Raw genomic sequence first — 144,179 nt, forward strand, 5'->3', positions numbered from 1 at the left:
CCATAATCGAATCTATTCCATCACAAGGGGAGGCAAGCACTTCCAAGACTCATGGAGTACAGGTACAGCAAAAGAAAGAGAGAGAAAATGTGGTGGAATGTAATCACTCTGCTGAAGGGGCACGACAAGTGCGCTTTGTGGAAGAGGATGATGAAAAAGAAGTTCTTACAAAGAGTCATTACTCCAGGAGCCATTGGGCAAGAGCAACCACTAAAACTCTTGTCAAGATAGGTGACTTGGAAGAGCCGTATGTCGCTCTAATTGATCATGGGTCTGAAATAAATCTTATGGCTAAAAATCTCTACAACAAATGTAAGTGGCCAATGGATGTAGATCATGGGTGGATGATTAAAGTAGCTAATAACTCATCTGGAGAGCTCTATGCAGCATGTCCAAATGTAAGGGTAACTATAGGGGATGTGAAAGATGATCAGAACTTCTTTGTTCAGGAGATGTCATCGTATCCCCTCATCCTTGGGCAACCCTACATTACAGCTGTGAGGATGGAAACAAAAGTTTTGGATGATGGCTCGGCATATGCGAGAATAAGGAGTAAAGATGGCAAGAAACCATGAAAGGAACCGTGAATCTCTTCGAGCACAGTCACTCCCAAAGATAAATAGAGAATTCATGAACTACAGGGAGATGAGGGATTTTGGCCAGGTGCCATTGTAAAGCGGGATTCCAATGGTACAAGGGAAAATGAGTTCTCGCAGGACTCAATCAATGTAGATAACTTTTCAGCAAATTTTCAGGGATTTTCTAGCTATGGGTCGCTGGTCTTTGTAAAAAGCAAGGATTTGAAGCGTGGCATGCGTAGACATGTACAAAATGAACAAAAAAGTCTTGAGCAGTGTGGTCTTTTGGAGAAGAATGAATTTATTTCAGGGGTGCTTGACGAGGTGTCATTTGTAGATACTATGGATGTGCTTTTTGATATGGGAAGAGCATGCTTACAGGGTGGAAATGAGATGATAGAGGTGTCATCTATGGAGATGTATGATATAATCCGGGAATTTGAGGGGGTGGAATATAAAAACATGAATTGCGAGATGGATGCTCATGTTGATACAAAGTATAAAACAGTTGCAAAGAAGGTGAAACCAGTTGCCTTGCCCTTGCCACCAGGAAGCAAGGAAAAATTAGATGAAGCCTCTATGCAACCGAATCTCAGAGATCCAAAGAAAGTTGGGCATAAGTTTACACAGGAAACCCTAAAAGAGCTGAAGATTGGTGAAAAGGATTTTCTGTTGCCAGAAAGGGAATGCTTTGAGGAGATGCTTGTAAAACATGGGAAAGCCTTTGCTTTTCAGCCGCATGAGATAGGCTGTGTTGATCCAAGTGTAACAGTGCCAATGGTGATCTTCACTGTACCACATGTGCCCTGGAACCTGCGGCCGATTCCAGTACCAAAGGCTCTCTTGCCAAAGCTGATGGAATTACTAAAAGAAAAGATCAGGATGGGAATTTTGGAGCCATCATGCGCTCCATATTCCAACAGATGGTTTACCGTGCCAAAGAAAAATGGAACATTGCGCTTCATTCAAGACATGCAACCTGTAAACAAAGTCACAATCAGGAATGTGGGAGCAGGTCCGATTGTGGATGAGTTTGCAGAAGCATTTGCAGGGAAAGCTATATACTCTATGGGTGATCTGTATTCGGGATATGATCAGTTCCAGCTGGACATACAAAGCAGGGACTTGACCACAATGAAAACTCCTTTGGGATTGGTAAGGATGTGTACCTTACCACAGGGAGCCACCAACTCAGTGGCGCATATGATGAATGGAATGAATAAAGTCTTGCAAGACTTCATACCACAAATAACTATACCTTTTCTGGATGATGTGCCAATAAAAGGCTGTGATGAGAAAGACAAAGATGGGGATTTGGATTCAAAGGGATGCCGCAAGTTTGTGGCAAATCATATAAAGGATTGTGATATGATTCTATCCAGGCTTGAAGAGGTGAATCTTACTTTATCTGGACTGAAATCAGTGTTTGGGGTTGGTGAAGTGCTAATAGTGGGACATCTTTGTAGTACTAGTGGACGCCGACCTTGTCCAGCCAAGATAGATGCAATACAAAGAATGAAAGAGATATGCATTAATGTTACAGAGCTGAGGAGATTTCTTGGTGCATGTGTCTTTTATGTTATTTGGATCCCACATTATGCACATGTAGCAGATCCTCTTTATCAACTTTTAAGGAAAAATCAAAAATTTTTGTGGAGTGCAGCACATACTAAAGCTATGCGGAAGCTGAAATATCTGCTTCAATCATCACCTACTCTAAGGAAGGTAGATTATGAGTGTGGCAGGCCTTTGATTGTTACAGTTGATACTAGTCCTACTGGGATAGGATGGGCAGTAGGGCAAGATGATGAGGATGATCACAGGTATGTAATCAGATTTGGAGCTAAGGTATTAAGCATTCGACAACAAAAATATCCGCAGATCAAGAGAGAGTTATGGGGAATAGTCACTGCTCTAAAATGTGAAAAAGAATATCTTATTGGGGCATCTGTACTTGTGGAAACTGATTGCTTGCCACTCCTTGGGATGATTGTAAGCTGCACCACTCCAGACATCGCTATGCTTAGGTGGATTGCCTATATCAAGTCACTAAATCCTGAGTTTGAGCATATTGCAAGAAAAGATAACCCAGTTGTTGCAGATATGCTATCAAGAGCCAGGTATGAAGACGAAGAAGGGATGATTAGTGACATTGATGATGTAGGTACAAAGTTCTACACTACTGCATATGCAAAAGGGGACCATACTTGCCTATCAAATGCACTTGAGTCTTTTATTGAGGAAATGTATGAAGGAGATTGGTTGCTTATTGGTCAATACTTGAGTACTCTGACAAGACAGGAAAATTGGTCTGACTCAAAATTTAAGAGGATTCGCAGAAAAGCATATGGGTATTTTCTAAAGAATGGGTACCTGTGGAAGCATCCTAAGCAGAGGAATGCTATGCCACAGAGAGTCATGTGTGACAAAGAGACTCAAGGGAAGCTCATGAAAGAATTCCATGAGAGTCTCTGGGCTGGACATCGAAGTGTGTGGGCCACCTTTACCAAAATAAAGGAAAGATATTGGTGGAAAGGAATGTACAAGGATATTTCCCAATATGTGGAAACATGTATGGTATGTCAAATGTACTCAAATGTGTGGCATCGTGATGGCTTGCAACCAACCTACCCACCTGCCATGCACTACAAATGGGTAGTAGATCTAGTTACAATGCCTTTGGGAATTTGGCAGATGCGGTGCATAGCACTTGCAAGAGAAGATTTGACAAATCAGGTAGAGGGGCGTGCTCTTAGAACAAAGAGTACGGAAACAGTATGCAAATTTCTCTTGGAAGATGTGATTTGCCGGTATGGTTGTGTTGGGAAAATAACAGCTGATAGGGGTGAGCTAGATGTTGAAGAAGCAAGGGAATTCTTCTCTAGAATTGGCATCAAACTGTCCCTAACATGTGCTTACAATCCTGAGGGCAATGGTAAAAGTGAGCGAGGACATCCTCCAATCATTAGAGCTTTGGCTAAGGCATGCAGAGAAAGAATGCGAGAGTGGCCAAGGCTACTACCATATGCTTTGTGGGCTGACCGTACAACTCATAGCTCAGTGAACAGGATATATGCCTGCAGAATTAATGTATGGTTAGAAGTCAGTAATGCCAGTTGAAGAAGTAGTTCCAACTTGGAATGTATTACCCTTGGTGGAAGGATTGAACAGGGAAAACCTCCTTGCATTGCGAATAAGGCAGCTGGAGAGGAGGCCTGAAGATGTAGAGCTTGCTAAAGCTCGCTTGAAAGATGCAAGGTTGAAAAATAAAGAAAGATTTGATAAAAGACACAGACTCCAGCCAAAACCTATTGAACAAGGTGACTGGGTCCTAATGTATGATAGTAGTCTTGACAACCGGTTCACTGTTCAAAGAAAATTTGCAAAAAGATGGTTTGGCCCTTACATTGTCAAGCATGTGCATGGAAATGCCACGTATACCCTGTGTGAGCTTGATGGAACAGAGATAAAAAATCTTGTAGCAGGCAAAAGGATCAAGATGTTTAAAAGAAGGCTTGACAGTGATCTTTTTGATTCACAGGGAACTCAGGATGAGAGGCTTGATAGTGATAACATGGATATGGCTGAAGAGGAAGAGGATGATTTTCCTAATAATGTAGAAGATGAAGATGACATCCAGATATATGTGGATCTTGATGATGATTTGGCACATACCAGAGGATGTGCAGGTTTAGAGGGGTGGATGTCGTGCCATGGCACGTCTATGGTGTGAAACCATGCATATGAGACTATCAAATGCAAATCCAGATGCATGGGATTAAGTGCTATGACGAGTCATTATATGATGCCCATGCACATATGTTTATATTGTAAATGAGGCTCAATAAGACGAGCCGAGGCTGAGTTTGGTCTTGAAGCTTTTGTATATGAGTGTGGTGTGAATTATGGAGCCTTATGCTTATGGTAGACCTTGCAGTAGGGAACACCCTTCTCAACATGTATGGAAATGTGAGAGTATATATGATATAAGGATTGGTTTTGAAGAATACCCTTTGGAGATATCATGTCTTGGAATGCCATGATTTCAGTTCTTCCTCGGAATGAGCAAAACAAGAAGAAATTTAATAAGATACTACACACATTCAAAGTCTTTGTGTGTCCTCATAAGAAGAATGATCCCTTCAATAATATCCTCATGCCCATGGATGGTGAATCTAGTGGCAACTATGCTAGTGAGAACTATTTCAAGATGGTTCTTGTGAGTAAGGTGGTGGTGGTGGTTTTGCTGTTACTCAGACTTCATGGGTAAGTGGGAAACACTGAATTATGTACATGGTCTGCGTGGCTATGTAAATGATGGTATGGGTGGCTCGTCAAAGAGCTATGTGAATGATGTAAATGGCTACCCATGTGCATGATGTGTAGTAGCTTCTCTATGGTATCGATGAGCCGAGTTAATGATTACCTCTTATGGGAGTGCAAGCATGATGCGTGCTTTTGTAGGCTTATGATATGAATATGATATTTGATGCTGCTTTGGTCCAAGCATATACATATGAGGAGTAGATATATCATGTGTATAGAAGGTAGTAAAGACGGCAGCTTGCGTGGCCATGACAAAAATAGAAGAGTAGCATGGGCGGGTTGTAGAGAATCAAGTTGGAAACAAGAGCTTGGTTATAAGAAAATGCAATGCATGGCAATCAGTTTACATATTTGGATGCAAGGACTCTGTGATCCAAGTTCAAGGAAAAGTGAACAACATCACAATGGACAAATGCCGCAAGACCGGAGTTGTTTTTTAAGATATACGAGAAGAGAAGCTTGCGTGGCAGTAACCAAAAGAGAAATCCGAAATTAATGCAAAAAAAAGGGTGGCGCAAGTGTCTTTGGAAACTTTGGGAAACACGAGAATTCAGCTGCAAAAGGTGGGGTGCGCCCGATTTCCTTGCGGGGAAGGGAAAGAAAAACCAGGGAAGGAGCGCATATTGTAGTGTGTGCAGAAAATGAGAACCAGGAGCGCCATCTAACCAGTGAATTTAAAATCAAAAAGGCGACTACTGTTCATGGCTTCTTGGGGTTAGAATTAAAGAGTATTGAGTACTATCAAGGGATATGGTTTTCACATCTTAGGCATTGTTCCTTGCACAGTCTGTAGTGAAGCGGCCGTGAGGAGAATAGCGAAAACCAGAGAAAAAAAATTCGCTTTTTTTTCTTTCAGATAAGCTAATTTTGTTTTTGTTTATTACCTCTTACAAATTGAAAAATAGTATAATCTTTGAAACCTTTAAGGTTTTAGAAGACGAGAAGGTTTTGGATTTGAAGGATCTTGGAATAAGAAAACATCGAAATACAATGAGGTTCCTGGAAATTGGGTTTTGTTTTCTACTCGATTGGATTTTGGAATGCAAGTCATGGAGTTTCCTAAAATCACATGAGCATGTTATAGATATGCCATATGTCATCTTTTGTTTGTGAGTTGTTGGAATTTAAAAGCAGGTTTTCAGGAGATAAAGAGACACCTTGAAATGATGGAATTGGTGTCACTTGATGTATGTGATGTGAATGGTCACATGTATGTGGGAAATTTTTGAAGATTATGTTATGCCTACATGTGATTGGTTTGAGGGATTTGGAAAAAGGAGTCAGTAAATCTATGCTTGGAACGGGACATGCACTTGATACACAATTTATGTGCAATCATCACGCTGAATTTGGGGATGTAATGAGGTGAATTGGCACATGTTTATGTCATCAAAAATGGATATGTCCTATGCTCCTTGGAGAGTTATGTGTGAGAGTTTCTTTGTTGGGATTAGAACCTACTCTCACAGCCAGAAGCCTCGTACTTTCCCAGCAACACCGCCCACGTCACGACAGCGTCTGCTAGCTTTAGCTGCTCCTACCCAAGGCGGCCTTCTCTGCAGTCTCCAGTCGCCCCACCAGCCACACTCTGCATAGCCCGTAACTCAGCCCTTGTCGCTTAACACCAACAGCTGCTACATCTTCAGCACGCCAGCCCCACAGGCGGCCTGCCTCTTCACTTAGTCGCCGCCAGCTACCTTACGCTGCTCCCCAATCTTGCTGCCAGCCACCTACACGTCGGCTTGTCCGCTCCACGCTCCACTACTCTTCACACGAGAGGTCCCCACGTCTGCACGATCGCCACACACCCCAGGCGCCTCTCTCTTCAGCTGCGCTCCACGCTCACCAGCTCTGTTGCCCAAGAGTCCCCCCAAGAACAACACGGTGATCCTTACCACTTGTATTCTGCATGCTATGCCGACTTCCACAATTCTCAATGCTTCTGGACTTTTAGCTGGCGGCTACATTGGCATCCACACAAGTGGCCATGTGGCTACTACTTTATTGGCCATATTAATCATTATTATATTTTTATTTTCTTCCTCTCCTAATGGATGGCCGCCCTTCCATACCAATTCACACCAATTCTCTTATGACCTTGGCCCCATAATCGTTAATTGCTCATGCACCTCTTCAAATGCAATCTTTAATTGCCCCGATGCTTTCACACACATTCAAATGCAGCTTACGAGTGCCATTGTATTTCTTGGACGCCCACACACTTCAAGGCCATCAAGTAGCTGAAACCACCTCCATCTGACCTTACCGGGCAGGCCTGTAAACAAGCCCAAATCAAACTGATCCACCCTATATACCTGGCAAGGCATTCCACGGCCAAGTTCTCATTCACACCATGCACACGTATGTACACGAGCCAAAAAGACCACTCAGAAAAATGCCTGACAATTGGAGCATGCTTGGGTTAGTAAATAGTGCCCACTGTGGATTTTTCAAGTCTCTTGGTACTTAAGAGGCCATGAAAAATCTCGGCCTTCCCCATACCATCGTAACCAAACATGCCCCGATGGGAAGCAAACTTTGCAAGTGTGTGGGGGGACCCCACCCCCACATGCATGCAAAGTTTAGTCACACAATCAAAGCATGTTTGGATTGGTAATTAGTAGCCAGTGTGGAATTTTCAAGTCTCTTGGTGCTTAAGAGGCCATGGAAAATCCGGGCCTTCCCCATACCATCGTACCCAAACATGCTCCGATATGGGGACCAAACTTTGTAAGCATGTGGGGGGACCCACCCCCACATGCTTGCAAAGTTTGGTCACAATCGGAGCATGTTTGGATTGGTAATTAGCGGCCAGTGTGGATTTTTCAAATCTCTTGGTGCTTAAAAGGCCATGGAAAATCTGGGCCTTCCCCATACCATCATACCCAAACATGCTCCGATGGAAACGAGACTTTGCACAAGCATGTGGAAGGGGCCTCCCCCACATGTTTGCAAAGTTTGGTCACAATCGAAGCATGTTTGGATTGGTAATTAGCACCCAGTGTGGATTTTCCAAGTCTCTTGGTGCTTAAGAGGCCATGGAAAATCCGGGCCTTCCCCATACCATCGTACCCAAACATGCTCCGATGGGGACCAAACTTTGCAAGAATGTGGGGGGGACCCACCCCCACATGCTTGCAAAGTTTGGTCACAATCAAAGCATGTTTGGATTGCTAATTAGCGGCGGCCAGTGTGGATTTTGGTGCTTAAGAGGCCATGGAATATCTGGGCCTTCCCCATACCATCGTACCCAAAGATGCTCCGATGGGGACTAAACTTTACAAGCATGTGGGTGGGACCCACCCCCACATGCTTGCAAAGTTTTGTCACAATCAGAGTATGTTTAGATTGGTAATTAGTGGCCAGTGCAGATTTTTCAAGTCTGTTGGTGCTTAAGAGGCCATGGAAAATCCGGGCCTTCCCCATACCATCATACCCAAACATGCTCCGATGGGAACCAAACTTTGCAAGCATGTGGGAGGGGCCCACCCCCACATGTTTGCAAAGTTTATTCACAATCGAAGCATGTTTGGATTGGTAATTAGCGCCCAGTGTGGATTTTTCAAGTCTCTTGGTGCTTAAGAGGCCATGGAAAATCCGGGCCTTCCTCATACTGTCATATCCAAACATGCTCCGATCGGAACCAAACTTTGCAAGCATGTGGGAGGGGCCCACCCCCACATGTTTGCAAAGTTTGGTCATAATTGGAGCATGTTTGGATTGGTAGTTCGTGGCCAGTGTGGATTTTTCAAGTCTCTTGGTGCTTAAGAGGCCATGGAAAATCCGGGCCTTCCCCATACCATCATACCCAAACATGCTCCGATAGGTACCAAACTTTGCAAAAATGTGGGGGGGTCCCACCCCTACATGCTTGCAAAGTTTGGTCACAAAATCAGAGCATGTTTGAATTGGTAATTGACCAGTGTGGATTTTCAAGTCTCCTGGTGTGTTGAAGAGGCCATGGAAAATCCGAGCCTTCCCCGTACCATCGTACCCAAACTTGCTCCGATGCGAACCAAACTTTGCAAGCATGTGGGAGGGGCCCACCCCCACATGTTTGCAAAGTTTGGTCACAATTGGAGCATGTTTGAATTGGTAATTAGCGCCCAGTGGGGATTTTTCAAGTCTCTTGGTGCTTAAGAGGCCATGGAAAATCTGAGCCTTCCCTATACCATCGTACCCAAACATGCTCGGATGGGGACCAAACTTTGCAAGCATGTGGGGGAGACCTACCCCCACATGTTTGCAAAGCTTGGTCATAATCCGAGCATGTTTGGAGTGGTAATTATTGGCAAGTGTGGATTTTTCAAGTCTCTTAGTGCTTAAGAGGCCATGGAAAATCCGGGCCTTTCCCATACCATCGTACCTAAACATGCTCTGATGGGGACCAAACCTTGGAAACACCCCCCTCTCCCGGCGCAGCCAGCCTCCCTGACGGCCGCCCCCCCCCAAAATTCAAATTCAAAAATTCCCCCCAATGGTCGCCCCCCCCAAATTCAAATTCAAAAATCCCCCCCCAACGGAAATTCAAAAATTCGAAATTCCCCCCCAACGGAATTCCGCCCGCACCCCGAAATTCCCCGTCGACCCCTAAAATTTTTTCGCCTTCTCTCTCTCGAAAAAAAAATCACCTTCGCCTTCCCCTTCCCCTTCCCTCGCAAACAACCAGAATCGTCCGACCTCGCCAAAAAAAACCTGGGCACCCGCCTTTGTCTTCCCTCGCAAAAAAAAAAACCGGCCGACCTCTCGTTTCACCCATACAAAAAAACTGCGCGCCCTGGAGCAGATCTCTCGCAGCAAAAACTCTCCGCTCCCTGCGTTTCCAGCGCGCCCTCTGCAGAGCTTCGTTTCAAACGCACCTTGGAGCAGATCCAGCCCTGCGTTTCAAGCGCACCTTGGAGCAAATCAAGCCCTGCGTTTCAAGCGCACCCTGGAGCAGATCTCCCTGCAGCCCTGTGTTTCTAGCGGTTTCTTTTCCTCGGATACCTCAAGCATCCATCAAGATCAAGACTGTGCAACATCGGAGACTTCAGAAAGTAAGTCCTTCTTTAAATGATTGTCTACACTAATATAAACGCTTACTTGATTGCACGCTAAGTGTGTCATTTGTCGATCGTTGCTCGTCGTAGATTGTTTGCACCACTTGCTGCTCTCTTTTGTATCTTCACATATGTCGAGAACCTGTAAAATTGATCCAAGATAGACTCCACAACTTGGATATAGACTCCACCTTAAGGCTTGAACTTGAGTTGGAGCCTTGGCTCTCGATGCTAGTGTACACCGGCCTTAAGGCTCGAACTTGAGTTGGAGCCTTTGTTCTCCAATCTAGTGTACACCGGCCTTAAGGCTCGAACTTTAGTTGGAGCCTTTGTTCTCCAATCTAGTGTACACCGGCCTTAAGGCTCGAACTTGAGTTGGAGCCTTGGCTCTCGATGCTAGTGTACACCGGCATCGAGAGCCAAGGCTCCAACTCAAGTTCGAGCCTTAAGGCTGGTGTACACTAGCATCGAGAGCCAAGGCTCCAACTCAAGTTCGAGCCTTAAGGCCGGTGTACACTAGATTGGAGAACAAAGGCTCCAACTCAAGTTCGAGCCTTAAGGCCGGTGTACACTAGCATCGGGAGCCAAGGCTCCAACTCAAGTTCGAGCCTTAAGGCCGGTGTACACTAGCATCGAGAGCTAGTGTACACCGGCCGCCTTAGGGCTCGAACTTGAGTTGGAGCCTTGGCTCTCGATGCTAGTGTACACCGGTGTTAAGGCTCGAGCTTGAGTTGGAGCCTTTGTTCTCCAATCTAGTGTACACCGGCCTTAAGGCTCGAACTTGAGTTGGAGCCTTTGTTCTCCAATCTAGTGTACACCGGCCTTAAGGCTCGAACTTGAGTTGGAGCCTTTGTTCTCCAATCTAGTGTACACCGGCCTTAAGGCTCGAACTTGAGTTGGAGTCTTGGCTCTCGATGCTAGTGTACACCGGCATCGAGAGCCAAGGCTCCAACTCAAGTTCAAGCCTTAAAGCCGGTGTACACTAGCATCGAGAGCCAAGGGTCCAACTCAAGTTCGAGCCTTAAGGTCGGTGTACACTAGATTGGAGAACAAAGGCTCCAACTAAAGTTCGAGCCTTAAGGCCGGTGTACACTAGATTGGAGAACAAAGGCTCCAACTCAAGTTCGAGCCTTAAGGCCGGTGTACACTAGCATCGGGAGCCAAGGCTCCAACTCAAGTTCGAGCCTTCCGGTGTACACTAGCATCGAGAGCTAGTGTACACCGGCCGCCTTAGGGCTCGAACTTGAGTTGGAGCCTTGGCTCCCGATGCTAGTGTACACCGGCCTTAAGGCTCGAACTTGAGTTGGAGCCTTTGTTCTCCAATCTAGTGTACACCGGCCTTAAGGCTCGAACTTTAGTTGGAGCCTTTGTTCTCCAATCTAGTGTACACCGACGACCTTAAGGCTCGAACTTGAGTTGGAGCCTTTGTTCTCCAATCTAGTGTACACCGGCCTTAAGGCTCAAACTTGAGTTGGAGCCTTGGCTCTCAATGCTAGTGTACACCGGCCTTAAGGCTCGAACTTGAGTTGAAGCCTTGGCTCTCGATGCTAGTGTACACCGGCCTTAAGGCTCGAACTTGAGTTGGAGCCTTTGTTCTCCAATCTAGTGTACACCGGCCTTAAGGCTCGAACTTGAGTTGGAGCCTTGGCTCTCGCCAACCTTAAGGCTCGAACTTGAGTTGGAGCCTTGGCTCTCGATGCTAGTGTACACCGGCCTTAAGGCTCGAACTTGAGTTGGAGCCTTTGTTCTCCAATCTAGTGTACACCGGCCTTAAGGCTCGAACTTGAGTTGGAGCCTTGGCTCTCGCCAACCTTAAGGCTCGAACTTGAGTTGGAGCCTTGGCTCTCGATGCTAGTGTACACCGGCCTTAAGGCTCGAACTTGAGTTGGAGCCTTTGTTCTCCAATCTAGTGTATACCGGCCTTAAGGCTCAAACTTGAGTTGGAGCCTTGGCTCTCGCCAGCCTTAAGGCTCGAACTTGAGTTGGAGCCGTGGCTCTCGATGCTAGTGTACACCGGCCTTAAGGCTCAAACTTGAGTTGGCTCTCGCCAGCCTTAAGGCTCGAACTTGAGTTGGAGCCTTGGCTCTCGATGCTAGTGTACACTGGCCTTAAGGCTCGAACTTCAGATTAAGCCTTTGTTTTCCATGCTACTGTACTCTGGCTTTAAGGCTCGAACTTGAGTTTGAGCCTTTGCTCTCCATGCTAGTGCACCCCGGCCCCTTAAGGCTCGAACTTCAGATTGAGCCTTTGCTCTCCATGCTAGTGCATCCCGGTCCCTTAAGGCTCAAACTCCAGTTTGAGCCTTTGCTCTCCATGCTAGTGCATCCCAGTCCTTTAAGGCTCGAACTTCAGATTAAGCCTTTGTTCTCCATGCTAGTGTACTCTGTCTTTAAGGCTCGAACTTGAGTTTGAGCCTTTGCTCTCCATGCTAGTGCACCCCGGCCCCTTAAGGCTGGAACTTGAGTTTGAGCCTTTGCTCTACATGCTAGTGCACCCCGGCCCCTTAAGGCTCGAACTTCAGATTGAGTCTTTGCTCTCCATGCTAGTGCATCCCGGTCCCTTAAGGCTCGAACTCCAGTTTGAGCCTTTGCTCTCCATGATAGTGCATCCCGGTCCCTTAAGGCTCGAACTTCAGATTGAGCCTTTGATCTCCATGCTAATGCACCCCGGCTCCTTGAGGCTCGAACTCCAGTTTGAGCCTTTGCTCTCCATGCTAGTGCATCTCGGTCCCTTAAGGCTCGAACTTCAGATTGAGCCTTTGCTCTCCATGCTAATGCACCCCGGCCCCTTAAGGCTTGAACTTAAGTTTGAGCCTTTGCTCTCCATGCTAGTGCACCTTGGCCTTAAGGCTCGAACTTGAGTTGGAGCCTTTGTTCTCCATGCTAGTGTACACTGGCCTTAAGGCTCGAACTAGAGTTGGAGCCTTGGCTCTCGATGCTAGTGTACACTGGCCTTAAGGCTCGAACTTCAGATTGAGCCTTTGTTCTCCATGCTCTTAAGTTTGATAGGTTTTGATTTGATATGTAGCATTTAAATCCATTTTTTTCTAAGGTTTTGAAACTTTTTTTTGCTTCACAGGAATGGAAGCTAGCAGAGCGCCCGCTACCTCGCAACCACATGGTGCACCAATCTTTACTCTGGATGCTCTCGAAACAACAACTCAAGCTAAAAGTGTCACTCCTAGAATTACGGTGGATAAAACCTTCGAATTGAGTAACAAAGAAGGAGTAAAATGGTTTGTGGATAGCTACGATGCTAGTGCAAACTTCAAAGGAGTCCTCCATTTGTTTTTGTCTCAAGGTGATACATCATATGGAGATATGGGGATTGTGGTAGGCGCTAAGGATGATGTGGATGCAAGAGCAAACCCATGCTTCACATGCACTGTATTGCCAGAAGGAGAAACTACAAAAGCAAATAAGTTTTGCTTATCATTGGAAACTTTTCACCCAGCAGACATGACTGGCAGTAAACTAGGAAAGGACAATTGTATTGTAAAGTTAGGATTGAAGATCATTGACTTTTCCAATCAAGAAGACTCAGGGGTGGATAATGTGGAGGACCTGGTGAAAGCAGTGAGGCATGCAAAGAAGGCTTTGGATTCACGAAAAAAGTCCATACGTGAAAAGGAGACAACCACTCAAGTTAGGAAAATTGTGGAGAAAAAAGGCAGGGCCATAGTGAAGAGTGCACTTGAAGCATCTACAAAATGCTGGTGCAACTTCTTCAAAACATAAAAAGGAGGGTGACAAAATAAAAGCCCTTGATGCAAGCACAATAGCAGCTGAAGACATGGTAGGCTCTCAAGTGCAAGAAGAGAAGCAAACACTTGCAAAGAAGAGAAAGGCAAAGCACTCTACAAAGGTTCAAGAAATCTCTTTAAAGAGGCAAAGGACAAAACCAGCAAGTGGTTCAAAGGAGATAGATGCGTCCGATGACGAGCTAATGGAGGTTGAGACTTTAAACAAGGGCAGCAAAGCAATTATCTCATTAGAAATAAAGAAGGGATATTATCCCTTTGGTCTAAATGAAGTCTTCAGCATTGATGTGATGAAATGTTATCCTGCTCCTTCAAACTATGTGTATAGAAGGTTAAATAAGGATTGGGTTCGTATTTTGACCCAAGACTTTATTGAGGACGCAAAGCAAGAGGAGATACTTGCAATTTTGATGCCGTGTAATCGTGCTACAAAACAACTCCTTGATAAACTCGCAAAAGAAGATATTCATAAAGTTGAATATTGGATTATCTCTGGTCAACACTCCATTAGTGCTGCAAAAAGCTTGCAAGCTCTAAATATGGCTAAAGTGACCCCTCCACTGCGTCAGCAATTCAGGTTCAGGAGATCTAAGATAATTGTAAATTGCCCGCCCAAGATTTCTCGTGACATTTCCAAGGATGCGAATTTATCTGTTGCAAAGTCAATGCAAAAGGAGCCATTCCTCGATCAACTTCTACAAGCTCGAGCACAATGGCATGCAAACGGTCGTCGTAGTAAACCTTTGCCTGGTGTCAATCAACCCAAGATGGACGAGTCTTGGAAGGTACTCTTTTGATTCTTTGCTATATCTTGGTAAATCATAGACCTACATTACTTCTTCTTTACTTCTTCATAGATCTATAGTTTTAATATAGCAGTAGCATAAGAAAGATGCATGTAAGGCTTCTTCTCAAACTACATAAACTTAATAGTTTGGTTTGAAATTGAACTTCAAGCCTCACCTCTCTGTGATGGTGTAGCACTTGCATATCTAATTATGGCTCGAACTTAAGTTGGAGCCTCACTTGAAAGTGCTAGATTCGCATACGGAGGTGATGCTCAAACCTAAGATCGAGCATCACCATTATATACTAGTTTAGCACTGCAAGTGAGGCTCAAACTCAAGTTTGAGCATAAGCTTCAAATGATTGAAAACCCATAGATGCATAATTCCTCGAGCTCCTAATATTTTGTGATATCTATAGTGAGGGGGCTAACTTCTTACTTTGCAACTTTGCAGGCCTTTGTGGAGACCACGGAGCACACATTACATAAGAACTTTCTCAAAAATGATTTACACTTGCTTCTATGTGATGATGATGTATGGCAGAACTGGGTTAAGATCATGAGGCTTTATGCAAAAGGCTTGCTACCAAATACAAAGGGAGAAACCCAAACTAAAGGTCTTGATCAAAATCCCAGACTTCCAACTTTGAAGAGTGGGCAAATTCAGCAAGCACCAGGAACAGTCCAACTAGGCCCAACGTTGTTTAGGTGCATTTTAGGCCTTCAGAAGAGTGAAGTTTTGGACATTCAAACATCACTTCTTGACAAGAGAATATTGCTTAAAAAGGGAAAGCAAACCCATCAAAGAATGGATATGGAGGAGATGGCTTGGAAGCTAAAAACAGATCGAGTTCTCAAAGATGCAATAACCGCCTTCTATTTTGATCTGACAAGGGAAAAGATGACTTGGGAATAGGTGTGTGAGACATATAAGCTAGGGGAGTATGAGTATAATCAATTGAGGAGTTACAGCCAGTCCTTTGTTAGGGATGCTCTCAATCCTTCAAAAAAAAATCCTTCACTTCCAAAAAGTGTAGTAACTTTACTGAATCACCTATATAGAGCATCTATGGGTATTGTATCTCAACAAGAGTCTATTCCTTGGAAAATTAGGGGGGTGGGTTTTGATATGACAAAGATTATAGCCTTTTGTAGTGAAGAGCATGTACCATTTCAGCTGGCAATCATGGACCTACATGGTACAAAGGAGCAGCTCTCGTCAGAATTTTTCTCCAAGTTGGCACTTGCTTTGAACACACTAAACTCACAATATGAATATATTCTTGTGTGTTTTGTTGATTTCATTACCATTGGAATGCTTATCGAAGGGATTTCTAGCCAGTCAACAAAGGTGCACTATGAATTTGGTGTGATCCACACACAAAAAGATGATGCCTGGACATCTCGAACAGTTGAGATTGCAACTGTTATTCTTTTCATCAGCAAGGTTGATAAGTTTGAGGCCATTGATAAGGTTCTCACAAAAAATGTATTCATCTCAGGATCTAGTGGCCAAAATAGAGAATTCATCGACAAAGGCTTTATTGATGGTCTCATCACAGGGTTTTGTCCTGAACAGAGCTATGTTGTAGAGATATATTGTGGTGGAGTTGTGCTAGAGGAGAGCTTGCTAAAGAAGAGACGATGTATTGCTTTATGCAAAGATGATTTGGAAGCGATGGCATTAGAATCAAAGTGCTCTGCTCTTTTAGATGGTCACCCGTCCTTGCAAGAGTAGTGTGGTGCAAGTGGCGGCACAAAAAAGCAAACACTAGATGATGCAGAAAAAGAGAACCTTCAAAATCTTCACATTGATGACTCACCAAGTACAGAGGACGAAGAGGAAGGTGATGATATTGACAACAAAAATGACACAGATGATGATAAAGAAGTTGGGGATGCTATAGACTTTGAAGATGCAGGGCAAAGGAATGAAGAGGACCAAGGGAATGATGCTCTATTCAATGAGGATGCCGAAGACAATTTTGAAGATATTGGAAGGCATGAAAATGATGATGAAGGTGGGAATGGTGATGCTCATAGCCCATCAAGCTCTCAACCAAAGAAAGGTAGAAAAGTGCATTGATAGTGCTTATTATGAATGTACAACGAATGGTGATCATTGAAAGGAGCTTATCAACAACTAATATTAGCATAGGTTTTGTTCAAAGTGTGGATTTGTTAAAATAATTATTTATCTTTTGATTAATACATTGGCTTTTTATCCTTTATTTCATGCCAACGTCTAGTACAAATGATGATGCACACTTACTATTAAGAAATTACTCCATATCCTAGTGTAGCAGTGAGGCTCAAAATTAAGTTTGAGCCTAATACAAATGATGACGCACACTTACTATTAAGAAATTACACTTACTCCATATCCTAGTGTAGCGGTGAGGCTCAAACTTAAGTTTCAACCGTACCTCCACTTATGTCCAACCTTGGGGATGTCTTCCAACACAAGGCACAATCTCAAGTTGAGCGATCTTTACGTTGCCCTTGTAAGTGAGGCTCAAACTCAAGTTTGACTCTTATGTTATGGTTCCTAATTCATTATGGTACATCAGTCGAAGTTTAGTAATCTAAGTTTGGATACAAAGTATATGTGTAGATATAAAAATGACTAGTATTGTATTAGCCTTGGTGTATTATTTAAATCCTAAAAGTAATAGCATTTTATTTTAATCTTACAGATATATACAAAGAAGGGAAAGACGAAGATAACATTGCTCAACTAGAACATCATCATGAAAGTCCTACTAGAGAGATCAACTCTCATGATTTAAATGCTAGAAATAATGAAGACAACATGGTGGAGGTAGATCACATTGATGATTCAGCTTTGCAAACATCTTCAAGGCCTTCAAGTGATAGGACTAAAGAGACTAAGGACATTCCTAATTTGCAAGTTAATGTTGAGGTTAGTGAGAATAAAGATAAAGTTAATGAAGAGCTTCAAGAGACTTCTGCAACCAAGGAGAGACAAGAAGAGATTGTTGAACAAATGGATGAGGCTACATATGCTACAAATAAAGGAAAAATAGTTGAAATCAAGGACTCTGTGGGGGCAGAGGGTGTTGAAGAAATGGATGAGGCTACATATGCTACGAATAAAGAGAGAATAGTTGAAATCAAGGACTCTGTTGGTGGCAGAGGGTGCCAAGCATTAGGAACTCAATGGAGTCTTCTTGGGCCCTTTTATTTGGCAGTTTAAGGGAGTCAAACCTTTTCTCTTAAGAAGAAACGTTTTCTAATTAGAAGCTTCAAAACGGCTACTTTATTCGAATTTGAATTTTGGGGGGAAAATGAAATTTAAAATCTAGCGGATAAAACCATATCATGTAACATATCTATGGAAAGCTCTTGATGCGTAGATCACGGATCTATAATCTCCGCTCAAATCGGAGCTTGTATGTAGAAGTTATGGAGGTCCGAAAATTGTAAAATTGCCCCCTCCCCTTTTTGGGGGAAAAAGTGCACCCTTTGACCACTCTTACACCTCTCTTACAAACCATTGGTTTTTGCTTACATGGCGGGCTCCTATTTGTCAAAAAGTTAAACGTTTCCATAACCTCATGGCAAATTAAAGGGCCCAAGAAGACTCCATTGAGTTCCTAATGAAACCTAAAGGTATATCTTTTTCAATAGGATGTTATTTAAGATGATTTATTCAACAATTTTGTGTGTTAAAAAGTATGTTTCTCAGCGAGAAACATACTTTTTTGCAGGTATAGCTACTTCTAACAATCACAAGTTAAGTACGCAAGAAATAGAGCAACGTGTTGAGGAGCTACGTTCCGATACACAAAAGAGTAGGCCTCTAGGAAGTTTATATTCTTTTGAGAGAGATGGAGATAGATTAGTATTTCAATCTTCACCAATCAATAGGGAAATGCAATCAAGTCTAGGAGCCATCATCATAGATGAGTATGGGAGCATGAAACGAAAGTAAACTTGTGGATGTTTTGTTGTAATTAGCTCTCATTGATAATATAGGATCACTTGTTTTAATATTGTTAAGTATGTAAACACATTAAAGTGTTATCATTCTTCTGTATTGTATGCAGAAAATATTCCTCGTGCAATCACCATAAAGAAACATGCACTTATACTTGATCTTAATGGAGTTTTACTCAACAAGGAAGAGAAGAGGCATCCACAAACAAATTGTATTCGAATTGATATTGGTCGCACCACAGTTGTTATTCGCCCCGGGTGTTTTGAATTTTTGGATGAGATTTGCCAGTACTTTCATGTTGGTATTTGGTCCACCATGCTACACAAGAATGTTTGTGCCTATGTAAACACTCTTGAACAGTATGCACATAAGAAATATCATTTCTTTATGGTGTGGGGACAAGAAGAATGTTATATCCATAATCTTCGAAAAGTGTATAGGCCAGATAAGCCTACTGTTGAGGCTATGTTTAAACCTTTACTCAAGGTTTGGAATCAGTTCCAAGATATTTGCAATAAGAAGAATACATTGCTTATTGATGATAGCCCTTTCAAGGGATGTGTTAATCCAAAAATCAACTGTCTCTTCCCTGAAAGTTTTCAAGGAGGGCACGACTACGTACTGTGCAATGACCTTCTACCCTACCTTTTAAATCTAAATAATACAAATGACATTAGGTCTATTATTTTGCTTAATCGGCTAGGTCAATTTCCTATCACACATGGCCATAATTTATTTATCGATTTTCAAGATGTACTGGAAGAATGGCTCCAATTCACCTCCCTATTTTTGCGAGAAGAAGTGGAAAACTCATTTTCTGCATCTTCACACTTACCATTATATGCTGATAAGCTAAAGTATGTCCAATCAAGAGGGGAAAAAAGAGAAGTAGAATCTATAAGCAAGGATCTAGCAATGTTGGCATCCAAAGCTAGAGTACCATTACTATCCAAAGACCAGCTAAGCTTGTTAAAAGTGTGTTACAAAAGAAGGATTTTGAGTGATCAACACGCTATTGCTTATGCTACTCGCTTGGGATATGATCGTGGTCATCTCATAAGTGGAGTTGCAGCAAAAGCATACATATCAAGGCTACAAAAGGCTTACTTGAGCTTATGGGTAGGATAATGTCTGGTTTCATTAAACATTGAGTGACAGTATAATCAGATTCCAACCTAACCCAAACTAGTTGTTGCTACAGGTCGAAGGAAACCATTTCTGAGGTCTAAACGTGCAGTTTGAAGTATGGGATCTGCACAAATATCAAGACTTGTTGGGTGCAGAATGTTTGGAGCCATTTTGTACCTAAAAGCCCATAAGATAGACTTAGGCTTTGGCCAAAACAATGTGCTTAGATGGGTTTAATTTTTGGATTGTACGAGCCAAATCTTTACACTATTGTATCAAGAAATCAAATGCCTTCAAACTAACTGTCATTTGATTATCTCTTTTGTCAATATTTGCAATTCGATTGCAATAAAGATGTGTTTGTTTTTTATTGAATATATTGCCTTGTCAAGGTGTAAGGCTATGAATATCATAATAATTTAATTTGGATAGACTCAATTATCTCAATAGTGAAAATCTTTTATACATCATATTCAATAAATTTGATGAAATTTAGCATTGACAATATACTCGCTCTTTTATTTTTTTGGTTGAACTAATGAGGTATTGGAGCATTTGTCTATGAAGGTTTAAGACCATCCATATCATGGATGAATTTATGTTGTTGGCACATAATATATTTATTCAAAATTTTGAATGTACATTAACCAAACATTTTTTTTTCAACAGGATATGTTGAAGCATATAGCTTTGATTTCAAGTGTACAGAAAACTTACTATTGAGGTGGCACCAATCATTGGTGACTTATGTACCTAGAGGCAAAAGAGTTCCACCACTCCCAGATACAATAAGGAAACAAAGAAGAGTATTGATACTTGAACTCAATGGTGTTTTACTTAAAACCATTGAGATGCAACATGGTGATGTATGTCCAGACTGGGCCAAACATATGCATCTTGTGGAAGAGAATACAAGTGTTTGGCATTTGATTCGCAAAGATGCATTCACTTTCCTTGATTTTTGTATGCAATGGTTTGAGGTATGGATCTGGAGTACTAATAGACTACAAAGAACTCGATGCATTCTTGAGTTGTGCTTTCCTCGGCACCATCAAAAGTTTAAGGTCGTAGCAGGGCATGCAGCATGTCAAAAGATGGATCTTCTTATTGGATATCGATTTGTATACCACAAAAACTTAGATGTAGCATGGAGAATTTTTCATGACCTGGATGGAAATAACACACTAATTTTTGATGATACCCTCTACAATGTAATGTGGAATATGCCCGGAACCTACTTGATTTTTCCAAAGATGTGGATTTATAGAGTTTACATCAAGCATCTAATCCCATTGATTTCTCCATGATTCACTCCCAGAATATCTCCACCTTTTGCCTGATTCTCTCCACCTCTTCTCTTTTCCCTGAATATCTCCCAGAATATCTCCACACTCCTAAATCTTCTCATGCTACCCTTTATTCTCTCCTAGTAGATTCTTCTCACCTTTTCACAGGTTCTTTCACATTTACTCATTCTCTTTTACAGCCTCTAACCAAGGGCTTGTTCCCGCACACACCCTATTCACTTGTATTTTCAACAATTTCATCCACATCTCATCACATTCACTCACATCTCATCACATCTTATCACATCCACTTTTTCGTACGGTTTTCTACTTTCGATATACTGATAGGACTTTTCTAAGTTTCTGCCAATTGCATGGCCTAGTTAAGGGTACTTTTTCTCGATCCCATTGAATCTACATATCAGAGTGTTGTTGAAGGTTTAAAAAGGGAAAATAAACCTTATCATAATTGAATAGTAAAAACTCAGAAAGAGCATTTAAGTATTGTATTTTCATTCCTTAAGCTTCATTAATGAGAATTATATCTAAACTTCCATTTACTCATTGGATCCTTCATCCTCCCACAAGGATTCCAGATTCTCTTTTCTAAGTAAGAGTTATCCAAGTTTTCTCAATGGATATTTTCATATTCTTTCTCAAATTTCTCAAGTAAAATATATTAAATATTCTTCTTTTCGAGTAAAAGATTCATGGGATTTACAAAAATCAATTCTACCCATATTTCCCAATAGAATTAATAATGCTCAAAATTTTACTTTTGATAAATACTCATAATTTGAATTATGCCAAAAATTTCTCTTTTACCATTTAATTACTTGGATCTCAAATATCATGGAAATTCCTCTTTTTGTATAGAAATAAATTTACCAAAAATTTCTCTTTTACCATAATCAATTAATTATGCATAATTACAAAAATTTATTTCTCATGAATATGATGAAAATCATTCTTTTTGCATAGGATGTCTAATCCTAGAGTATGGTAGGAAGTCCTATTTTAGTATTATGCATAGAAATAAGATATGTATTCTTTTTTAAAAATTTTACCATAGCTTCGCTCTGCTATTACTGATAATTCTTAAAAAATATTTCTAAAAGAATAAAAGCTTGTAATGAAAATACAAAAGTAGTTCCTCTTTTATGCTTAAAATCAAACTATGAATTTAAATCATAATTTTAACCATAAAATTAAACATAACTATGATTATCTCACTAGATTAAGCTAATTTCAACATTCCTCTTTTCCCACATTGTTAGGGTAATCCATTTCTCATTTAAAGTGAATTAGAGTAGTTTTCAACTACTCATAAACAATCTAAAATAATTTAGCATTATTTTAATAGCAAAAAATCATGAAAATATAATTTTCTTAATCTCTATCTTATCAAGCCTAGAGTTTAGCTTTGAATTAAGAGACTATCATTGAGAAGCATCCTTTTTTAAGGGATTTAGCCATAAAGATTGCTATTCTTTTAGAGAGAGAGATTTACTTGAAGAAAGCATTACAAATAAGCATAAAGATTAACTTTCTCTTAGTTAAACATTAAGACTTTAAGGGAAAGCTTGGTTTGAATTAAAAAAATCATTTCGAAGGCTTCTCAAGCTTGTGAGGGGTTGAGAAGAAGAAAGTTATAGAGAAAATTAGAAAAAAACCATAAAATTTGATTTTACCTCCAAGTTTGGCTTGATTCTCCAATTGCAATAAGGCCCCGACCAATCAATTGGTCCACCAAGAGGAGAATTGCAACTCCAAGAGTTGTAGAGAGAGAGAGAGCTCCAAGCTCCCAAGAGAGAGAAAAATTTAAGGGATAATAGAAAATATGATTATTTTAATATAATACTGGCATGGTATAGCTCCAATATTCCATTACAAATGACTAAGGGTCTATTTATAGGTGAGGGAGACCACTAACCAAGTCCAACTAGGCTCGAAAATTTTCCAGGTTCAGTTTGACTCAATTTGGACAAGATTTGGACTAGTTTGGCTCCCTTTTTGATTTGGACTAGTTTGGCTCCCTTTTTGATTTGGTTTGATTTAGGAGAGAGGAGAGATTAAAATATCATAATTTTTTGAATTAAAAACCCTTCTACACGTGAAAGTGGTGCCTATCTCAAGAGTCCCCTTTTCCTTACCAAGGTGTCAAAAATGCATCATTATTCCAAAATATCTCATTTTTTTAGTAATATCTTATAATTTTTAACGAATAAACCTTGTACTCAATCAACTCTTCATCTTATGTGAGCATTTACTCATTTTTGGATATTTTCTTTTATTCTCATGGATTTATCTCATTGTAACACTTGGATTAATCGAGTTGGCCCATTGGAACCTTAATTGGACCATAATCCAAAAATTTCTGAAAATATAGACCCTTAGGCAAATGTCCCTTATACCATTTTTAATTAATTCCTAATGGACATTGGAAAGATAATTCTAAACTTCTGTTTCAAGGGAATCAAATGAAGACACTAGGAGGATTTTTATATCCAAAGATATCTCAATTTTGGATTATCTCTCTCTAGACATTTTCTCTCTCTCTAGTCCAAAATAGGGTAAAACAAGATCTTTCTTCTATTTCAGAGAGGGGAATAATTACAAGAACAGAAGGGGAGGTTCTTATACCTTTACACCTCAAAAGCTGGAGGGAGGAATCTTATATCCTACCCCACTTAAAAATGCGAGATGTCCTCATCTCGTAGGTGGAGTATAATATCTTTCATCTTCTTCCTCTTCAATTACTTCTAGCGTTACTGCCTTGGAAGTGGATGGCTGATTTCGGAACATCTCTCTTTGACTTTCCCTATTCTGAGGCGGAATCTGAGGCGGAGGTCTTGCATTACTTTAATTGAAACTGAGGGTTGGTTAGAGGTTCTACCTCTGGGATTTCCCTGATTTTGACGGAAAGGAACCTGATTACTTTGAAAGGAAAGAGCTGGAATCTGGAATCTTGATTCCTCATGTCCCTACCCCACAAACCTTGATCCAAATGGAGTTGGGCAATCCATATATTACGATGTCCAAATTCTTAACAGTCATAGCATTTCACTTCTTTGTTCAAGGATGGAACTTCTAAAGTTGAATTCTAGGGGATTGAGTTTCGGGAAAAGGACCTTTCTTCCATTATGGAACTTCCCATGTCGTCCTGAGATTGACCTTGTTGTGTCTTAGGCGGTGGAAAGTTGGAATCACTCTCTAAAGCTAGAAATCTTTTGAAAGATGATGGTGCTGGTTTTGGGGCGGGACCTTGACATCAAAGGCCTTGGCGAAATCCTTTGCTATCTATACTACTTCGACCATGGAAACTGGCTTGGCATTCTTCACTAGGATATTCAAAGGTTCATTTAGTCCTCGAATGAACCTGGCCATGAGCTGTTCTTCATCCAGTGGTGGCGAGAACTTGAGGAGGAGAGCAAATGCTTAATGATACACTTCAATAGTTCTGCTCCCCTGGGTTAACTCTAAGAATTCATTCATCTTGGTTTCCAAAAAGTCGGGAGGACAGAATCTCTTCCTTAGGTAAATCTTGAGATCATTCCATGTCTGGGTGTTTCGATCCAGACGTTTTTTCTCGTAGTGGTTTCTCCATGCCACTCTAATTGTTGCTACTATCTTCAGTCTTTCAAGAGCTATTTTACTCTTCTCATTGTACTCGGTGACATCGAAGTATTTGAGCTCTTCCTCATCAAGTTGGGAGTTAACATTCCCACCACGACAACCCTGGTCCATGAACCTATCAATACGAAAATTCTTGTTAAGTCTCTTTTTTCCCCAAATTAACCAAGACGTTGAGGTGAAAAGACCACTTTATTTATAATTCAAATCTAACTTTAGATCTAACTGATTCTGGGGTTCTTTATAGTTTGGTGAGCCCCCTAGAGAATCCTAGGATTAAGATCCCTTCTATAAGTAGAACATACAGACCAGAGAATAATTCATTCATATTCTTAACACAAAAATGGTCCATCAGACCGAAAATTCCATCTGAACATTTTCCACGGAAATTTCAGTTATGCAAGTTCTCAATTTGTCATTCCTTAATTAGATCCACTGGGTCAAAGATCAAATAGCAGCAATCTGTCGCACAATCCACTAATCTCATAGTGATTTGGTGAAGTCATAATCATCTTCCAGTTACTAATATTATCACTCGTATTCGTCTTCCCATTCATCCTCATTTGTGACTTTGTTCAGCTTATCTTCTTTCAACCAGAATTCAAAAATCATCATCCTTCGATCAAAATCCAAATCAATTCATCAATTCTCAACCAGAATTCGAAAAAAAATCATATCAACCAGTATTCGAATTCATCCTCTAGATAGCATTTTTGTTTATAACTTCAAGGTCTTAGATTTACTCATATATATTGTCAGTAAAGAGCTGCATATATACCCACGGTATATACGGGTAGTCACGGTTCTTGGAGCTACAAGGTAAATATGGTCATATCTAGGCCTCAAGCAAGTCAGGGATTCCACACAATTGCGATACTTCCATTTGATGAAGACCCAATTTCCAATTTATGAATCTTCATTTTGAATATCAATTTGTATGAATTTCATCATACAATTACAATCTTTTACTAGTATTTCATAAATTTTTGACATTTCTTGCTTCTTGGTTGATCGACTTTAAAGCCAATTCACTCTAATACTAGCTAAAAGATCCCTGCCTCCTTCACAATACAAATTCTAGGGTGCTAGCAGTGAAAGTATCACTTCTTGTGTAGGGAAGAGCCTCTCACTCGGGGCCTCACCCCCACGGATATCCGAACAAGAGACTAATCCCTCGGTTCTTCCAAAACCAAACTCGAAAAAACTTCCCTCGCCCAGACATAGGCGATTCCTTCGAGATATTTTATTCTAATGTAGTCAAGGTCTTCACTAACCAAACTGATCCAACCGAACCCGTAAGTCTCATGGTCAGATCAAGGAAGAGACTTGCACTTGGATCAGCACTTCACTCATAGGCCACTTCCTTGGTCCCTCATCCACCGTACGGAAGCTCACCATTTAAATCGAACCGAGGCTGGTCAAGACCTCGGCCGACCTTGCTACGTGAGACGTCCTCCATAGATTCTCCATCATCCTATTGCAACTTTATCACTTAGGTCTCCACGACCTCATCCACAAGATGGTCAAAATGCTTCCCCAACATTCTTGACAAAAAAAAAGTCATTTAAAAACAGGTTTCTAATGAACTCTCATCTTTTCACATTGTTCCACATCATTTCTCGTTATTCCACAGTCTTCTACATCAATTCACATTGCTTAGTCCACATCCAGTCATATGTATTCCCATCGTCTTCATCCATTCTGATCCAATCACATCTCATCACATATATCCATTCTCATCCAATCACATCTCATCCAATCACATCTCATCACATTGTTGAAAGAACGGTAGAGGAGGAGGAGACACACACACAGGAGCAAACCCTAATGTATATTCCAAATCCGAACCATAGAGGGAAGCCATGTCCACTCTCACACAAAGCATAATGCACTAATCCTTAATCCACACAACACACAATGAGTTGTGTCCACACTCCACTAACCCTAGCTAATGTCCACACACTATGACCAGCTGGACACGCGGTCATTTATGTCTCACACATGTTCCTACCTAATCTGCCAGCACATAGCATAGCTGGCTCACACTGACATCGAGCTTGAATATCTCAACAGCCCCTCTCAAGCTCATGATGTACTGCCGATGAAGATGTAGATGAGCTTGGGATATCAAGACTCTCAACACTCCCCCTCAAGCTCATCCCATGTACTCCCAACATAGTCCGGAAGGACTCAAACTTCTCCCTGCTAAGTGGCTTCGTGAAGATATCAGCCACCTGCTCATCAGTCTTCACATAGTGAAGATCAACTGTACCATCCAGCACCTTTTCTCTGACAAAGTGATAATGGACCTCTATGTGTTTGGTCCTCGCATGAAATACTGGATTCTTTGCCAACTGCATACTGCTCATGTTGTCACAATGTATGACAACTTTGCCATCAAGAGGCTCACATAAATCTGCCAAGAGACTCTTTAACCATATAGCCTCACAAGTAGCAATGGCTGCACCTCTGTACTCAGCCTCTGTACTGGATAAAGCAACTGTAGGTTGCTTTTTGCTACTCCAACTCACCACAGCACTGCCAAGTGTAAAAGCATATCCACTAGTAGACCTCCTGTCATATGCGCTACCTGCCCAATCAGCATCTGTGTAGCCATGAATGTCCAAGCTTTTACCACTCTCATAAAATAGACCATAATGTGCTGTGGTCTTCACATATCTCATGATGCGTCTCACTGCATCCAAATGTGGTTTCCTGGGGCTCTGCATAAACTGGCTAACCAGCCCCACTGCATAACTCAAATCCGGGCGTGTGATAGTCATATATATGAGACTACCAACCATCTTCCTGTACATGGAAGGATCATCCAATTCCTCGCCATAATCAGCCCGCAACTTCACATTTTGCTCCAATGGTGTACTCATAGGCTTACACCCTATCACGCCATACTTTGCCATCATATCCAAGGCATATTGGCGCTGTACTAACCAAGTACCTGCATGATCTTTCACCACTTCAATGCCAAGGAAGTATCTCAACTCACCAAGATCTTTCATGTCAAATTGCCCACTCAAAGCTTTCTTGACATGCATCACATCTGCACTATGATCACCTGTAATAATCAAGTCATCCACATAGATGACTAGTAAAACAATCCCATGCTGTGTCTTCTTCACATAGAGTGAAGAATCTGCTGTAGAAGTCTGAAAACCAAGTGAGATAAGATATCTGCTCATCTTATCACTCCAAGCACGTGGTGCTTGCTTCAGACCATACAATGCCTTTTTCAACCTGCATACGTGAGTGGGATATCTAGGGTGTACATACCCTTCTGGCTGTGCCATGTATACTTCCTCTTGTAGATCTCCATTCAGAAATGCATTCTTAACATCCATCTGATGCATTTCCCAGCCATTAGCTGCAGCCATAGCAATGACTGCTCTCACTGTGCCCATCTTAGCCACTGGGCTAAACGTCTCATCATAATCCAATCCATGGGTCTGTGCATAACCCTTTGCTACCAATCTTGCCTTATGTCTTTCAATAGAACCATCAGATTTGCACTTCACTTTGTAAACCCATTTACATCCAATCACATTCTTGTCCTTTGGTAGTGCAACCAAGTCCCATGTATCATTATGGACCAATGCGTCCATCTCCACATCCATTGCTTTTTCCCATACATGCTCTCCAATAGCCTCTGTATAGCATGTAGGTTCCACATGCTTCACCATAGATGTCATGTATGCATAGTGCATAGCAAAATCTCTGTATGTCAACCTGTCAACAGGATATCTGACCCTCTGGGATCTCTGTAATGCATGCGGGTCACTCTGTACACCTGTGACTCTAGCATGTGGTGGCACATATCTATCCTGTCTAGCACCAGGTGTGCGTAAAACAGGTATGCCAAGCTCCTCATCCAAACTTTCAGAACTGGATGACTCACATCCTGTGATTCCAATTCCTTCGACTTTCTTTTTGCCTTTATCCATAGCACTACTCCCAGTGCTTACACTTTCATGCCTCAAACGTCCTGACCATGGACGTACACTGCTACTCTCAGCTTCTGCTGGCCCAGACATAGTAGTAGAACTAGAACTTGCTTGTGGTGGCAAGTTCACATGTACATCAGCCTCAAGTGACTCAATAACACCTTCATCTTTTGCCTTATACCAACTAGCAAGCTCATCAAACACCACATCACGTGAGATGACCACTTGTCTAGTTTGTGGATTATAACACTTGTAGGCTTTTCGATCCTGTGCATATCCCACAAATATACATTTCTCTGCCTTAGGATCCAACTTTCTTCTCCTTTCATCAGGCACATGCACATAGGCTATGCATCCAAAAACTTTAAGATGTCCAATGTCTGGCCTGTAACCTGTGAGCCGCATCTCTGGCGTGCTTCCATGAATGGCTGCTGTAGGTGTTTTGTTCAATATGTATACTGCAGTAGCACATGCTTCTGCCCAATAGTAATCTGGCATGCTCTTTTCATTAAGCATCGCCCTTGCCACTTCACATATAACTTTATTCTTCCTCTCAGCCACACCATTCTGCTGAGGTGTATACCTGCAAGTCAGCTGTCTCCTTATTCCATGCTTCCTCAAGAAATGCTCAAAGGCCTTTGAGGTGTATTCACCACCTCCATCTGTCCTCAGACATTTAATCCAACAGCCATACTGCTTTTCTGCAAAAGCTTTGAAATCCATGAATTTTTCCAATACTTCACTCTTCTCCCTGAGAAAATATATCCATGTCATCCTGCTAAAGTCATCAATGAATGTAACATAGTATAAGCTGCCTTTGATAGATGGGTTTTGTGCAGGACCCCATACATCACTGTGTACTATCTCAAGTGGCTTGTTACTCATATTTCCTTCTCTAGGAAATCTCAATCTTGCCTGCTTCCCAAACTGACAGGCTTCACAAACATGCATATGTCCATCATATTTGAACCTAGGCAAACCATTGACAATGCCTCTTGTTTGCATGTTCTTTAATCTCTGTATATTTACATGGCCAATCCTCTTGTGCCACATATCAATATTTTGTACCACATTCCTGCTCTTTGAGAACATGGCTGATTTTAGCTCAGGAATTCCAGCATCCAGCTTAAACAGTCTTCCTTCTTTCTTGCCTTTAGCAATCACTCTACATCCATGTTTGAAATCTTCAACGAAGCATCCATGCTCATTGAAGCGAACCTGTAATCCCTGTTCTACCATTTGACCAACTGAGGCCAAGCTTTTAGTGATCGAAGGCACATACAGCACATCTGACATAGACTTTGTCTGACCATTATGCATGACCAATGGTACACTTCCAACATGTGTAATGACATGCTGGGTATCATCACCTGTTTCCACATAGCCCTTCACATCCATGGGCTTCATGTGCTCAAACCATTCACCATGGCATGTCATATGATTTGATGCTCCTGAGTCCATATACCATGTATCATCATTCTCAGCATTTGTCGTCATAGAACCCACAACATGCTTCATGGCAAACAAATGATTTGCAGTTCCATCATTGCTACTTGATGCATAGTTGCCACCATGTTGTGCATAGTTTCCACCATAATGACCACCACGTTGTGCTCTTCCCCCTCTCAAATCATTCTGTTTGCGAAAGCAATCTCTCGCCATATGACCATATTTGCCACAATAATGGCATTTCACATCTTGCATAGAATTTTGTTGGCCTTGCCAACGTCCTCGACCACGGGGGGTACCTCTGCCTCTTTGTGGTGCATATCCACGACCACCTCGAGCACCATATGAAGGCTGAAAATTCTGTTGTGGAGGCCTATCCTGCCATCCACGACCATTACCACCACGTCCACGTGATGCAAATCTCCCCCTGCCTCTAAAACCTCTCTGCGAGTAAAATGCCTGATTTCTGCCATCATCATGGCTAGAAGATGCATCCAAAAATGAATCACTGAGCTTGATTTCCTCAACCAACAAGAGGGAAACCAACTCATCAAAGTCGGGTAAACCTGTGCTCCTCACTGAGATAGATGTATCAAAAGATTTGTATTCCTTGCCAAGACCACGCAAGGTAATATCCACCAAATCATCATCAGGCATGGGGGCATTTATTGTGGCCAATGCATCTGCAAACTTCTTGATTTCTTGCACATAATCATGTATACTCCTTTTATTCCTTTTCACATTGTGTATCTGCTGTCGCAATTGAGACTTGCGAGCACTCGTATCTGTATCAAACATCTTGACCAAAGTATCCCATGCATCTTTGGGATTCTCAGCATCCTGAATGTGTATGAGCATAGCATCAGAAATGCATATAGACAAATAATGCAGCACTTTGAATGCTCTCTCTGACCATTGCTTATGAGCAATAAGCTGCTGCTGTGTAGGTTGTCGAGGTAGCTCAGGCTCTGGCTCAGCACCTGTAATGAGATTCCAAAATCCTTTCCCTTTCAAGAAACTCTTTATCCTGTACTTCCATGCCTGGAAGTTCTTCCTATCCAGCTTTTCACCAACAATCTGAACTGGATTATCCGACATGTTGCTCAATGCGTACACCTTCCGCACACGTCAAATCTGTAAATGAGCCTTCCTCAGCTCAACCACACTCCAATTAATGTTCCAGATACTCCAAGATAGCCAACAAACTCCAAATTTGATGTAGAAAATCAACCTGTAATGATCCAAGATGAACTGACTCACGCAGTGCGGGATACCCTGAACTGACACGCCTTCCAAGGCTCCAGATCGCAATGTAATGGTGCAATCAAGTCTAGCAACTTGCATTGACACCTAATGAACCTCAATGTTGAGTATCAACTCCATCTGACATGTGTAATTATCAATTTTTGAAAACCCCTTTTTCTGTTTTTGGAAAAACCAGAAAAACCAGTAATGATTTGGCTCTAATTCCTTCAATATTTCACCAAATTGAGCAACCAGGCATTCATTGGCTTAGCAATAGTGTCCATCAACTCCATGTAAGAGGAATTTGTCCAATTGTAAAACACCAAAGATTAATTGCTCGATTAAAATGCTCTGTTTCTCTGCAACCAGTGGACAGCCTGTTTTAATCAGCTCATTCCCAGCTCAATTAAGCATCATTGGCCAAAAAAATCACATAGCCCTCTTCTCCAAGATGTAAAGCATCCAATTGCTAAGAAGATTGTGGAAGATATCAAGCACCAAGTAAGAAATCGACCTCCTCGTAGTGAAAAAACCAGTTTTCTGCCCTGTTTCCTCTGTATGGGCTGCGCCGCCTGCAAATCAGGGGTTTGGGAGTGTTTATCGAGTTGTTTGATGATGGTTATAGGTGCCCAACACACTTGGGTACATGTGCAATCCACCAATGCTTTGATTTTCACCAAAAATAGGCTCCAAATGCATCAATTTTTGACTTTCTTCTCTCTGTTTTGTGAGAGCTCAAAAACCAGAGTTTTCCACTCAATTAATTGCATGTAAATTGCTCCAAAAACATAGTAGGGCTTGCATAGAAGTTGCCAATACATCTCTCTTTGACAAATGCATATGTCTTTTGCCAGAATCACTTGTATTTTCACCATACATCAATGTTCCCCAAGCTTTAATGGAAAGCTTCAAAAACCAGAATTTTGCCTTGCTTTGATTTGCTCTAAAATGCTTTGCTTTTGCCTGTTTCACCTGCAATCCACTCAAGGATGTTTAGAAGACCTTACCCGGTAGGCCAAGCTCTCAGATCTGATAAGATTCGGTGTGCTCCAAGCTTCACAGCTCCAATGGCAGCTTCACAGCTTCTTTTTCACAGCTTCTTCTTCCCTCTTCACTCACTCACTCATAAACCCTAATAAACAGCACAAGGCTCTGATACCATGTTGAAAGAACGGTAGAGGAGGAGGAGACACACACACAGGAGCAAACCCTAATGTATATTCCAAATCCTAACCATAGAGGGAAGCCATGTCCACTCTCACACAAAGCATAATGCACTAATCCTTAATCCACACAACACACAATGAGTTGTGTCCACACTCCACTAACCCTAGCTAATGTCCACACACTATGACCAGCTGGACACGCGGTCATTTATGTCTCACACATGTTCCTACCTAATCTGCCAGCACATAGCATAGCTGGCTCACACTGACATCGAGCTTGAATATCTCAACACACATATGTCTAATCCAATCACATATATCCATTCTCATCCAATCACATCTCATCACATATATCCACATCTATCCTCATCACATCACGTCACAACATATCCACATCACATCTCATCCATTCATATCATATCACATCCATCTACATTCATTCATATCCATATCACATCCATCTACATTCATTCATATCCATATCACATCCATCTACATTCATTCATATCCACATCATATTCACATATCATCACATCACGTTCACATCTATTTACATCACTTCACATCCATTCACATCTACCCAAGTCCATATCACATCAAATCTCATCTATCCACATAATATCTCATCCATTCATATCTAACCATATCCACATCACATCACATCCATTCACATCTCATTAGATCACATTCACATCTCACCACATCCACTCACATCCATCACACCCATTCATATCCATCACACCCATTCACATCCCACATTCATTCACATCTTGTCACAACCATCCTCATCTTATCACACCTTGTTCACATCCATCTACATCACATCACATTCATTCCACCCACTTTACATCACATCCACATCTATCCATATCACATCTCATTCATTCCATCCACATCTATCCATATCACACCACATCCATTCACAGCAGCTACAGTTCATCACATTCATCAACATCCATTCATTCATTCACATTCACATCTATCCACATCCATCCATTCATTCACATTCACATCTATCCACATCCATCCATTCATTCACATGCACATCTATCACATCACATCTCATTCTCGTCCATTTACATCACATCATATTCTTTCACATATCATCACATCTCATCACATTCACATCCACATCCATTTACATGACATCACATCTCATCGCATTCACAGCCATTTACATGACATCCATTTACATCACATCACATCTCATCCACATCTCGTCACATCCACTCACATCTCATCACATCCACTGACATCTCGTCACATCCACTCACATCTCATCACATCTTATCACATCCACTTTTTAGTACTGTTTTCTACTTTTGATACTGATAGGACTTTTCTAAGTTTCTACCAATTGCTTGGCCTAGTTAAACGTACTTTTTTTCGATCCCATTGAATCTACGTATGAGAGTGTTGTTGAAGGTTTAAAAAGGAAAAATAAACTTTATCCGAATTGAATAGTAGTTGTATTTTTATTCCTTAAGCTTCATTAATGAGAATTAATTCTAAACTTCCATTTACTCATTGGATCCCCTTGATCCTCCCAGGGATTCCAGATTCATTTTTCTGAGTAAGAGTTATCCAAGTTTTCTCAATGGATATTTTCATATTCTTTCTCAAATTTCTCAAGTAAAATCTATTCAATATTCTTCTTTTCGAGTAAAAGATTCATGGGATTTACAAAAATCAATTCTATCCATATTTTTGAATAAAATTAATAATGCTCAAAATTTTGCTTCTTCTAGATGAATACTCATAATTTGAACTATGCCAAAAATTTCTCTTTTACCATTTAATTTCTTGGATCTCAAATATCATGGAAATTCCTCTTTTTGTATAAAAATAAATTTACCAAAAAATCCTCTTTTACCATAATCAATTAATTATGCATAATTACAAAAATATATTTCTCATGAACATGATGAAAATCATTCTTTTTGCATAGGATGTCTAATCCTAGAGTATGGTGGGAAGTCCTCTTTTAGTATTATGCATAAAAATAAAATATGTATTCTTTTGTGAAAATTTTACCATAGCTTATATGCTATTTTACTGATGATAATTCTCAAAAATAAACTCTAAGAGAATAAAAGCTTGTAATGAAAATATGATAGTAGTTTCTTTTTTATGCTTAAAATAACTATGAATTTAAATCATAATTTTAACATAAAATTAAACATAACTATGATTATTCCATTAGATTAAGCTAATTTCAACATTCCTCTTTTCCCACATTGTAAGGATAATCCATTTCTAATTTAGAATGAATTAGAGTAGTTCTCAACTACTCATAAACAATTTAAAAGAATTTACCATTATTCTAATAGCAAAAAATCTTGAAAATATAATTTTCTTAATCTCTAGCTTATCAAGCCTAGAGTTTAGCTTTGAATTAAGAGACTATCATTGAGAAGCATCCTTTTTCAAGGGATTTAGCCATAAAGATGGCTATTCTTTTAGAGAGAGAGATTTACTTAAAGAAAGCATTACAAATAAGCATAAAGATTAACTTTCTCTTAATTAAACATTAGGACTTTAAGGGAAAGCTTGATTTGAATTAAAACAATCATTTAGAAAGATTATCAATCTTGAGAGGGGTTGAAAAGAAGAAAGTGATTGAGAAAATAGGAAAAAACCATAAAATTGATTTCACCTCCAAGTTTGGCTTGATTCTCTAATTGCAGTGAAGCCCCCAACCAATCAATTGGTCCACAAGAGGAGAAGAGGAACTCTAAGAGTTGTTGTAGAGAGAGAGAGCTCCAGGCTCCTAAGAGAGAGTAAAATTTAAGGGATAATAGAAAATATAACTATTTTAATATAATACTAGCATGGTATAGCTCCAATATTTCATTAAAAATGACTGAGGGTCTATTTATAGGTGAGGGAGGCCACTGACCAAGTCCAACTGGGTTCTAGAATTTTCCAAGTTCAGTTTGACTCAATTTGGACAAGATTTGGACCAGTTTGGCTTCCTTTTTTATTTGGTTTGATCTAGGAGAGAGGAGAGATAAAAATATCACAATGTTTTTGAATTAAAAACCCTTCCACACATGTGAAAGAGGTGCCTACCTCAAGAGTCCCCCTTTCCTTACCAAGGTGTCAAAAATGCATCATTATTCTAATTTTTTTTAGTAATACCTCATAATTTTTAACTAATAAACCTTGTACTCAGTCAACTCTTCATCTGATGTGAGAATTTACTCATTTTTGGGTATTTTCTTTTATTCTCTTGGATTTATCTCATCCCAACACTTGGATTAATCCAGTTGGCCAATTGGAACCTTAATTGGACCATAGTCTAAAAATTTCTGAAAATGTAGATCCTTAGGCAAAGGTCCATTATACCACATTGGAAAGTTCATTTTGAACTTCTCTTTCACGGGAATCCAATTTAGACACTAGGAGGATTTTTATATCCAAAGATATCTCAATTTTAGATTATCTCTCTCTAGAAATTTTCTCTCTCTAATCCAAAACATGACCAACACAAAGGCAAGGAAATTGCAACTAAAACACTAGCTGCATACTGTGGAAAAGAAAAGGATGTCTACTATCAATGAGTATGTTTTAAAGATCAAGGGCATTGTTGAATCCCTTCGGTCTATCAATTTATTGGTGCAAGATGATGATTTGGTGAGTGTCTATTTTTGAATGCGCTTGGTAAAGAGTATAAGCTATTCAAGACCTCCATTGTAGTCAGAGAGAATATTGCCAATTTTCAAGACTTGGTGTCTATGCTGATCATAGAAGGAAAGTCTCTAGGTGAGGACTCTTATTCACAAAGAAAGAACACATCAGAACTGGCCTTATACTCCAATTCACGCACAGGTGTAGAGGTAGAGGTCGTGGTCAAGGCCAAGGTGGTGGCCGACAAGGAAATCAAAATTTTGGACAACAACAACCCAATGATTTGCAGAGTATGATTGGTTTGATTTGCTATCTCTCAACACATTACTCATAACAAGGAGGCATGCTAGAGAGAAACACATAGATGGCCTCCTCTTCATCAATGGTAACACTTGCACCATTGCCTTGATCAATCATACATCGAGTTTCATTTACATGAGAAGCAACACTGGCTTTGTTATCCTTTGCCATCGTGTAAAATTTCTTCCTTAAGAAGAACCTAGAAGCTGCATTGGTTTGTTGCCCAAAGATGGACTTGAGCCTAAGCCATGCTTCATTGGAAGTCTTTGCTGAGCTCACTTGTGGATTTGGCTATCACCTAGCCCACAAATGATGAGAGATAATGCTTTGGAGTCTAAATTAGTCCACTTAGTAATGAGATCCGCATCTCTGTTTGGCCTCTTCTCAGTGCCATTAACCACTCCCCATGTCTTTTTCTATGATACACATTTGCATTTTTGATGCACCAAGTATGATACTTGGATCCATCAAATTTATCTATTTTATCAAACATCTTTTCCACCATATTTCCATGGTACTCAACTTCACACACATACACATAGTGTTACACAAATAGGGAAGTCCTTTATAGCTAATTTATAATGGAGCTTGTCCTTCACCCAAAAATGCTCTACTCAAGTATCCCTTCACCAACTAAGTGAAGATGTGTACACATAAACTTTGCCCACCCTAGGTAATTTGCCTTGATCTTGAAACTTTTCTTTGAATATTTGGCTAATTCAATTTGAGCTTTAGTTTTAATGTGTAACTATCTTGACATTTGGCTAGCACACCACACCCTTTAATCCTTTCATTTTAATACATGCAAGATGAGAGGTGCTCTTTATAGTGCGCTAGAGCATTATACAACATGAGTGCCATAAATTCACCAAGAAATGCAATGAAACTTTTCAAGTCTCACAAAGAGATCAAGGTTTTAAGAATCCTTAGAACCACTAAGGTTGGAAAATTAAAATGATTTTAACCACAAGAGTCAAAAACCTTTGTTTATCCTTCACTTTTCCTAAAATGAAGGAGGAAAAACAACAGAGGTGGTGGAGGAGCAATTTCTCCTTGAATTGTGGAGCAAATCGAGCTTCTTCTTATTGTGCTATTGTGTTGAGAGCTACGCCAGAGGTTGATGTAGTCAATGGCTGAAATTTAGCCACCAATTAGGGCTTATTTAAGAGGGGATGGCACCTGGTTCTCTGCAATGAGCGCCTTTTGACCCCGGTTGCTCGAATTGCAACTGTGTACTCTCAAAGGCACCGATCTTGGGCTTTTTTCTGTTGAGCCAACTTGCCACAAGTAGGGATACACAACCCCTCACCGAATGCATATGATTATTTGCAACATGAGGCTAGTGAGAGCCTCCAAATCACCTTCTCTTCTTAGCAACACAGGAGCTTTGTGACCCCCGCCTTTCAATAGTAGGCATTTGGTTTAATGCAATATTGGCAAGTTTAAGACTCAGAGCTTGATGCCCTGAGGTGGGATACTAAAGACATAGCACAATGGTGGAAAAGTATGCCTAGAAGAAGGAAATTGAAGCCTGCAAATAGTTCTACTTTCACACTATTGTTTTCACTAAAAAAAATAGCAAAGAGTACCTTGATTATAATGTTGCTCTAGCATCAATGTTGTACTCCATTGAGTTTGATGATGTTGATCAAGAGATAAAGATTGTTGATGATGGCCTTGAAAGAAGTTTGCAACCTAGCTTCACTCTTATCTTCAAGTTGGTTGTTGCTCCTTCCCTCTCAATTCAATATTTGGTCTTCTCTCACATATAGAGTTCCTTCTTCTATTGTTTGTTCACACCCATAGTGGTGTGTCCCACTAAGAGATGATCCCTGCTTAATATCTCAATGTGACACTCATTAGGAGGATGAGAGCGATAATTAAGGTAATGATTACGGTTTTTCACAAATCAAGACTCACATAGAATGTTGTGCTCAAATAGAGACTTACACACACGTGTGGATAGATTTGATACCTTCTTCTTCACTCCAATGTGCCACCCTAATGAAGTGATGAATCAACCCCAAATGCAACAAATGCAATAATGCGTCTCTCACCAAAAATACCACTTAATGATAAGAGAGAATTATTTGTGACCAAATCACACATACACCCACGATCACTAAGATGTATCCTATCAACACATGAAGGACTAGAATCCCATGGAGTGTAGAGCGGTTCTCTCTACCGTGCAATACATAGCGTACTACCGATCAACAAATGTGTTAAGAAACACAATGTCAATCCGAGGACTCGACCCGATTAGTGCATGAAGGCTTATCCCATGAGGGAGAGCTCACATACACAAACCACCACTTGACGATTCAACCATTCAACACCTCAATCAATCTCTCAATCCCTTAAATCCACTACACTAATCAAGAGAACAAGCAATGCATGGAAATATCTTAATCTCATTCAAACATTGATTAAATCTTAGCTTTCCCTAATGCCTACAAATCCATAAGCGTGCATCTACTAACCCAAAAGCTTAAGCAAGCATAGAATGTAACATTCACAAACCCACAAGCTCATAGAAGAGAGTCTATCCATAAATAACTCATTGCCAGTGAAGTGGGCAAGAGCTTGCATCAATGGAGACTACACACACACACACTACAGGCATGCAGCATACTCAAGAGAAAGAAAGAAGCATTCAACTAGTCATAGATTAATCTACTTCAATGATGCTAAAATAGATTAAGAGAATGAAGTGGAGCTATACTCATGGGAGCTTGATGCTCATTAGAGTACAACAGAGAGAGAGTTAGAGAGTTTCCATAGCTTGAGAGCTCAAGAGCTTCACTCAATAGCTTATGAGAATGGCAAAAATGTCCCCTTTCTTTAGCTAACATCTCTTTTATAAAGATGTAACTAACTCTAATCCTAGGCCCCTTTCACACATGGGCAGACAACCCCATAAGTGAGCCTTGCTTAATACACTTAGAACTCTCATTTAGAACCCACATTGGCCTAAAATGATTTACATTGCACTTTGGCACAAAAATATGGAAAAATTATGTGCGTCTTTATGTTCCCATGGCTACAATCCCGCTCTCTTGCATTAATTACTTCCGGCCTCCTTCCATTATCCATGTTCCCGTGAGTGTTCCCGTGGAACATTCCCCCCTTCCTAAATCGCGCACGTCCTCGGGCGCGGTAGAAACAAAAGCTGCAAAAAACAATGGAAGACAAGTAAAGCCTTTTATTGAAAAAAAACCAGAAATGACAATCTCACACGTGAGCATGCAAGTGAAAGGCCGATTAGAGTTTTAAAGAGTGCTAAAAGAAGCGAGTAAAGACTAGTCAAAGTGAGACTAAGTGTAGATAGTGCTATGCAAAGGCAAGTGTGTTTGTACACCGCAGGTTATAACCACAGTCTCAATGTCCCAAAGTGTTTAAGTTATTCCTAAGTGGCAACCCTACTCCTAAATATAAGCCATGGTGATTGGACCTTTCTTTCTTTTTTTCTTTTTTCTTTAAAAAAAGAGAGAGTAAAGAGCAGAAGATTAAAGAGAATTATTATTTTTAGCTTGATAAAGAGGAAGATTCCATCCCAATGAGACCTAAGCAATGGCCGAGACCTCTGCCAAGAGAATCTAAAGGCCGCTAAGTATCTCAAGGGTGACAGACCCTTTTCTTTCTTTTTGTCATAAGGAGTATCCCATGAAGATGAGGGCATCGGTCTCGAGGGCCCATAATGTACCCAAGATTCCTACCAGCATCTATCAAGGCGATAGAGTCCTTGTAGGTCTTCTTCTTAATCTTTTAGATGACCGTGTTCACCCCATGGAAACCAAGGCATCGGCCCCAAGGTGCTAAAACAACCCAAGGTCCTACCAAGCATCTCACATGGCCGTAGACACGTCATGTCTTAAGTCACTTCTATATATTTTTTAGGGCATTTGTGTTTCGTAAATTTTTTATTAATCGTAGCACCTAGTCCATACCTAAGAGATAGCTACCACTAGGGATAACTAATATACTTCTAGAGCATAAGAACTTGGCATACTCTGTTGGCATATATCATACACTGTCTTCAAATAGAAATAACTTCTACTAAGTCCTCTAAGAATCTAGAAATCACTCGCCACATAGTAACAACTAATTTAAAACTTAAACCAACCAATTGTGTGCGAACATGCAAACAATATATGCAAAAGTGAAAAGCACATAAAGAACAAAAGATTATGATTTGAATACACCTGTTGTAGTGCTTGTTGATGTTGTGCGTTTGCATTGATGCATTGCTGATGTTGTGCAGATTGCTTCTCGTTGCTCTTTGTAGGCATTGCATGTCTCCCCCCTTTCTAATTTGTGTGCACTATAGGTGGACTATTGGGGCGTGTGTGTATGCTCTTGTTTAGCTGAGATCTCTGCAAAATGTCTTATTAACAAAGAATAAAAGAAAAGAATAAAATTTGTTATTGGTGCCAATCACCGAATATAGCCGAGGGAAAAAACCCAGTGGGAGAAAAGTGCTGTGGCTTGTTAATCTTATTGTGGAGTTGATGAGCTTACCCTTGCACTGGCGGTGGATCCGTGTCTACTTCTACTGGAAAGATGGTATCAATCACTTCAGGATGCAAGGACAACCCTGTACAAAAGCCGGCCTCTGGAGAAGGTGGTAGAGGAAGGAGTGCTTCCCTCGCTAAAATATGGCATTGGTTCTATGGGAAGGTTAAACAAACAATTCCGAATTGCTCAATATAGGTGCTCATAGTGATCCAAAATTGACATGTTGAGGCTGGGGGAAGAAGGGCTTGCAAGATAGGTGGTTGCAAGTCATTAATGCATGTATCCCTCCATTGTTGTGCTCAGATAATCTACGTTGATTTGGTCCTCGTTCTGGTACTCTCACATCAAGAAGGTTATGGCATTGGGGTGTAATTCCCACAATTTGTTTCAGTAAGCCCGTGCCATATCGTCGAAAGTAAGAGCGGCATAGCCAGCAAATGTGTGAAGCTTCGCCTAATACGAGTCGTGCACACTCTTGACAATGTGGAAATGGATGATGCTGTTGAGATAGAATAAAGTGACAAAGTGATGCCCACAGCAATTTTCACCTAAGGGAGCATAAAAGTACCTAGAATGAGTTTGAAAAGAAGGAGCACTATAACCCCCGCGATGTTTAGGTTGAGTACTATCAGGGTCAATGCATGGTGGACATGTATCTCGCCAAGTATCCATCAGGAGGTATCTGGGCACAGAACAATGAAATTTAGAGACTTCAAACTTTATACACTCATATCCATCATTACAATCCCTATAAAAAACAATGTAGATAAGATCATCTTAAAAAGAACACAATCCTGTAATGGCAGAAGGAACCACATTAGTAAAAGTAAGACTATTCAAACACTGATCTACCAAAGAGCTTCAATTGTAGTGTTAATGCCTTACCTTTGGTTTTGGGTATGTCCTTCTTAAGAGGTGGGAAGGATAGCAATTGCATGGGCTGTTGAAGAACAATCTTCCGATCTTGAAGAGTGTACTGTGTGAAGTTGGGGTGAACATTGAGACCTTGTTCTTGTCCACTTGAGTCATCACTAATCGAAGACCATGCGGTTTTGAGCTCTCTTTTGCAATCTTGCATCAGAGTTTTTTGTTCAACCGTTATCTTTGCACTTCCGACACTCTCTTTTGGAATCGGTTTGAGACTTGAGTTTTTGTTTTGGTCTCTTTGTTTTTTTGTGATTTTTGCTAACAGTTTTTAGCTTTTCTATTGGTTGGAATCGATCTGATCGTTTTACTTGGTCTTTGATACTATCTTGTGCTTGGACATAGTATAGATATCCATTCTTTCCTGAGAAGTGAGGTGGTGATCGAGAGTGTTCATTCTTAAATTCCTCGTTTTCTTTTTGTATTCTCTCACGTCATTCCCTCTCATCTTGTTTACGGATTCTCTTATGGCTCTTACAACATTTATGTTTGGGTTGGCTTCGAGGGATCTCTATTTGAACCTCCCTTCCTCTCAAGAGTAGGCGTGCCTTTCCTAACTCTTCCTCGAGGATTATCACATCATCATCAAAATCAGAGCCCCATCCGTCTTCCTTATCAGCATCATTAGCAGATTCGAGTGTTAAATCCTCCACTGAGACTTCCTCTACATGTATTGCTATTGTGGATGCATCCCCATAGTACAAATCATCTAGAAGGTCACGTGGTTGTACCATTCGTATAGGAATAATGTCATATCCATCTGAGTCACAAAATTGAATTGGCTTAGGTAAAGCACATGTCGATAATGTTGCAAGGACATGACTCCATTCTAGGGGATCAATTAAGTGCTCAGGGAAGGGTTGTGGAATGTATGCCTCATCTGATACACTTCGATTACCCTTAAGTCTCTCAATGTTGAGATCCTTACATGAGGCTCCACACATCCACAGATCTTCTCACCCATCTGACAATGTAACTCTTGAGCCCTCAGATGAAGGAGAATCAAACTCATCTATTGGAGACCGCGTTACATCACGATATGAGTGATTCTTTAGGTTGACCCTTGTGATGACAGAATCATGTCGAAGGTACAAATAATTGTATCCCCAATCTTGAATCATTTGAAATTGTCGCATGAATGGTCTACCCAATATCACTTCATAGTTTGCATGCTTTCCAAAATCCACTACTGCAAATGTGTGCTCATATTCAATCCCACATGTGGTGACCAATATGTTCTCTAGCAGCCCAATGGGATGTTCTAAGCTTCCATCTGCTAGCTGCCTGCTGCAAGCGCATCCTTGTACTCCTAATAGCTGGTTTGCCCCACTTTTCCCAAATGGACCTTGTCACAATGCCCACTCCTGCACCACTATCAAGTATTGCAGTTGAAGCTACTTTTCACACTTCTAATGGGAGGGTAGCATTTCCTTGATCGTCGTCACAAAATTTTCCTACTTTGTTGATAGGAACTGGCATAACATGCTTTGTCTCAGGGTGTATAGTACATTGATGGTGACCCTTTTGTAGCAATACTTGCTCTGACAAACATGTGGCAATATCATTCCACAACTCAGGTTGAAGCTTTATCAAATCAAGCAAAGGTAAGGTACAAGCCACTAGTGCTGACAAAATAGCTTGCATGATACCCATATCCATCTCCTTTGTCAACCTTCTATGCATGGAGGGTATCCTCAAGGTTTGAGAACAGTTCTCATATTCTCCCAAATAAGATGGTAAGGTTTTCATTGTATGCTTACTTCTAGGAGAAACAATTGTTTGAACTTCCTCCTGGGTGCTTGGGCGTCTAAAGTTGTTTTCTGTGCCCCTGGTAAAATCCACTTCAGAGAATGGAGGTGAAATAATAGAGGATATATTCTCATTAACTTTCTCATGAACTGCTTCCCACATCTCATTTGCCATGTCCTCGTTAGCATCAATAACTTCATCATTGCATTGGAAGGCAAGACTAGGTGGTGGTAGAATGCCTTCTTTCAATGGGGTGTCAATTGGTGCAGACTTCTCGCTATGAGCTTGTGAGATCATCTCACTTTTCATTTCCCAGCTTGATGACACTTTTGGTATGGTTTCTAACGTTGGCTTAAGAGAGTTGGGGCCCCGAGGGATAGGTAGAGGTGGGCCCTCAAGTATTGATTGAGCTTCCCCAATGAGTTGCTGATGTACAGCTAGATTGATCTTCTCCTCTCACGAGGGTTTGGGTATTCTTGAAGCTTCTTGGTGGGTAGCTCACATAAAGCTGCAATGTGACTTCTATGAGCATCAATGATGGCATCTAGAGTCTCGTTCACCTTATCCACAAAAACAGAACCCCCTGAACTATCCTCGGTTGTACTAGCATCTTGTTTAGCACTAGGCCCACGTTGAGGTTGATTCTCCTCATGCACTTCTTGAGATGTAAAAGCTTGATCCTTCATGTTTTGTTTAGAGACTTCTTGAGAACTAGTGGATGCACTCTTAGTTTCCTTGTTGCGGTCCTTTTTCCTCCTAAAGGTCCTTTTTCTATTGGAATATAGGGTCTTTTCCACTAGATTTGCCTTTGTATCCCTAGTTTGAGGTGTCTCATCAGTTTGCATTTCGGCATTTCGTGTCTGTGATCTAGTCATGACTCTAAGTGGCACGACATCCTCATTCTCTGATGAAGGTGGTGATGGAACTACCCCTACAAAGTTGAGTGAGACCTTTGGTTGAGAGGTACCTTCCTCATGTGCAAACAATCCTTTGAAAATTGTTCTACACAACACCCTAGACAATATCTTTCAATTGGTGAAAACTGTGGTATTGTTGTATTGGATCGAGCTGCTTGCCTTGGGCGATGTGGACAATCACGAGCCCAATGGGGTTCTCCGCACTCATAAATAGGGGCCCATTAGTTTGGCTTCTACTTTCCTTTGCTGCCATTGACCTGAGGGGCCTGGAGTCCTAGGTTGGTAGCCGCCTAGCAACATCAAAGAATTTTGTTCCCCCGGTTGAGGCTCCAGTGCTTGGCTTGGATATGCAGGACTTTCAAAGAGATTTTCCTTGGATGAATATGATGAATATTCCTCCTCCATATAGCTTGGGTTTACCAAGTCTCTACACATAGTTGAATTGTCGTAGTCAACAAACCTCACAGGAGAAGTCCTAGGAGCAGGAGGTTGAGCTCCAAGTACAGGTCGTGCTTGCTCTTGTGCCATTGGTGGCTTACGTTCAAAATTAGTATAGTGTTGATGCATTTGTGGAGCCACTGCACCCCTTTGCTGCTCATTCTTGCAATGCGAGTACATTCCTGTGTGGTGTGGGTAAAATTTCAAGCACAGGCCTGGCACCACTTCTTTGTGGGTTGGTTTGTGACTAGAGGAGAAAAGGTATTACATTCTTCGGTTTTAAGGTTACCACCACATGCTCCACAAAGATGAGGACCTATAGGTAGTAGACTCCTCATTCGCTGCTGTTGTTGTGGCTGCATGGGTGGGCGATAGGTTTGTCCCAATCTCCTTAGTACTAGGTTAGCTATGTGGTCTAGATTTACTAGTGCTAGACCCTGAACTTTGGTCATCACCCCACTGATCTCTAGGTTGCACCTCAGGGCCAGTACCATCTTGGAATTTGAAGTTATTTGTGAAATCCATAGCATCATGGCAACACTCATTGAAATTTGTATGCTTCTTTGCATAGAGATGTGTGTGCAATGTTGAATTTTTGAGTCCTTTTAAGAAGAGAGAAATTAATTAACTCTAGGTGGGCTTCTCATCTTTTGGGCAACGATTAATGTACTGCTTCATCCTATTTACACAGTCTCTAACAATCTCAGTCTCGCCTTGCTTGAAAGAGTAGATGTTTGCTACTATGTCATGCTGAATCCCCATCAAGGAAAAAGCAGCAATGAATCTCTCTTCCAAGAAGATTTGTCTGAAGCCTCTAGTGCTTGAAACCAAGCAAGGGCCTTTCCCTCAAGAGTGAGCCCAAATCCTTCAATTTGCGTATGCTTGTCAGTCACTTCAGCTCGAACTGCTTGCCTAAATGTTGCTACATGGTCATATGGATCTCTCGACCCTTCGTACTTCTTTACTAGTTTCTGAAGAGTTCATGGCCTTACTCGTCTTGATGAATACTCATCATCGGGCCTACGGCCTCTCACTTTCAGTGGGAACTGTTCCTCTCTTTGGTAAGATGGTCCACTTGCATCCCAAATTGGTGTGGGTCCCCTATTACCTGCCTCACCAACCCCCTCCAAAGATCTTGTTACCCGCATTTCAGGAGGTGCATTTATGGGACTCGAGGCCGAGTTGGCTCCCCTACCCTCCGATTGTCATAGTGAGAGAAATGTTGTGGTGCGATCTGTGGTCGTACTTTTGGTGTAGAATAATATCTTGGTGCTAGAGTTGGACTACTTGCAGTGGTCCACTTTGATGTTGATGGTCCTTCTCTAGTGAACTCTCGTAGTGGAGGAGCAACAGTTTCACCAAGAAAGGCTGTCTCTCCTGGTTGTCCTCTCCACGTGAGCTCACGAATCTCCTTCCAATCTAAGGTTCGATATTCATTGGCGCATTTATCAATGATTTGGTTCTTGTATCCTGCAAGCTTCTTGACTACCACCACAAGTGGCCAGCCAACAAGATGTAGACTCACCTGTAAAACTGGCTGAATTAACGTAATTATTCCTACTGTGGTTAAGTAGATTTCCAAGTGACTTATAAATACATTAAGCTATTAGTTAAGTACTCACTAATCACATCTTAATTATCATCCTTTGTTAATGATGTTGATTCTAGGATTTGATCCACCATAGCTCATCACATTGCTGTAATTTTTACAACGAGGCCTACAACTTTCTCACTAGAAGGCCTTGGTTGAGGGCAGATCAGGTGATCCATGATTGGGGTCGAGACAACTAGCATATCCCTAGCCCGGAGGGGACAGTGACCTTGCCCTTGTAAAAAGGCCCCTATGAGAATGCAAGAGGGACTACCCTACATGACATTATTCCCATTTGGGAGGAAGGACCCAATGACAAGGAAGAGAAGGAGAAATGGCAAGTATTACCAGTGGATGAGGCATGGGATCCATTTAGCTAAGAGGGAGACGCGACAAAACCTTTATGGAATTGGTTAAGTTTCAATGAGGGGTTCTAGTGCAATATGGTGGACATAATGGAGTTGGACCCAAACCCCATTCAAGAGGTGTCCCAAGAAAAAGAGCTCTCAAAAGAAGCAGCAGTATGGGATTGGATAGAATCTTTGCTCACTCTAGGCTCCTCCTCTACACAACAGTGTCTCAACAAGAAGAGATAGAGGTCATAGGTCTAGGGGAACCTAAGTTTTCTCGACAACCTCACAAGAAGGTCTCTCAAGAGGAGTCATGAGAGGCACCTATAACCCCTCCTAGACACCCACAATGAGAGGCGGTCATAGCACCTCAGGACTACTAGGGAGGAAGCCTTGCCAATAGAAGAGATACCTGCCGGCTGGGACCGAGGAACACATTGGTGATTTCCCTCTGGAAATCAACCCATCCCATGACCCCTTATCTCTCCATCAAGCAACACTCCGTGCCGCTCCTCTTCCACCCACCACTTACCAGAAGGAGGTGAGAGAGCTGAAATTGGGCACATCAGAGGAGCCATGCCCCATCTTAGTGGCAACGTGGGTCTAGGAGGACCCTTCCACTCTTCAAAGAATCATGAACTTTTTCAAAAAACACCAAGAGGTGTTTACATGGACTTACAAGGGTCTTCTAAGGATAGACCTAGCCATTTGCACTCATAGAATTCCACTACAAGAAGGCAGTCGGCCAGTTGGGAACGGCTATCGCATGAATCGAAATTATTCTGAAGTAGTAAAGAAAGAGATGGACAAGATGGAAGAGGCATGTATCATCGTTCCCTTTGAGCACTTCGAGTGGTTGAAACCTATAGTGGTGATTCCAAAAAAGAAGACCAACAAAATCACGATCTGTGTAGACTTCAGACCCCTTAATCAGTGCACAAGTAAGGATGGGTTTCCCTTGCCCTTCATATAGAAAGTTTTGGAAGATGTGGCTGGCCAGGTGCTCTATTCCTTCATGGATGGGTTCAATGGCTACAACCATGTAGTGATCAATGAGAAGAATCAACTCAAGATAGTAGGTTTTGGAAGATGTGGCTGGCCAGGTGCTCTATTCCTTCATGGATGGGTTTAATGGCTACAACTAGGTAGTGATCGATGATAAGAATCAACTCAAGACAGCATTTGTCACATAGTGGGGAACATATGCCTACAAGATGATGCCCTTTGGTCTTTGAAATGCCCTAGGCTCCTTCCAGAGGACCCCCACCAAGATTTTCCAAGAATATTTGAATGATTTCTTACGCATCGTTTTGGATGACTTCTCTAACTTCAGTGGGGAAAAAGGCATGCTTAAGGTGGTGGTTCTAGAGGAACACATGTCTCAACTCACTTTGGTGTTCATGAAGTGCAAGGTATTCGGTCTCCGCCCTTAACCCGTTCGAGTTCCACTTCCTTGTGGGTCATGGTGCCTTGCTGGGTCACATCATCTCAGTCGATGGTCTTTCTCTAGATCCCAACAAGATTATTGTTATTCTTAGACTAGGCCCTCTGTACAATCCTAAAGGTGTGTAGGAATTTCTCAGGCATACAGGCTACCAATGCTAGTTCATCTCTGCATGTATGCAAATATTTGTTTTCCACTCAACCACTTGCTCCCCACTTGGATGTTCCCTTCAATTTGGGCCCTAATCAAGAGAGATCCTTCACTTTTCTCAAGCACATGCTGGTGCATGCTCTAGTATTCATCACCCCAAATTGGGAATTGATCTTCCATGTGCACACGGATGCCAGTGCATTAGCAGTAGGAGCAGTGCTAGTGTAGCCAGATGTATAACTAAAGATGGATAGGCCTATTCACTATGCAAGGCATGAACTCACTTGGGCCAAGAGATACTACTCCACCACAGAGTGGGAGGGTTTGACCATAGTATACTCGTTTCAAAAATTCATGCATAATTTATTAGGGAATACTTTTGTGGTGGTGATCAAGGACCATCAAGCCCTGAAAGATTTGTTGAATAAATTTTAGGTGGCTGACAAGATCTGGATATGGATCCTTCTCTTTCAAGAATTTGAGTTTGAGATTATGGTCCAAGGAAGGACCATGTCATGCCCGATCATCTATCCAGAATCCCAACTAGGGAGCCAACCTTTGAAGATGGGATTTGTGATGATGATCTCCTAGATAGCATGTTTCTCCAATGGATACCACCCCTACTTGGTATAAGGACATTGTGATGTTGTTAAGCATAGTTAGGTTTGCCCCGACGAATGTCGATGCCAGGGCAAAGAGGAGGCTACTACTTAAGAGTAGGCCTTATCACCTCATTGCAGGACATTTGTACAAGAGGGGAAAGGATGAAGTGTTGAGGAGATGTGTCAACCCTCATGAGGTTCCCCTCATCATCATGGAGGATGTGCATTCTAGAGACCAAGTGAAGGTTACTGGCCTGGCCATGTCACCACTCGGAAGATCATGTAGTCTGGTCTATGGTGACACTCCATGTTCTCTGAGTGCCAAAAGTGGGTGCAACAATGCGACATATGTCAAAGGTTTGGAACCAAACCCGATAGTAGGGACTACTCGCCTCTCCATGTTTCCCCACCCTAGGAGCCCTTCAAGAAGTGGGGCATTGATTTTGTGGGCCCCATCACCCCAAAGTCCGACCCCACCAAGTGCGAGTACATTTTGGTGGCCACTGACTATGCAACCAAAATGAGCCGAGGCCAAAGCCACTCAGGATAACACCGCTCTCACAGTGGCCACGTTCCTGTATGAGAGCATCATCACCAAATTTGGGTGTCCCATAGAAATCATCAATGTTAAAAGAAAACATTTTGTGAATGAAATAAAAGATACCCTGCTGGCATGTTATCAAATCTTCCACCGAAGGTCTTGTGAATCCTACTCCAAGGCTAATGGTGGGTAAGTGGAGAGCACCAACAAGGTCTTGTGCAATTCCCTGTTATGGGTAGCAACAAGGAGCACTCTCACCAATGGGATCAAGCCCTTTTGGGTGTATTGTGGGCCTATCGCACAGCTTAATTACAAGCTTAATTACAAGGCAACCACCTTGCACACTCCATTTTAACTTGCTTTTGGGCTTGAGGCCATATTACTTTTTAAATTTTATGCAAGCTCATCGAGAGAGTGGGGCAACCTAGTTCTCCTACCTATCACCCCGCATGTCTTGCCCACCAATAGGAGCAGCTCCAAGTCTTGGAAGAGACCTGTCAACTTGCTCGGATGGCCACATAGGTGGAGCAACTTCGACGTAAAGTGTGGCATGATTGACACTTGAGACTTCCTCAATTTTGTGAATGTGACTTGGCTCTGGTCTACAATTATAAATATTTAAAAAAGGCTCAAAAGTTGGTGTATGCTTGGTAGGGTCCCTTTCGGGTGGTGGAGATCTTGCCCATGGGTGGAGTGAATTAGAAACTTTCCAAGGTGCCTCCCTTCCATTGGCAAACGACTCTAGGGTGAAGAAGTATTGGCCTCCTTCAGGTGTGACAGGCCAAACTGTGCTCGTGGGGATGACACGGGTTGTACATATTATATATATTTTTTTCTTTTACCACTTTATTGGTTTTCTTTGCATTTTTCTTTTTCTCTAGTTGGTTAGAGGGTGGTCTCAATCTCCGCAGATCACCCAACCCCCTTCCCTCTCATTTCTCCCCTTGGCCTTCTTCACTAACCAACCCAACCTCCCCTTCTCCCCGATCACACCCAAAAAAAACAAAAAACAAACAAACAAAAAAACCCTCCCTTAGTATGTATTCTATTTTATTTTTCCCAAACAATCGTGTTTTTTCCTTTCCAAAACAAAAACTCTCAGTTTTATTTTTTCTATTATTAAAAAAAACCAACCTTTAAAAAAACCTGCTACACCTCTCTCTCTCTCTCTCTCTCTCTCTCTCTCTCTCACCCCACCAACCACCCCCTTTTTTTCCCTCACCGACCAAGCCCCCCTCCCGCCTCATTAACCACGCCCTCCCTTCACTCTCCAACGACCACCCCCTCCCTTCACTCCCCATCGATAACTCTCTCTCTCCCTCACCTCACCGACCACACACTCCCCCACCACCCCCCCCTCTCTCTCTCTCCCTCACCCCACCGACCACCCCCCAGCTCCGCTTTTTTCCCCTAGCTCTACTTTTTACCCCTCCGTGACCAAGCCCACCCCAACGACCAACCCCCCCTAGCTTACACCCTTCACTCCCCTCATTGCTTCAGCCCTATGAACCCTCTCACCTGCGCGACCGACACCACTAGCGCCCCCTCACGACCCCACCACTGTGAGGTGGGATTTCTATCCAAAGGGACTTGGTGCCCAGGGGGTATGCTAGCCCACCGCCCCGAATATATTGCATCTATATGGGGAGGAGGTGCAAGGAAAGGCAAAGCACGGACCCATGGTAGGCACCCTCTAGGAACGCACTCACACGGATCGGGTAGGCACATTAGGCCTTCTCGGGTGCCAGCGAGGTTCCATGGGTGCCGAGTGCCCCGGGGGTTGCCCTCCCCACCTTGGCGGTGATTGGATTGAAAACGCCGATGGGACCAAAAATGATGGAAAAACGGCGGACCGGCGAGCCGTGCCGTGCTGACGAGCCGATGGTGCCGACGCGGCCGTTGGGCCAACGGATCATGGATGGAAGGCAAGACCCAAGACGAGGCCGAGGGAGCCAAACCGGGCATGTACGCAAGTGATCGGTGAGACCCGCAAGGAAAACGCGTGAGACGGGCTGATGGAGCCGAGTCATGAAGCATGGACCGTGGAAAGCCGCATGCGGCAAAGGCATCGTGGGACCGTTTCCGTCGGTCTGGTGACACTTGGTATCAAAGCAAAGTTCGTTTTGGAAGCCTATGAGGGGCGTGTGATTCCAGGTTGGAAAAAAATGGCAAAAATGTCAAAAACGGCAAAAACAGCAAGTCGGGTTGAGTCCAAGTGACGGCCACGAGCTGAAAACGACACAAAAGTTGCCGACTGAGATTTGAGCCTCAAGATGAAGGAATTTTCCCATGGTGACCATTACCGATCTTGAGCGGCAAGATGCAAGAGGCAGAGGATGGCGTGGTCAGCCGAACCCACCGGGACCCCGAGCTGCCGCCGCGCGGGGTGCCCCGAAACAATGCAGCTCTCGACGGGGGCCTGGACGATGGAATTTGGGGACGTGCTATATATGAAAAATGATCAGTTTTTTGAGGGGATCGCAACCGTGCGGTCCGGTTGAAGAAATTCCAAAGTTGGCTGACATGCCTAGGGGCAAGTGGACAATTGGGTTCGAAGCGAGGTGTGGTCCTGGGTGCAAGTCCACCAATAGAAGATGTTGGCACATGAGCTAAGCATAAAAGCAAGCAAACTGGATCCTTGTGGGGCCATCAGCACTTCCGAAACAAAGAACAATGGGCTTGGAGATCTTTAAGAGTTACCACACCAAGGGAAGGTGATGCTTTGAAGAAAATGGCGAGGCTGGCAATAGGTCAGGGTGGCACTTCACGGACCGACAATGCCTTCAGATGGCAACCGCGGGCTGGTAGCCACTCAAGGGTCAAGCAAAGAAAGAAAGCAAAGGGACCACACATGTAGAGACAGTGCCGGGAATGGGATCGGGTCTGCTTATGCTAAGAAACTAGATGTAGCGGGTCTGCTTATGCTAAGAAACTAGATGTAGCGGAATGGGATGTCATGTTGGTGTGGTGCCCAGGAAGGCAGAACAGAAAGCAAGCCACCAAGCCAATCTTTTAGGAAAAACGCAAGCGGCAAAGGCGTCCGCTAAGGCCATGGCGTGCCTTGTGGCAATGGAGCCACTCCCCTCTCATCATGATGCAAGCAAGCTAGGCAGGAGGAGCCGATGCCCTTCTAGATCAAAAAGGATTATGTCTTGGGCAGATGCAGCAAAGCAGAAGCCCCAACTTCTCCGAAGCATAGAGAGCGAGGGTTAGGCCGAAGGAGCCAAAGCCTTTTCCAGATCAACCCAGGATCAACTCGGGCGAGGCAACAAAGCCAAGCTTGCACTCCTTCGCAGTGCCAAAGCAGGGTGAGAAAGAAGGCATCAATACCCCTTTCTGGTTTCCAAGAGCCAAACAATGAACCTTCACAAAGACCACCGTACGGTAACCAACCCGGAAGATCTAATGACGGTGGCACACATCAGGCATGCGAGTGAGGGTAAGGCCACATGACGGCACCAATAGACCCATGACCCCAACCGCAACACCGAAGATCCGTCTGGGTGAGGGTAAGTCCTAAGAAGAGGCACCCGAGCCGTGGGCTTCCGATCGAGAGTGGTCCCCCTTGTGGCTGTGTATCCCATCGAGGTGCACGTGTCACGCGCGACTCTGAAGACTTGCCTAGGTGGAGGTAAGGCCGCGCGACGGCACCAAGAGCCCTAGGCAACCGAAGCAATTCCGAGCCTAGAAGGGTCCCCATGTGGCGGTGTAGCCGGAAGTGGTGCACGCGCTGTCCGAATAAAGAAACACAATAAAACCAAACCTGGGTGAGGGTAAGTCCGCCGCAACGGCACCAAGATCCTTGGGTTCTTTGACTCCAATAAAGAGAAGAGGGCCGTTCAATGGTCCAACGTGCAGGCCGTCAAGCGGCACATGTCAGATTCACCACCAACTTCTCCCATGGGTTCTAAGGTGCCACAAGAACTTTGGGGCTCATGACAGCCCAAATTGGAGCAATCCGGGGAGGGCGAAGCTTGCGAGAACGTGCCAAATTAGGACGACAAGGGCTGCAAGGGCACAAAGTTGTGTGACTTGGGAAAACAAGTTGTTTGAAGAAGGGGACTACTTGGTTGGGAGCTCTTGATTGTAGCCTAAGGACCGTGGTGCCAGGCAGATAGCCCTCTATAAAGTATGAAGGAGCAAACGAGTATAACTGGACTCAAATAAGTGGACTCGAGTTGTACGGCTCACGAGTTGAATGGCTTTGGAAAGCAAGTTTGATGAAGGTGACTACTTGCGAGCACTCAAGCACAGGACATGGAACCGTAGTGCCGCACACATAGCACTCTGGGTGAGGGCGTGAACTTGTACAATTGGAATTGGGCAAGTGGACCTGAGTCATTTGGCTCTCCAAGGTCATCAGAAGATGGAAACAGCTAGATGTGCAAGTGGCAGTGTGCATGCAGTTGGGTGGGGCAGAGTGGCAGCTAGCTCACTAAAGTTCGAAGGAGTCTTGGACCAGGTTACCACTAAAGTTCGAAGGAGTCTTGGACCAGGTTACCAGAATATGGAAACAGCTGGATGTGCAAGTGGCAGTGTGCATGCAATTGGGTGGGGCAGTGGCAGCTGGCTCACTAAAGTTCGAAGGCAACTTGGATGTGGAAAGCACTCAAATCTAGCCAAAGGGCAAAGTGGGTGCAAAACAAAAGGTTCGGCCTGAGACGAAGTTCAAGCAGGTAAAACTTGGGACCTAGCCATCCAAGCAGAGCTTGTTGGGATGATGTCTAAGAAGACTGGCTCTTCGCAGTTCAGCAAGACACATTCTGAACATGAAGGTTCAAGGTGATGGTGCAAAGTTAGGAAACAAAGCCATTGTGAGGGTCTTCATGGTGTCATGGGGGCCTAAGCAGGACCAAGTGGAGGGAATTTGCGCCTTAATAAATAGGAATAGGCAAGCAGATTTTGGCATTAAAGACCGCCTAAAAAATAGGTTTCGGAACAGTTTGGCTGGAGCATGGCAAAGCAGAAGTTGAACTGATTTGTACAAAGTCTTTGATCCTCATTAGTTCCTTGTCTGTACTACGGACGATTAGTACCCTTTTGTATTTGTCCCATCACCATACGACACTTCAGTACTCTTCCCACACTCAGTAGCTTCTAAAAGCGTTTGACACTCATTCAATACCTTATTAGTAAGGATCAATAGTGTGTAGCATAATTAAGTAGTATTGATTGAATTTTTTATGTGTAGCTCATGGATGTATTGATGCTTGTTAATATAGATCACATGTTTCACAAAAGAAATACTTTTGATGGAGTCTCAAAACATATAGGCATAACACCAAGTCACTTGTTCCATAGAATAAAAATCTATTGATTGAGTTTGAAAACATGTGGACATAACACCAATAAGTTACAAACTACTATTCATGTTTACTTGTCCATTTATGGTTTCTAAATATCCTCGAATCCCTCCATTGTCTATGTCTCTCTGCTGCCATTGAATTGTCCAAAGTTTGTCTTCATCTTTGCTTTTGGGCTAGGATAAAAGCAAGCTTGACTTTGGAACTAGCAACTTTTCTTTTAGCATGCAGCCTTTGTAGAATGCCTCGGTAAAACCATTGGAAGACTTCCTTCAGACTATTTGCCTTTTGACTCCCTCCATAGTGTTGTGTGTGTCTGAAAAATGCATTACGTGCCATGTAGTGAGACTTCTCCATGCCTTGGGTAGACCAAATTGCTGGGGGCATCCATACTTTTTGACAAAATAGGGAAGGTGGTTGTAGATGATATGCTGTTTTCACAGAGACATAAGAATGCATAGTAAGTTATAAAAGAAAAGAGGATCACACTTAAGTAAAAGAAGAAGACATCACTTTACCATGTAGTGAGTTATATTGCAGGCTGTCCACGCGTCTTTCATTGACTTCCCAAAATGTTTAATTGCCTCTTCAAAGTTCTTGTAATCACTCTTTGTCCATGTTACATTGTCACAGAACATGAAGAGTTGATCAAGAGACCTCCACACCTCTGCCTTCACATTTCAAACTTCCCCATCTGCCCCATGATCTTTCACGGCATTATGGACTTGCTTCCACAATCCATAATTAATCCTTGAAACTGTTCTACCTTGCCTTACTTGCTTACTACTACTGTGTTTGGGTCGAGACAAGAATCTTCTTGCCTTAGCACCACCAATAGAGGGCTTGATTGGTACCTCCTTGCCATTGGTAGACTTTTTAAAATCCTTTGTGATATGAACATCACCTCCATGCAGACCTATATCGGATAACACTTTTTCCAATGCATGAAGAGCATCCTTTCTATTTTTTTCAGGACGGAGTTTCCAAGCAAATCCAATATACAAAAATACCAATTTCTCAATAATTCGACATAGAGCATGCAATGTGCATATGTGAACATTATATAGTGGAATGTCAAGAATGGCCTTGAAGTCAAGGTCAACTTTATCTCTATTAGGTGCTCTCTTCCACCATTTGGAATCCATTACTTGAGCTGATTCTTTGCAGTAAAGACAAGGAGACTTTGAGTTACCTCCTTTACTAATGTTATACATGCACTTAAGTGTTTTAAGATCCCCCGCCATGTGCCACTCTACTTGAAAATCACCTTTTCCTGCAACATGGAGATTCTCTCCTTGCACTTGTCTTTTAATTATTCTTGGTATTTCCGTGTGGTGGAACACCCAATCTAGTGTTTCATGGTCTTCTGTCTTCACCTGTGATTCTACAAAACAAAAGTCTTACTATAAAAGATTTGAAAACATTGACTAAAATCAAGTACAAAACAAAAAATGATCATACCTGGAACGAGTCTAACCACCATATGTGTTTCTCTGACTGCACACTAAAATACTTCGAACTCGCTTCAGTCAATGATGTATCAAGTGCTCCATTCATCAATGTAATAGTAATCCTTTCCATTTTCTTTTCCTTTACAACCTCACACTCATCTAGTTTGATAACAAATTTCAAAATGCCTTTGCACTCTTCAAATGTTATTCCATAAAACTCGATCATTCTTCTTTGAAGTTGTTGTAAATCTACAAATATATTGTTCCAAGGGTCATACATAGTGGTTCCTTTACCACCATGAAATATTTCTTCAATATGGATATATTGTCCAATAAACTCATCTATACTTTCATTCAAATGACCTCTTATCTTCCACACGGTTGCTAGATTTGGCAGTAAAACTCGTTTAATCCTTTGATCCCTCAAAGTTGAGGATATCGCATGGAAAATTGAACTATATCCCTTCCTGCTAACTCCACTAACATCAAGAGCCTCTTGGATTGTAGTACCATCAACTTGATTATTGGATATAAAGTCCTCTACAACATTGCGTTTGATTGTTTTGTATTTTTTTTCTTCAATCAAACCTTTTGCTACACCACAAGAAAGCAATCCTTTCATTTGTTTAATTAGAAGAAGGTTGGGATCCATATTTTCTTTTGCAGGCTCCAATAGTTTCCTATAGTAACAACACAATATGCCTATATTATTCAACACTTCCAATCCTGTTTTATGTTAATGGACAAAATAGATATAGTCATTTGAGAGCATTTTTGAGTATAAAAAATAAAAAATTACAAACTAGCCTTGCTTCCTGAATTCTTCGCTGGCATCCACCAGTCCCAGCCTTCAAATTTGTAATGTTTTTAATCTTACTACTTCGTTGTCTATCTCCAAGCACGGTTCTCTTCCTTCTTGATCTTGTCAACTCTTTTTTACTCTTTGAGTGCTTCTCAATTTCATTCTGCAACTGCTACTCCAATTTTGCACGAATAGCTATCTCTTGAATCTTGGCCTCCTTTTCTTGTAGATACATTGTTTTATATGTTTCTGCAAATGCAGACTGTATTGAAATATAACCAAGAAGTCCATTTTGTTCATCGCCCGCAAACCTCAGTAGTGTGGTTGGATTGACAAATGGAGGTGTAGAGTTTTTTACTAGACATTTTGGATATATGCTTCCATCACACCATAAGTCAATATGTTGGAGCCCTTCTCTTCTCATATTTTCCCGTTGTTAAGCATTCAGCACCATATCCTTTCGTCTTTTTTGTGCTGCTGGAGCATATTGTTCTTCTAAGTCGATGTGAAGATGGTGTAATCGCTTCTTCTGAGATTGTGACTCACTAGTATCGGCCATTTTTTGTGCTTCTGAGGTTGAAAAGTTTGCTTGTCAATCTCATAGTCTTTTTGTAACATGAATCGTGGGAGTGTGGCAGTATCCATACAATCATTAAGTTCAGTGATGGATTCTTTATGAGAGGCCTGCACACGTCGTCAAAAGAGATGCAGAATCTTCGGGAAACAAAAAGAAACTAAGGAGATATTTAATGCAAAATCGTGTTAGTTAGACAAAAGATTATCTTATTCTTTTCTGAACTGACAATTCGGTAGTCCTTACTGTCAGTTCTGAGCCACGTTTCCATATTTTATTGTTTTTGAGGTCTTTTAGGAGAGAAATAAATCGAAAAATAGTGAATTTCTTACAGGGCCCCAAAATGAGCTCCGTTTTTTCCTAATGTGAGACGTGGATGGGATGCGATGTGATGTAAAAGGATGTGGATGTGAATGTGATGATATGATATTGAGATGTGATGATATGTGAATCGGGATAGATGTGAATGAATGAGATGTGATGTGAATCGGGATAGATGTGAATGGATGAGATGTGATGTGAATGGATGTGATGTGAATGGATGAGATGTGATGTGAATGGATGTGATGTGATGTGAATGGATGAGATGTGATGTGAATGGATGTGATGTGAATCGGGATAGATGTGAATGGATGAGATGAAATGTGAATGGATGTGATGTGATGTGATATGGATATGGGTAGATGTGAATGGATGAGATGTGATGAGGATAGATGTGATGAGATGAAATATGATGTGACTAGATGAGAATGGATGAGATGTGATGAGGATAGATGTGATGAGATGAAATATGATGTGACTGGATGAGATGAAATATGATGTGACTGGATGAGAATGGATGAAGGACGATGGGAATACATATGATTGGATGTTGATTAAGCAATGTGAATTGATGTAGAAGAATGTGGAATAATGAGAAATGATGTGGAACAATGTGGAAAGATGAGAGTTAGTTAGAAACTATATTTATGATGTCTTTTTAAATGACTGTTTTATGTCAAGAACGTTGGGAAAGCATTTACACCATCTTGTAAATGAGGTCGTGGGGGGAGACCTAAGTGATAAAGTTGCAATAGTTGATGGCGGAGAGTCAAGGGAGGACGTCTCATGTAGTAGCAAGGCCGATCGAGGTCTTGACCAGCCTTGGTTTGATTTAAATGGTAAGCTTCTAGTATGGTGGATGAGGGACCAAGGAAGCGGCCTATGAGTGAAGCGCTAGGTGATCTCTGCGAAAAGGAGCCTACAGGGGTGCTGACCATACGATGCTTGAGCTTTGGGTCGCCGAAGATACCCACACGTGCGTCGAGGAAGAAAATGGAACAAGGAGATAGAGTTGTTTTCTAAACTCGGCCATGGATCTGGTTGATTGTCCTTGCTGGTCCTCAACGGATGAGTCCATGGCTCTTTTATATGGATCTGTTGGTTGATCTTGCTGATCTTTGGTGGAGAGTCCATCTGGATTTTTATAAGTGAATATATTTTCGAGCACTATGAGCTAGGAACTATTGAAAAAGGCCCCTGAGTGAAAAGGTGGGAGCGTTCTGGTTACAAATGATGCCATAGGTACACGGATGAAAGAATGATTGGAAATTAGAACTCAACCTGGATATTTTGGAGGATTATGATGATAAATGATACTATGGTTTCATTAAAAGATTATTTACAAAGATAGCTAAATATGTGAAACAGGCAATTTCATATTGGGTGTGTAAGTGGTGTGACTATCTTGAAGTTTGCTTGAAGCACCGGCTAGGGAGCCTAGGAACTATTTTCCCTAGTACCTGGGACAAAACATAACCAAATTCCTAAATGGATCCTATCACTACAGTGGTTGGGCGGTTGGCTACTAACCCATGGGGCTGGATGGGGTTAGACTAGACTGATGGATCCTATCACTACAGTGGTTAGGCAGTTGGCTAACCCACGGGACTAGATGGGGTTAGACTGGACTGATGGATCCCTAAAATGAGACTCAATTCTGTTATGTTTCGATAGATGAAGTAAATCCCGGATAGTCCTTGTTCTATGGAAAAGAATCAACAGCTGTTCCTCTTGACGAGGAAAAAAGCCTTGGTATCTATTATCGAAGTGCAAGTCTTTTCCTTGATTTGAGATTGAAAAGTAGAATCTAGATCTACTTTGTCCAACAAATTTGGAGTTTGCATGTTCAAGTTATGGCCAAAACAAATTTTTTAAATACATTCCCATTTTGAGGGATTTTTCCCATTTTATCTAATATTGACTTATGTGACTTACTAGTTTGGTTGGATCAGTTTGGTTAGTTAAGGCTCTTGACTACGTTAGAATAAAAATATCCTGGAGGAATCGCCTGTGCTTTCTAGGCGAGGGAAGTTTTTTCGGGTTTGGTTTTAGAATAAACCAAGGGATTAGTCTCTTGTCCGGATATCTGTGGGGGCAAGGCCCTGAGTGAGAGGCTCTACTTTGTGCAAGAAGTGCTACTTCCGCTGCTAGCACCCGTGAATTCATTGCGTAGAGGGATTGCACAGAGGGGACAAGGATCTTTCACTTTTCAAGAGGAGGATCAACACCAGGAAGAAGAGCTAGACAAAGCATTAGGAAGACATGGATGTGTGACGAGAAGCTGGCACAACAAGAAGACTGAAGACAAGAGAAGATGTGAGGCTCCAAGAAGTGAGGAGCTATGTGAAAATGTGTAAGGAAGAGAGATAGAAACCCTACAACCCAATGTAACCTGTCCCAACAAAGTAAAACCACCTATGAGCCACCGCTGATGTAGGCCATGTGGTACATGTATGTGTGAACCCTTTAAGTCAAGGTCACGGGCACTTGTAGAAGCCTTGGACACATAGAGAGAGAGTGTGTCAAGGACTATGAGTTAGGGACTTGAGGCACTCATCTCGCGAGCTACCAAGTAAGTGGGAAACTTGGTATAGGGTCCAAGTGTGCTAGGATTATTAACTTGAGGGGAGGTGTTGAAATATACAAGTGAATGGGTGTGTGTGCAAGAACAAGCCCTTAGCAAGAGGCTGTAAAAGAGAGTCTATAAATGAGTGGGTAGTAGCAGTGAAAAGGGTGAACAGAATCTACTGGGAGAGAATAAAGGGTAGCATGAGAAGATCTAGGATGTGTGGAGATATTCTGGGAAAAGTGAAGAGGTGGAGAGAATCAAGGATGAGGTGTCCCCCCAGATGTAGGGGAGGTGGCACAAATTAAGGAGCAGATCATGGACAAAATTGTATAAATTGAGCTTGTGCTAATGAAGATCTAGTTGGGTATTATGTCAATCTCTTGTCCACATTGTGCTTCTAATCACCATCTTTAATTGCTCTTTAATCTCGTATTAATCCTCAGTTATGCCATTATGAAGTGGTTGTCGGGTACAGTCCCACACAAAGTGTTGGGTATGGACTGTCAGGTGTAGTTTCTACACAGAATGTTGGGACGGGTAGCACACGGTCTTGGGGTGTCGACCATGGGGTTGCTGGGGGGTTTATATAGGGATTCATATGGGGTATGGGTGTAGGGAAAGGGAGAGCAAAGCGGGGTGCAAAGGACGGTGTACGGTGAAAGTATGCTAGTATGTGGCTGCATGAGTTTGGGGAAAGGGATGGTACCTATACATGGGCAAAAGATGAGGTATGCATGTACCTTCTAGGTCAGTGACCGCACGGGTGTCCACGTGACGGCCAATGGGGACCGTACATTAGGGAAGTCGGCCTTTCGTTCCCTACACGGTCATTGTACGAGTGCCTAGGTATGGGAACGACATCTTTTCGGTGCACACAACAGCTGTGAAATTGTTTTTTTGACCAAAATGTCTAAGGTGTTTCCTTGGTCATGGGGGTGTAGACCATCGTCAATCAGACACCCGGTCATGCATTTATTAAGGTCTAAAGTTTACTGTATTCAAATTGAAAATAACTAAAATTTTACATAGAGGCTTGATCCGGTGTCTGTTTTAAGTGCTGTAAAATCATATATTAGGATAAAATTTCACCCAGATTCTAAATTTGGACTCAAAATTTTAAGATTTAAAGTGAAAATAGTGCTGTTAACAAAATTAATGATTTTTACATCTAAAAAAAGACCATAAATTCATCTACCAAATGGTCGTATATTATTATTGAAGATGGGCATGTTACAGTTCTAATGTGCACTCAATTAATTCTTATGCCCTTGAATCTCTCCTTATGGAATAATATCCTCATCATGCTTAGTTTCACCTATGCTCCATGCTTTTCTACATATTATATATGGAGTTACTAAAGTTAAGGAGCTCAGGGGGTGCACTACTAAATAAAAAGACCTATGTATTGCATGCATTCAAGGGGCATTAAGAAAACCCCTTACGTGATTTTTTCATGAATAAAATGACCCCTTTTTCTTTACGGACTTATGATTTTTTTTTTAAACATCAATTAAAAAAACCCCTTTTGGAAATGTATTTGTATAAAATTACCTTAAAAGTTTGAATTCAAAAACCCCATCAATTGAACTCATGTGCTCTACTTACATATTTTTAGGTGAACCCTCCCTCCCTCCCTCTCCCCCCCCCCCCCCCCGCCCCGCGAGTTGAGGAGGATGTTTTCTTGTCTTTCTAGTAGTCCCATGCCATGGTGTACTATGTATCTTACATGTATCCCCAAGAATTAACTATAAGGGTGTCAATATGTATATAACTTTAACATAATGATGCTTCTTTTTGACCTACTCATCTAAACCCATGTACCAATACTACATAAATTTCATGACTATCATTTCTTCCATCCACAAATATCCCAATCATCTCTATGCATCCATTCAATGTACTCCTAGATGACAAAAAATTTGGTATAAATCAATCAATCTCGAAAAATTAAAGTATTATTATCCATGAAATGGTGAAACTTTGTTCCATGCTCACATTATTTAAATTTCTCCATTACTTTTTTCCTCAATATTCCCCTTTGTGGAATAGGTTTTCAATGCATGTGACCAAAAAATTATTATCTTTTACATAAACTCTCTTAATATTTACCATTTTCTTAGACATATGTCTTGTTTTCTAGGCTTTTAAGGCATAGTTTGTATATCCAAACATAGTTTGTATATCTCTTGTTTTCTAGGCTTTTTTTAGCATAGTTTGTATATCTCTTGTTTTCTAGGCTTTTTTAGCATAGTTTGTATATCTCTTGTTTTCTAGGATTTTTTTAGCATAGTTCGTATATCCAAACATGTAGGCATGCCATTCCTTGCTATTGTTTCTTCCCAATGATATTCCTTCTGGTTCCTTCAACTATCTATGTTTCTGTTCATGTTCCTACCAACTATGATACATACCCTCATATGTGCATATGTACAAAATCTTATGCATATGCATAAGCATAATCTTATGTACATATTTATATAAACTCTCTTAATTCTTACTATTTGTTTAGACATATCTCTTGTTTACTAGGATGTTTTAACATGGTGTGTATATTAAAACATGTAGGATGCCATTCCCTCCTGCTTCTTCCTAAGGATCCTTCTTTTCATTCCTTCAACTTCTAACATTTTCCTTTTCATTCTTAGAAACTATGATACATACCTTAATATGTGCATATGTACATAATGTTATGCATATATATGCTAAATGTACAAAGCGTAAGCTTAGGTATATGTGAACTTTTAAGGCTATGCATATATATGCTAAATGTGCAAAGCGTAAGCTTAGGTATATGTGAACTTTTAAGGCTATGCATATATATGCTAAATGTGCAAAAGTGTATGCTTATGTATATATGCACTTTTGAGGCTATGTATGTATATGCGTAAGCTCATAATCGTATGTGAATACATAGGCATATGCAAGTATATGGATGCGTAGTTTATTGATGTGCATGCATAAAGAAATAAAATCAATGACATTAAAAAATAGAATACTCCTTATCATTAAAAATGAAATACATAGACATTTATGCATATATAAAGTGATAAGATCATTAAAGAAAATCAAGACGTCGAGCTTAACTGCATTTAGAATGAATCTTCTTTTGTGATGGCTCTTCCACAACCACCTCTTTTCCTTTGCCACTCACTACAACACATCGAGAGCACATCAGCATTTTTTAGCAGCATATTTGTACACCATTTTTGGAAGGGAAGGGGTTTTAACGTTGCTGAGGAGTAATTTTCTGCTATTGAGGAGCGCTTTCTCTGCTAAACAACACTTTTTATAGCAAAATTTCCTTGCTTAGTAACAAAAGAATGCTACTCACTAGCATTTATAGTAGCGAAGAAACATTGCTATAGTGTAAAAATATCTTGCTTTTGCCTCTTCTTTTGCCACCGCGTAGTTTTTATCTTTTGAATGCAATAAACTTGGTACTCTATGTCTAATCTATCACTTCTACCTCTCCTACCCTATCTTCCTCAATCTCAAGCAAGGCATGTCTACTCTTCTCCTTTATCTCCTATGCAAACAAGCTTTCCATGAAAGATTTCTTGTGAGTGTTTCCCTTCTCTTTCCTGTCTTTTAAGTTTTTCTTTTCTTCTTTTTCCCTTTATTGAAACTTAACCATTACGAGTATTTTCCCTTCTTCTTTTTCCCTAATTAATAGCTCTCCATTAAATCCTCCTAAGGTAAGAGAACCTGATTTTTCTTAATACTTTTTTTCTTAACTTGGTTTGATTTTCTAGGTTTTCACACATACAAGCCTCATAAGAGATCTCTTTCTTGTATGCTTCTTCTTTTATGCTTTTACATGTTTATAGGGTTTATAAGTTTTAGGGCTTTTAAGATTAGGGTTTGCTATTAATACTTTTATTTCATGATTTGGGTTGATTTTGTAGGTTTTCAACACATACAAGCCTTGTGGATGACTTCGCCAGTACTCGCTACTCGAGAACCATTGACACAAACACTAGGGTTTGGGAAAAGGGAGCGTGGATCCTCTCAGGTAAGTATACCTACCAACAAGGATGAGTCGACCTCAATAGCTAGACATGCAAGATCTATGCTCTACATTGTCTACCGTGCTCTCCGACCACCACCTAGCACTGCAATATCCCTATAGGCCTCTAACTCACACCACACACACCACTGACGACTCACCTTGCTCACACATAGAGATAGACCAAATACCACAAGAGCGTAACACTATATACCAACTCTAGACAAGAATGATACAAGAGAGAACTTGCTTCAACAGAGAATGTAATACAATGTATGTCCTACAAGAGAATGTATATGTGCGAGAGAGTGTTTCCTACCAAAGCGCACCCCCTCTCCTGCTCAGTGCTCCCCTTATCTGCTGCTTGGGTGTCCTCCTCCTTGGGTGGTGCTCAAGAGGATCTCTCCCTACCTTGGGAAAGGGCCAATAGAAGGGAGGCACCTTGGAAAGTTTCTAGTTCACTGCACCCATAGGCAAGATCTCCACCACTCGAAAGGGACCCTGCCAACAAGCATACACCAACTTCTGAGCCTTTTTTAAATATTTATAATTGTAGACCAAAGCCAAGTCACCTTCACAAAATTGAGGAACTCTCAAGTGTCGATCATGCCACACTTTATGTCGAAGTTGCTCCACCTATGTGGCCATCCGAGCAAGTTGATGGGTCTCTTCCAAGACTTCGAGCTGCTCCTATTGGGCAAGGTATACGAGGTGATAGGTAGGAGACCTAGGCTACCCCACTCTCGATGAGCCGGCATAAAATTCAAAAGGTAATGCAGCCTCAAGCCCAAAAGCAAGTTAAAATGGAGTGTGCAAGGTGGTTGCCTTGTAAGCTGTACGATAGGCCCACAATACACCCAAAAGGGCTTGATCCCATTGGTGAGAGTGCTCCTTAGCTACCCATAACAGGGACTTGCACAAGACCTTGTTGGTGCTCTCCACTTACCCATTAGCTCTGGAGTAGTATGCACAGGACCTTCGGTGGAAGATTTGATAACATTCCAGCAGGGTATCTTTTACTTCATTCACAAAATGTTTCCTTTTATCACTGATGATTTCTATGGGACACCCAAATTTGGTGACAATGCTCTTATACAGGAACTTGGCCACTGTGAGAGCAGTGTTATCCCGAGTGGCTTTGGCCTCGGCTCATTTTGTTGCATAGTCAGTGGTGGCCACCAAAATGTACTCGCACCTAGTGGGGTGGGACTTTGGGGTGATGGGGCCCACAAAATCAATGCCCCACTTCTTGAAGGGCTCCTAGGGTGGGGAAACATAGAGAGGCGAGTAGTTCCTACTATTGGGTTTGGGTCCAAACCTTTGACATATGTTGCATTGTTGCACCCACTTTGGGCAGCCAGTTAGAGAACATGGAGGGCCACCATAGACCAGCAGACTACATGATCTTCCGAGCGGTCATGGCCAGGCCAATAACCTTCACCTGGTCTGGAATGCACATCCTCCATGATGATGAGGGGAACCTCATGAGGGTTGACACATCTCCTCAACACTTCATCCTTTCCCCTCCAGGGATTTCATTAACGTCTTCACAATTTCGTGATCACGTTAACAAAACCTAGTGTTAACATATTAAAACTTGTGATCACATTGTATATTCACATGACCTGAGAAATGACCTGCCGGAACCCACTAGTCCAGTAACACCTTCGGGCTTTTATCTTTCCCGGCGGGCCCGCCGGGGTATATAGTTTTCCCGGCGGGCCTGCCGGGAAAGATAAAAGCCCGGCGGGCCCGCCGGGAAAAACAAGGAACACCGGCGGGGTATTATTCTGTATATAAACACTGCCTGACACCCATTGTACAACTTTTGGGGAGATAGACCTTGTTTTGGGGGCGTGATATCTCTCCTCAAAGTACTTGTAGAGCTCTCGAGTTGCTAGAAGTGTCCTCTTGGGAAGAACGTCCTTATTTTAGGGGCTGTCGTCTTTCCTTGTAGGCACTCCTAAGGCTATTGAGCCACTCGTCCTTAGTTCTTTGAACTGGGGGCAGGGTGTGGTTCGTAGCTAATACTTGCGGAGATTTAGGGACAAATTTGGAGTCATTCAGCTTTGCATTTGAGCCACGTACGTAATCTACCTCATTCTGCTTTATGAATGGTTTGATGGAGCCAAGAGTCCTGCTTAGGGGCTTGTATTGGTTCTTGATACTTGATATAGTTTAGAGTAGACAAGGGTCTATTGTCCTATACTAGAGTATTGGGCAAGCATAGATCTTTGATTTTTTTTTGTGAATGTTAGAGAAGGTCTATTGTCCTATACTAGAGTATTGGGCAAGCATAGATCTTTGATTGTGTAAAGTATCCTTAATTGGGTACAAAAGGCATCCTTCATTGGGGGTGCAATGTGCATGATAGTTTCGAAGTAGTTTTGTAGTAAGACCTTGCAAGATAGTTTGAAGTAGTTTTGTGTTATGTGATGATCTTTTGTATTTGTCAAGATAGTTTCGAAGTACTTTGTCTGCTAATGTATGTTTTGTTATACGTGAGTGATTTGTTGTTTTTTCATTTGTGTATTCATTGTTATATGCTTGGTTGAATAGGTTATTTGTTGAGATGGAGGACAATGTTGGATCCAGTGATACCTCCAATAGAGTCCAAATTTCAAATAGCAGGAAAAAAAAGGCACCTAGGATAGAGTGGCAATATGCAATTAACGTTGGTGATCGATTCATAGATTGGGAGTGTAAGCTATGCCATGCAGTAAAATCAGGTGGGGCACCTCGACTAAGAGAACACTTTTTAGGCGGACCGAAGAAAAAGTCATGTACCCACCCCTCTGCACCTATAGTGGCCAAACGCATAAGAGAAGAAATTCAAAAGAAAGATTCAAGAAAACATGACACTCCTACCGTTATTGTATCAAGGCAGCAAGAACACTGTTGTTCTAATCATCAAACTCCCGCTACATCGCCTACTTGTACCCCGAACGGCAATGTGCAACCAGAAAGTAATCTACCCAGTGCATCTTCTTGCAAGCAAAACTTTGACGTAGGAAATATACCCATGCGTCAAACTTCATTGCAAGAAAGCCTACGTCAAGGTCGACTCGATGATGCACAACTCGTCCTTGCTGAAGCGATTTACTTTTCTGGGAGTGCTATGATGATGGTGGACAGTGAGCATTGGAAGAGAGCATGGAAGAAAATTGGTGAGTTTGGACCAGGGTTTTCACCGCTTACGTACCATGCTATGCGAAATGATCTATTAGAGAAATGTTATGCGCAAGTAAAAGAACGTGTACAAAGAATAATTCTTAGCAATATAGAGCTTTCTGGATGTAGTATAGTAAGTGATGGATGGTCTAATGTGCAAAGAAAACCATTATTTAATATAATGGTTATTTCACTTAGAGGTGAGACTTTCATCCGTGCCGTGGATTCAGCTGGTTCAATCAAAACTGGGGCTTACATTGCTCAAGTCATTAGCTCTGTGTGATAGAGGAAGTGGGTGCCAAAAATGTAGTCCAAGTTGTCATGGACAATGCAAAAAATTGTAAAAATGCATCCAAAATCCTACAGCGACAATATCCACATATTTTTCCGGTAGGCTGTAATACTCATAGTTTGAATCTTGTATTAAAATATTGGTATAAATCTGATGATACCAAATGGTTTGCCTCAATCGTCGACACTGCTCACCAGCTTGTGAAATTCATGCTCAAGAGACAGAGAGTTTTAGATATGTTTCGACCTCGCATGTTAGTTATGTTAAAGCTTCCAGCGGAGACTAGGTTTTGCACTCACTTTTACACTTTTGAGTCTCTTCTTAGAAATAAAGATGCAGTTTGCGAAACATTTACATGCATGGCATTTCATGACTGGGAGAACACTCAACTTGAAAAAGTGAAAGAGAAAATCAAAGTCTTGAAGGGAGCGCTTACGAGAAGAAGTTGGTGGAACAGTGTGATGGATGCATACCATGTAATGATGCCTGTTATGTATGCTGTACGAAGTCTTGATCAAAGAGCGCCTAATCTCGGAAAAGCATGGATGCAATGGTGGACTGTCCAGCGGAGTTTGGAGTGTCCTGAGAAATTAGAGCATTCAGTGGTAGAAAAGCAATGGCGTGTACCATTCTCCAGTAGACAAAGAAAAGTTCTGTTGAAGTACTTTCATGCTAGATGGATTGGAGCGCATTCACCACTACACAGTGCTGCTTACATGTTAGATCCTGAATATTGGAATATGGATTTGATGTCCAACGTTGAGGTGGTGCAAGATTTTTATAAAGTGGTAAACACTTTCTATAATAATGATGATGATCGTGTACAGTGCATAAAGGAGATGACCTCATTTCGGTTGAAAGAGGGTTTATTTTCCAACTCCCTTGTTCAACAAATGGCTAACGAGCAACCTGCATGGAAGTGGTGGATGATGAATGGTGGTGAGCATTATGCTTTATTGCGCAACCTTGCGATGAAGGTTCTAAGTCAGTGCTCTTCAGACTCAGGCTCAGAAAGAAACTGGAGCATGTACAAATATATTCATAGTACTATTCGCAATCGACTTCTTGCAGATCGAGCAGATAAACTTGTTTACATGTACTGCAATGAAAAGATCTTGCGAGACATTGAAAGCGAAGAGTATGAAGAAGATATGCCCAGATGGATGTACAATTGTGATGATGTAGTAGACGAGAACTTTGATGTTGGACGCACGTTGTGCACCACCCTTGAGATAGAAGACAATTTAGACATTGACTTAGATGAGCTTAATTTAGCAGACGAGAGAGTAAACGGTGAAAGAATTTTGGAGCAAGATACTGACAAAGAGGAAGAAGTCACTTCATTAATTTAATAAAAAGTACTTGTACAAATGATCATATTTGGAGAAATTATCAATACAAAAGTAGGATTTGTTTTTCTTAGCTCTCATCTTGAAATAAATTACGAATTGCACTAGGAGTTGCATCTAAAGGTCCTGGTGGTTTATATTCGCTAGCCATACCGAACACTGTATAAATACCTTGATTATAGCTGTAGACGTTGCATATTGGCTTCAGGCAGGGCAACATCTCTAAGATCACTGCATACTACACGCATGCTCCCCAAAACGGTTCGTGTTATGTGTTAATGGTTGAAATCTGCTATCTTCTGTCTATCAAGCAACTCAGCGTTGCCTCCGCTTCGAAGCCGACGTTGTGCATTTTCCCATATTTGGTCTATTAGATCTCGCATGAGTATCTCAGACTCATTGATCTTTTTGACGACATCATCAGCACATTGTGACACTGTGATGACCGCTTCAATGCGAATTGCTCGCAGAACGATTTTACGCTCTTCGGAAGCATGTTGATCGTCTTCGTAAATCTAGCAAATATCACTAAACACAAAAAAATAGAATATCAAACATTATTGAAATCAACATCAAGCAAACGTGAGAGAACAGCAACAAGTATATCAATATCGTCAATGTTTAAACAAAAATGGAATATCAAATAATTTTAATGAACTCAACATCATCCAATACATCATCAAACGTGAGAGAACAGCAACAAGTGTATCATTACTTATCAATGATCAAACAAAAACAGAATATATCAAACAATCTTACTGAACTCAACATCATGCAATACATTATCGAACGTGAGACAACCGCAACAAGTGCATTATTACTTACGAAGTGTATACATTATCGAATGAGAGAGAGAGAGAGAGGGGGGGGAAGAGAGAGAGGTGTGACAGATAGAGGAAAAATTAAATGACATTTTTTATAGCTTTGTGAGTTCCTAAAGAGGGAAAAATAATGTTTTGTAATCCCAAAGCACTCCTCATCTACACACCTATCGTGATAGAGAGAGAGAGATGTGAAGTGTATCATGAGAGAGAGAGAGAGAGAGTTGTGAAGTGTATCATTGCGAGAGAGAGAGAGAGAATTGTGAAGTGTATCAAGAGAGAGAGAGAGAGAGAGAGAGAGGAGAGGAAGAGAGAGTTGTGACAGATAGAGAGAAGAAACATTAGATGACATTTTTAATGTTTTTGTGAGTTCCTAAAGAGGAAAATAATGTATTGTTTTAATTTTTAAGTAAATAGAGGGAGAAAAAAGAAATTATTAAGAATTATGTATATTTTAAGAGAAATAAAAAAAAATCATTATCTACACATCTATCGTGTTGTGAAGTGAATCATGAGAGAGATAGAGAAAGAGTTGTGAAGTGTATCATGAGAGAGAGAGGGGGATAAGAAGAGAGAGATATTCATATTTTTCGAGTTACGAATCACGATATTATAAAATAAAACATTTAGACAATATGATGTAAACTTTGATCCATGAAATACTCATGCCGCGTTAGCAACCAAGTATCGCATGGATCAAACACAATAAAAACAATACAAGTCAAATCAAACAAATTTACGACATTTATTCGACCGCCTTAACGATCATATGCCAAAATACGCAAGCAAATTTACGACACTTTTTCGACCGCGTTAACGATCAAATGACGCAATATGCAAAAAATAATTTATGCACTAGCGGACGACACCAACTTGCGGCGTTAACGATAAAATGCCGCCCGATTCTATGGGAATACCAATAGGATACGAACATACACTGGCCACGTTACCGACCATATGTCCGCATTTGACAAAGGGAAGGGAAGGGAAGGTGACATCGCCATAACGATACTATGCTTGCCGCGTTACCGACTAGTACCGCTACGGCGTGCCATACTTACCATAGGACACAGACTAGCCGCGTTACCGACTAAGTGCCCCAAGGTAAGCACCATTCCGAAGAATGGCCTTACACACACACCAGTCGTGTGGCGGGCCACCCAAATCCTGCCGCGCATTGCGACAATGGGCGGCTGCCCGCACGAACTCACCCACACACACATCCCTCGTGTGGCGGACCACCCATATCCTGCCGCGCATTGCGATAGTGGGCGGCTGCCCGCACGAACACACCCACATACACACACACACACAAGTTTCATTACCTGTGTATGCTGTCAACAATGAAATCCCAAAGGGCCCCCCGGGCCCATATATATAGGAAATTGTACCCCGCCGGGCTATATGACGACCTCGTAGGGACCCGCCGGGTTTTGCTTTATCCCGGCGGGCCCGCCGGGTATAGCAAAAGCCCGGTGGGATTTTTTCCGGTTACCAGGTTGCTTGCCACCGGCTTTTTTGAGAACATGTTAACATGTGAACATGTTAATAACATGTTAACACATGTTATTAACAAAAAAAAATTTGTGATCACGTGAATATAAAATCAGAGTTCCCCTCTTGTACAAATGTCCTGCAATGAGGTGATAAGGCCTACTCTTAAGTAGTAGCCTTCTCTTTGCCCTGGCATCGACATTCTGGGGAAACCTAGCTGTGCTCAAGTAGGAGAGGTATCCATCTCGGAAAAACAACATGCTATCTAGGAGATCATCACAAATCCCATCTTCAGAGGTTGGCTCCCCAGTTGGGATTCTGGATAGATGATCGGACATGACATGGTCCTTCCCTGGGCAGGGACCATAATCTCAAACTCAAATTCTTGAAAGATAAGGATCCATATCCAGATCTTGCCGGCCACCTGGGATTTATTCAACAAATATTTCAGGGCTTGATGGTCCTTGATGATCAACACAAAAGTATTCCCTAATAAATAATGCATGAATTTTTGAAACGAGTATACTATGGCTAAACCCTCCCACTCTGTGGTGGAGTAGTATCTCTTGGCCCAATTGAGGTTCATGCCTTACATAGTGAATAGTCCTATCCATCTTTAGTTATACTTCTGGCTACGCTAGCACTACTCCTACTGCTATTGCACTGGCATCCATGTGCACATGGAAGATCAATTCCCAATTTGGGGTGATGAGTACTGAAGCATGCACCAGCATGTGCCTGAGAAAAGTGAAGGATCTCTCTTGATTAGGGTCCAAATTGAAGGGAACATCCAAGTGGAGCAAGCGGTTGAGTGGAAAACAAATATTTGCATACATGCAGATGAACCGGCATTGGTAGCCTATATGCATGAGAAATTCCTACACACCTTTAGGATTGTACATAGGACCTAGTTTGGGAATAACAATAATCTTGTTGGGATCTAGAGAAAGACCATCGATTGAGATAATGTGACCCAGCAAGGCACCATGACCCATAAGGAAGTGGCACTCGAAAGGGGTTAAGGGAAAAGACTAGATACCTTGCACTTTATGAACACCAAAGTGAGTTGAGACATGTGTTTCTCGAGAACCACCACCTCAAGCATGACTTTTTTCCCATTGAAGTTAGAGAAGTCATCCAAAATGATGCGTACGAAATCATTCAAATATTCTTGGAAAATCTTGGTGGAGGTCCTCTGGAAGGAGGCTGGGGCATTGCAGAGACCAAAGGGCATCATCTTGTAGGCATATGTTCCCCACTATGTGACAAATGCAGTCTTGAGTTGATTCTTGTCATCGATCACTACCTAGTTGTAGCCATTGAAGGAATAGAGCACCTGGCCAGCCACATCTTCCAAAACCTACTGTCTTGAGTTGATTCTTGTCATCGATCACTACCTAGTTATAGCCATTGAAGGAATAGAGCACCTGGCCAGCCACATCTTCCAAAACCTACTGTCTTGAGTTGATTCTTCTCATCGATCACTACCAGGTTGTAGCCATTGAACCCATCCATGAAGGAATAGAGCACCTTGCTAGCCACATCTTCCAAAACCTTCTATATGAAGGGCAAGGGAAACCCATCCTTGCTTGTGCACTGATTGAGGGATTTGAAGTCTACACAGATCTTGATCTTGTTGGTCTTCTTTTTTGGAATCACCACTATAGGTTATAGCCACTCGGAGTGCTCAATGGGAACGATGATACATGCCTCTTCCATCTTGTCCATCTCTTTCTTCACTACTTCAGAATATTTTTTATTCATGCGGTAGATGCCCTTCCTAACTGGCTGACTTCCTTCTTGTAGTGGAATTCTATGAGTGCAAATGGCTGGGTCTATCCCTGGAAGATCCTTGTAAGTCCATGTAAACACCTCTTGGTGTTTTTTGAAAAAGTTGATGATTCTCTAAAGAGTGGAAGGGTCCTCCTAGACCCATGTTGCCACTAAGATGGGGCATGCACTACAAGGGATCGGGCTCATACCCGCGTTCCTAGCCGCTAAAATGACTTGTGAAAAAAAGTAGCGGGCTCGTGTATCAGCGCGTGTATCATCGCGGCCAGAGACATGCGTGTAAAATCGGTAATACTATCGATTCACGATTCAATATTACTATCAAAATTTCACACATATATACAAGGGAGTACCTATCTCGAAGTAGCCCATGGCTTTAGTTTACAAAAAACTATATACAACCACATCCTCAATATGGAATGTGATACTATAAGTCTGAGTACTACTCAGACCCAGATGATGACTCGGTGCTCCCTCCATGCTCAGATGAGCTCACATCGGTCGGAATGTCCGATGAGTAGTGCTCACGTCCACCCTCCGCAGAGCAGTGGCGGCAGGTGAATCATCACCAACTTGTGCCTGTTCAAGTAATATATAGTATATAAGTATATATATATGTAATTCAATAAACCAAAATCATTCGTTTAGAGTTTTCAAGTACCTGTCAACCGTATGGTCTCATGGCCATCTCAAACTGTGGGTCCGTAATACGTCCCTCGGCTCTGAAGATGGCCCACGTGTCACGTCTGCTATGCCGGTGAGCATACGCAGTATCGTGGGTTGTGGGCTTCCTCCCCGTACCGATCGTTGTATCATAATCAACACAATTTGTAAGATTAAAAAAATCATAGAATCAATGAATTAAGTAAACAATCAAATAAAGTGGCAAGATACTTACGAACTCTGCCTCCCATGACTCGATGCCGCTAGATCCGAAATGCAAAGATCCAATGGTCTCCGTCTGGATCCGTCATGCCTCCACATGCTGCCTGCTCTTCACGCCACCCTCTGCTCGTTTCTTTGCCTCCTTCCACTCGCGTTTGTGGGTTGTGGTGGCAGGTTTCTCAGCAGGATAGCCACCCGCCGTCGCAGCTACATTTATCCCATGATCGTACGTGAGTTTTTTAAGGTGAGATCTTTTATTACTTAAGATCTCCCTTATTCGCGTCCTTCCCCATACATCCGAGAATGTAGCGTGTGGGAGATTGGGGTACCGACTATGTACAGCCTCTATCACCTCCCCAACTAATTGGCTATTTTGATCTTTAAATTTAATAAAATAATTTCTATACAAGTTTGATACTACCCCACGCATGTACTCCATTACCTCCCTCCCCCTCGCATCCATCACTATCCCGCCCCTATCTGCTGTCACATCATAGCAGATCACTCCCTCCACCTCTCTCATCTCCTCCTCTTCCGAACTTTCTCCTCTAACTCTTCTCCCTCTATCTCCTCTCTCACCGCGTGCCCTACTACCTCCCCCACCTCCCCCACCTCCCCCACCAAAGCACCTGCCGCATACTCCACTCCCACTCTTCCTACTGCTGCGGGTGGAATCACGACTGGGGGATTGTCTACGTGACGGTGGCTGTGAGCCCTGACGTGACGGTGGCTCTGAGGGAGCACGTGATGGTGGCTGTGAGCCCTGACGTGATGGTGCTTGTTGGGAGGGTGTGCGTGAGAAAAAATTTTGAAAACGACCGACCTCCGACAATGTGTCCTTATAAAAGGCCCACTGTCGCCCCTCTCAGAATCGTTCACCCAAAATCGCAACCACAAAAGCAAAAGGACGGAGACAAACCCAAAAAGCAAAGAGAAAATAGCATAAACAAATCTGAGGAAAGAGACAAGGCAAAGGACAAACTGACTCACCTCTGAAAAAGCGAGTCTTCTTTCTTGCTCGGTTTCCTCCCGTGTGTGCTCCTTCTCTACTCCCTCCTTGCACTTAGGTTTCGTTTCTGTTGGAAGAGGCGAAAACGAAAGAGAACAGATATGTTAGTTCAAAATCTTTATTTGGGAAAGGCGGGCTATTTTTAGTTTAAACAGATTGTCGTGTTTATAAACACGTGTATGATAATTTAGCTGCGTTTATACACGCGTTTTGCAAGAATTACCCACGTTAATACACGTGATTTTTAGGAAATAGCCGCGTTAATACACACAATTTTTAGGAAATAGCCGCGTTAATACGCGCGATTTTTATACTTTCATTAAAAACATATTATGATTTTGTGTTTTCTGGTTTGTACATAGGATGTCATCAACCTCCTCAAGCAGTTCTGGGGAAGATGAGATAATGTGGCATCGTAATCGTCGCGATGTGTGGTTGGGACAATGGATCAAATGTATGTGTAATCGATGTCAAGGATGCATTGTACGAGCACGTCGAATTACCTTGAATCACATCTCCATGTATGGAGAATGGAATCAAACAGGTTTAGAGGTGAGTAGATGTAAATTGATGGTATTCAAATGACTCATGGTATCCAAATTAAATTAATAGAGTTGTAATATAAAAACTCTAATTGAAGCAGGATGCAGTACCACACCCTAACATGGTGCCCTACGCGCGACGAGAGCACGCAAAGCGTTGACAAGATGATGCTAGAGCTTCGGGATCTATTGTCAAAGATGAGTGGGAAAGGGATGACAATAGCCCTGCACCCCACGAAGTTGTGGAAGAGGAAGTGTTTGATGATATGGTGCGGAATCTTTTTAAGGATGATATGGTCCAGTGCACTATGTTCAATGCTATATGGTGTGAAGGCAAGCATTTTCAAACACAAAGAATTGATGAAAAGAGGAATACACAAGATTGCGATGTCATTAGTAGCTTTGAGGGAGCTAATGGAAAAATGGATGATTATTGTGGCACAAGCCAAGACATATTTAGGCTTGACTTTCGTCGCTTCTTTGTGTATGTTTTGGATGTCAAATGGCAAATGAACGTGGTGGAAAAAGGGCCTGATGCAACGATAAAACGCCATGCAAGTGGCTATGTAACTATTGACTCTACAAAGTTTTGGCAAACAAAGAAAGATAGGTTCGTATTGCCACAACAATGTGAGCAGGTATGCATTTTTTTACTAATGTGTTTCATGTACATATATATCTAAGCTCGCGTACCCCTTGACTTTTGATATGCTAATTAATTACTGTAGTATGTGTATTTGAGTAAGTTATCTATCTACCAATGGTGCATGACATTAAATGGTGGTATGTCATCCCTATTGCACCACGTTCCAAAGTGATGTATAATACATTCACTGATATGGAGCATATGGAGGATGTAACAAGCCGCAGTGAAGATGATGTCAAACATGCCAATGAAGATGTTGTGATCGATGATCAAGAAATAAGAGATGATCATGATAATGAGGATGAGCGTGCCATTTCTCATGATCATGAGAATGACCCTACCATCATTGAGGATGATGGTGATGTTGATGAGGATGATCAGGACATCGATACCATTATCAATGGAGTACAGAATATCGATAGTGGAATAAATTTAATCGTAGCCTTACAAATTGATCAAATGGATATTGATGTTGATCGTTTGGCAAGAATGACCCTACCATCATTGAGGATGATGGTGATGTTGATGAGGATGATCAGGACATCGATACCATTATCAATGGAGTACAGAATATCGATAGTGGAATAAATTTAATCGTAGCCTTACAAATTGATCAAATGGATATTGATGTTGATCGTTTGGCAAGGATGGATCTTATTGAAGATGAGATCGAACCCTAACCAATCCGTCACTGCATCGTTCTAAATTGATGACATTTCTATTGTATGTGTTGTCTTTTAATTATCATCTCATGATTTATTTTTGAATATATTTCATTGTTGTAAATGCATGTAGTGGGATTGTGTAATGATATATACTGTAATGTACTATGTGTTGTCTTTTAATTATCATCTCATGATTTATTTTTGAATATATTTCATTGTTGTAAATGCATGTAGTGGGATTGTGTAATGATATATACTGTAATGTACTATGAGATGGTTTAAAGAAAATAGTTTTTAATTTTGTAAAGGAATTCAGTTTTTTTACCAACCGTGTATTGATGCGTGTATGGCAGCGTGTATTGATGCGTGTATTATTGCGTGTATATAAATGCACTTATACACGCGCTGATAAACGCAGATATACACACGAATTTAAATGCCAAAATACACGTGCCCGATTCTATTCAAATACATGCGCGACCATACACGCGCTCGTAATTTATCACGTGTATGAAACGCGTGTATGGCAGCATTGTCTTGTAGTGATGGCTCCTCTGATGTGCCCACTTTCAGCTCTCTCACCTCCTCCTGGTAAGTGGTGGGTGGAAGAGGAGCGGTGCAGACTGTTGCTTGATGGAGAGATAAGGGGTCATGGGCTGGGGTGATTTCCAGAGGGAAATCACCAATGTGTTCCTCCATCCAGCCGACGGGTATCTCTTCTATTGGCAAGGCTTCCTCCCTAATAGTCTTGAGGTGCTATGACCGCCTCTCATTGTGGGTGTGTCTAGGAGGGGTTATAGGTGCCTCTCATGACTCTTCTTGAGAGACCTTCTTGCGAGGTTGTCAAGAAAACTTAGGTTCCCCTAGACCTATGACCTCTATCTCTTCTTTTGAGACACTGTTGTTTGTAGAGGAGGAGGCTAGAGTGAGCAAAGATTCTATCCAATCCCATACTGCTGCTTCTTTTGAGAGCTCTTTTTCTTGGGACACCTCTTGAATGGGGTTTGGGTCCAACTCCAATATGTGCACCATATTGCACTAGAACCCCTCATTGAAACTTAACCAATTCCATAAAAGTTATGTCGCCTCTCCCTCTGAGCTAAATGGATCCCAGGCCTCATCCACTCGTAATCCTTGCCATTTCTCCTGCTCTACCTTGTCATTGGGTTCTTTTCTCCTCTCACGAATGGGAATAATGTCATGCAGGGTAGTGCCTCTTGCATTCTCGTAGGGGCCTTTTTACAAGGGCAAGGTCACTATCCCCTCCAGGCTAGGGATATGCAAGTTGTGTCGACCCCAATCATGGATCACCTGATTTGCCCTCAACCAAGGCCTTCTAGTGAGAAAGTTGTAGGCCTCATGAGATGGTGGGAGGTAAAACATCACAAAAATCATTTCACATACTAATCCCTTAAAATTGATTAGAACTTGCCTGACTAGTCCCATGGGCATCACTTCTCTCTCGTCTTCCACTGGAATGACGAAGGGAGATGGCTCGGTAATTCAAAGACCCAAGACTTTCCTAGTAGCTTCAGGCATGATGTTAACACCAAAACTACCATTCACAATGGCCCCTGTAATTTGAGTTCCTCCCACGAAGACTATTACCCTTGGGCTTCGATGATTGGACACTCCTGGGATAGAAAGGCATACCCTTGCTTGTTGCCTCCTAGGCTGTTGCGCCCACTACTACTAAATGTGGCTTCACCCCTAGTTGCCTTCAGATCCAGGACTTAGCCTATCAGTTACTCTCCTACTTCCTGGCTCAAACCACATAATTGAGGAAGGGTGATTTCCACCTTTTCTCTTGCCAGCTTTTCCTCCCAACTTAAATTACTAACCTTGGGTAGACTCCTCATCCGCCTTTGAAGGTGTGGTGGTTGGGGAATGACCAAGGTAGGTGCCACTTCCTTCTTCTGGGTGGTGTTTGAATGAATTCCTCCATGGCCTCCTTATAAGCTTGGTCCAGAATGGATGGGTAGACTGCAGTAGAGGAAGAGGAGTTTGTGACTTTGGGGCTCCTTGGGACGACAGGGTGGTGATCGCCACTATTGGAGTGTCAACCTTGGTAATGCGACTATTTGAGTATCAGCCTTGGGCGATGATATCACTGTGTCCACCATGTTACCCAGTGGGGTTCTAGGACAATCCTGGGTGTAGTGGTCTCTGCTCTCTAGGCAATGGAGGGATGGGGGCAAGCCCTGTGGTATAGTGTATTGAGCTTGCATGTGGCCACTCCCCCCACAACGCTAGCATATAAGAGGCTGGGTAGGGTTTTCAGGAGAGGACATTGATTGACAAACCTTTGGTTAGGCTGAACCCCATACGTGTTGTTAATGGCCAGAGATACTGGAGGAGTTGCCCAAAAACTACCGAGGGTGGGTATTAATAGACTTGGGGTGTTTGTGGAACCAACACGGGTGGGAGGTACAACAGATAGGTTGGGAGAGTGCCTGCTTGATATGGTACTTGCATAGGCAGGGGGGTTGTATGTTAGGGTTACTCCGAGAGATGAGGGGTATTGGTGTTGAAATATACAAGTGAATGGGTGTGTGTGCGGGAACAAGCCCTTAGCACTTGAAGCTATAAAAGAGAGTCTGTAAATGTGTGGGTAGCAGTGAAAAGGGTGAATGGAATCTACTAGGAGAGAATAAAGGGTAGCATGAGAAGATCTAGGATGTGTGGAGATATTCTGAGAAAAGTGAAGAGGTGGAGAGAATCAAGGATGAGGTTTCCCCCCAGATGTAGGGGAGGTGGCACAAATCAAGGAGCAGATCATGGACAAAATTGTATAAATTGAGCTTGTGCTAATGAAGATCTAGTTGGTTATTGTGTCAATCTCTTGTCCACATTGTGCTTCTAATCACCATCTTTAATTGCTCTTTAATCTCCTATGAATCCTCACTTATGCCATTATCAAGTGGTTAATATTTGACCCACCATAGCTCATTTGATTGCATTAGTGATGGTATCCATGTAAATTTTAACTTGGTATCAGAGCCAAATATCCATGCCCATCCTTGCTTTAGCATATCTTAATCCATCATTTAGTGATTTAATCACTATTGCCTTCATTTCACCATAGTTGCTTGTAAACCCCTTTGAAGAAGCAATCAATGCTCTTAAACCCCTTCGCCATTCATCAAGTCCTTTGAGGGGGCTCATCATCAGGTCAGGGCAACCTCCATCTCCAGCTCACGAAGTTTGCATCACGCCCAGGTCGACGCATTTTGAGTTTTCCCCAAAGCTTGTGAAAATCACTTCAAACATCAAATACATGTTGTTGTAACCAAATTAGACCTCAAGAGAGTTCCCGAGGGTTTTCCAATGCTGCAAACATGCCTATGTGGTCAGTTCTTGGTACTCACAAAAAGCAGTTGTGATAAATTTGAGATTAAGCACTAATTATTATTCCTAATCTTGAGTTTATGGTGCTTAAGGTAATGCTAACTCACTTCTAAATCTTTCCCCAAGAGCCCCAAGTTGGATAAGTGCAAATTGATCAATTGAGTGCTCCAAGCACACTAATTTTCTACACAGTGAGTAGAGATACATAAATTAATTGGGTCTAATCTCCATCAATTGGAAGCATTGGTGGTTCATTAGTGCCGTTGGGGACTTGCTACAGCCTTGTGTACCATAAAATCACAAAAGATCCCTCATTCGGAGCCCAATTGAGCTTCATCAAGTCGCTCTATTTTGTGCATTGTGAGCAAAAAATTGATCCAAGTAATTTGGTCATTAATTAGTTAAAAATCTCATCATTTTGGATCATACAGAGTTTAAAAATTATATTTGGGTGTTTATATAACTCTAAAAATCATCATCTTGCACTTTCCCTTTCGTTAATGCCTGCAAATCACACTCAAATTCAAGTTATTCATAGCCACTATTGCATTTGGGAATGTGCATAAGAACTGCATGCTATATGCATTATGTATTGGGCACACATGGGTGATTACATCATTGTAAATATGGGATCCTACAATACCTCCCGCATAGATTTGCATTGCATAATTTAAAAAATGACACAATTTACACAAGATAAACATCAAAAGCACAAAAGATTTGTCAACAATACATTAAAATATGTTGCTCACATGGAGCAAGAGAGCTGAAGGTCAAGTCATGGCCCCAGCCATGAAAGAAGAAGAACATCTCTTTTTATAAGATTCCTCCTTCCAACTTTTGAGATGTTAAGGTGAATGCCTACCACATGGAGTACATGGAACTTATCCTTCACCTTTGTGGGGAAACGGGGGGTGGATGCCCTTATGAACTTGAATGGTAAGTAATGGGACACTATAATTACATCGATTGTTGAAGTATTGTCTTGAAATATGGTATCAATAGAAAAATGATAATAATATTGAAAGAATGAAGCATGAGAAGGGTGAGGAGACACTTAGTTACCACTCCAAACATGCTCCGATTATGACCAAACTTTGCAAGCATGTGGGGGTGGGTCTCCCCCACATGCTTGCAAAGTTTGGTCCCCATCCGAGCATGTTTGGGTACGATGGTATAGGGAAGGCCCAGATTTTCCATGGCCTCTTAAGCACCAAGAGACTTGAAAAATCCCCACTGGGCGCTAATTACCAATTCAAAAATGCTCCAATTTTGACCAAACTCTGCAAACATGTGGGGGTGGGCCCCTCACACATGCTTGTAAAGTTTGGTTCGCATCGGAGCAAGTTTGGGTACGATAGTATGGGGAAGGCTTGGATTTTGCATGGCCTCTTAAGCACCAGGAGACTTGAAAATCCACACTGGTCACTAATTACCAATTAAAACATGCTCTAATTTTGTGACCAAACTTTGCAAGCATGTGGGGGTAGGACCCCCCCACATGTTTGCAAAGTTTGGTCCCTATTGGAGCATGTTTGGGTATGATGGTATGGGGAAGGCCCGGATTTTCCATGGCCTCTTAAGCATCAAGAGACTTGAAAAATCCACACTGGCCACTAATTACCAATCCAAACATGCTCGGATGGGGACCAAACTTTGCAAGCATGTGGGGAGACCCACCCCCACATGCTTGCAAAGTTTGGTCACAATCAGAGCATGTTTGAATTGGTAATAATCAGCCAGTGTGGATTTTTCAAGTCTCTTGGTGCTTAAGAGGCCATGGAAAATCCGGGCCTTCCCCATACCATCGTACCCAAACATGCTCCCATGGGAACGAAACTTTGCAAGCATGTGGGAGGGGCCCATCTTCACGTGTTTGTGCAGAGTTTGGTCATAAAAATCAAAGCATGTTTGGATTGGTAATTAGTGCCCAGTGTGGATTTGCCAGAATGTTCCCAGTGGTAGGATTCCTGCTATGATGAACTCCTCATAGTGCCAAATGAACGGCCTTGCAAGGAAGCGGATGAAAATAGTTGTGATGGGACACTCCTTGTGCTGGTTAATCCAATTGCCGATTAGAACATCCTTCTATGCTTCAAGAAGATTTGTGAGGATCAGGTCTTGCATGGTATGCTTAGTCCTTGTGAAGGAATGCATCTGGAACATCATGAGTTTTCAATGAAGAGGCATGAATAGAGACTGGCACTTGATGAAAAAGGCTAGGCTATGTCTCTCAAAGCCTTAATACTCTCAAGGAAAAGATTTTCTCAAGTGAATATGAACATGGCAGCCACATCATCTTTGAAACTTTTCCTATCATATGGTTTGTAGATAGCATCAACAAACTTTGCCCTTGGTATGGTTGACCTTGGGTGATCTAGGATTGAGAAGTGGTGCTTACTCGTTGGTCGGGAAGGCTTTGCAGACATAGCCGACTCACGAGAATGTGAGGTGGTCAAGCACTGGTGTAGCACCTCCTCATCTCGGTAATGCCCTGAGGACTACCTACTCCTATGTCAGAGTGTGGTATCATGGGCCAGCTGCACTATCCCCACTTATGTTGCCTTCACTAATACTAAGGAATGCATCAAGGACACCACCAAGAACAGAGCGCACTGAACCCGACTAACCATCTTATTGGGTAGTACCTTCCGTCCAGCCGGCCAGCCTATGATTTTTGTCAAGTACAACCAATTTATAGAGCTAGCAAATGGTCATAGGTTCATATCAAATCTGTCAGGCAATGAGAGTATAGTGGGTGAGAGGGTGTATTTATCAGGTGGCCAAAAGCAAGGATAGCAATAGCCAGAGAGAGCGATCTCAAGTAATTTCTACTAAATGAGGCCACAAACACATTGGATGCAGAAGCAGAGCTACCGGTGCAAGAAGCAATGGAGAAGGAAGCTATGGGGAGGATAATCTACTTAAGATTTTGGAGAAAGTAGAGCTTCATCTCCCAAAGGGGTTATGGGTTTCTCTATCGTGGGTCGCCAAGGTGTTAATGGGGAAATGACCTAATAGAGAAACCAAAAAAAAGAAACAAGAAAAAGGAACAAAACACAAAGAAAAAAACAAAGAGAGAAAGAGTCTCCATTGCTGCTTAGTCAAAATCCATGATTCTCAAAATGATACATAAAGGCTCACACAAAAAGTTCCAAGGTAGATGTTGGCCCAAGGTACGTGAAGGGTGCCGGTCTCGACAATGTCCACATCACTCCGTTCACGGATTTGGGCATCGCAATCAGTTCTCCCAGCACGTCAAAGTTGGGTCCCAGCACCATTCAACACACTTGTTTATCTCCTTGGTTTTCGAGAACCCGGATTCGGACGGTTAGAAGTTGAGGATCCGGGACCCCATCAGAGAACAGCCCACATGGACTTGTGCTAGGGAAGTTTCTCTATGTCCACATCACTCCGTGCATGGATTTGGGCATCGCAATCACTTCTCCCAGCGCTTCAAAGTTGGGTCCCGACGAAGATAGTGCAAAATCACCATAACAGAGTTTCGGATCCGAAATGAGTCCGAATCGCATCTGAACACAACAAGAAAGATTCGGGTTGCTTGCCACACATTTTTCCATGCATGATTTGATTTTCATGCCTCTTCAGCGTCGTTTGGGCCACGGTTGGAAATTTCCACCATTTGGCACGCTCGTGCATCTTTTTTGAGAACCCGGATTCAGACGGTTAGAAGTTGAGGATCCGGGATCCCATTAGAGAATGGACCACACAGACTTGTGCTAGGGAAGTTGCAATATGTCCACATCACTCCGTGCATGGATTTGGACATCACAATCAATTCTCCCAGTGCATCAAAGTTGGGTCCCGGCGGTGGCGAAGATAGTGCAAAATCGACATAACAGAGTTTCGGATCCGAAATGAGTCTGAATCCCATCTGAGCACAACAAGAAAGATCCGGGTTGCTTGCCACACATTTGTCCATGCGCAATTCGAATTTCAGGCCTCTTCGGCGCGGTTGGGCCACGGTTAGAAATTTCTGCCATTTGACATGCTCGTGCATCTTTTTCGAGAACCCAGATTCGAATAGTTTGAAGTTGAGGATCCGCGACCTCATCGGAGAACGGCCATACGAACTTGTGCTAGGGAAGTTGCTCTATGTCCACATCACTCAATGCATGGATTTGGACATCACAATCAATTCTCCCAGTGCATCAAAGTTGCGTCTCGGTGAAGCATTAGGACCTCAATGGAGTCTTGTTGGGCCCTTTTATTTGGCAGTTTAAGGGAGTCAAACCTTTTCTCTTAAGAAGAAACGTTTTCTAATTTGAAGCTTCAAAATGGCTACTTTATTCGAATTTGAATTTTGGGGAGAAAATGAAATTTAAAATCTAGCGGATAAAACCATATCATGTAACATATCTATGGAAAGCTCTTGATGCGTAGATCACGGATCTGTAATCTCCGCTCAAATCGGAGCTTGTATGTAGAAGTTATGGAGGTTCGAAAATTATAAAATTGCCCCCCTCCCCTTTTTGGGGGAAAAAGTGCACCCTTTGACCACTCTTACACCTCTCTTAATCACCAATGGTTTTTGCTTACATGGCGAGCTCCTATTTGTCAAAAAGTTAAACGTTTCCATAACCTCATGGCAAATTAAAGGGCCCAAAAAGACTCCATTGAGTTCCTAATGATGCTGCCAAGATCGCTATAACAGAGTTTTGGATCCGAAATGAGTCCGAATCGCATCTGAACACAACAAGAAAGATCCGGGTTGCTTGTCACACATTTGTCCTTGCATGATTCGAATTTCATGCCTCTTTAGACCCGTTTGGACCCCTGTTGGAAATTTCTTCCATTTGGCACGCTCGTGTGCATCTTTTTCGAGAACCAGGATTCGGACAGTTAGAAGTTGAGAATTCGGGACCCCATAAGAGAACGGACCACACGGACATGTGCTAGGGAAGTTTCTATTTGTCCACATCACTCCGTGCATGGATTTGGGCATCGCAATCAGTTCTCCCTGTGCGTCAAAGTTGGGTCCCGGCCAAGATAGTGCAAAATCGACATAACAGAGTTTCGGATCCGAAATGAGTCTGAATCGCATCACATCACTCCGTGCATGGATTTGGGCATCGTAATCACTTCTCCCAGCGCGTCAAAGTTGGGTCTCGCGGCGAAGATAGTGCAAAATCACCATAACAGAGTTTCGGATCCGAAATGAGTCTGAATCGCATCTAAACACAAGAAAGATCCGGGTTGGTTGCCACACATTTTTCCATGCATGATTCGATTTTCATGCCTCTTCGGCGCCATTTGGGCCACGGTTGGAAATTTTTGCCATTTGGCACGCTCGTGCATCTTTTTCGAGAACCTAGATTCGGACAGTTAAAAGTTGAGGATATGGGACCCAATTAGAGAACGGACCACACGGACTTGTGTTAGGAAAGTTTCTCTATGTCCACATCACTCCGTGCATGGATTTGGGCATCATAATCAGTTCTCCCAGCGTGTCAAAGTTGGGTCCCGACGATAGTGCAAAATCGCCATAACAGAGTTTCGGGTCCGAAATGAGTCCGAATCACATCTGAACACAACAAGAAAGATCCGGGTTGCTTGCCACACATTTGTCCATGCATGATTCAAATTCCATGCCTCTTCGGTGCCATTTGGGCCACGGTTGGAAATTTCTGCCATTTGGCACGCTCGTGCATCTTTTTCGAGAACCCGGATTTGGAGAGTTAAAAGTTGAGGATCCGGGACCCCATCAGAGAACGGACCACACGGACTTGTGCTAGGGAAGTTGCTCTAGATTGATGCATTCTAGCTTCACCACATGATAGAGCTAGACCTCAAATTAATTCTAGCTCCGGCATGGTAGAGCTAGACCTCAAAGCATTCTTGCTCTAAAATGTGGTCTAGGTTGAATACAGCTCTACCGCATGGTAGAGCTAGATCAAATGTAATTTTAGCTCCTTGGTTCTCGTCACTCATGGTCTCTTCTTAGAGTAATTGGTTTTGTTGATTTGCATGGTACACAGCTAGATCAATGCATTCTAGCTCTACCACATGGTAGAGCTAGACCTCAAATGCAAATCTAGATCTACCACATGGTAGAGCTAGACCTCAAGGCATTCTAGCTCTTCGATGTGGTCTAGGTTGGATACATCTCTACCACGCTAGATAAAATGCTATTCTAGCTCTACCACATGGTAGAGCTAGACCTCAAATGCAATTCTAGATCCACCACATGGTAGAGCTGGACCTCAAAGCATTCTAGCTCTACGATGTGGTCTAGGTAGAATACAGCTCTACCACGTGGTAGAGCTAGATCAAATGCAATTCTAGCTCCTTGGTTCTTGTCATGTGAAGTAGGTCTCTTCTTGGAGTAATTGGTTTTGTTGATGTGTATGGAACACAGCTAGATCGATGCATTCTTGCTCTACCACATGGTAGAGCTAGACCTCAAAGCTTTCTACCTCTACAATTCTAGCTCCACCACATGGTAGAGCTAGACCTCAAATGCAATTCTATCTCCACCACATGGTAGAGCTAGATCTCAAAGCATTCTATTTCTACAATGTGGTTTAGGTAGAATAGAGCTCTACCACAGTTACATTCAACCTCGGTTACATTCATTGAAGTCTAGCTCTACCACATGGTAGAGCTTGAAGAATGCATTCTAGCTCCACCATATGGTAGAGTTGGACCTCAAAGCATTCTAGCTCTACGATGTGGTCTAGGTAGAATACAGCTCTACCACATGGTAGAGCTAGATCAAATGCAATTCTAGCTCCTTGGTTCTTGCTCTACGACAGGGTAGTGCTAGACCTCAAAGCTTTCTATCTCTACGATTCTAGCTCCACCACATGGTAGAGATAGACCTCAAATGCAATTCTAGATGTAGCTGTATGAAACACAGCTAGATTGATGCATTCTTGCTCTACGACAAGGTAGTGCTAGACCTCAAAGCTTTCTACCTCATCGATCTAGCTGTATGGAACACAGCTAGATCGATGCATTCTTGCTCTACGACAGGGTAGTGCTAGACCTCAAAGCTTTCTACCTCTACGATTCTAGCTCCACCACATGGTAGAGATAGACCTTAAATGCAATTCTAGCTCCACCACATGGTAGAGCTAGACCTCAAAGCATTCTATCTCTGCAATGTGGTTTAGGTAGAATAGAGCTCCACCAGAGATGGTAGAGCTGGACCTCAAATGCATTCTAGCTCCACCACATGGTAGAGCTGGACCTCAAAGCTTTCTAGCTCTATGATTGAAAAGATGCAGGGGGGAAGAGAGCTTGAGCTCTTGCAAGCACACACACACACTCACAAAACCCTAATAGAGAACACACAAGGTGAGAGGCTGAAATCTTCTTCTTCTCTACTCAACACTCAACACACCATATACAAGAATAAGAGTACACACTATATGAAAGGTACTCAACCAAATACATACACGGGTTCTCTATAGTGTGAACCCGACTAAATGAGCTGGCGCTATAACTATGCCAGTCTCTAGAATGGCTGTCACACAGCCTGTCATCCCACTGGCCGCATATCACCCAAGATCTCACCAACCATGCCAGTGGTGTAAGTGTGGGGCCTATCCCCCAGGCGGGTCATCAGTGTCCACCGCCTCACTAGATGAGCTCGATATCTCAACACTCCCCCTCGAGCTCAACTCCATCTCATGTACACCAAGCAAAACCCTGAATCTGCGGAGCTTCTCTGTACCCAATGCTTTGGTGAAGATGTCAGCTACCTGATCCTCTGTGCTGACATAAACAAGGTCAAGATCTCCTGCCAAGACCCTCTCTCTGACGAAGTGGTAGTGGACCTCTATGTGCTTCGTACGAGCATGAAAGACTGGGTTCCTAGCCAACTGTATACTGCTAATGTTGTCACAGAAAATGACAACTTGTCTATCCACTGATAGACCCAAATCTGCAAGTAGCTTTCTCAACCAAGCTACCTCACATGCTGCCATAGCATCTCCTCTGTACTCGGCCTCTATATTGGATAGAGAAACCGTAGGCTGCTTCTTGCTGCTCCAAGTCACAGCAGCACTCCCCAAAGAAAACATAAAGCCACTGGTAGATCTTCTGTCTGAGATACTACCACCCCAATCAGCATCTGTGTACCCATGTACACATATCTCTGTCCCAGTCTCATAGAATAGTCCACAATGCAAAGTAGACTTCACATACCTCAGTATGCATCTCACTGCATCCAAATTCGGTTTTCGTGGAACCTACATAAATTGACTCACCAACCCAACAGCATAGCTCAAATCTGGTCTGGTGATCGTCATGTATATCAAACTTCCTACTATGCTCCTGTACATAGTAGGATCCTCCAAGATCTCTCCTGAATCTGCACTCAACTTGCCATTCTAATCCAATGGCACAGAAATTGGCTTACAGCCTGTCATACCATACTTGGACAACATGTCCAAGCCATACTGTCTCTGTAGTAATCCAATACCATGTGGTGACCTAATCACCTCAATGCCCAAGAAATATCTGAACTCCCCCAGATCCTTCATCTCAAACTTCTGTCTTAGCAAGATCTTTACATCAAAGATCTCTGCATCATGGTCCCCCGTAATGATCAAGTCATCTACATAGATGACAACAAGCACAACCCCTCTATCACCATGTCTCACATACAACGAGAAATCTACATTGGCTACATGAAAGCCAATAGTGACAAGATATTCAGAAATCTTGTCAAACCATGCTCTTGGTGCTTGTTTTAAGCCATACAAGGCTTTCTTCAACCTGCAAACATGCTCGGGGTGACCCACATCCTCATATCTAGGTGGCTGCAACATATACACCTCTTCTTGCAAATCCCCATGCAAGAATGCATTCTTTACATCCATCTGATGTAAAGACCATTGCTTTGACGCAGCCACTGCTATCACAACTCTCACCGTTGCCATCTTGGCAACTGGGCTGAAAGTTTCCTCATAATCAATCCCATATGTCTGCGCATATCCTTTGGCTACCAATCTAGCCTTGTACTTGTTTATGCTCCCATCACTGTTATGTTTAACTTTGTACACCCACTTGCATCCAATGGCTTTCTTGCCTTCAGGCAATTGCACTAAATCCCAATTTTATTTCCATATAGTGCATCCATCTCCTCATCCATAGCTTTCTCCCAACACACATTTCCAACAGCCTCATCAATGCATGTGGGCTCAACAATCTGCACAACCTTTGCCATATATGCATAGTGATGTGCCACATAACCATCATAGGTAAATCTCTGCACAAGATTTTTCACTCTCCCAGATCTTCGCAGCTTTTCATTCATGGCTTCCATAGCCTTCTTTACACTAGGGGTTAGCTGGGATCCCAAGCTCTTTATCAAGGCTCATATCTGAGCCACTAGATTCTCCATCAACATGAGAATGCCCTGCAGAAATGTCAGGCATACCAAGGGGCTCAACTACTTTCTCTTTTCTTTTACATGATGTACTAATCACATTTGCAGGGCTGGTATTATGACGCAGCCTACCACTCCATGGTCTATCAACAGACCCACTCAAAGACTGTGATTGCTGACCTGCATTCTGTGCAACCACACTTCCACTCACATCAGCCCCAACAGCTTCTTTTTCAGCAGCATACCAGTTGCTCATCTCATCAAAGACAACAACCCTGCTTACCCTCAACTCACGTGTAGTAGGGTTATAACACCTGTATCCCTTTTGCTCAAGGGAATATCCAATAAACACACATTTTTCAGCTTTCGGATCCAGCTTAGTTCTCAGCTCATCTGGCACATGCACATATGCAATGCATCCAAAGACTTTTAGATGAGACAAATCTGGTTTTCTGCCAGTAAACCTCTCCTCTAGAGTTACATCATGTATGGCTGCAGTTGGAGTCCTGTTCATAATGTATACTGCTGTAGAAACAGCCTCAGCCCAATAGCAATGCGGCATATTCTTCTCTTCCATCAATGCTCGCGCAATCTCAGCAATGTGCCTGTTTTTCCGTTCAGCAACTCCATTTTGTTGCGGAGTGTATCTACATGTAAACTGTCTCTGAATACCATTCTTCTTCAAAAATTCAGAGAACTCGTTGGAGAAGTACTCTCCCCCTCCATCTGACCTTAGGCACTTTACATATTTCCCTGTTTGCTTTTCAACCAAAACTCTGAAATTCTGAAAGTGAGTGAACACCTCACTCTTCTCCTTCATGAAATATACCCACACTTTCCTTGTGTGGTCATCAATGAAAGTCACATAATACCTGTAGCCTCCCATAGATATGGTCTTCATAGGACCCCATACATCTGAATGCACAACATCTAGTGCATTTCTGCTCACATATCTGTTATGTGGAAACACATGCTTTGTTTGCTTCCCAAATTGGCATGCTTCACATATTTTCTGCATACCTTCCACTTTAAATTTAGGCAGCCCTGTCACAATTCCTTTTCTGTACATAGACTTCAATCTCTGCACATTTACATGGGGTGCGTCTATTTAGCGAGCCAAGAGCAGTGAGCACAGAGCAGTGAGTAGAAATAAAGTCCTTGTGAAAGTGAGCAAGTAGGGGCATGGTATAATGTTAAGCGAGCATGTAATGTTAAAGAGAAGAGTGAAACCATAGTGCAACTCTATAATGAACAGAACAAAGAAGACTAAAAAAGTTTAAAAATGACTATTGCAAATAAAGCATTTTCAAATGAATGGTGCGGATATAAAAAATCACTACAAAACTCATACTACTTGGCTCGCTAAAAAGACGTTGAATTGGTCATTGAGCTACTAATAGAAACAAACTATTGTTTGCAACCACATGGAAACCACAGCGACTAGATAGCATAGAAATCAAGCCATTAAGATGCACACCAATTTTAATAGCCATACCACTGACACAACAATATAATACTCTTTAGAAACCATAACCATAGGATTTAAAAAATTTATAATCCAAATAAAAATTGTCCAACAATCAGCTACATGCTATTGTAAAAAACATTCAGAAGCATAACATCCATCAAAACATTACTTCCAATAGTCCCAAAAAAATGATTGTCTCAATTAAAAAAAGACTATCTCTAATGGCATTCTGATGTAGACATGTGATCCTCATAACTGCAAGAGACACAAAGAAAAGAAAATAAGCTTTATCAATACAAAATTATTCTCTACTAACATATTTATCTTTTCAACATGCATACCTTTGCTGAGTATGGTTCTAATAGGTGATCATAGATCCGCTCATCCTTGTCTAACATTATGACATTGCGATCCATAAATGCTGCCACTAGCCCAAGAGTTCCAGTGCCAGCAAACAAATCCAAAATCGTGTCCCCAGGACGACTGAAGACGGAGACGATGTATTTGCTAAGCCGCTGACCTCTCTGACAACCGCCCCGCCATGGTCTACCCTTTCTCTTCACCAGATCCTCCGATGGCACTCTTGAAAATGCACACAAACCATTAACCATATGCCATAAAGATCACCGAAAATCATTTTAAATTCTATCTTGATTTGAATGCATACATACATGTCAAAGATAAGATCTTGCCCTACATCAAGATCATCACCTAGTGCCAAATCCCTTAGTTGATCCCCATGCATCACAAAGCTTGTAGCAGGAGATGTTGAGCGAACAAAAACAGCCAATATTAGACAAGTGACCTACAAGCAAAGACACATTGGTTGTTCATGCATTTTCACCTTAAATGGGACAAAGAAGATTTGCACAAATGACAGCCCCAACGAGAACAACACCAATACCTGGGTAGTAATCATTTGCCCCATCTTCTTCCCAATAGGTGGAGTACACCTCACAACCTGTCTATGATAAATGCCAAACCCAACGCTCTGTGCAACCTGCTCAATGGTCACTCCTTCTTCCATAGTGTAAAGGCATGTAAAGAAGCCTCGATCCGAGAGACAAGAATCAACAACTTTAAAAGTAGAGTCATACATGCCATCCCCAATCTTATTCCAATATGGAACCTTGTTTGCAACACAACCTCCAATGATGATATTTGAGGGGAAGTCTGCAAATATCAACTCCACACAGTAATCGGACCCTCTACTCTTGACATTCCCTACTGTGCAAATAACATTCATGGCATCAAGCACTTGCTTTCCCAATGAGGATGCATCCTCCATGTTCACAAAAGTAGCTGCAAGGTCCTCAATACTGACATTGAAGGCATAAATGGTTCCTATAGACAGGTTTTTGACATTTAACACACATAGTCTCAAGTCAAAACAATCGGATCACGATAGAGATGAGGTAGGAAGCTCACATACCTGGAGCTTGCAATGTCTTGGTTATGATGTCAGTTGGTTGTATCCCGCCTGCACTACTATTGGATGTCTGTTGTTGACTCTGCTCCCTATTTGCTTCCATTGCTCGATTCACCTCCAATGCACGATTCACTATTTCCCTCCCTAAATTCACTGGCAATGACTTACGAAAAGAAGCCGATGCAATCGATGTTGCATGTGATGTGGATGTGGCCTCATTATGATCAATTTGCTGGCTACGAAGCTCCAATATAGACTTATGTTGGCGATACAGATCAAGCTCCTCCTCAGGCACATGGTTTCTTTCAAGGTCCAACCACCACGGGCAGAAACGAGACTCTATGCTTGACATGGCCTGTTCAATGACAAACATGGGTAAACACAACTCACCCTCAATATGAACATGTTTCTCAATCATGGATTCAAAATGACAAATTCAATCACTTACTCTTCCAAGCTTCAAATCGGCATACATATAAGATTGATTGTCAACACAAAGCCACACACTAGCGAGAGGGGGTAAAATATCCAATTGGTGCTCCTCAATTTCAGAAAGCAACCATCTGCAAGCCAAAGCACAAATGATAAAACAACACACAGAAAGAAGCATGCATGTTTTTTAACAAGGAATATCTGGGTTATGTTGGAGGAAAACCTATAAACGACTCGCCGTGTAGCACTTTGTAGGCCTGGTTGATGGTCAATATCATGGCTAAATTTTATGCCTCCTTCGTGCACTTTGAAAGCCCTTTTGAAGTACTTTCTTCTGCATAGAACAACAAAAGAGGTGAATCGGCTCTCACCTGGCAACCTGACTCGATCGGCATTTTTAATATCATTTTGGATTCTCAAACCCAGCTCCGTGATCTGAAGCCAGTAGGAGTACATGTGCAGCCATTCCCTAACCTTTGTCTTATCATTTGGCATACCCTCAAGTGATCGCACTGCAGCCTGAGAGTTGTCCAATAGCTTGACAATGTGAGCCTTATCTGTGTCTCTGATGCAAGCAGAACCTATCATATTGAGCTTTTCCTCTGTGGCCACATGATTGCTTGACGCGTGCCATGGGAGGGAGAGCACTGCACACCAAAAGGCCTCACCATTGGAGGGATCAGCAATCCTTGCATATTTTGATGTTTTTCCTCTGTAGAGAACTTCTACCTTTCGAGTCACATTCTCCCTAGCAGACTCGGCAAGTGGTCCATTTGTTGATGCCTCATCAATTTTTTGCTCCATCTCATCCTTGAACAAGAGCCAAGTCATAATCTGGATTGGCAAATGAAGCCAACTAGGCCTTCCTCTGGCAGATGCACTCTGCATCTCTCTCTCAACCCATAGCTTGTCCTCATTGTCCAAATGTGCCATGAGAGTTGTTAGGTCGGACTCTCCCAATCTTCTTAGTTGAAATAGACGATCACCAAATGTGGTTGGCACAAATGCATAATCATGCGTCCTACAAAACAAAGAAGAAATATGTTAATATTCTTGAGTACAAACAACTTACTTGACATAGAAGGAGACTCTGATGACAAATTAACTTACTTGTTCAACCTGGACAATGAAAACAAAAGCTCACCCACATCCCTCCGCTCGAACACATAAAATTTACAGAGAACACAACAATGCATGGACAAATCCCCTTGAAACCCTGTAATAAAACACAAAATTAGGAAGGACAAAGAAGCATAAGAAACTATAACATCCCAATGAGAACTCACCTGTAGAAATGCAGTCCATCCAAGCATTGTGTCGATTATTACCATCAAGAATATGCACCATTTTTCGGCTCAAGTACGGACCCCACTCGGGGTCAAGTGCAAGAGTTTCCTCAAATTGTTGATTCACAGTCCTCCAATGCTCATCCCAAGATTCCTCCCTCTCTTGTGTCAATGGTGTCTCCTCCCCTTCCAAGTCCATAATTGATACTGTGAAAGCTCCCATGCTCTCAATGTACCCACCTAGTTTTTTGAAGCTTCGAGTAAGAGATTTATCTGTTGAGGGAGAAACCTTTCGGATTGCCTCCGTCTGGATCATCCTACAGAGAGGAACACGTGGAGGTGGAGACCTAAATTTGACTCCTATCCTATCTAAAAAGGCTTGTGGAGTAGATGTCTCTAGAATCTTCCCAAAAATATCAACCTTATTTTTTTTCTGCTTGCTTCCTTCAGTTTGGGTTGTGACAACTGTTTCTTCTTGATCCTCTAGTGGATGTGTGTTCTCTTCCCCCTCTATCTCTCTCCCAGTATCCTCAGTATTCTCACCTTCATCCTCATTATCACCACCTTGAGTATTCTCACCCTCATTTTGATCACCTTTATTTTCCTCAATTGCCCCCACTACATTTTGTCCATCCTCCTCATTTCTTTCATCACTATGTAGATGCTGCCTATCCATATCCACCTCCAGGTTAGTGTCATCTATGATATGTACCGCATGCTCTGTAGTAGTAGGGTTTGAGGAGGCGGCTTGCTCCAAAGTGCTAGAAAAATCAGCTTGCCTCCTTGTGTGTCTCGATGAGCTCTCACCTGGGCCAACCTGCACACTCTTTTTCCGCTTAGCAAGAGGTAACTCATCCATTTTTGCACAACAAGAACCTTTCAAGCAAGATGCTCTAGTGAAATGACTCGAACTCATTTGAAAACCAGATAGCCATGCAAAAATACAAGAACAAATCTTCAAATAGTATTGTACTCGTATTGTATAATTAATTGATTATTTTAACAGCAAATTCAGTAATACGACACAAACTTAAAGAAAAGGTGGCACATTCACTAAAGAGATTAAATTCAGTACTGCAACACAATCATCAAACAAAGGTGGCACATTCACTATCCAACAAAACGGCCAACTCATTATAACGAACAGAATATCTTTGAGATTATCATATGGAGTGCTTTGGCCCAAATTCCAAGGCATTCAAAGCCGTATTGAATATTTTAAAAAAATCTCCATTGGAAAATATTTACGGAGCCCTTTTCAGGTGTTCAATTCAAGGCATTCAAATTTATTGGAAAATATATAAAGATTCGGTAGCCCAAATCTGAAGGCGTTCAATATTGAGTACTAAGAAACTTTAGAAGTGATATTTCGCAATCCAACACTTTTTTAAGGACAAACTTTTTTCTTTTTGTGCTATTGTTCTTTAGATGCACATGTTTGCTGGTCTCCTCTCTCGACTGTGTGAGCCATTTCTCAACCAAGAAGACATCAAATGTGAGTTTTTTGAGCTTCTTGTATACACAAAGTCTGCATAATATAGACAGTAGTAAGAGAGACACTCTATGCAATGTGTTTGAGACAGCACCATATAGATAGCATGTTCTTACACTACTCTCTCCAAATTTCTGCCGCCGGGGGGATCCAAGGGGGGCCGGCGGGGGAGTTCGGGGGCAGCGCCCCCGAAGCTTGAAACGAACTCAAAATCGTGACGATTTTGTCACTGCTCGGCAGCAAAACATCCTATTATTTTGTGCGCTGAGCGCACAAATTAATTCAAGAAAAATAGCAAGAGGTAACGCCGCACATCTCATACTGTGTGTGGAGTGTGGCAGCAGCAAAACATCCTATTATTTTGTGCGCTGAGCGCACAAATTCATTCAAGAAAAATAGCAAGAAGTAACACCGCACATCTCATACTACTGTGTGTGGAGTGTGGCGGCAGCAAAACATCCTATTATTTTGTGCGCTGAGCGCACAAATTCATTCAGGCAAAATAGCACAAATTCATGGATGATGATACCTTTCTGTGTCTCTTTGTTGGGGAGAAAGATTGGAGTGGGGAGAGGGCCCTGCGCATGAGATCAGCGTTTCTTTGCTGGGGAGACGTATAATGCTTCATGATCGCTTCTCTGCGTGTGTGTTCGAGGGAAGATGCTTCTGTGTGGAGGACGACTAAAAGCGTTAAGTAATTGCTTCATAAGAAGTAGCCGACTACTAAAAACCCTAAGTTAGGCACTGGACAAATTTTTTTATCCTAACACTAATGAATTTCAACACTAAAATTTAAGGGTTTGGTCAATATTTTTCCGATTTATTTAAATCTATAGCACAGTTATGCTATGGCATCCAACTGGTAGAGTTTTTGAAATCTAATACGAGATTATGAAAAAGCGCAAGAACTAACACAAAGCAAATATGTGTGTGTGTGTGTGTGTGTGCGTGTGTGTGTGTATACATACACACACGTGTACACACAAACATATATACATATATACATGTACTCTTCTTGATACCCTTCATTATGACTATTTTTGCAATAAATATTTTTATTTGCTTCTACCCATAGTCTTAAAATGAGCCTGGTAAAATTGTATTATGGCTAGTATATGCTATTGATTAGAGCAAGAACATCTAGTATTAAAATATTTTTGGCTAATATTCAATGTAAATTCTTTAATTGTTGTTGTGATTGCATTATGCAGGGAGGCTCGTGTTTTCCTCCATTCTACAATGGGTGCATGCATTCGAGTCCCCTTCTTGAATGGCAAATGTCTTGTGTCAATCAACATGATCCGGGGGAAGCTTGGAACTATTGGTGGGATAAATGTGGAGGCCTTACTTGAAATTGGAGGAGAGTATGAGCCCATTTGTCCTTTACACTTGTATGCAGGGATTGGAGACGAGGCATATTTTATCTTGGAGCATTCATTGTCCTCTGTATATATTGCCAAATCAGAGAATTATTTTGAGACCCCAGAACAAGGCCCCTCAACTATATTTCCTCCCGGTTCTCGAAAGAGTACTCCAATGTAAGTGGCATTAACTTTGTCTTTGACATTTTTTGTTTTGCATTGCGCATTGAATTAGAGAGCATTGTGCTTTACAGTGACTTGGACACTGAAGAGATAGAAGAAATCAATGTCCAAGCACATGGGTCATTGCAAGAGGAGATAGAGGTCTCTCCTGTGGAAAAGTGCTTTCAACATTTGGAAGAGGAAGATGTTCAGTTTGATACTGCGGTCTCTTGCTTTCAAATAATCCGCATGTTACCTCCTACTGATGTCTTGCACACTTTAATCCATGATTGTGATTACAAAGGCAAGGTAAAAGAGCTTCCCAAGGTGTACCCAGAGTTCAGTACATATGAGCTTGAAGGTGGGAAAGGTATGGAAGGGATGGAGCAAAAATACGAGGGCAACATTTGGACAAAGCCACAAACGCAAACTAGGGCCAATAAAACTTTTGTTCTTAGGAAGAGCTTCTGCGGGGGAACCTTCCAGTGCATGAATGAGCACTGCTCCTTTAGGACACGTATGAATCAACCAAACAAACTCCATTGGAATGGGCAGCTGATAAAATCTCCAAAATATGGGAATTTAGCAATTGGGAGCTTCGGGAACCTTGAGTGTTTTTTCTGCAAGCATGTGCCAATGTGTCTTAAAGAATGTCCTGCCTGTGTCTATTATTTTATGCCAAAAGAATCAATGCATAGCAGACTATTTATTCATTATGGCAAACATACACACATGGTTTCCAAGGGAATGTGCCGAGCATCGATACGAAATATCAAGGCCTTTGTAGCACGTGCAGTGGGCATCGACCACAACGCTGGGCCCAGAAAGGTACAAATGATTGTGGCAAGGGAGGTGGTTTTAAGAGCATTCACTGATGATGACAAGGCACAGGGAGAATTCATGACAGAGAGGGAGCTACAGGAGATGTCGCAAGAGTTGCAAAGTTTGATAAATGTCAAAAAGTACGTAGGAAGTGCAATTTAGCAAAGAATAGTATGCAATTATCATCTTTAATACACTAAGTATGCTTTATGAATGCAGGGTGAAGCAGATGGTAATGCAAACACGAAAAACAACACGGCCTCTGGGTGAAGGATATGAAGCCATTCTTAATCTAAAAAGAACATGCCATTTTGAGTTCTTCCATGGTTCTCGATTTCCATTGCAAGCCACCACTACTACTGAGCGTTGCTTTATCTTTAAGATGTCTACTACTGGACCTGGTTCTGGGATTGACATTGTTCGGCGAATGGACAAGGATGGTAATGGGGATCTTAATCAAGCATGGGTCTGCTTTGATCATGTGCATCGAGTGGATACTGGATGGCATACAATGGGAGCACATGTTTATGACCACATGTAAGTTACAAGCGGTAGAGAGCATTGCTTAATTTGTGTCTTTAATATAACTCTGTTTCCATTTGTGGCATGCAGGATTGGTGAGCTATTGACAATAGCAACTTGTGAATTTAGAGAAGAGGATGAGGATGCTCAAGTCATGTTTTGGGAAAATATGAATTTGGTAATGGTGGAGCACACAGGGAAGGTAGCAAATTTTTTTGGGTTTATGGCGGATGAGGCTGGCGCTAACTGGAATGCAGTGAGACGTGTCTTCAACGATGGAAAGGAGATGATTGAAAGGGAAAGGTCATGTTTATGGCATTGGGAAGACAACCTTCGTGTCCACACGCAGAGGTACATCTATAGCCCACATCAAGAAAAGCACAGGGAGATGTGTGAGAAGTGGAGGACTGCCCCAAACAAAGAAAGTGCCCTTCAGCAATTTCGCAGGATACGAGCATGGTGGGCAACTGGCAAGGCAGCTGATAGAAACATCCCTAAGCTTCTTAGCTGGTTGAGTTGGTGGCACTATAGGGTTAGTCGATGGGGTCATTTCATTTTAAAGGTAATGTTTGTAAGAGATTATTCATTGTATTATTGTGTGCCTCCTACTTATGTGCACTGCATTGTTTTTAATCAATTTCTACCACTCTCTTGTAGGATGGAGAGCCTATTGTCAATGCTCTTGTCCCAAGGACAAATATGTCAGAGACCAAGCATGCAAGCTGGTTGGCAGGGGAGGGGTATAGGCAAAAGATTAGTCTTTATGATGCTTGTGTGACAGATCTAATCAATGCTTACTTCCAATGTGCCAGACAACTGGCTTTCTTGGAAGGAAAATACACAGGTTGTGGGCCTACATTGGAGCTTTTGGTTGAGAGAGCTCTTTCTTGACAGAAAGCAAGTCCATCCCCAATAGCTACCTCACGAGCAGTGGATGATGCAGTGGCGGGGACCCCTATGTTTTCAAATAGGGTAAAATTCAAGGGTGAGAATAAAACTATTCGAGCCAAAAGGCCACTACACGACTCGACAGAAGAAAACTTTGGCAACTCTAGCCATAGGCCTGAGTTTAACTATGTGACAAGAGAGAGGTTAGAGCCTGCAATAGAGGTCGATGAGCAATGCAAAGTTTTAGAGAGCCTTGAAAGTGATGTGCATGATACAAAGTGGGCCTTGCGGAGGATACCAACAGTGAATCGAGTTGAGTGCAACCACTGGGCATCAGGGAAAAAGTGTAGCTCAAGGTTGCGAGGGGGTGATGTCAGTCCTTGTTTTTGGAGTGATTGTCAACTATCCTCCTGGAAAAAGGAGAAGTATTGCTATTTTTGTAATACAGATGTTAGGCACACTTGGAAAATTACAAAGACAATATTACATCCACCAGAGGATGTCCCTTGTGTTTGGCCCATTGCTAAAGGTACCAAGTTACAAGTGAAAGAAGCCTGCAAGCTTATTAGAGCAGGATATGACATTGGTATTCCTCTTGAGTTTTTTCTAGAAAAGGAGCTTGCAAAAGGCACTAGCGAGACAAACAAGGAGGTGAAACAATTTCCATATCGACGAGGAATTTCAAAGGCTGCATTTGGTCAAATCACTGCAGCCTTAGATATGCATGCAGAAGTTGTAGGCAGCCATATACATATAGAAGGGGTAAAGGAAACATTTAGTATTAATCCATTGACCAATGGGAGCCAAGACACATCTCTGATAGAGGTCACTATTCAGAAGAATCCAATGTGTTCATGTGTGGAGTTCAGAGATAGAGTGGCCAAGAAAAGACCATATCTTGCATGCAAGCACATATACTTTGTGTTCTTAATGATTCTTGGACAGGATGTGAACAACAATATGCATATTCATCAAGTTTGTATTTCTGAGAGAATTGTAAAAGACATGCTAACTAAGTCTATTAGAAGTCATCCTCAACAGCTTTAGGAACCTGCAACCCACTTTAGTTGAAATATGTATGGGGGTCATGTCATACCAGCTGAACCGTAGTACTTGTTTTGGAAATGTTTTGGTTATTTTATAAATTTTCCTGTCTATTGTCTTTTGTTTGCTAATGGCTCTCCAACATTGTGAATACTATAGATTCAATATCTTTTTAGCGAGCCAAGCAATATGGGTTTAATAGTGATTTTTTGTATCTGCACCATTGGTTCGAAAAAAAAAATTATTGCAATGGTCATTTTAGAACATTTCATGTCTTCTTTGTTTGATTGCTACAGAATTGCACTGTGGTTCCACTCTCTCTTTAACATTTCATGCTCGCTTAACATCATACCATGCCCCTACCTGCTCACTTTCACAAGAACATGAGCTCTACTCATTGCTTTGTGCTCGCTGCTCTTGGCTCGCTTTTTGACCACCCCCATTTACATGTCCAATCCTTTTATGCCAAATGTCTGTGTCTGCAACAATTCCTGAACCATTTGCAAACATCGCAGCACTCATTTCAGGCATGTCTACATTCAACGTAAACATTCTGCCCACTCTGTTGCCTTTTGCAACCAACTTGCACTTGTCTTTGAAATCTTCAACATAACACCCATCAGGGTTAAACCGAACCTGCAAACCTTGCTCAATCATCTGGCCAACTGAAACCAGATTCTTTGTTATGTTCGGTACATGAAGTACATCTGCAAGGTACTTCACTTTGCCATGCTGCATAGACAATGGCACATCTCCAACATGGGCAATTGGATGAGCAGTGTCATCCCCTGTTTCCACAAAACCTGGTCTTTCCGGGTTTTTCATCTCCTTGAACCACTCCCCATGACTCGTCATGTGGTTCGAAGCGCCTGAATCCACATACCATACATTATCTTTTTGTGCTGCATCAACATTTTCAGACATGGCATTCACGACATGCTACATAACAAACAACCTTTCATTATCCTCATTATTTCTGCTTGAGGATGCATAGTTGTTTTGCTGCACTTTCCCATTTTGCATGTCAGCCTGCTTCTTATAACATTCTGCCTGCACATGTCCAGGCTTACCACAATAATAACATTCATGTGCATCATTATATTGCCTTTGCCAATTTCCACGGCCTCTTTGACTCCCCCTGCCTCTGAATTTGCCTCTTCCACCTGCGTGTTGTTGTTGTTGTTGTTGATTCTGGGAATGTTGTTGTTGCTGCTGCTGTTGCTGCTGACCATAATTTTGATTACCTGTTCGGCCACCTCCTTGACCGCGTCCACGGCCTCCTCTACCTCGTCCTCTTTCTGAACTCGTGTAGAAGGCCTGTTGCTCTGAATTGTTTTTGCTTTGCGAAGACTGTTGGTCTTCACCCAAGCTCTTCTCTTCGCGATAATCAGCATAGACACCAAATCTATAAAGTTGGGAATGTTTTCCCGAGTCTGAATGGACGTCTTGAATGCCTTGTATTGTGGCTCGAGACCACGTAGACAGACTTCCACCTTATCATCATCATCTACTGACACACCAATAGATGCAAGGGATTCCACAATACCCTTTATCTTCAGCGCATAGATAGACATGCTCTTTTTCTCCACAGTATGAAGTTCATTCTTCAACTGTATCTTACGTGCCTTGGTATTTGTTTCATAGAGCTTTACCAAGGTGTCCCATGCCTCCTTGGGGGACTTGGCATCCTGAATGTGCCCAATCATGGTGTCCTGTATACTAATGGATAGCCAATACATAACCTTCCTGGCTCCTTGGTTTCAGTCTTTAAACTCTTTCACATCTACAGCAGTCGGATTTATATCCGGTATCTCCGGTGCCTCTTCATGCTCACCTTCTATGTAGTCCCAATAGCCTTTTCCCATCAAGAAATTCGTCAACCTGAACCTCCAAGCATGGAAGTTATTCTTATCCAGCTTCTCAGCCACAATCTGTGTTATGCCATCATTAGACATCTTGCCAAACACATAATTTTACCAGAAACTGCACTCTGGTTTTTCCTACACAAATGCTGTATTTTCTGCAGCGGTACTATAGTACTCTCAAATGTCACAACCAGTGACTTCAATGTGCATACATACACCCAATGGCAACTGTAGACCTCTTTGCAGCACCCACAGTGTCTGCACAGTCAATCTGTCTTCCTGCAATTTTTAAAACAGAGTTCTGCAGAGAATCGATGACTTACCCGCAGTGCTCAAAATCGCCTGCTTTCTGAAAAACGGAGGTCTAGACGTGCCCGAAACGTGTTTTCGGCCCGAATATTTCAGTCCGATAGGACTCTATAGTTTCCCTATAGCTTTACTCCCGCGAAGAAAGCTCCTCAATCAGAGACCGTTTGTCGGTGCCTTCCGTAGAGCTCGCTCCCGACAAGGGTGTAGTCACCAACACAATAGGGAAGAGTAATTGAAGCTCTTACCCTCGTACCGCTTCCTGTGGTTCTCTTGCTTACATCTCAACCCTTAGCATGAACCAGGCTCTGATACCAGGAAAAGATGCAGGGGGGAAGAGAGCTTGAGCTCTTGCAAGCACACATACACACTCACAAAACCCTAATAGAGAACACACAAGGTGAGAGGCTGAAATCTTCTTCTTCTCTACTCAACACTCAACACACCATATACAAGAATAAGAGTACACACTATATGAAAGGTACTCAACCAAATACATACACGGGTTCTCTATAGTGTGAACCTGACTAAATGAGCTGGCGCTATAACTATGCCAGTCTCTAGAATGGCTGTCACACAGCCTGTCATCCCACTGGCCGCATATCACCCAAGATCTCACCACCCATGCCAGTGGTGTAAGTGTGGGGCCTATCCCCCAGGCGGGTCATCAGTGTCCACCGCCTAACTAGACGAGCTCGATATCTCAACAATGATGTGGTCTAGATAGAATACAGCCCTACCACATGGTAGAGGTAGACCTCAAATGCAATTCTTGCTCTACCACATGGTAGAGGTAGACCTCAAATGCAATTCTTGCTCTACCACATGGTAGAGCTAGACCTCAAAGCTTTCTACCTCTACGACTCTAACTCCACCACATGGTAGAGCTAGACCTGAAATACAATTCTAGCTCCACCACATGGTAGAGCTAGACCTCAAAGCATTCTATCTCTACAATGTGGTTTAGGTAGAATACAGCTCTACCACAATTACATTCAACCTCAGTCAGTTACATTCATTGAATTCTAGCTCTACCATATGGTAGAGCTAGAAGAATGCATTCTAGCTTCATCACATGGTAGAGCTGAACCTCAAAGCTTTCTAGCTCTATGATGTGATCTAGATAGAATATAGCTCTACCACATGGTAGAGCTAGACCTCAAATGCAATTCTTGCTCTACCACATGGTAGAGCTAGAACTCAAAGCTTTCTACCTCTACGACTCTAGCTCCACCACATGGTAGAGCTAGACCTCAAAGCATTCTATCTCTACAATGTGGTTTAGGTAGAATACAGCTCTACCACAGTTACATTCAACCTTAGTTGGTTACATTCATTGAAGTCTAGATCTACCACATGGTAGAGCTATAAGAATGCATTCTAGCTCCACCACATGGTAGAGCTAGAGTTCAAAGCATTCTGGTCAACACATTTATTAATCTTGCTCTACCACCTGGTAGAGATAATATCCATTGAAAACCAGCACTAGAATACTTTGAAGTCCAGCTAGAATGCATTTATCTAGCTTTACCATGTGGTAGAGTAAGACTTATAAATGTATTGAGAGCTCCAAGATGGAGTAATTGAGATAGAATGCTTTGAGGTCTAGCTCTACCATGTGGTGGAGCTAGAATTACATTTGAGTTCTAGCTCTACCATGTGGTGGAGCTAGAATTGTAGAGGTAGAAAGCTTTGAGGTCTAGCTCTACCATGTGGTGGAGCTAGAATTACATTTGAGTTCTAGCTCTACCATGTGGTGGAGCTAGAATTGTAGAGGTAGAAAGCTTTGAGGTCCACCTCTACCACAGTTACATTAAACCTCAGCCGGTTACATTCATTGAAGTTAAGCTCTACCACATGGTTGAGCTAGAAGATTGCATTCTAGCTCCACCACACGGTAGAGCTGGACCTCAAAGCTTTCTACCTCTACGACTCTAGCTCCACCACATGGTAGAAATAGACCTGAAATGCAATTCTAGCTCCAACACATGGTAGAGCTAGACCTCAAAGCATTCTATCTCTACAATGTGGTTCAGGTAGAATACAGCTCTACCACAGTTACATTCAACCTCAGTTGGTTACATACATTGAAGTATAGCTCTACCACATGATGGTAGAGCTAGGAGAATGCATTCTAGCTCCACCACATGGTAGAGCTAGATTTCAAACAATTATGGTCAATACATTTATTAATCCTGCTCTACCACCTGGTAGAGATAATATCCTGCTCTACCACCTGGTAGAGATAATATCCATTGGAAACCAGCACTAGAATACTTTGAACTCTAGCTAGAATGCTTTGAGGTCTAGCTGTACCATGTGGTGGAGCTAGAATTGCATTTCAGGTCTAGCTCTACCATGTGGTGGAGCTAGAAACATAGAGGTAGAAAGCTTTGAGGTCCAGCTCTACCATGTGGTGGAGCTAGAATGCATTCTTCTAGCTCTACCATGTGGTAGAGCTAGACTTCAAAGCTTTCTACCTCTACGACTCTAGCTCCACCACATGGTAGAGCTAGACCTGAAATGCAATTTTAGCTCCACCACATGGTAGAGCTAGACCTCAAAGCTTTCTACCTCTATGACTCTAGCTCCACCACAGTTACATTCAACCTCAGCCAGTTACATTCATTGAAGTCTAGCTCTACCACATGGTAGAGCTAGAAGAATGCATTCTAGCTCCACCACATAGTAGAGCTGGACCTCAAAGCTTTCTATCTCTACGATGTGGTCTAGATAGAAAACAGCTCTACCACATGGTAGAGCTAGACCTCAAATGCAATTCTAGCTCCACGACATGGTAGAGCTGGACCTCAAAGCATTCTAGCTCTACGATGTGGTCTAGGTAGAATACAGCTCTACCACGTGGTAGAGCTAGATCGAATGCAATTCTAGCTCCTTGGTTCTTGTCATGTGAAGTAGGTGTCTTCTTGGAGTAATTGGTCTTGTTGATGTGTATGGAACACAGCTAGATCGATGCATTCTTGCTCTACCACATGGTAGAGGTAGACCTCAAAGCTTTCTACCTCTACGATTCTAGCTCCACCACATGGTAGAGCTAGACCTCAAATGCAATTCTAGCTCCACCACATGGTAGAGCTAGACCTCAACGCATTCTATCTCTACAATGTGGTTTAGGTAGAATACAGCCACAGTTACATTCAACCTCAGCCGGTTCCATTCATTGAAGTCTAGCTCTACCACATGGTAGAGCTAGAAGAATGCATTCTAGCTCCACCACATGTTGGAGCTGGACCTCAAAGCATTCTAGCTCTACAATGTGGTCTAGGTAGAATACAGCTCTACCACGTGGTAGAGCTAGATCAAATGCAATTCTAGCTACTTGGTTCTTGTCATGTGAAGTAGGTCTCTTCTTGGAGTAATTGGTTTTGTTGATGTGTATGGAACACAGCTAGATCGTTGCATTCTTGCTCTACCACATGGTAGAGCTAGACCTCAAATGCAATTCTAGCTCCACCACATGGTAGAGCTAGACCTCAAAGCATTCTATCTCTAAAATGTGGTTTAGGTAGAATACAGCTCTACCACAGTTACATTCAACCTCAGCCGGTTACATTCATTGAAGTCTAGCTCTACCACATGGTAGAGCTAGAAGAATGCATTCTAGCTCCACCACATGGTGGAGCTGGACCTCAAAGCATTCTAGCTCTACGATGTGGTCTAGGTAGAATACAGCCCTACCACGTGGTAGAGCTAGATCAAATGCAATTCTAGCTCCTTGGTTCTTGTCATGTGAAGTAGATCTCTTCTTGGAGTAAATGGTTTTGTTGATGTGTATGGAACACAGCTAGATCGATGTATTCTTGCTCTACCACATGGTAGAGCTAGACCTCAAATCTTTTTACCTCTACAATTCTAGCTCCACCACATGGTAGAGCTAGACCTCAGATACAATTCTAGCTCCACCACATGGTAGAGCTAGACCTCAAAGCATGTTATCTCTACAATGTGGTTTAGGTAAAATACAGCTCTACCATAGTTACATTAAACCTCAGTCGGTTACATTCATTGAAGTCTAGCTCTACCACATGGTAGAGCTAGAAGAATGCAATTCTAGCTCCACCACATGGTAGAGCTAGAGCTCAAAGCATTCTAGCTCTACGATGTGGTCTAGGTAGAATACAGCTCTACCACGTGGTAGAGCTAGATCAAATGCAATTCTAGCTCCTTGGTTATTGTCATGTGAAGTAGGTCTCTTCTTGGAGTAATTGGTTTTGTTGATGTGTATGGAACACAGCTAGATCGTTGCATTCTTGCTCTACCACATGGTAGAGCTAGACCTCAAATGCAATTCTAGCTCCACCACATGGTAGAGCTAGACCTCAAAGCATTCTATCTCTAAAATGTGGTTTAGGTAGAATACAGCTCTACCACAGTTACATTCAACCTCAGCCGGTTACATTCATTGAAGTCTAGCTCTACCACATGGTAGAGCTAGAAGAATGCATTCTAGCTCCACCACATGGTGGAGCTGGACCTCAAAGCATTCTAGCTCTACGATGTGGTCTAGGTAGAATACAGCCCTACCACGTGGTAGAGCTAGATCAAATGCAATTCTAGCTCCTTGGTTCTTGTCATGTGAAGTAGATCTCTTCTTGGAGTAAATGGTTTTGTTGATGTGTATGGAACACAGCTAGATCGATGTATTCTTGCTCTACCACATGGTAGAGCTAGACCTCAAATCTTTTTACCTCTACAATTCTAGCTCCACCACATGGTAGAGCTAGACCTCAGATACAATTCTAGCTCCACCACATGGTAGAGCTAGACCTCAAAGCATGTTATCTCTACAATGTGGTTTAGGTAAAATACAGCTCTACCATAGTTACATTAAACCTCAGTCGGTTACATTCATTGAAGTCTAGCTCTACCACATGGTAGAGCTAGAAGAATGCAATTCTAGCTCCACCACATGGTAGAGCTAGAGCTCAAAGCATTCTAGCTCTACGATGTGGTCTAGGTAGAATACAGCTCTACCACGTGGTAGAGCTAGATCAAATGCAATTCTAGCTCCTTGGTTATTGTCATGTGAAGTAGGTTTCTTCTTGGAGTAATTGGTTTTGTTGATGTGTATGGAACACAGCTAGATCGATGCATTCTTGCTCTACCACATGGTAGAGCTAGACCTCAAAGCTTTCTACCTCTACGATTCTAGCTCCACCACATGGTAGAGCTAGACCTCAAATGCAATTCTAGCTCCACCACATGGTAGAGCTAGACCTCAAAGCATTCTATCTCTACAATGTGGTTTAGGTAGAATACAGCTCTACCACAGTTACATTCAACCTCAGCCAGTTACATTCAACCTCAACCGGTCACATTCATTGAAGTCTAGCTCTACCACATGGTAGAGCTAGAAGAATGCAACTCTAGCTCCACCACATGGTAGAGCTAGAAGAATGCAATTCTAGCTCCACCACATGGTGGAGCTGGACCTCAAAGCATTCTAGCTCTACGATGTGGTCTAGGTAGAATACAGCCCTACCACGTGGTAGAGCTAGATCAAATGCAATTCTAGCTGCTTGGTTCTTGTCATGTGAAGTAGATCTCCTTTTGGAGTAAATGGTTTTGTTGATGTGTATGGAACACAGCTAGATTGATGCATTCTTGCTCTACCACATGGTAGAGCTAGACGTCAAAGCTTTCTACCTCTACGATTCTAGCTCCACCACATGGTAGAGCTAGACCTCAAATGCAATTCTAGCTCCACCACATGGTAGAGATAGACCTCAAAGCATTCTATCTCTACAATGTGGTTTAGGTAGAATATAGCTCTACCACAGTTACATTCAACCTCAGCTGGTTACATTCATTGAAGTCTAGCTCTACCACATGGTAGAGCTAGAAGAATGCATTCTAGCTCCACCACATGGTGGAGCTAGACCTCAAAGCATTCTAGCTCTACGATGTGGTCTAGGTAGAATACAGCCCTACCAGGTGGTAGAGCTAAATCAAATGCAATTCTAGCTCCTTCGTTCTTGTCATGTGAAGTAGATCTCTTCTTGGAGTAACTGGTTTTGTTGATGTGTGGAACACAGCTAGATCAATGCATTCTTGCTCTACCACATGGTAGAGCTAGACCTCAAATCTTTTTACCTCTACGATTCTAGCTCCACCACATGGTAGAGCTAGACCTCAAATGCAATTCTCGCTCCACCACATGGTAGAGCTAGACCTCAAAGCATTCTTTCTCTACAATGTGGTTTAGGTAGCCTATACAGCTCTACCATAGTTACATTCAATCTCAGCCGGTTACATTCGTTGAAGTCTAGCTCTACCACATGGTAGAGCTAGAAGAATGCAATTCTAGCTCCACCACATGGTAGAGCTAGACCTCAAAGCATTCAAGCTCTACGATGTGGTCTAGGTAGAATACAGCTCTACCACGTGGTAGAGCTAGATCAAATGCAATTCTAGCTCCTTGGTTATTGTCATATGAAGTAGGTCTCTTCTTGGAGTAATTGGTTTTGTTGATGTGTATGGAACACAGCTAGATCGATGCATTCTTGCTCTACCACATGATAGAGCTAGACCTCAAAGCTTTCTACCTCTACGATTCTAGCTCCACCACATGATAGAGCTAGACCTCAAATGCAATTCTAGCTCCACCACATGGTAGAGCTAGACCTCAAAGCATTCTATCTCTACAATGTGGTTTAGGTAGAATACAGCTCTACCACAGTTACATTCAACCTCAGTCGGTTACATTCATTGAAGTCTAGCTCTACCACATGGTAGAGCTAGAAGAATGCATTCTAGCTCCACCACATGGTAGAGCTAGAAGAATGCATTCTAGCTCCACCACATGGTGGAGCTACACCTCAAAGCATTCTAGCTCTACGATGTGGTCTAGGTAGAAGACAGCCCTACCACGTGGTAGAGATAGATCAAATGCAATTCTAGCTGCTTGGTTCTTGTCATGTGAAGTAGATCTCCTTTTGGAGTAAATGGTTTTGTTGATGTGTATGGAACATAGCTAGATCGATGCATTCTTGCTCTACCACATGGTAGAGCTAGACCTCAAATCTTTTTACCTCTACGATTCTAGCTCCACCACATGGTAGAGCTAGACCTCAAATGCAATTCTAGCTCCACCACATGGTAGAGCTAGACCTCAAAGCATTCTATCTCTACAATGTGGTTTAGGTAGAATACAGCTCTACCACAGTTACATTCAACCTCAACCGGTTACATTCATTCAAGTCTAGCTCTACCACATGGTAGAGCTAGAAGAATGCATTCTAGCTCCACCACATGGTGGAGCTGGACCTCAAAGCATTCTAGCTCTACGATGTGGTCTAGGTAGAATACAGCCCTACCACGTGGTAGAGCTAGATCAAATGCAATTCTAGCTCCTTGGTTCTTGTCACGAGATGAGCTAGAATCCATTGAAGTCTAGACCTAGAACCTATGGAAGTCTACTGGCTCCACCCATAAAGAAGCTATCTTGATCCCCAACTCAACCACGTGGTAAAGCAAGACTTATAAATAGCTCTACCATATGGAAAATCTAAAACATCTAAAATTTTAGCTTTACCATATAGTTGAGTGGTTTTGTGTTTCTCACCTCCACCAACTCTTGGAGCTCAAGGGTGGATCTCAAGGCCTACTTCCAACAAGAGCTCCCTTGCAAACTGGCTCTACCAAATGGTAGAGCTAGAATAATGGGTGTATTTGGAAATCCATTTTAAACCCTCCAATTCTAGAGTGAGCAAGTAGAATTGATAATTGGTATCCAAACATGATTTCCTTTTAGATTACACCAATAAACATGTATTGAGAGTGAGTGTTACAATTGTAAATTCTTGTAGTTTGAAAGATTGTTGAGTCAATGTTATTTTTTTTTCTTTTAGATCCCGAAATTGAGATAGTAGCACCAAGTGAAGTAGTTACGGAATGCCAAAATCAAAGTGTGGATGAGACCTTCTCCCACACATTCAATGATGTCCATCCAGAAGGTTTAAAGACAAATGCTGACAATGAAATTGGGGTACCTAAATCTCCAACAAATGAAGCAATGGGTGAGAGTTTCCAGTCCAAAGATGAAGACTTACCAAGAAGTACCGTCACTGCTATCTCCAAGAAATCATTGTTGACAATTGTGTTGGACCTGAATGGTCTACTACTGAAACTTTGTCAACAACAACCATCTTCAATACATGAAACTATTCAAATGGATTCAAAACAATATATTGTACTAAGGTCAGGATGTATCCAATTCTTGAAGATTTTATTAAAAAATATTAATGTTGGGATCTTGTCAACAACGAGACAGAGAGTAATTTTCTTTAAATATTGAGAATATTACAAGACAGAGCAGGAGAGATATTGCCTTTTTTTGTAGTTTGGACTCAAGAGGCTTGCGAGAAGGATAAAAGTGGTAAAATAGCTAGACCTGATAATCCAACAGTTCTGGCAATGTTCTCAAGCCATTGTCAAAAATCGCTTCATGTTTTGATTGTGATGCTCGTAGAATGGTTCTTATTGATGACTCTCCATACAAGGGATGTGCTTCTCCTGATAATAATTGTATATATCCTGCAAAGTTTGATGAAGAAAAGATGGTCGACAATATTCTCATTGATGAGCTGCTCCCTTACTTATTACAGCTTGATGAGAGTGAAGATGTGCGTGAGATCATTGGCTCTAATCGCTACGGACAACCTCCAGTATCCAATGAAAATGAATACAGAGGTGTGGTAGATTTTTGGAGAAAGCATAATTTAAATTGGTCAGTCTCACAGAAGATAATCTACATTGATAGGCTACCACTATCAGAGATTATACAAAATTTTATCGACAATCAAGAGGTATTAGCGAGACAATATGAAAACAAAAGAGAAGAGATAATAGAAATTATGGCAAAAGAACGAGTCAGTATTGCTAGCATGAGGGGACCATAAGTGATTTCTGTAGGTAGAAAATTGGGTTCTACCACAACGCAGTTGAAGGCAGCCAATGCAAGGGCTTTCATAAATAAGGTGTTAAATGAGTATAATCTTCTCCAATGGGATAGAAATAACTAAGGTACTACCCAACATAAATGATAATTATAACCAAATACATGATTTTATACAACAATTTTGTATTCACAATGAAGAAACTTAATTCATGATGGTTTCTTGGAGATTTATTTCAAGGATATTGTTCCAAGGAGTATTCACTTAAAGAAGCCATTTGTCACAAGGATTGTGTTTTTTTGGAGAAATTTTATCTTTTTGTAATCATGAATTGACAAAATTTTGTCCTATTTTTAAAGTAGTGGTGGCAAATGTATTACTCTTCAAATAATTTTATAAATGTTGGAGTGCACTCTACTATAAGGAGCCTCCTAATTTGAAAATGTATGGAAGCTTGATCTTTGTCTTATGATTTTAATTCCTACATATTTGGACTATGGTAGAGCTAGATCAATGCCTTCTAGCTCCACCTCATGGTAGAGCTAGACTTCAAAGCATTCTAGCTCCACGACATGGTAGAGCTAGAATTGAAAGCGTTCTAGCTCTACCATATGGTAGAGCTAGATCAATGCATTCTAGCTCTTCCATGTCACCACATGGTTGAGTTGGACTTCAAACCATTCTAGTTCTACCATGGGGTCTAGCTAAAATATTTTGATACAGCTCTACCACGTGCTAGAGCTAGACTTCAAATATTATTTCTAATCTTGCCATGGGATTGAGCTAGAATACTTTGATATAGCTCTATCACATGGTAGAACTAGATTTAAAAATATTCTAGCCCTACCACATGGTGGAGCTAGAACAGTGCATTCTAGCTCAACCACATGGTTGATCTAGATCAATGCATTCTAATTTCACCACATTCTGATACCTGCTAGCACATTTTGTTGCGTCTTTTTAGAATCAAATGGAAAGAGTCTTTGCATCTTGGGTCATTTTGTAATGCAACTAAAGTCAACATTTTGGAACAGTATATAACTGTTTAATGTTAGCATGCATAGTCACATTTGTTTTGTAATTGTTTAAAATCTATCTTTGCATAAGAGTATTTGTAACATGCCTTCCCCCACGTGCCCACCTTTATCATTAAGCATGATCATTGTTTTCGAGGTCATGTGATTGATTCTAATTGGCAGAGACAACTTCTTCGTCATAGAGCATTAGTACGTCACATGTCCAAGAAAATCCAGAGTGTACGAAGACAGTTGGTTCAGTGCCGTCTTGACCGTCTACAGGACATTGATGCAAGGTTGCACTTTGTGCATCCCTCTGAGAGGGGGTTATCATACTGACATGGTATTTGTCAGACCCAATATGTGTACCCCTACGCAAAGAGGATGATAGGAGGGTTATTATTCTAAACCTCAATGGTTTGTTGTGCTATGTTGTCGAAACCCAATATGATGAGAAGGATCCTCCTTATATAGCAACGAGTTGGTAAAATACCCAATTAACCAATATCGTTATGTCCTATGTCACAAGGATACACATGAGTTCTTAGATTGGTGTATCCAATTCTTTTATGTTTTTATTTGGAGCGCATGTAGGAGAACTAAGCTCTCTGGAATAATTGACACAATATTTACACAACAAAAGCCCAAGTTTGCAGGTGTTCTCTCACAAGAGCATTGTTCAAAATCCACATGGGTTGTGCAGAATAAACAAGTTTTCTTTAAAAAGCTTGAGACCTTTTGGGGTCTCCATCCTTTGTACAACAAGAAAAATACATTGATAATTGATTATAGCTACTATAAGGTGTTTAAGAATGAGTGAGGAACCTGGTTAATAGTCCCAGAATTGTACCATCAACCTTCCAAGGAAAGGTATAGTTTTTTGACAGAAGATTTAAGAAATTGGTTGTTTTTATGGCTACAGAATGAAGATCGGCAAGAGTATACATGGGATAATGCCTTTGAAGAAAAACCTAACCAATTCTCAGATGATGTGATGAAGAATTGGCTTGAAGAAGAGAAATTGGAAGTAGAGAATAGGAAAAAGGTAGAGGTGTGGAAGCGACAGCAGGAGGCTGATGCTGAGGTAGAGAGGCAAGAACAACTTGAAATTCAAAGAAAGCAACAAGAGGAGGCTGAAGCTGAGGCAGAGAGGCAAGCAAAGAGTGAAAATTAAGCAAAGCAACAAGAGGAGGCATCATGAAAGTAATACACCACCATGAAGCTCATTTTGTTTGTCTGTAATATAATCAAATGTAGAGGATGCAAATAATTTGGCCTTTTTTTAATGTAATAAAAGTCCATATATTGAAATATGATATTGTAATCAGGCCTCTTATGGAGCATACTGTTCAAATGTTTGCCTTTGCAAAGCATTGAACAAATTCTAGCACAAGCAATAAATTCATGTTCATTTACAATGTCTTATTATAATTGAGTCATAAATGGAGCACGCATCCTTCTCTAAGGGGACTCCTTTTATTCTTTTATCTTTTGGTCAAACTTTGCAAATTATTATTTTTTTAGTAGAGTAGGTGAAGACTTTTAACTATCATTTTGACAAAGGGCATCCTACTACAAGGAGACTCTTTCTATCTTTAATAATGTTAATTTGTAGTAGTTGTGTATATAAGGAAACTTTCACCATGTCAAATTATAAATTCTTGTTTATTTACTCTTTGTTCATTACAATGCAGTCTTAAAATTGGAGAGTGCATCCTACTCTAAGGGGACTCTCAATATACAATCTCTTGTATGATTGTTTTTTTTCACATCACATCTCATTCATTCACATCTATCCCAATTTACATCGTCACATCACATCCATTTCACATCACATCTCATTCATTCACATCTATCCCGATTCACATCTCATCCATTCACATCACATCTCATTCATTCACATCTATCCCAATTTACATCATGTCACATCACATCTCATTCATTCACATCTATCCTAATTTACATCATATCACATCATGTCCATTTCACATCACATCTCACTCATTAACACTTATCCCGACTCACATTACATCCACATATATCTCATTCATACACATCCCATCTCATTCATCCATATCCATCCAATCATTCACATGCACGACTATCCACATCTATCCATACATTCATATCTATCACTTCACATCCACATATATTCACATCACATCACATTTCATCAACATCTCTTTACATCACATCACATCTCATCCACATCCACATCACAGTCACATCCACATCTCTTTACATTATAATTTACATCACATCTCATCCACATCCACATTACATTCACATCCACATCTCTTTACATTACATCACATCTCATCCACATCCACATCCCCTTACATCACATCACATCTCATCGACATCCACATCCACATCTCTTTTCAGCACATCACATCTCATCCACATCCACATCACTTTCACATCCACATCCCCTTACATCACATCACATCTCATCCACATCCACATCTCTTTTCAGCACATCACATCTCATCCACATCCATATCACTTTCACATCCACATCTCTTTACATTACATTATTTCACATACACATCCACATCCATTTACATCACATTCTTTTACATACACATCCACATCCATTTACATCACATTCTTTTACATACACATCCACATCCATTTACATCACATTCTTTCACATACACATCCACATTCATTTACTTACCATCTCACCCTTTCACATATCCTCTCATCTCATTCTCAAATCATCATTCATATCCACATCCATTTACTTCACATCTCATCCACATTCATTTTCATCACACCACATCCTATCACATCCCATTCACATCTTATCACATCCTATCACATCCTATCGCATCCCATTTACATATTATCACATCTATTCACATCCATTTACTTCACATCTCATCCACATTCATTTTCATCACACCACATCCTATCACATCCCATTCACATCTTATCACATCCTATCGCATCCCATTTATTACATCTTATCACATCTATTCACATCCTATCACATCCCATTTACATCTTATCGGATCCCATTTACATCTTATCACATCCATTCACATCCTATCTTATCCCATTCACATCTTATTCCCATTTAGTAGCTTTTCCTACTTCGAAACCGATAATGGAACTTTTTTTAAATTTTTGCCAACTGTTTGGCTTAGATAAAGGTTCTTTTTCTCGACGACTATTTTCATATTCTTTCTCAATTTCTCAATTGAATTATATTTAATATTCCTATTTTGAATAAAAGAATTCATGGGATTTACAAAAATCAATTCTACCCATATTTCCACTTTTGATAAATATTCATAAATTGAATTATACTAAAAATTTCTCTTTTTTTCATTTAATTTCTTGGATCTCAAATATCATGGGAATTCCTCTTTTTGCTTTTAATTAATTGCATTTCAAATGTCATGGAAATTTCTCTTTATCATAAAATAAATTTATATAAATTTCCTCTTTTAAATTTAGATAAAATATCCATTAATTCCAATATACCAAGAATTCTACTTTTCCCATTTAAATGATTGAATTACAATGTCATGGGAATTCCTCTTTTATCATTTAAATATTTCTCATACATAAAATAAAATTATCTAAAATTTCTCTTTTAAATTTAGATAAAATATCCATGAATTCCAATATACCAAGAACTCCACTTTTTCCATTTAAATGATTGAATTCCAATGTCATGGGAATTCCTCTTTTATCATTTAAATATTTCTCATACATAAAATAAATTTATCTAAAATTCTTCTTTTAAATTTAGATAAAATATCCATTAATTCCTATATACTAAGAATTCCACTCTTCCTATTTAAATGATTGAATTCCAAATGTCATGGGAATTTCTCTTCTATCATTTAAATAAAACTACCATAATCTCCTCTTTTCTTAATTATTTAATTATACATAAATCTTAAAAATTAGTTTTCCATTAAATGTGATAAAAATCATTCTTTTAACTTAGGATATTCAATCCTAGAATATGGCAGGAAGTCCTCTTTTCACGTTATGCATAAGAATAAATTATGTTTCAATTTCTTAAAAATTTTACCATAGCTCCGTTTTGCTATTACTGATAATTTTTAATATTTTTGAAAAGAATAAGACTTAGTAATGTAATTATGATAGTATAACTATCTTTTATCCTTAAATCCAATTTATGGATTTAACTCATAAGATTACCATAATTTACTAGCATATAAGTATAAAAAACCATTTTCTTAACCTCTAGCTTCACAAGCCTAGAGTTTTATTTGTGAATAAAGAATTTCGAGCATTATTCATATAAAGCCTATGCACAAACCTACAAAACAAATCCCCAGCACCCAAGGGTGCAATAATAATAGAGGAAAGAGAGGAAAGATATGAAAGCACTTACCTCTTTTTCGTGATGTTGAAAGAGAGGATTAGAGGACCTACAAAACCAATAAAAGGGTGAGGAAAAGATTAGTAATGCATACATACAAAAGCTTATGTAAGCTATGCTGTTATGCAAGCCCTAAGCCTTATGCAAGCCCTAAGCCTTATGCAAACTATGCTAAAGCTTATGCATATTGCATGCATAAAGCATGCATGAGGCCTTATTCATAAAGCATGCATGAGGCCTTATGCATAAAGCTTTAAGCATAATGCTTTATGCATGAGGCTTTATGCATAAAGCTTATGCACAACGCATTACGTGTAAGGCTTATGCACCTACAAAACTAATAAAAGGGTGAGGAAAGGACAAGTAATTCATACATACAAAAGCTTATGCAAGCTATGCTGCTATGCAATCCTTATGCAAACTACGCCACTATGCAAGCTATGCTAAAGCTTATCATTAGGAAATTTTTGAGCTCATTTTGGGGCCCTATAAGGAAGTTTGACCGAAATATTCCCTCCAAAAAAGGGGCACTGGATAAAATTTTTACAAACGAGTTCCAAATTTATCGTACATCACGTATTTAGATTCTACTCTTCAAAAGCTATCCATTGATATATAACACGATAGGGTTCGGAGAAGGGACAAGATAGATACCTAGAAGATTCCTTTTTGCCTAGGAAAGATTCACGTTACGTGAATCTTTCCTAGGCAAAAAGGAATCTTCTAGGTATCTATCTTGTCCCTTCTCCGAACCCTATCGTGTTATATATCAATGGATAGCTTTTGAAGAGTAGAATCTAAATACGTGAATCTTTTCTAGGTAAAAAGGAATCTTCTAGGTATCTATCTTGTCCCTTCTCCGAACCCTATCGTGTTATATATCAATGGATAGCTTTTGAAGAGTAGAATCTAAATATATGAGGCATGACAAATTTGGAGCTCGTTTGTAAAAATTTTATCCAATGCCCCTTTTTGGGAAGGAATATTCCGGTCAAACTTCCTTACGGGGCCCCAAAATGAGCTCAAAAATTTCCTAATGGCAGCATAAAGCATGCATGAGGCCTTATGCATAAAGCTCTAAGAATAATGCTTTATGCATGAGGCCTTATGCATAAAGCTTTAAGAATAATGCTTTATGCATAATAAAGCTTTAAGCATAATGTTGTATGCATGAGGCCTTATGCATAAAGAAGTATACATAAGGCTTATGCATAAAGCACTATGCATAAGGCCTTAAGTATGAGGCCTTAAGCATAAAACTATGCATGAGGAATTATGCATAAAACTATGCATGAGGCCTTAAGCATAAAACTATGCATGAGGACTTATGCAGCATAAAGCATGCATGAGGCCTTATGCATAAAGCCTATGCAGCATAAAGCTATGCATGAGGCCTTATGCATAAAGCTATGCATGAGGCTTATGCCTAAAGCTTATGCGCAAAGCTACAAAACAAATTCCCAGCACCCAAGGGTGCAATAATAATAGAGGTAAGATAGAAAAGCACTTATCTCTTTTTCTGGATGTTGAAAGAGAGGATTAGAGGACCTAAAAAATCAACAAAAGGGTGATGTTGAAAAGAGAGGATTAGAGGACCTAAAAAATCAACAAAAGGGTGAGGAAAGGATTAGTAATGCATACATACAAAAGCTTATGCAAGCTATGCTAAATCGTATGCAAGCTATGCCGCTATGCAAGCCTTATGCAAGCTAGGCTAAAGCTTATGCATAAAGCTATGCATGAGGCCTTATGCATAAAGAATTATGTATAAGGCTTATGCATAAAGCATTCTTGAGTCCTTTTGCATAAAGCCTATGCATAAAGCTATGCATGAGGCCTTATGCATAAAGCTATACATGAGGCCTTATGCATAAAGCACTATGCAAGCCACGCTAGCCTAAACTAAACCGTACCCCGATACTAATGCATTAATCATGCATGCATAGAGCTTAATGCATTAATGCAAGCTGTTTTTCAACAAGTCTCTCCTTAGTTAAACACATACCAAATGCTTCCTCCAACATTGTGGCGTAAAACAGTTGAACCTTTAAAAGAAAATAGAGGTTCTATGCAAGTAAAATTCTCGGTTCGAGATTGGCTCCACAAAACCCTTTTTCCTTAATCTAGATTTTCTTAATGAGAATCATTGATCTCTCAACAAGGTAATCTATCCATCATTTGACTTAATTTCTAACTAGATTCTTAATGATTTCGGCTAAGGGAAAACTATGCTAGTAGTCTATTCTTTGTGTCAAGAATTGGAATTGGTCATGAGGTTATTTCTTGATTCAGATGCAAGAGATGTATGAGGTTATTGCTTGATTCAGATGCAAGAGATGGGCAAGTAGTTTACTAGTCGCCCCTCTCGCAGGTCGTGGTCTAACCAAAATTATTTGGTTTACTTCTCTAACTTTGATTCCTAAGGATTTTCTTCAGAAAAAAATCTACTGAACTTCTAACTTTGATTCCTAAGGATTTTCTTCAAAAAAAAATCTACTGAACTTCTAACCATAAGAATAAGAAAAATTCCAACTTTATGAATTTCATTTCTTCCTAGCATAATAGATTAAGAAATGGTTCTATATGAGTATATCAAGTTTTTATAAAACTAGTCTTCTTCCATCAATCTAGTTTTGGGTAAATTTCAATTTAGTGATTTATCCACCTAAAATATCTAAGAATATTCTTTCTACAAAATTAATTATCAACCCTAATTTTCTAGGTGGATTTATGGTGAAAAATCCTCTTTTGCTACCAAAATTTAATTTAAACCTTTCTCTATTTAAAAATAACACAAAAATTCTTCTTTTAATTAAATACAAATACCCATTTTTTTGAATATTCTTAAAATTCCTCTTTTTGCATTTAAATGATTGAATTCCAAATGTCATGGGAACTCCTCTTTTATCATTTAAAAATTTCTTATGCATAAAATAAATTTATCTAAAATTTTTCTTTTTTTAAATTAAATAAAAATACCTATGATTTTGAATATGTCAAAAATTTCTCTTTTACTATTTAATTACTTTGATCTAAATTATCATGCGAATTTCTCTTTTCGCATAAAAATAAATTCACAAAAATTTTTCTCTTTTCTTGTAATTAAATATTTATATATAAATACTAAAACTTTATTTCCCATGAATATGATGAAAATCATTCTTTTTGCATAGGATGTCCGATCCTAGAATATGGTAGGAAGTCCTCTTTTAGCATTATGCATAAAAATAAGATATGTCTTATTTTCTAAAACTTTTATCACAGCTTTGCTGCTATTATTGATAATTTTGAATTGTCTTAAAAGAATAAAACATTGTAATGAAAAATCTATTCTTAAGTTTAAATCTAAACTATTAATTTAAATCATAATTTTAACCATAATCATAAACTTAATTATGATTATTCCACTAGATTAAGCTATTTCCATTTTTCTTCTTTTCCCAAATTGATAGGATTATCTCTTTCTCTTTTAGAATCAATTAAAGTAGCTTTTAACTACTTATAAATAATCTAAAAGAATTAATCATTATTTTGTTAACATAAAAGCATAAAAATACCATTTTCTTATTCTCTAGCTTAACAAGCTTAGAGTTTGGTTTTGAATTAAGAGTTTATTAATGAGAAGCATTCATGTGTTAAACCACATAAGGAAATGTGTTCTCAATTGTTAAAACAACAAAGGGTTTAGGCAAAAGTAAGACTTGAACGTCCTAACATCATTTTTTCAACATTTGGAGAATTCCTCTCAGCCTCTGTCACCTTGCTTGCAAAGTAAGCTAGATGCATAAAAGCTATCTTTGGATCCTTTTGCATTAGCACTGCACCAACTGTGTGAGAGACAAACATAGAAAGCCAAATCCCATTGTGGTGGCAAATGAGTGGTAAAGGACTAAGCGTGACTTTTACTTCATTAAATATTTTGTCACTATCATTATTCCATGTAAAATTAATCTCTTGAGTGAGTCTTTAAAGTGGTGAAACTACTCATGCAAGAAAGTGAAAAACTCTAGCAAGGTACCTAACCTTTTGAAGAAATGTGACCAATTAGATGGAGAAGGGAGTAAGAAATCTTGCACTTTTGATAGATCAGCCCCGCAATACCTTGTGAAGAAACCAAGTGATCCAAGAGCCTTGCCTCAACCGGGGCGATGAGGAATTTCTCAGGATTCAATTGTTCACACCAAGCTGGAACAATCTTTTTAAGTCTTCCTTTGGTCCGCTTCTACTATCCTAGTCTAGATATATCTTGAGTATTCATCACAACTAGTATATTGTTCATGGTCGGCCATGAAACAACTAGTATATTGTTCATGGTCGGCCACCTCATTCAAGATTTCATCTTGGAATGGTAAGGGAAAATGATCTCTTTTTGTTGTTGCGTTGAGGGACTTCTAGTCAACACAAACCCGCCACTTCCCATTCTTTTTGGGAGTCACCACCATTGGAGATTGTTGTCAGGGACTAAACATTGTCCTGAGCAACCTGCTAAGTGGCTCTATCTATGCATGCAACATACACTAGTTAGATATGGATTGAGCACAAGACCAATTACCTACATGAAACTATGCAAACGGAACCAATAACTAAGACTACTTGGCTCCTCAAATGATCCCGCTCGTTGTGTAATAAAAATACCAAAAGACTGAATATATAGAATCACTAGAAATGATAAAAGACAAGATGAACAAATGGAATGATGGACTGATCTAGGAGATATATATAGAATGATACGAAAGATAGTGATCCTCCTTTATTGCAAAAATACAAGAATATACAAAGATGATAATCTTACAAATCCTTACCAACAACAACCTAGCAACAACTTTACAATGTTCGACTTACATCCTTTTATACTGCTCATCCGTAGTCCTAGTGCAGTAGTACAGAGATATCGTCATGTTGTGTTCTGAACACAACGGATTTACATACGGATTTACAAAGTAAAGACATATTTCTTCAGATATCAAGCTCAACATGAGTTGACACTCATGAGGCGCTTGTGTGACCATTTGACATTTACATCACTAGCGGGTTGTTTGGTAGCTGGCATTGACATATCTTTGCAAAAGATTCAGTTGGACTACACTGATGATGACTAGTCCACACCTACTCACTCCACTTTAGCGTGTTCACATTATGGACCACTTGTATATACTCTAATATGTGTGTTACTCACTTTATCTCCTTTATAGACCTCTTTTGTTGAAGAAGAAGAAGAACAATTTTTAGCCTCTCACCTTGTGTGTTCTCTTTTAGGGTTTGTGAGAGTGTGTGTGTGCTTGCAAGAGATCAAGATCCCTTATCACGTGCATCTTTTCATGGTATTAGAGCTTGGTTTATGCTATGAGCTGAGCGGCAAGCACATGAAGAGATACGAGGGTAAGAACTTTATCTACTCTTCCCCGTTTGTGTTGGCTACTACACCCGGGAGCTCTTCGGGAGGCATCGGAAAACGAACTCTGATTTAGGAGCTTTCTTCACAAGAGTGGAGATTAATGGAAACTATTCTATCCTTCAAACTAAAATTTTTAGGCCAAAAGCGCATTTTGGGTGCGTCTTCACCTCCGTTTTTTAGTTTGTAGGCGTTCACGAGCACTACGGGAGTAAGTTTCTTAAAGATCCCTGCCCCCTCAACGCAACCAATTCAGGGGTACTAGCAGTGGAAGTAGCACTTCATGCGCAGGGTAGAGTCTCCCACACTCGAGGCCTCGCCCATAGATATTCGGACAAGAGACTAATCCCTCGGTTCTTCCAAAACCGAATTCGGAAAAACTTTCCTCGCCCACCAGTAAACATAGGCAATTCCATCGAGAAAAATCTATTCTAACGTAGGCAAGAGCCTTACCTAACCAAACTAATCCGACTGAAGAGACTTGCACTTGGATCATACTACCAATGCTTTTTCTCTCATCAAGAGGCACATCCACTGATTCGTTTCCATAGAACAAGGGTTATCCAGGATTTAACTTCAAGTATCATAACATAACAGAATTGAGTCTCATTTTAGGGATCCATTAGTCCAACCTAACCCCATCCAATCCCATGGGTTAGCCAATCGCCCAACCACTGTAGTGATAGGATCCATTCAGAAATTTGGTTATGTTTTACCCCGGGTTACGAGGGAAAAGAGTTTCTAGGGATGTACTCACCACACCACCATCTGTCCTCAAACATTTAATCCAATGACTATATTGCTTTGCTTTGAATTATTTAAACTTTCCCAAGCCTTCACTCTTCTCTTTCAGAAAATATATCCATGTCATCCTATTGAAATCATCAATAAATGTGATGTAATACCTTCTCCCATTTATTGAGATTGAGTTTGCGTGGGACCCCATATATCACTATGCACAACCTCAAGTGATATTCTACTCATTTGAAGGAAATTGAAACCTTGCTTATTTCCCAAATTGTCACAAACATGTGTAATCCCATCATATTTGAAAATAGGTAGACTACAATAATACCTTTTGTTTGCGTAGATTTCAGATTTTGAATGTTTACATGACCAATCCTCTTGTGCCAAATATCAATGTCCAAAACTATCTCAGGACTGTGAGAAAACATGGCTGACTTCAATTCTGAAATGCTGACATCTATCTTGAACAATCTTCCTTCTTTTTGACCTTTAGCAATCAATTGAATCCATGCTTAAAGTCCTCAACAAAACAACCATGTTCATTAAATCTCACTTGCAATCCTTGTTCAACCATTTGTCCAACTGATTTCAAACTCTTTGTAAATAGATGGCACATACAACACTTCATACATAGTTTTCACCTTATCATCATGCATCGGCAAACAACACACTACCAACATGTGTAATAGAATGTTGAGAATGTGTTGGCATCATGTTATCAAACCATTCTCCATGACATGTCATGTGGTTTGATGCACCTGAATCCATATACCATGTGTCATCACTCTCTTTGTAAGATGTCATAGTACCCATCACATGCTTCATGGAAAACAAATGATCTGTATGTCCTTCATTGTTGCTATATGATGCATAGTCTCCATGTTGTACTTTACCACCATGAACATCATTTGCTTTTTATAGCAATCTCTAGCCATATGTCCAAGTTTGCCATAATAATGACACTCAATGCCATGCCTACTTTGATGTTGTGGTTGCCAATGACCTCTACCATGAGATCCAAACCTCCCTCTAGCATGAGGGTAGAAATCTCTACCACCACATGCACCAAATGATGGCTACTTCTTGTGTGAATCCTTTTGTTGTTGTGGTGGCCTGTCATGCCAAACCCGTAAACCTATATGTCCTCTCAAACTAGATCTCCTCCTACCTCTAGCACCTCTATGAGTGTAAAATGCTTGGTCCCTTGTATGTTCGCTACTCGGGGGTTCACCTAAAAATATGTAAGTATAGCATGCGATTTCAAATGAAGGGATTTTTTAATTCAAATTTTTAAGGTAAATTTACCAAGAAAACCCGTAAGTCCTTAAAGAGAAAGGGGTCATTTTGTTCATTAAAAATTCACAAGTAAGGGGTTTTTTAAATACCCCTTGAATGCACGTGATACATAGGGTTTCTTAGTAGTGCACCCCTCAAGGTTCATTGGTATTAAAAGAAGCACCAAAAGCAAGTTTCATTTCCTCCATAATAAGTAAAGAGATCAACTCATCAAAATCTAGGGAGTCTCCACCTCTAACCCTAACAAAAGTTTCAATTGCTTTGTAATCTTTGCCCAAACCATTCAATGTAATGGTAACCATATCATCATCTTCCATGGGGGAACCAATAGATGCAAGTGCATCAGCACATCCTTTAATCACTTGTGCAATAATTTATGCTCCTGTTGTTTGAAGTCACACTATGTATCTTTTGCTTCAATTGCATATTCTTTGGTTATGTAGTTGTATCATACAACTTCACCAAATTATCCCATGCATCCTTGGGATTATGTGTGTCCTGAATATGGCATAACATGGTATTTGTCACACAAATTGAGAAACAATTTAGAACTTTGAAAGCACTCTTTGTCCAATTCCTACGTTCTTTAAGTTGGGCGGGTGCTCCTCACCTGTCGCAAAATTCCAAAGTCCTTTTCTTTTAAGAAAGTTCGTCATGCGGTACCTCCAAATCCGAAAGTTGTTTCTAACAAGATTTTTCCCAACAATCTTGTCTATGTTGTTGCTCATTTTTCTATGCACAATGTTCACTAACTATGCAAATAATCAACTCAAACACACATATATACATTCACTTCGTCACCAATGTTGTCTGCACATTTCACAATTTTTATGGTGGCGACAAACTCCAGGACTCAAAACCACTATTTTTCATAAGCTGAAAAAATCTTGGAACCACTAACAAAATCTAAGAAACACATCCAAAAAAAGTCCTCCACTTTCCAAAACACTCCAATGAACTCACACTTTGCATACAAGCTCACCCAAGTAGCATTTGAGCTTGACTATATATGAGCAGTCCACTATGCCCTGTTATGATAGGTTTGGTGAGCCTTCAAATTCTTCAAATCACTGAGAAATTACCAAACCAAGTTAAAACCATATATATTACATCCATACATGATCCATGTTGCATATGGGCATCATCCAAGCTTATTACATGTCAAATACTGCATCCCCTTATTCATTAACACTTCACTAGTGATACGCATAACTAATCCATATATCCATACTAGCATGCTAAAAATGTAAGATCCCTGTTCCCACCGAGCAACGGATTCAGGGTACTGGCAGCGGAAGTAGCGCTTCTCGCGCGGGATAGGGGTCCCACACTCGGGGCCTCGCCCACGGATATCCGGATGAGAGACTAATCCGTCGGTTGTTCCAAAACCAAACCTGGAAAAACTTCCTTTACCGGAAAGCACGGGCGATTCCACCAGGATAACTTTTTACTCTAACGTAGTCAAGATCATTTCTGATCGAGATGATCCAATTATATCTATAAGATACTTAGTCAGTTCAAGGAAGAAACTTGCACTTGGATCATTGGGATCAACGCTTTTTTCCCCATTCAAGAGGCACAGCCGTTGATTCCTATCCATAGAACAGTTACTGTCCGGGATTTTTTTTTTCTATCGTAAAAACAAAAGTTTGAGTCTCGATTTACGGATCCATCAGTCCAGCCTAACCCCATCCAGTCCCATGGGTTAGCCAACCGCCCAACCACTGTAGTGATGGGATCCAATTAAAAATTTGGTTAGGTTTTGTCCCGGGTACCAAGGAAAAGAGTTCCAAGGCCCCCTAGCCGGATGTTCATGCAAAATAAAACTAGTCACACCACTCACACACCCAATATGAAATTGCCTTTTTCAACCAGATTCAACCAGTTTAAAACAATCCTTTAATAAAACCCTAGTATCATTGATCACCATCTTCCAATTTATCCAATTGATTCTTAATTTCCCATCATTCCTTCATCAGAGTATCTATGGCATCATTGGCAACTAGAACGCTCAGGAGCCGTTTCGATAGTTCCTAGCCCATAATACTTGGTAATATAATCACTTAACAAGATGGACTCTCGTTGAAGATCAGCAAGATCAACCAACAGATCCATATAAGGAGCCATGGACTCATCCATTGAAGACCAGCAAGGTCAATCAACCAGATCCATGCTCGATTTCAGAAAACAACTCCAACTCTGTTCCAATATCTTCCTCGACGCACGCGTGGGTATCCTAGGCAACCCAGAGCCCGAGCACCGTATGGTCAGCACCCTCTAGGATCCTTCGCAGGTAACCTAGCGCTTCACGCATAGGCCGCTTCCTTGGCCCCTCATCCACCGTACCGGAAGCTCACCATTTTAATCGCACCGAGGCTGGTCAAGACCTCGGCCGACCTTGCTACGCGAGACGTCCTTCATTGACTCCCCGTCAGCAGTTGCAACTTTACCATCACGACTTTAATCACAAGACGGTCAAAATGCTCCCCCCAGCATTCTTGACATAAAACAATCATTTACAAACAGCATTTACAAACAGTATTTACAAATAGTTTACAACACAATTTCTATTTTAACTTTCATTTTTCCACATTATCCTTCATCAATCTACATTACTTATTCCATATTCCATTTATATGTATACTCATCCCATCACATCATTTCTATCTCATCACTTCAGATTCCCTCACATCGCATATCGTATATTCACATCCATACATCCACATCTATATGCGTACATTCACATCTACATGCATACATCTACATCTCTATGCATACATCCACATCCACATTCACATTCACCTCCATACATCTACATCTACATGCATACATCCACATCTCCATTCACATCTACATCTATACATCTACATCTACATGCATCCATCCACCTCCACATCCACATCTACATCTATACATCTACATCTACATGCATACATCCATATCTCCATTCCCATCTACATCTATACATCTACATCTACATGCATCTATCTACCTCCACATCCACATCTACATCTATACATCTACATCTACATGTATACATCCACCTCCACATCCACATCCGTATCTATACATCTACATCTACATGTATACATCCACATCCACATCTATACATCTACATCTACATGCATACATCCACATCTCCATTCACATCTACATCTATACATCTACATCTACATGCATCCATCCACCTCCACATCCACATCTACATCTATACATCTACATCTACATGCAAACATCCACATCTCCATGCATAATAAAATTCTTTTAATTAATCTAGGATGATAGTTCCTAGAATATGGTAGGAAGTCCTCTTTTTATGCTTTGAATGAATTTATTTTATGCGTAATTTCTATAAAAATTTTGCCATAGCTCCGCTACTATGACTGATAAATCTCAATTTTTTTCTAAGGGATAAAGCTCATTATTAAAGAAATAATTAGAATGGTCTCTAATTGGATCATCAATCCATAATGGTCTCTAATTGGATCATTAAGAAAACAATTAGAATGGTCTCTAATTGGATCATCAATCCATAATGGTCTCTAATTGGATCATTAAGAAAACAATTAGAATGGTCTCTAATTGGGTCATCAATCCATAATGGTCTCTAATTGGATCATTAAGAAAACAATTAGAATGGTCTCTAATTGGGTCATCAATCCATAATGGATTGAATCATCAATGTGCATAAACTAAAAGCATAGCAAAAAGCCATTAATTTGGCCTCAAGCATAGCTTAATCTTGGATTAAGGAAAAGCTTTATGAAAAGCTTCATTTGGATTGAGAATGGGTCATGAGTATGACCATTTCTTGAGTGAGAGAGAGAAATTATAAAAACCATTAGAATTTAAATATAAGTGGAAATTAACTTCTATAGCATTTATTAAATTATGTAACTCTTCACTACTATTCACCAATTAACTTCAATTGCATTTAAAAAAAACCATACCAATTAAACTTCTCAAGCTTGAGAGGGGTTGAGAAGAGAGAATCATTGAGAAATTATAGAAAGATCAAAATTCAATATACTTACCTTATAATTTGCTTGATTCTTTATTCACGGTAGAGGCCCCCAACCAATCAATTGGTTTAGTATGTTGATGGAGCCACCAATGGGGATTGAAGAAAGAGAGAAGTATCAAAAACTAGTGAATTATTAAAAAATTCACAACTCTTGGCTTAGGTAGAGTAGAGTAACAATGCATAAGACACTCTATATTTTGGCTTAGGTGGAGTAGAGTAACAAGCATAAGACACTATATATTTTGGCTTAGGTGGAGTAGAGTGACAAAGCATAAGACACTATATATTTTGGCTTAGGTGGAGTAGAGTGACAAAGCATAAGACACTATATATTTTGGCTTAGGTGGAGTAGAGTGACAAAGCATAAGACACTATATTTTTTTCAACAAGGGGAGGCTTCTATTTATAGGAAAATTTGAGCTCCTAACCAAACAAACTGATTCTGGAATTTTACAAGTCAGTTTGGTTGAATTTGGACTAGATTTGGACCTAGTTTGGTTACTTTTTGATTCGGTTTGGTTCCATTTTGATTTGGTTTGGTTTAAGAGAGATGAGAGATAAAAATATCACATTATTTTTGAGTTTAAAACTCATTCAAGCATGTGAAATATGCACCTCCTTTAAAGAATTCCCCTTCCTTACATATGTGTCAAAATTTTATTGCTCATAGTTTTTTACTAATAAACCTTGTACATTTTCAACTCTTCATCTTATGTGAAATATGCACCTCCTTTAAAGAACTCCTCTTCCTTACATATGTGTCATAGTTTTTTTTACTAATAAACCTTGTACATTTTCAACTCTTCATCTTATGTGAAATATGCACCTCCTTTAAAGAACTCCCCTTCCTTACATATGTGTTTATTTACTAATAAACCTTGTACATTTTCAACTCTTCATCTTATGTGAGCATTTACTCATTTTTGGATACCCAAAATATCTCATATTTTTAATATTGCTCATAGTTTTTTTACTAATAAATCTTGTACATTTTCAACTCTTCATCTTATGTGAGCATTTACTCATTTTTGGGTATCTTCTTTTACAAATTGGATTTATCTCCTCCCTACACATGGATTGATGCTATTGGCCCATAGAAACCTTAATTGGACCATAGTCTAAAGATTTCTAAAAATCTAGACCCTTAGGCTAAGGTTCTTTATACCTATTTCCAATTAATTCCAATTGCACATTGAAAAATTCTTTTTAAATTTCTGTTTCAGGGGAACTCATCTAAATTATAAGAGATATTTTTCTATCCAAAAATATTCAAAATCTGAATATTCTCTCTCTAGAATATTTTCTCTCTCTAGGTTAAAACAGCCACAAACAAGATCTCTTATATTTCAGAAAAGGAATTGATTACAGGGGAATATACTAGACATCAAAAAGGGGTTGGGGGAGGAATCTTACATTCTACCCCACTTAAAAAACGCGAGATGTCCTCATCTCGCAACTTGGAATAATTTTGCAAGATGCACGAATATGAGACTTAGAGAAAAATTTTAATCACGATTAACCACCAAGAAAAGTCTTAAAGAGAGCAAGATTCAAAATAAGAACAAGATTTAAACTTTATTCATTCTCGGAACTTATACAGTAAAGATAGAGAAACTCTTTACACTTCCATAAGCCCGTCCATCATATGGTCACAAAAGCAGTCCTCACAAGCTGCACAAGTATAGGGTAACTCATCTATGGGAATGATTCTGCTGGTTATTGCCGCACCTATCTCAGTGGTATGAGGTGATCTAACAAAAGGACCTCTGAGAGGCAAGCCAAAAACGGGATAAAGGCATATCTTCTCATGAGGAAGAAAACACGCCAGTAAGAAGACCCGCTCAGAAAACCCAAGATGCCTTGATCTCATGACGCAGTAGTATCGAGGACCCAAACCCAAAGCTTCAAAAACCATGGCCAAGCGGACATTGTTACGAAAGTGCTGCTGACCCTAGGGTGTTACCCTAGTTATGTTTTGATAGGTCCGCCATTTGGTCTGCGCTACAGAAGTTCCTAGGTGAGGAAAAAGTGGGCGCTCATACTGTTCTATAAAGTCTTTCTTCACAGACTCTCTTGCGTGTTGAAGGTGAGAAATCATCAGGGATAAAACTAATTCCTGTTGCCAAGCCATGAAGGAGATCAAGAAAGAAAGGAGATTGATGGGAGTAAGATTATTGTGAGCGACAAGTAAAAGTTACGACTTATATAAAGGAAGGAGCTAGCGTAACCTAGAAGCCAACGGTAACTTGCCACTGAAGTTTTACCGTCTTTCCATGATTTGTGTTTGACACATTTTTCTATAGAAGGCATTAAGAATTTTGAGATGAGGAGATAAAAGAAACTTGTAGGCTAAGTCACCTACTTTCATTGAATTCAGATATAATGATCACAATATCTGGGGGATAACTTCTTATACTCCCCAAGAGATAAAGAACTTCCTTTTGGGCCATACTCGAATGAAAACCAAAACCTTGGTATCCCAAACACCGATTCTCACTTCTAAACTCATTGTTCTAAATCCTTAAAATAGGCGTGACTCCTGAGAAGTATTTTAGGAAAAGGGTATTCCTTTTTTAAACAGAAACTTTCTTTTATTTTAGAGAGGGAATAATTATAAGATCCGAAAGGGAGATTCTTACTCCTATATACCTCGAAGGCTGGGGAGGAATCTTACATCCTACCCCACTTAAAAAGTGCGAGATGTCCTCATCTCGCAAGGTAGAGGACAGCTCTTATTCTTAAGATCCAATTTTATTCTGGGGTTCCTTATATTCTGGGTGGTCAACCCAACAGAACGCTGGGATAAATATCCCTTATATAGAACTCATCATTAAATAACAATTCATTCAGATTATATCATTCATATCTTTAACATGATACTAGTCCATTAGACCGAAAAGTTTCCTTCGGAACATTCCTCCACACGGAAATTTCAGTCAAGCAAGTTCTCAATTTGACATCCCTTAACTTGATCTACCGGTCAAGTATTAACAGTAGCAATCTGACCGCACAACCCACTAATCTCATAGTGATTTGCTGAATTCGTTATCATCATTCTAGTTATGAATATCATCACAGGGACTCGTCCCATTCCCCCTCATTGTGGTTTTATTATATTTCAACTAATTTTTAAAAATCAACATTTTTTTTTTCAATCAGCATTTTCAATCAGCATTTTCAATCAGAATCCCAATCAATTCATCAATTCTCAAACAGAATTAAAAATCATATCAATCACATTCGAAATCATCATCTGGATAGCATTAATGCTTATAATTTGAAGTCTTAGATTTACTCGTATATACTGTCAGTAAAGAGCTGCAGTATACTCTCGGTATATACGGGTAGTCACGGCCCTTGGAATTATAAGGTAAATAATATCATGTCTAGGCCTCAAGCAAGTCAGGGATTCTATATAATTGCGGCACTTCCATCTGAAGACCCAATTACCAAATTACGAGTTTCAGTTTGAATATCAAATTGTATGAATTATATCACACAATTATAACCTTTTTGTGTTTCTTGATAAATTTTTGATTTATTTGTCTTCTCAGTTGATCTTTATTGACCAAATGCTCTGATACCAACTGTAAGATCCCTGTTCCCACCGAGCAACGGATTCAGGGTACTGGCAGCGGAAGTAGCGCTTCTCGCGCGGGATAGGGGTCCCACACTCGGGGCCTCGCCCACGGATATCCGGATGAGAGACTAATCCGTCGGTTGTTCCAAAACCAAACCTGGAAAAACTTCCTTTACCGGAAAGCACGGGCGATTCCACCAGGATAACTTTTTACTCTAACGTAGTCAAGATCATTTCTGATCGAGATGATCCAATTATATCTATAAGATACTTAGTCAGTTCAAGGAAGAAACTTGCACTTGGATCATTGGGATCAACGCTTTTTTCCCCATTCAAGAGGCACAGCCGTTGATTCCTATCCATAGAACAGTTACTGTCCGGGATTTTTTTTTTCTATCGTAAAAACAAAAGTTTGAGTCTCGATTTACGGATCCATCAGTCCAGCCTAACCCCATCCAGTCCCATGGGTTAGCCAACCGCCCAACCACTGTAGTGATGGGATCCAATTAAAAATTTGGTTAGGTTTTGTCCCGGGTACCAAGGAAAAGAGTTCCAAGGCCCCCTAGCCGGATGTTCATGCAAAATAAAACTAGTCACACCACTCACACACCCAATATGAAATTGCCTTTTTCAACCAGATTCAACCAGTTTAAAACAATCCTTTAATAAAACCCTAGTATCATTGATCATCATCTTCCAATTTATCTAATTGATTCTTAATTTCCCATCATTCCTTCATCAGAGTATCTATGGCATCATTGGCAACTAGAACGCTCAGGAGCCGTTTCAATACTTCCTAGCCCATAATACTTGGCAATATAATCACTTAACAAGATGGACTCTCGTTGAAGATCAGCAAGATCAACCAACAGATCCATATAAGGAGCCATGGACTCATCCATTGAAGACCAGCAAGGTCAATCAACCAGATCCATGCTCGATTTCAGAAAACAACTCCAACTCTGTTCCAATATCTTCCTCGACGCACGCGTGGGTATCCTAGGCAACCCAGAGCCCGAGCACCGTATGGTCAGCACCCTCTAGGATCCTTCGCAGGTAACCTAGCGCTTCACGCATAGGCCGCTTCCTTGGCCCCTCATCCACCGTACCGGAAGCTCACCATTTTAATCGCACCGAGGCTGGTCAAGACCTCGGCCGACCTTGCTACGCGAGACGTCCTTCATTGACTCCCCGTCAGCAGTTGCAACTTTACCATCACGACTTTAATCACAAGACGGTCAAAATGCTCCCCCCAGCATTCTTGACATAAAACAATCATTTACAAACAGCATTTACAAACAGTATTTACAAACAGTTTACAACACAATTTCTATTTTAACTTTCATTTTTCCACATTATCCTTCATCAATCTACATTACTTATTCCATATTCCATTTATATGTATACTCATCCCATCACATCATTTCTATCTCATCACTTCAGATTCCCTCACATCGCATATCGTATATTCACATCCATACATCCACATCTATATGCGTACATTCACATCTACATGCATACATCTACATCTCTATGCATACATCCACATCCACATTCACATTCACCTCCATACATCTACATCTACATGCATACATCCACATCTCCATTCACATCTACATCTATACATCTACATCTACATGCATCCATCCACCTCCACATCCACATCTACATCTATACATCTACATCTACATGCATACATCCATATCTCCATTCCCATCTACATCTATACATCTACATCTACATGCATCTATCTACCTCCACATCCACATCTACATCTATACATCTACATCTACATGTATACATCCACCTCCACATCCACATTCGTATCTATACATCTACATCTACATGTATACATCCACATCCACATCTATACATCTACATCTACATGCATACATCCACATCTCCATTCACATCTACATCTATACATCTACATCTACATGCATCCATCCACCTCCACATCCACATCTACATCTATACATCTACATCTACATGCAAACATCCACATCTCCATGCATAATAAAATTCTTTTAATTAATCTAGGATGATAGTTCCTAGAATATGGTAGGAAGTCCTCTTTTTATGCTTTGAATGAATTTATTTTATGCGTAATTTCTATAAAAATTTTGCCATAGCTCCGCTACTATGACTGATAAATCTCAATTTTTTTCTAAGGGATAAAGCTCATTATTAAAGAAATAATTAGAATGGTCTCTAATTGGATCATCAATCCATAATGGTCTCTAATTGGATCATTAAGAAAACAATTAGAATGGTCTCTAATTGGATCATCAATCCATAATGGTCTCTAATTGGATCATTAAGAAAACAATTAGAATGGTCTCTAATTGGGTCATCAATCCATAATGGTCTCTAATTGGATCATTAAGAAAACAATTAGAATGGTCTCTAATTGGGTCATCAATCCATAATGGATTGAATCATCAATGTGCATAAACTAAAAGCATAGCAAAAAGCCATTAATTTGGCCTCAAGCATAGCTTAATCTTGGATTAAGGAAAAGCTTTATGAAAAGCTTCATTTGGATTGAGAATGGGTCATGAGTATGACCATTTCTTGAGTGAGAGAGAGAAATTATAAAAACCATTAGAATTTAAATATAAGTGGAAATTAACTTCTATAGCATTTATTAAATTATGTAACTCTTCACTACTATTCACCAATTAACTTCAATTGCATTTAAAAAAAACCATACCAATTAAACTTCTCAAGCTTGAGAGGGGTTGAGAAGAGAGAATCATTGAGAAATTATAGAAAGATCAAAATTCAATATACTTACCTTATAATTTGCTTGATTCTTTATTCACGGTAGAGGCCCCCAACCAATCAATTGGTTTAGTATGTTGATGGAGCCACCAATGGGGATTGAAGAAAGAGAGAAGTATCAAAAACTAGTGAATTATTAAAAAATTCACAACTCTTGGCTTAGGTAGAGTAGAGTAACAATGCATAAGACACTCTATATTTTGGCTTAGGTGGAGTAGAGTAACAAGCATAAGACACTATATATTTTGGCTTAGGTGGAGTAGAGTGACAAAGCATAAGACACTATATATTTTGGCTTAGGTGGAGTAGAGTGACAAAGCATAAGACACTATATATTTTGGCTTAGGTGGAGTAGAGTGACAAAGCATAAGACACTATATTTTTTTCAACAAGGGGAGGCTTCTATTTATAGGAAAATTTGAGCTCCTAACCAAACAAACTGATTCTGGAATTTTACAAGTCAGTTTGGTTGAATTTGGACTAGATTTGGACCTAGTTTGGTTACTTTTTGATTCGGTTTGGTTCCATTTTGATTTGGTTTGGTTTAAGAGAGATGAGAGATAAAAATATCACATTATTTTTGAGTTTAAAACTCATTCAAGCATGTGAAATATGCACCTCCTTTAAAGAATTCCCCTTCCTTACATATGTGTCAAAATTTTATTGCTCATAGTTTTTTACTAATAAACCTTGTACATTTTCAACTCTTCATCTTATGTGAAATATGCACCTCCTTTAAAGAACTCCTCTTCCTTACATATGTGTCATAGTTTTTTTTACTAATAAACCTTGTACATTTTCAACTCTTCATCTTATGTGAAATATGCACCTCCTTTAAAGAACTCCCCTTCCTTACATATGTGTTTATTTACTAATAAACCTTGTACATTTTCAACTCTTCATCTTATGTGAGCATTTACTCATTTTTGGATACCCAAAATATCTCATATTTTTAATATTGCTCATAGTTTTTTTACTAATAAATCTTGTACATTTTCAACTCTTCATCTTATGTGAGCATTTACTCATTTTTGGGTATCTTCTTTTACAAATTGGATTTATCTCCTCCCTACACATGGATTGATGCTATTGGCCCATAGAAACCTTAATTGGACCATAGTCTAAAGATTTCTGAAAATCTAGACCCTTAGGCTAAGGTTCTTTATACCTATTTCCAATTAATTCCAATTGCACATTGAAAAATTCTTTTTAAATTTCTGTTTCAGGGGAACTCATCTAAATTATAAGAGATATTTTTCTATCCAAAAATATTCAAAATCTGAATATTCTCTCTCTAGAATATTTTCTCTCTCTAGGTTAAAACAGCCACAAACAAGATCTCTTATATTTCAGAAAAGGAATTGATTACAGGGGAATATACTAGACATCAAAAAGGGGTTGGGGGAGGAATCTTACATTCTACCCCACTTAAAAAACGCGAGATGTCCTCATCTCGCAACGTGGAATAATTTTGCAAGATGCACGAATATGAGACTTAGAGAAAAATTTTAATCACGATTAACCACCAAGAAAAGTCTTAAAGAGAGCAAGATTCAAAATAAGAACAAGATTTAAACTTTATTCATTCTCGGAACTTATACAGTAAAGATAGAGAAACTCTTTACACTTCCATAAGCCCGTCCATCATATGGTCACAAAAGCAGTCCTCACAAGCTGCACAAGTATAGGGTAACTCATCTATGGGAATGATTCTGCTGGTTATTGCCGCACCTATCTCAGTGGTATGAGGTGATCTAACAAAAGGACCTCTGAGAGGCAAGCCAAAAACGGGATAAAGGCATATCTTCTCATGAGGAAGAAAACACGCCAGTAAGAAGACCCGCTCAGAAAACCCAAGATGCCTTGATCTCATGACGCAGTAGTATCGAGGACCCAAACCCAAAGCTTCAAAAACCATGGCCAAGCGGACATTGTTACGAAAGTGCTGCTGACCCTAGGGTGTTACCCTAGTTATGTTTTGATAGGTCCGCCATTTGGTCTGCGCTACAGAAGTTCCTAGGTGAGGAAAAAGTGGGCGCTCATACTGTTCTATAAAGTCTTTCTTCACAGACTCTCTTGCGTCTTGAAGGTGAGAAATCATCAGGGATAAAACTAATTCCTGTTGCCAAGCCATGAAGGAGATCAAGAAAGAAAGGAGATTGATGGGAGTAAGATTATTGTGAGCGACAAGTAAAAGTTACGACTTATATAAAGGAAGGAGCTAGCGTAACCTAGAAGCCAACGGTAACTTGCCACTGAAGTTTTACCGTCTTTCCATGATTTGTGTTTGACACATTTTTCTATAGAAGGCATTAAGAATTTTGAGATGAGGAGATAAAAGAAACTTGTAGGCTAAGTCACCTACTTTCATTGAATTCAGATATAATGATCACAATATCTGGGGGATAACTTCTTATACTCCCCAAGAGATAAAGAACTTCCTTTTGGGCCATACTCGAATGAAAACCAAAACCTTGGTATCCCAAACACCGATTCTCACTTCTAAACTCATTGTTCTAAATCCTTAAAATAGGCGTGACTCCTGAGAAGTATTTTAGGAAAAGGGTATTCCTTTTTTAAACAGAAACTTTCTTTTATTTTAGAGAGGGAATAATTATAAGATCCGAAAGGGAGATTCTTACTCCTATATACCTCGAAGGCTGGGGAGGAATCTTACATCCTACCCCACTTAAAAAGTGCGAGATGTCCTCATCTCGCAAGGTAGAGGACAGCTCTTATTCTTAAGATCCAATTTTATTCTGGGGTTCCTTATATTCTGGGTGGTCAACCCAACAGAACGCTGGGATAAATATCCCTTATATAGAACTCATCATTAAATAACAATTCATTCAGATTATATCATTCATATCTTTAACATGATACTAGTCCATTAGACCGAAAAGTTTCCTTCGGAACATTCCTCCACACGGAAATTTCAGTCAAGCAAGTTCTCAATTTGACATCCCTTAACTTGATCTACCGGTCAAGTATTAACAGTAGCAATCTGACCGCACAACCCACTAATCTCATAGTGATTTGCTGAATTCGTTATCATCATTCTAGTTATGAATATCATCACAGGGACTCGTCCCATTCCCCCTCATTGTGGTTTTATTATATTTCAACTAATTTTTAAAAATCAACATTTTTTTTTTCAATCAGAATTTTTAATCAGAATCCCAATCAATTCATCAATTCTCAAACAGAATTAAAAATCATATCAATCACATTCGAAATCATCATCTGGATAGCATTAATGCTTATAATTTGAAGTCTTAGATTTACTCGTATATACTGTCAGTAAAGAGCTGCAGTATACTCTCGGTATATACGGGTAGTCACGGCCCTTGGAATTATAAGGTAAATAATATCATGTCTAGGCCTCAAGCAAGTCAGGGATTCTATATAATTGCGGCACTTCCATCTGAAGACCCAATTACCAAATTACGAGTTTCAGTTTGAATATCAAATTGTATGAATTATATCACACAATTATAACCTTTTTGTGTTTCTTGATAAATTTTTGATTTATTTGTCTTCTCAGTTGATCTTTATTGACCAAATGCTCTGATACCAACTGTAAGATCCCTGTTCCCACCGAGCAACGGATTCAGGGTACTGGCAGCGGAAGTAGCGCTTCTCGCGCGGGATAGGGGTCCCACACTCGGGGCCTCGCCCACGGATATCCGGATGAGAGACTAATCCGTCGGTTGTTCCAAAACCAAACCTGGAAAAACTTCCTTTACCGGAAAGCACAGGCGATTCCACCAGGATAACTTTTTACTCTAACGTAGTCAAGATCATTTCTGATCGAGATGATCCAATTATATCTATAAGATACTTAGTCAGTTCAAGGAAGAAACTTGCACTTGGATCATTGGGATCAACGCTTTTTTCCCCATTCAAGAGGCACAGCCGTTGATTCCTATCCATAGAACAGTTACTGTCCGGGATTTTTTTTCTATCGTAAAAACAAAAGTTTGAGTCTCGATTTACGGATCCATCAGTCCAGCCTAACCCCATCCAGTCCCATGGGTTAGCCAACCGCCCAACCACTGTAGTGATGGGATCCAATTAAAAATTTGGTTAGGTTTTGTCCCGGGTACCAAGGAAAAGAGTTCCAAGGCCCCCTAGCCGGATGTTCATGCAAAATAAAACTAGTCACACCACTCACACACCCAATATGAAATTGCCTTTTTCAACCAGATTCAACCAGTTTAAAACAATCCTTTAATAAAACCCTAGTATCATTGATCACCATCTTCCAATTTATCCAATTGATTCTTAATTTCCCATCATTCCTTCATCAGAGTATCTATGGCATCATTGGCAACTAGAACGCTCAGGAGCCGTTTCGATAGTTCCTAGCCCATAATACTTGGCAATATAATCACTTAACAAGATGGACTCTCGTTGAAGATCAGCAAGATCAACCAACAGATCCATATAAGGAGCCATGGACTCATCCATTGAAGACCAGCAAGGTCAATCAACCAGATCCATGCTCGATTTCAGAAAACAACTCCAACTCTGTTCCAATATCTTCCTCGACGCACGCGTGGGTATCCTAGGCAACCCAGAGCCCGAGCACCGTATGGTCAGCACCCTCTAGGATCCTTCGCAGGTAACCTAGCGCTTCACGCATAGGCCGCTTCCTTGGCCCCTCATCCACCGTACCGGAAGCTCACCATTTTAATCGCACCGAGGCTGGTCAAGACCTCGGCCGACCTTGCTACGCGAGACGTCCTTCATTGACTCCCCGTCAGCAGTTGCAACTTTACCATCACGACTTTAATCACAAGACGGTCAAAATGCTCCCCCCAGCATTCTTGACATAAAACAATCATTTACAAACAGCATTTACAAACAGTATTTACAAACAGTTTACAACACAATTTCTATTTTAACTTTCATTTTTCCACATTATCCTTCATCAATCTACATTACTTATTCCATATTCCATTTATATGTATACTCATCCCATCACATCATTTCTATCTCATCACTTCAGATTCCCTCACATCGCATATCGTATATTCACATCCATACATCCACATCTATATGCGTACATTCACATCTACATGCATACATCTACATCTCTATGCATACATCCACATCCACATTCACATTCACCTCCATACATCTACATCTACATGCATACATCCACATCTCCATTCACATCTACATCTATACATCTACATCTACATGCATCCATCCACCTCCACATCCACATCTACATCTATACATCTACATCTACATGCATACATCCATATCTCCATTCCCATCTACATCTATACATCTACATCTACATGCATCTATCTACCTCCACATCCACATCTACATCTATACATCTACATCTACATGTATACATCCACCTCCACATCCACATCCGTATCTATACATCTACATCTACATGTATACATCCACATCCACATCTATACATCTACATCTACATGCATACATCCACATCTCCATTCACATCTACATCTATACATCTACATCTACATGCATCCATCCACCTCCACATCCACATCTACATCTATACATCTACATCTACATGCAAACATCCACATCTCCATGCATAATAAAATTCTTTTAATTAATCTAGGATGATAGTTCCTAGAATATGGTAGGAAGTCCTCTTTTTATGCTTTGAATGAATTTATTTTATGCGTAATTTCTATAAAAATTTTGCCATAGCTCCGCTACTATGACTGATAAATCTCAATTTTTTTCTAAGGGATAAAGCTCATTATTAAAGAAATAATTAGAATGGTCTCTAATTGGATCATCAATCCATAATGGTCTCTAATTGGATCATTAAGAAAACAATTAGAATGGTCTCTAATTGGATCATCAATCCATAATGGTCTCTAATTGGATCATTAAGAAAACAATTAGAATGGTCTCTAATTGGGTCATCAATCCATAATGGTCTCTAATTGGATCATTAAGAAAACAATTAGAATGGTCTCTAATTGGGTCATCAATCCATAATGGATTGAATCATCAATGTGCATAAACTAAAAGCATAGCAAAAAGCCATTAATTTGGCCTCAAGCATAGCTTAATCTTGGATTAAGGAAAAGCTTTATGAAAAGCTTCATTTGGATTGAGAATGGGTCATGAGTATGACCATTTCTTGAGTGAGAGAGAGAAATTATAAAAACCATTAGAATTTAAATATAAGTGGAAATTAACTTCTATAGCATTTATTAAATTATGTAACTCTTCACTACTATTCACCAATTAACTTCAATTGCATTTAAAAAAAACCATACCAATTAAACTTCTCAAGCTTGAGAGGGGTTGAGAAGAGAGAATCATTGAGAAATTATAGAAAGATCAAAATTCAATATACTTACCTTATAATTTGCTTGATTCTTTATTCACGGTAGAGGCCCCCAACCAATCAATTGGTTTAGTATGTTGATGGAGCCACCAATGGGGATTGAAGAAAGAGAGAAGTATCAAAAACTAGTGAATTATTAAAAAATTCACAACTCTTGGCTTAGGTAGAGTAGAGTAACAATGCATAAGACACTCTATATTTTGGCTTAGGTGGAGTAGAGTAACAAGCATAAGACACTATATATTTTGGCTTAGGTGGAGTAGAGTGACAAAGCATAAGACACTATATATTTTGGCTTAGGTGGAGTAGAGTGACAAAGCATAAGACACTATATATTTTGGCTTAGGTGGAGTAGAGTGACAAAGCATAAGACACTATATATTTTGGCTTAGGTGGAGTAGAGTGACAAAGCATAAGACACTATATATTTTGGCTTAGGTGGAGTAGAGTGACAAAGCATAAGACACTATATATTTTGGCTTAGGTGGAGTAGAGTGACAAAGCATAAGACACTATATTTTTTTCAACAAGGGGAGGCTTCTATTTATAGGAAAATTTGAGCTCCTAACCAAACAAATTGATTCTGGAATTTTACAAGTCAGTTTGGTTGAATTTGGACTAGATTTGGACCTAGTTTGGTTACTTTTTGATTCGGTTTGGTTCCATTTTGATTTGGTTTGGTTTAAGAGAGATGAGAGATAAAAATATCACATTATTTTTGAGTTTAAAACTCATTCAAGCATGTGAAATATGCACCTCCTTTAAAGAATTCCCCTTCCTTACATATGTGTCAAAATTTTATTGCTCATAGTTTTTTACTAATAAACCTTGTACATTTTCAACTCTTCATCTTATGTGAAATATGCACCTCCTTTAAAGAACTCCTCTTCCTTACATATGTGTCATAGTTTTTTTTACTAATAAACCTTGTACATTTTCAACTCTTCATCTTATGTGAAATATGCACCTCCTTTAAAGAACTCCCCTTCCTTACATATGTGTTTATTTACTAATAAACCTTGTACATTTTCAACTCTTCATCTTATGTGAGCATTTACTCATTTTTGGATACCCAAAATATCTCATATTTTTAATATTGCTCATAGTTTTTTTACTAATAAATCTTGTACATTTTCAACTCTTCATCTTATGTGAGCATTTACTCATTTTTGGGTATCTTCTTTTACAAATTGGATTTATCTCCTCCCTACACATGGATTGATGCTATTGGCCCATAGAAACCTTAATTGGACCATAGTCTAAAGATTTCTGAAAATCTAGACCCTTAGGCTAAGGTTCTTTATACCTATTTCCAATTAATTCCAATTGCACATTGGAAAATTCTTTTTAAATTTCTGTTTCAGGGGAACTCATCTAAATTATAAGAGATATTTTTCTATCTAAAAATATTCAAAATCTGAATATTCTCTCTCTAGAATATTTTCTCTCTCTAGGTTAAAACAGCCACAAACAAGATCTCTTATATTTCAGAAAAGGAATTGATTACAGGGGAATATACTAGACATCAAAAAGGGGTTGGGGGAGGAATCTTACATTCTACCCCACTTAAAAAACGCGAGATGTCCTCATCTCGCAACTTGGAATAATTTTGCAAGATGCACGAATATGAGACTTAGAGAAAAATTTTAATCACGATTAACCACCAAGAAAAGTCTTAAAGAGAGCAAGATTCAAAATAAGAACAAGATTTAAACTTTATTCATTCTCGGAACTTATACAGTAAAGATAGAGAAACTCTTTACACTTCCATAAGCCCGTCCATCATATGGTCACAAAAGCAGTCCTCACAAGCTGCACAAGTATAGGGTAACTCATCTATGGGAATGATTCTGCTGGTTATTGCCGCACCTATCTCAGTGGTATGAGGTGATCTAACAAAAGGACCTCTGAGAGGCAAGCCAAAAACGGGATAAAGGCATATCTTCTCATGAGGAAGAAAACACGCCAGTAAGAAGACCCGTTCAGAAAACCCAAGATGCCTTGATCTCATGACGCAGTAGTATCGAGGACCCAAACCCAAAGCTTCAAAAACCATGGCCAAGCGGACATTGTTACGAAAGTGCTGCTGACCCTAGGGTGTTACCCTAGTTATGTTTTGATAGGTCCGCCATTTGGTCTGCGCTACAGAAGTTCCTAGGTGAGGAAAAAGTGGGCGCTCATACTGTTCTATAAAGTCTTTCTTCACAGACTCTCTTGCGTCTTGAAGGTGAGAAATCATCAGGGATAAAACTAATTCCTGTTGCCAAGCCATGAAGGAGATCAAGAAAGAAAGGATATTGATGGGAGTAAGATTATTGTGAGCGACAAGTAAAAGTTACGACTTATATAAAGGAAGGAGCTAGCGTAACCTAGAAGCCAACGGTAACTTGCCATTGAAGTTTTACCGTCTTTCCATGATTTGTGTTTGACACATTTTTCTATAGAAGGCATTAAGAATTTTGAGATGAGGAGATAAAAGAAACTTGTAGGCTAAGTCACCTACTTTCATTGAATTCAGATATAATGATCACAATATCTGGGGGATAACTTCTTATACTCCCCAAGAGATAAAGAACTTCCTTTTGGGCCATACTCGAATGAAAACCAAAACCTTGGTATCCCAAACACCGATTCTCACTTCTAAACTCATTGTTCTAAATCCTTAAAATAGGCGTGACTCCTGAGAAGTATTTTAGGAAAAGGGTATTCCTTTTTTAAACAGAAACTTTCTTTTATTTTAGAGAGGGAATAATTATAAGATC

General features: G+C 40.7%; 3 protein-coding genes across 3 annotated transcripts; 1 reads left to right on the forward strand and 2 right to left on the reverse strand.

Annotated features, from left to right (window-relative positions):
- Positions 1-9,655: 9,655 nt before the first annotated feature.
- On the reverse strand, positions 9,656-94,025 carry LOC147637796 (uncharacterized). The gene is made up of 4 exons (XM_086799050.1): positions 93,418-94,025; positions 93,211-93,325; positions 92,931-93,117; positions 9,656-9,816 (listed from the first exon to the last, which is right to left on the reverse strand). Exons 1-4 carry the CDS (start codon positions 94,023-94,025, stop codon positions 9,656-9,658), a joined length of 1,071 nt encoding a protein of 356 aa, XP_086655176.1.
- A 275-nt stretch (positions 94,026-94,300) lies between these two features.
- On the reverse strand, positions 94,301-95,663 carry LOC147637797 (uncharacterized). Its single transcript, XM_086799051.1, has 2 exons — positions 94,481-95,663; positions 94,301-94,410 (listed from the first exon to the last, which is right to left on the reverse strand). The coding sequence occupies exons 1-2, from the start codon at positions 95,394-95,396 to the stop codon at positions 94,301-94,303; spliced, it is 1,026 nt and encodes a 341-aa protein (XP_086655177.1). The 5' UTR covers positions 95,397-95,663.
- A 2,666-nt stretch (positions 95,664-98,329) lies between these two features.
- On the forward strand, positions 98,330-98,858 carry LOC147637798 (uncharacterized). The gene is made up of 2 exons (XM_086799052.1): positions 98,330-98,457; positions 98,537-98,858. Exons 1-2 carry the CDS (start codon positions 98,330-98,332, stop codon positions 98,856-98,858), a joined length of 450 nt encoding a protein of 149 aa, XP_086655178.1.
- Positions 98,859-144,179: the final 45,321 nt, after the last annotated feature.

This window comes from Cibotium barometz, chromosome 6 (genome assembly GCF_041138505.1).
Source record: "Cibotium barometz isolate CiBa-2024 chromosome 6, ASM4113850v1, whole genome shotgun sequence".
Classification (NCBI taxonomy): Eukaryota; Viridiplantae; Streptophyta; class Polypodiopsida; order Cyatheales; family Cibotiaceae; genus Cibotium; species Cibotium barometz.

What these genes read in the sequence shown, in the direction of transcription:
- LOC147637796 (XM_086799050.1), bottom strand. Translation starts at nt 94,025, where the DNA reads ATGACTTGGCTCTTGTTCAAGGATGAGATGGAGCAAAAAATTGATGAG. An exon ending in ACACGGCGAGTCGTTTATAG is followed by an intron (nt 93,326 to 93,417) that starts GTTTTCCTCCAA and finishes TTTGGCTTGCAG; the next exon opens with ATGGTTGCTTTCTGAAATTG. An exon ending in GATTGCATCGGCTTCTTTTC is followed by an intron (nt 9,817 to 92,930) that starts GTAAGTCATTGC and finishes CTTGAAACGCAG; the next exon opens with GGCTTGATTTGCTCCAAGGT.
- LOC147637797 (XM_086799051.1), bottom strand. Translation starts at nt 95,396, where the DNA reads ATGAGTTCGAGTCATTTCACTAGAGCATCTTGCTTGAAAGGTTCTTGT. An exon ending in GATGGACTGCATTTCTACAG is followed by an intron (nt 94,411 to 94,480) that starts GTGAGTTCTCAT and finishes GTTTTATTACAG; the next exon opens with GGTTTCAAGGGGATTTGTCC.
- LOC147637798 (XM_086799052.1), top strand. Translation starts at nt 98,330, where the DNA reads ATGATTGTGGCAAGGGAGGTGGTTTTAAGAGCATTCACTGATGATGAC. An exon ending in AGTTTGATAAATGTCAAAAA is followed by an intron (nt 98,458 to 98,536) that starts GTACGTAGGAAG and finishes TTATGAATGCAG; the next exon opens with GGTGAAGCAGATGGTAATGC.